Here is a 118,009-nt window from a genome sequence, read left to right as displayed (position 1 = left end):
ATACATTAATCAACTCGGATATTTCAAGACTTTTCTTTTTATTCTAATTGAATAAGTAAACTCATTTTATCTTCACCGTAGAAAATAAACTAAATTTTCACTGTGGTGTTAAAGAACTAATTCCAATTTGATGTGCCAAAAATGTAGCAATCGAACAAGATGTCCAATGGTTTTTTTACGAGGACTAAGCTTGTATTAGAATAATATGGTCTACTCTCCCTTTGTGGCTCAAAAAAAGAAGAAACTATTTCTTATTTTTGTATCTTAAGCCTCACAAGAAAGGAAACTACTTCCTATTCTTGTATCATTAGAGTGAGTGATGGTGGGTGTATTCCAACACCTAATACTATCTAGATATAAGCTAAATGTAACCTAAGACATTGTCAAACTTATGGGGGGAAATAAAATGTCTACATGCTTATTTTTAACTCACCTTTTTTTTTCTATGACCATTTCAATTAGTATACTCTTCATTTGAAAGAGTGAGTAAATGCATGTAGGATACATATGTTGATATTATCATATTAAAAATAGTGAATAATCTTTCTTCTAAGTGAGAAAATGTGTGTAGAAGGCAATTTTCTAGTCTCCTTTGGATCATCTAAAGGTGAATCCAAAAAGATATCTTCTCTTGTTGTTTTTAATATAATGTAAATTGATATGATACTCATAAATACATAAACATATTACGATCTGATGTAATCCCGATCGAGTTCTATATATATCTTGGACATACATTTCAATGAAAAGAGAAAGGAAATGGTTGTCCATGATGGTTTATTATTATTATATTCTGTTATTTTTTTTAATGTTTTTGAGTATTTTTCTCATGGGTAGTATGTATGGTGCAGAATTTACCCCATTTTTATTTGTTGATAGTTTTTTTATTTTATATTTTCATCATATAAAATTTAAAAATATTTTTGGTTATACATTATTTAAGGGAAAAGTAACTTAAAACAACCCTATTCTCGTGTATCACAGGTTAATTTTGGGTTGACAATCTTATCTTACAAAACGTTTAGTACTTTGGAACCCATTGGATGGCACAGGAATATCTTCGGTGTACCTTTTTTTATTCAACGAAAGTATTATATGAATATTAGACGTGCATCTATTTTTGGAACCTCCATTTATTTGCAGTGTATTTTCGAGAGTCTTTCGTTCCTAATAAAAATTGATTATTTTATGTTATTTATGAGTTAAGTTATCTTATTTTTTTCTAACAATGACATTTTGAATGTTTTATTTCTAACATTTTTCTTACTATGCAAGTTAAAATCTAGGTTGACAAACGGATATTGCTTGGGTGTCACACATCTTAAGCAATCCCAGTTATCCCACTTATACGAGATAAGAATCGAGAGTCAAATATAAATATAAATATTGATCATAATTTAATAATTTTATTTTTTTTATTTTATTAATATTCAACCTCATATATGTCGATCCCAACTAATTTGATTTTTTTTTGCTTTTATTAAATAGGAACTATCATAATTATTCTTCCGATACTAGAATCTCTCTCTTTCTTCACCCATCACAAGTTAGGGGCCACCATGAAACCCTCAAATTGTCTTCTAAATGCATCGCCCTTTCATGTTATACCCAATAACACCACTTGTGGTGCACTTCAACATCTTGAAGTCATCCCATCTAAAGCGACTCGCTAATGCGAGCAAGCCACATCGATCATCACTAGGCAAAAAAGAAGTGTGGCCGCTACATGCTCTCTTGTTAGGTATATTCCTCGGTTAAGCTTTCTCTTTCTCTTTACTTCGATTATGATCTCAAGAATAGTTATGTCTCGGAAGAACAACAACTTGGTACTTCAAGCACTTGATCGACCATGTGAATTATCTTCATAATTTAAATATTATTCACGAAACAACTAAAATAATATAAATATTAATCGATTTGAGATTAAATCCTGTCTTCAATATTTATCCTTTAAAAAAATAAAATTTACATGTGAAATGTCAATATCACCCCCAACCCAGTGAGGCTCCCATCACCATCAGTGACATGACCTCTTCTCTTATCATTTAGGTTTTTTGTGATGATATCTCTCTCTCTCTCTCTCTCTCTCTCTCTCTCTCTCTTATCATTTAGGTTTTTGCTTCTATCTCTCCCTCCGTTTCTTTTATTTCTCCATACTCCGTTCCTTTTATTTCTCCATGCGTCTCTGCTTCCACTTTGCAAAACCTAAATTTAGTCTTCTATGTTTTAATTCCATGCAAGCAATTTCATACGCTTTATGATTCTTATTTTTCTTATCATAATGATGTGCCTTCGTCATGGAGTAGTGGTGTCAACCTCAATAGACCAATTAAAAATGGGCAAAGGAAGAGGATTGGAGAGGAAAGTAACACCGTGAGCTTACCATAACCATATGAAACCCTTTCTATCGGATCATTAGGGATTCTAGTATGGTTCAAGTCTATCGACTCGGGTATGATAATAATATACTATCGACTCGAGATGACTTTCATTGAAGGTCTCAGCTAGCTTAGTTAATAAAAATATTAATAGTTTATTGTAAGATCGTAGGTTTGAATCTCATCTTCGCCGATTACCTTTTACAAAAAAATAAATAAATATTTTACATCATACTACTTACCACAATATCTTGCTAATCGATATTTGTAACAAGCGAAAAGATTAATGCATGCACTAAAAGTAGCTAATTTGGTATAAAATTAAAAGAACGGGTTATTATAAGATAATCTTGCAATATAAAGAGAGATTTTATATCCATTGATTTGTGTAAATCTCGTGATACATAATATTGAATATTCTTTAATTATTTAGTCTAAATTTAATTAAGGAAATTAGTCTTGTCAGCACAAAAATATTTATACCCTCAAAACTAATCCAAATTAGTCAGAACAAACAAAAAAATCAATGTCTTATAATAAGCGTCAGAGTCATATCCATCCTCAAAGATTCGTCCAAACCAAATAATTGCTCGTCGAAGATCAATAATAATTATCATCGTCTTTTCAACATCCCTTCAACGTGCAAAACATATATTGTCTTCTCATTTCCTTGGAAGAAAAAGATAACGATGGCTAAGAAGCCAACCACCATTGCCCTTGGAGCATTTCTACAACGTGTAAACGCATATGTTGTCCTCATTTCCATGGGAGAAAACAAGCCCGTCATTGTCGTATGATGTGATGCCACAGGAACGCTGTTTCATAGAAGCATACCACATCGCCATGAGAACTTCGTGGGAACGCCAAATCGCATCCGCGAAATGGGAAGAAGCCTTCCCGGATCAAGCTCTATAAAGTTTCATGAGCCCGGCATTTCGTCGAACAGGATGGCTCGCCTGGCCCTCCCCATCAAGCTCTTCGCCCGATGGCTGCTGCCCTTCTCCGGCGGCACAGCTTCGATCGGCTCCTCGGACTGTGCGATTTGCCTTTGCAGGATGGAGCGTGGTGAGGAGACGCGAGAGCTCAGATGCCGACATCCGTTCCACAAGGCCTGCCTCGACAAGTGGCTGGAGCAACCGGGGAGGTGTTGTCCGGTTTGTCGGGAGGATGCTGGTGCAGGTGAGAAGGCGTCAGAGAGCAGGAAAAGAGCTGAGCTGCGGGATGGTGGCGTCATCGTCTTCTTTCCCTGGGAGGAGGAGGACTTCCGCAGTGATGCGTGGTGGATAAGGTAGGGTGTGGTCGGAGTACGTTTGGGTACGAGCAGTGTGTGTGTCTGTGTGTATCTTAGAATTATGGGTTGCTGAGCAGTTGTGGAACTTGACGTGACGGAATCTGTAGCCTTCTTCATCATGTTAACGTGTGGGAATTATGAAGCTTACGAAGCTGTTATGACTTCTTCTTCATCTTCTTGCTTGTGATACTTACGAAGCTCATGGAGTTGTAATCAGTCATGAAGGCTTGAGCTCACGAGTATATGATGCCTTCTTCAGATTCTTCTTCATCAACTGCTACTTTAGATTCTTCTTCCTCTTCTACTCCTTGAGACTTTGTTTCTTCTTTTTCTTCTTCAGAATCATTGCCTTGGAATTGTTGTTTGTGTTGTTGGAATTATAATTTGAGCTCGTCAGATCTCATCTCCTTGATCTCATCTTCTCTATGTACTATTATCCTCTTGTCTTCTACCTCTTTTTTCTGTCTTTTTTCATCGACAATTATTTGAATGAAGACAAACAATTACTGTTGTTGCAATTATTGCTATTGTTATTGCCACGATTACAAGTTTCTTGGACAAAGTTTTAATACAGTTCTTCAATCATGAGAAAAGAGTTACACAACAATCAGCAGAGAGAAGATTACAGATCATATATATATATATATATATACCATTCAATTTGTACAAAAATACGAACACCTGTAGACCACCCCTCGATTTCGATGACTTTGGACATCGTTTCTGCTTTAACCGAAGAAGGTAGACAGCTGCCGCAGTTACTCTCTAATCACCCATCCACAAACAAGAAATGAACAAGAATTGAATGTCACGCTCACGGTTACTTACAAACAAGAATTGAACACAAAATATCACAATACATATCTCTGATGAAATGGATATAAACAAAAAACAAAACACGTAAAAAAAAAATCGCAATACACAACTCCCTAATCGTTCACCAGGCTTTGTGATTCTCTGATGGAACTCAGTCTCTTGTACATCTCTGCACACGAGCTGGCAAAATCTAACATGGCCCGGAAGAGCTCCGGTAGGTGTGTTTTGAGGCTGGTTAGTGACTTGTCCCTCACGATCTTGCATTGCTTCCTATATGATTCTTCCGACGCCCTCAGCTTACTCTCTGCATTGTCCACAACTGCCTTCTTCTCCGACACTAGATCCTGTTGTGTTGCTCCTTCGACTGTCTCGGGATTAACCTCATCAGAGGATGTTGCCGTGATCCTCTCCGTGTACTTGTGATGCCACACGTCAAACTCATGTTTCTTCCGCTCACAATCCCTGTGGGCATCGTCCCACTTCAACTTCAAGTTTAGCTCTTCGACTTGACACAGCATGATGGCCTGCACTGCTCCTGAGAAGGTACTTAGGCTGCTCTTGGCCCGATCAACTGGAAGATTCTCTAACTGGTCATGCCATGCATGCAGCAGGGTCTTGATCAGAGGATCGGCTTGCTCCGGTGGAGATGATGCGTCCTTCCTGCTGCTGCGCTCAATTGGAACAACGTTCAAATTCAACCACCTGTTTAGGGCTTTGATATAGTCTTTCTGATTACTCATGAGTTTGTCGAACTGTGAATCCCACTCTCCAACCATTTTCCAAAGCTGAACAGTTCGATTATGATGTTGTTTACTTGTCTCCCTGGGAGCAAGTGGAATGTCAAGACCTCTGATTTCCTTTATTATCTTAAGCTGGCTGCCATGATGGAAGCGCATGGTCTCCCACATCTTAGCCATCCTGACAAAGAGGCAACATTATATTGATTTGGCACATGAGAAACATTTGAAGTCAAGCTCAAGATACGACTAAAGAAACATGTCATGCTTTGTGTACATCAATCTAACATGACTACGAGGCAGCACTTTTCACAAAAAAGATGATATCTCGCTGTGTTTCTGTGAGAACATTGTGATGCAACTAAAGTAGTCTATGCAGCATTAAATGACCCAAAATCACCAGACCCAAAACCGTGTGTATTTTCTCTTTATTGAAACGACAAAGATGAACAAAATATCAAAAACAACAGATGATATGGTATAAAGTCCTTTTCTCATTTTTTTTAAACCAAAATATGCCAGCGGCAATGCCATGTCATGACCTAGTCAAACATATGAACCCAAAATGTTACTATTGTTGTAGCTAAAACCATGGTCAAAACATAACTCATGCTTAAGCCGGAAACTTTGCCAGGCTCCCAGTGTAGGCTTCTTCGTGAATTACCCATCTTTGAACATCTACATCATATGGCTCTGAACTTAGGATAACATAGCAGGGTCAGCCATTGGAAGTGTAAAGGAAACTTCGTATTTGTTCTATATGAAATTATTCATATTTTTCCTTTCTATGAAATAAAGCCATATCAAAAGAAGAAAATAAAGTGAAGATACTAGATAGCTCAATTACTTCCAATTATATGATGTGAATGAAAACAGGAATATGATTTTAACCTACATATATAGAAAAAAAAAAAAATCTAGCAGCCCATATCTTTGTATATTACAAGTAACTTTAAAGCAGGAGAAGATACATAAGGAATAAAGCATGGAGATAGACAAACAAAGAGCCCATTGACCTCCAACAGTCAAGAGGGAAGGAAGCATAGACAACCAGCAAAATCATAACATTTTACTTGTGTTAGCTACCAAAGAGAGAAACTTGAGAATCTTATATGGCTAGTTCTAACGGTGAATTTGAATTAGTGTTTTCTGAGTTGTCAAGATCGGTTACCTCTATAGTAATCCAATTTAAACATATTTAACTAGAATACTACAACCTCAGAAATTTTATTGGTAACTGCAGAATGAAAGAAGTGGTATGAAGCAGGCGATTTTCTAAGATGCTATGGCTAATTTGACATGTATACACCAAAATGATTCAAAAGCTCTTAATCTGATGGAAAACAACACCAATGTGTTGCTTGTATGGAACACACTAAAAATTGAATTGCATAGTACTAAGAAATGGTAGGGATCTCATAAGTACCTTGCAAACAACATGTGATTATTACCTAATAATGGGAGAAATGCAAATAACATTCGACTTGCATGGTCCAATATGTAAGTCATGGAGAAGAACAATAAGAACACATGATAAACATGCTTAGGATCAATTATGAAGAAATATTCTTATTATGGGAGCAAGAGAAGTTTCTCTTATTATTTAAGCTTCCAGAAATTATACGTACTTTGATAGATTTCCTTCATGAATAATATTTTCATCAATATCTTTATCATATTGAAAAATTGATCCAAGAATCAAGATATCCAAAATTTCGACTTATTGATTTTTTTTCCAATCAAACTTAACTATATCTTATTACTAAGATTGCATCTCATATATCTAGTCTTAGCTCTACTTAATTTAACTATATCGTATTACTAAAATAATATTATCTCAAATAAAGAACCTCTATTTTGTATATAGTAAGTTCATCCATTATCAACATGATTCCCTATTGCAAGTTTATGTGTCTCTTTGGGCTTAGTGAGAGAATTGGTGAAACAAATATAAGCTCACCTTGCCGGATTAGTGACTGAGTCTATTTATATAGCAAGACACAAAGTAAACATATTGCAGAACAAATGGTTGAAGAATAAATATGTTGCAAAATGAACAAAGGACAAAAAATAAGTACATCAAAGGCATAAACATGAATGAAGCAGATTATGTCTACAGCTGATTTAGATACCAGGGCGGTGAACACTACAAAATGAGATATTCAATATTACTCTCATTAATGGGATTTTGAAATTTTATCTGGAATGATCCCAAAGAAAATGGGGACTGCTTCACGTATAATTGAGACTAGATCTAAATATGGTTGTCATACTAATGGGTGTCCAGCTTAACAAAACAAAACAGGGAAGAAGGATCACAAATAAGCATGTGATGAGTAAGGGATAAAAATTGTTCAACATGCTTAGGATAATAAGATCATAATAATTACTGGAAAAATCCTATACATCAAGCAGATTACAGAACAACACACAATCAAGCAGACCACAAAACATTACATGATGAGCATGTCCCATGGGAGAGCAACTTACCCATTAACAAGTTCTTTTAGCCTTGGATATAGTTGATCATCACGAAGACGGTTAATTTCTGAAACTGTTGAATCCATTGACTGCATATCAACTATGTATCTCGTATGCAGATGGCTTACAACTGATTTGATTTTTTCCAATGCCATCGAATTTGCCCCATGTTTCTTTTGCTTATTCAGCAAAGCTAGCTTTTTTTGATAATCAATTTTCATAAGTTCACCAGCCTGTATCAAGAGTTCAATCGATTATGAGATTCAACAATAAACAAAACTAAAAAAGGACTTACAGCAAATTATATTACTTTCTATAAATGTTCTTTGGAAATTGTTTCTTTATAAAAACTTCAGTAACATAGGAACAGGTCAGAAGAAAAATGGTGTACAAAAGGTTCAGAGGACCAACGGGCCTCCATTTTTTTATTTCAGTTTTGAGCTCCGAGGAGCTTGGTGTCAGTTGTACTTGCATTTTGAGCTAATATAGAAGTTTTCTTTTTCAAAAAAAGGAAAATGGTGTTAATGAATCCTGAAGCACACTCTCAAAACTAAAAATAAATTGGTAACTTATCTATCTTGATGATGCAAACAAGCATATGTCATTAACAAGCTGAAACATAAGAATCATCAGAATAGAATGTTACAACTTACAAGCCAAAACAAAATCTTATTTGGGATTTTATAAAAGTATTACAATGATATTTCCATCAATCACGAGTTTATAAACATAAATAGAAATTTTAAAGTAGAGTCAATAAGTGGCAATCCATATTATGAGTGTTAAAATGCAACCAAAGACTAGCATTCTTTGTCACTTGGAAAAATCAAACATGAAGGAAATAGCATATCTAAAATGCTGGTATACCTAGAAAAACTATAATAAGATCATCAGAAATGTCACTTGAAAGATAAGGTAAAGCAATCATTGCAAGTTGGAGGCAGTAATAGGCTAAGTGAAGTTTCTTACGGTGGTTCTTTTATGTCAATAAGATGATTTTTTTTCATTTTTGATAGATGTCACAATTGTTTTGTTTTGTTTCTCTTTCTTCTACTCACTCCCTTTCTATTAGTCTCTCTTTCCCCTCCTCTGCCTCCTCCACCCCACTGCCTAGCCATCACCTTCTCCCCACTCCACTGGTGCTACTATCTTCTCCTACCAATATGCCTCCACCTCCACCTCATCTTCCGCCTTAACATCCTCTTCTTCCTCCTTCCCTCATTTCTCTTTCTCTCTTCCTCTCTAGCATGGGTAATCTGGCCACCTACCAGTACACTTGACTTAGATTTTAATCCATGGTGTGGAAGCTCAACTTTTAACTTCTGTGTTGTCACAGAATAGTCTCTGTCAGGTTCTGGATGACGTTTTCTGACAGAGGAAAACAACAATTTCAATCCCAATGATCAATTATAGTGCGAAAATTCAATTTTGTAACTTTTGTGTTATCACATAACACTGACACGTGTGTTAATCCTACAAGGCTATAAGTCAAGCAACAGTCTAATGTCAGCTTATTTAATTTATAAAAGCAAATATAAAAAGGTTTCTTATTATGAAATTTTGTTATAATATTATGATAATTACATTATGATTAACCAAAATTAAACAATAAAATGCATAAAATTGACTATCATGGCTAGAGAATCTAAGTTCACAATCCTACGCATCAAGAATTGGCTTATATACTTTAATGAACTAGTTTAATACTTTAAATTAAGGAGAGAAATGAAGAAGAAAAGCCAAACAAAAGGGAATGTCCTTGCTAGCTACATTTAATAAAGATTTGTTGTTAACTTCAAGTAGAAAAGTGAAGGTCTATTGTAAAGCTGTAAATCATCCAGCACAAGTTGCAAGAGCAATAGCATCCAACAAAATCTAAAAACAAAAATTTAAAAAGAAGCAAATATTGACAGCAGGTTTACCTTAACTTCATCATAAAGCTTTTTCTCCCATGCAAGCATCTTATCCAGAATGGCTGCATGAGTTTCCCATTCTTCATTATCAAAATCATCCTTAATAACATCTTGAGACAGGCCTTTTATTGAACGATTCCATGTAATAACTCGCATGAGTATTGCTGAATGATCAATGTGCCCTGAATATAGAATTACTGAATGAGTAAAAATTATCACACGAATGCTAAATGGTAAATGACTCAATGCCTACTCAGGAACAAGTGCCATCAATGACCAGATATTTGGAATGGGCTGACTAAAACAACTCATTTCATATGTGAAGTCAGCATAAAAAAGTATTATGAACAAAGAAATGCACAAGAGGAATATAATGCACTAAGTGTAACTAAAGGTAACATGAACTCCATAAGAACTGCAAACAAAAATTGACACTAGCATGATAATTGGTTGTGTGCAACACAAACAATTCCAATTATAATATTCTAGAATCATCAAGTATTGTCATTAGTCATTACTCATGTTTAAGATACATGCAGCATGAGAAATATGGTATGTGTCTGGCAATGATCCCACCCAACATGCAGGAGAAGTTTATCTATGACAAGGCTCTCTTCTACAGCCTCCTCAAAAGCACCATGCTGTCAAATGGCACCCCTTCAAGGACATCCTCTGCAATTGGCTGGAGTATATGTTTACATCACAAATGCACTACCATCTACCATCATCTAGTTCCCAATGATTAATCTTCCATTTCTTGATGATTATTGAGGACCAAGGAAAGAAAAATGGGTGATGATGATGCATACTTATATTCTTATTAGTTCATCATATCAAGATTTGATTATATGTCCTGAACTAGTTTCAACAGCCATGTATGCAATTGAAGAAAAAATCATTTATTTATTGAAGTCCCAGTTACACTCCCTTTCCATTTTTTTTATAGACCCTTAAGTACAAGCAAAAAGGAAAAGAAAAAAATTTTGGAAAGAATATAATTTAAAAAATGCATCAATACAAATCAATCATTTATTCTTTCCTTCTTCAGGGAAGATAATTTTTCAATTTTTTTTGAAAGATAATCTTCCTTTGTAATAATATATCTTGGCTTCCATATTAATAGAATGATGTAATATTCCTGTGATGGAATTCTCAATTAAGATTTGTGATCTTCAATCAAATGAAATTTTAGTTTCTGCCATTTTTCCTCATTGTCTTTTTTTATATTCTCTTTGAACAATCCACAGAGCTAAAGTTAAAAAAAAAGGGTAAGAGGTATTGTCATGTGGCAACTTATGTTTTTTTTTTTTTTTACAAAAAACCTCATCTAAAATATTAAAACGATTCCAATGAAAAGGAAAAAATAACTAAAGTAAATTAAATAAACTTATTCAATTAAAGTCCAATCCAGATTGACCATGAACCCAAAAGGATTTTGGGTCGCTTGTCTTCTTTTTACAGGTAGGATAGACACAGGAAGTTTTTTGAACTCCATCACCAGAATTCATTTTGGTTCCCTTCTTCCTAGGGTCTTTGTAAGGACATTAGCAGTTGTTATTTTGATAGAATAGCCCAAGTTATTTTGGTATCCTAGAAAACCCTAGTTAAACTCCTAATTTAAATTATAAGACAAAAAACTATGAGAATCACCATAAAACCTGGTGTACTCTACAGAGAATAATCAAAGTTCTTAATGTTCTTAAAAATGCATGCAAATTTATTTTAGCTGCATTATAAAACCAAACAACCTACAAAAGCTTCCTACCTTAAAACAATGACGGTTTAGACATCAACACAGATTATGCATTATTATAATATACAAGTAAGTAACTTGAGGAGAAAAAAAATTAAATATTCAATTGGTTGCAGCCGAGTTATCACCACAACTAACTATTATTGAGGATTCCTTTATATGATCTTCCTTTTCTTCCATTTCCCCTTTCTTATTATACAAGGATTTGTTATTCTTTAGCAAAAGGGTGGATAACAAATGACAATGATTCATGGTACATGATAACCAGGCTTCAAAACGTAATTACTAAATAAGTACATTCAAAGTGAGAAGAAAGACCAAAATGTGTTCTTGTTGAAAGACAAAGTAGAAAAATGGCACAGACAGAAGCAAGAAACAATAATTCAAGACAGTTAGTTGCCAAGGATTAATTTCGTCCAATGTTTTGACTTTCTGCGATATATTTTTTAAATGTCTAAAAATGTTCAACAGTAAGCAACTATCCTGAAAATGGGGCACAACGATGAACGTTTAAGACATACTTAATCATATATGAGAAAGATAGAGGTTTGGAGTAAATTGCAAAATTGTGTGGATGATAAAGTTCTACAAGCTCATGTTAGAGAATTCATTTTTTTGTCAAAGTAACCTCAAAGAGAAGAAACAGGATCAATCTCACCAGGCAGATATCAATAAATTAAAAATAGCAAAATTCAAAAGGTCAAAGAGGCTTGCCTCTGTTGTCGGCAAAATTCGAGTGATAATGCATCCGAGTGGCCTCGAGCATCTTTGAAACCTCGTGAGCGCTCTCCGATGCCTTCAGGAAATGGTCATCCAGCTCATTCAAAATCTGAATCAGATTGACACTAGGAGCCGGAGTTTTGCTCCTCTTCGTTTCAGATGCTCCAGCAGACGCAGCATGCTGGTGGTCCGCTGAACCGCCATGCTTAACCTTCTTGACTTGCTTTGACGGTGGCGGAGGAGAAGGTTCATCGACAACCTTTGTAGGCGTCGCTTGTGTTTCATCACCAGGAGCTCCATCGGTTCTCACAGGAGATGGAGGCGCCCTTTTCTCCTGCTCTGTCTCTATCGTCTCCCTCCATGTGGTCTCTTCCGGCTGGCTAAGGTTGGGCGGTATCATGTGATCGTTTGACCCAAAAAAATAGGCCCAGGTTTCGGAGGAGGGCGGCGGAGCCGGCGGAGCGGGTTGAGGTTGAGGTTGAGGCTGAGGCTGAGGCGGCGGAGCAGGGGAGGAGCTCCTGGCAGCGGAATGATCGTCATCGGCGTGTTCCGCTTCATCCTCCTCTCGGATCGAGGCATCGGCGGGGATTTTGCCGAGGGATTTCTTCTTGGATTTGGAGATCGCGAAGTCAGCAGGCATGCTGGCGGAGCGCTGGATGGGGGCGGCAGGGGAGGTGGATGAGTCGGAAGGGGGAGGAGGGGGAGGCGGAGGGAGTGATGGCTTCATCCCAACGGCGACGGAGGAGGAGGACGAGGAGGAAGAAGCGGCTGCGGCGGAGGCATGAGACTGACCGTGGTCATGGAGCTCGCTCTGGCCGAACTCGGAGAGTGCAGCGCCGGTGTTCTTGAGGGCGACAGCGTAGGCGGCCTGGGCGGCTGCGAAGGCGTTGCGGGATGCGACGGCGTCCCGCATGAACAGCTTCCGATTCTTACACCGCACCACCGACTCCTCGTTCTCGATCTTCGACTGCGCGCACCCCATCGCGGTCTCTCCGCCGCTGCCGAGCGCCCCAACGCGGTGGTTGGTTGGCTTTTCCTTCACGATTAAGAGAGAGATATGTAAATCTTTTCTTCTGCCCTTACGAAATCGGATCCTCTCCAACCATTCTATTTACAAGACTCATCATTCGTCGTTCCTGTCAGCGCTCCGATGTGAGATCACGTAAACGGTCAGAGTATGTTGGACTGGAAATTACTGATACTAGTATGGTTGGAGAGGATCCACGGACGGTCAGTTGGAAGAGGGCGACTGGGGAATAGAAAGCCCGGAAGATATGTACAGTCCAACGAAGTAGGTGGTCATTCCACGTACGCATACTGCTGTAATTGGAACAAGCAATTAAATATAACGTGATTTGATCATCTGATCGATCGAAGTGCGTTTCCTAATTTAATTATATATTTTTATAATTATTAAATAATATATATATATATACACTAAATGATTTTATATTGATTTTATAAGATCTTTATTTTTTACTCCTTAATCATTGTGTATTAAATATCATATGTGTTGAATCTCGGATTTTGATGATAAAATCAATTGATAATATTTATGATTTAATCTGTGTTTTGAATGACGTATGATGCTTCGATCAGGGAGAGACAATTAAAGTAGGAAGAATCATGTTAAGTTGGAGAAAAACATATTAGAAGATTGGACGTCGAGTTGAATGATCAATCGACGTATTGACAAAAGGCTTCGGGTCATAAGTTCGGGTATCGGGCCAAGAAGAGCGGATATTACGTCAAGGAAATCGAAGTTACGGAGGTCAACTTGTCGATTGGACAATAAGCCGCAAGAGAGGACGATGAGTCGAACAATTAGACGAAACGTCGATGAACCAATGACGTGTCGGATAACATCTAATAAGCTTAGTATTAATTGTCTAAATTGAAGTAGATTTTGTATGCATGATTAATTATGATAGCAAGACATAAAGCAAAATGAAAACTGATAGTGGACGTCGGTGGCTTCAACGGAGGAGGAATCAGGAGTGGATGTAGGTCATAACGATCGAACCGCTATAAAAATTTGATTTATATTTCTTTTGAGTAATTTACTTTAACTACAAACTGCTTTCTCATTAATTGTTTTACATCTTATGAAATCGGTTTTATCGTATAAAGATTTTATGAAACCGATATTTTTACCGCTGTACTAATTTACCCCTTCTCTTAATGTCAACTCGTTCTTAACAACATCAACTCACTACGACTCCGTCATATACAAAGGTTAATGATTTAAAATTTTTTTGATGTCAATTAATTTAATTGGTAAAGATTGATAGCAAAATTAACAGTATAAAACTTTAATTGTTGGTAATCCCAAAAGTTTTGTCGGTTAAACGTGTGAAAAATGATAAAGATTTTGCTTAGATCGAAAGTGATCCCAAAAGTTTGAAGCTTTTAGAAAGGGATTGATGGAAATTAATATTCTATCTCACGTGAAAATTAGATTAAGCTCGATGTGTGAATCTGATCTCGAATCACGGTGTAATCAACTAGTGAGAAAGACAAATCACATGATTCAAATTCACGATTCTTTAAAAAAATTTAATCGATAAAGTTTGGAGACTTGATCCAATTTGAGATATTTAAGCTGGTTTATACGTGCAACCGAATCCAAACACGTAAGTGAATACCATAAAATAAAAGGAAATTATGAATGAATGACCATAAAGTGTGAGCAACTAAGAGGTTAAAGGTTTAAAGCAGATTCTCGTTGTCTGACTCCGTGTCAACATGGAATCAATGGACAACTTGTTCCGTGCTTATCTCTCTCTCATACTCTCAAAGCTTGAGAGAGAGAGAGAGAGAGAGAGAGAGAGAGAGAGAGAGAAGGAGGAGGAGGAATGCATATTTGTCAGTATCAGATATAATTGTGTCATGTCAAATTTAAAGGATATCGTCAAGTTCTAACATATGAGAGATAACATGAGATGCTAATGTGTCAGCGACATTAAGGCATTAGTCACATGGTATTGAGATTTGATCATGTAATTATTCCTTATCATTTGCACCCTACTTTGTGTCTCGATCAGTGTAATAGAATCAAAGCATGATGGAATTTCTGCTTGAGTGTTCATATCAAAAATGATTATTCAACAACTGTTATTACAAGGAGTATATTAAGTTGTTACAACTATGTTATCGTCGAAAGAAATACTTTCCATTTTTTTTCAGTGGTGTTGTTTGAGATGAGCGAATTAGGCCATTTTATCTGCACTGTCACCGAATGATACTTTAAGTCATTTTGATCATATTGTTATCAAGTGTAGCACTTTAGGTCGTTGTCAATCGCACTATTGTTGAAAGAAGCATTTCAAATCATTTTCGATCGTGATATCATCGAAAGAAGTAATTCGGGTCATTTCTATAGTGTTATCATCAAAAGAGGCATTTTGGCTTATTTCAACTATTATCGAATGGAATGCTTTTAACTATTTCGATTATACTATCATAAAAAACAACGTTTTTTGGATTCAAGGTATTGGACTAAGATATATCATTCGAGGATTCTCTTTATCGTCAAGGTAGTTTGAGCCATATGATAGATTGTATAACGAGTTTTATCTTAACTTTCTTAAAGCTATCATTTTCATAGTTGCATCAATTATTATTTGAAACTCATATGTGATTATCTCAATGAGCTCCATGTGTTGATACATTGAGCCATCTGAGATTAAGAAATATCATAATAATAGCCCTGCATAATTCTCGATGTTGCCACCTCATCGATCCAATCAAATTAACGAGAAATTAAACAGTTTGTCGGGTGCAGCCCAAGGGTCATTTAGCCCTTATATATATATAGCAAACTAGACTCATTTGCTTGCTTCATGCTTTTGGAGTATTCAACATTCTAGATTTTTTCGAAAAACCCTTTATTTTCTTCTCCTTAATGTTCAAACGTCTTCTAATTCATTCTCCTCCTCCATGATTGGGGTTTAAAAAGATGATTGATTTTGAATCGAAAGGATATGATATTATCATACACGCGATTGTAACATCCGAGAGATGACACAACATGGTGATACATTGATCTTATAGTATCAAAATATCGATCATATGATATCAAGACATAAATCATGTGACATCAAAAGTTTCACCTATATAGTGCAATTAAGAGGTTAATGTTCGGATGGGAGAAATACAAGCCATGTATTGTTGGAAGTCTTGGGATATGTCCCACAAAGAAGAAGCAATACAAGCCATCAAAATATTATTTTTTAAATGAAGTACTATTATTATTATTATTCTTAAATTTTAAATTACCTTTTCCACTACCTCCATCGTTTAAAACCAATTCCACCATCACCCCACCACCAATGGAGATTTTTGCCTGTTATTTATCTGATATTTTCTAAATTTATCGATCTCTTCATTAATTACTTGATATCTTTACAAGTTGGATTACAGTGTAAATATTTTGAATCTTCGATCCTTAATACACGCTGGATTACGGTGTAAATTTGACTCTGTTAGATATCATTGATTGTATTGTTCTGACTCAATTAAGTTATTTCCATGTAGATATGTGACTCGAAAATGCCATGTGGTCTGGGTTGACTCATCGCTGAGTCAACCCAGACCACAAGACTCGACAATTGACGGTTCGATCGGCGCCAATCTTCGTGCAAACATTGCCGGGGTTTAGCTTTAGGGTAGGTAATACCGCAGCAGGGTCCCATACATCCAGCTCGGTCGTCAACCCAGACCACAAGGCTCGACAATTAACGGTTCGATCGACGCCAATCTTCGTGCAAACATTGCCCGGGTTTAACTTTAGGGTAATACGGAAGCAGGGACCCATTCATCCAGCTCGGTCGTCAAGCCAGACCACAAGGCTCGACAATTGACGGTTCGATCAACGCCAATCTTCGTGCAAACATTGCGAGGGTTTAGCTTTTCAGGTAACCGCCCACGCCGGCATCGTCGAACGAAAGGTCGAGTCCTCGAGACATGCTGTCGGCCCGACGCTTGCGTCTCCTTCTGGGCTCCGCTTACGCGCCGGCGCGGTCCACCTCTTCGCTGCCCGACGCCCTCGTCCCCCGAGCGGCAGCCGGCGCGGGGACGACGACGGGAAGGAGAGCCGGCGGCTGCCGGGACACTCTCGGAAGGCGGCTCCTCAGCCTTATCTACCCGAAGCGCAGTGCCGTGGTGGTCCTCCGCAAGTGGGCGGAGGAGGACAAGCCCATCCAGAAGTACCAACTCAACCGCGTCGTCCGAGAGCTACGCAAGTACAAGCGCTACAAGCACGCCCTCGAGGTATGTCCCGTCCCATCTTTACCCCTCCTCCTCAATTGCTTCTTCACCATCGATTCCCACTGGTAATGCTATGCTCGTGTTTAGATCGTTTAGAACCCTGTCAATTGTATGATCATGCACATTGAATAGGATTGAGAGTTTCATAAGGTCCCCCTCACATCTAAGAGGAGCTTACAGGTAGTTTAAGGCTAATGACAATTTGACGTATGCTAACTTCTACCGTAATAAAATATTTAACCATTATCTGGACCTTTTTGGAGTGGTGGTGATCTTTTGTGTAATTGGTGCGTGATAGATGCTTGGGAATAATTGAGGGTTTACTTAAGATGGATAAACAAATAGATTTTGTAAGTAAAAGTTTTAAGTATCATGGATTTACTATTTAATAGGATGGAAAGATTGATGAGAACATTGTTCACATAGTAGCAAACAGGTTGATTGAAGAGAAGGGGCGCATTGAAGCTTTTTTTGTCGCCATCCTCTGCCCCTTAGATCAAAGAGAAATTTTAATAAGATGGTTATAGGGCCAGCTATGTCTTATGGACCAGAATTTTGGACCATTTAAAAATATATACATAAAAGATTAGTGTACATGAGATGAGAATGTTGTGGCTGATGCATGAGGTTACTAGAAAAGATATTTAAAGCAAATTTTCGTTTGCAAACAGTTTGGTGTATCCCCGATCGATGATAAAATGAAGAGACTGTCTAAGATGGTTTGGACATATTTAAAGAAGACTCACAAGTGTCGTGGTTAGATAAAGTGAACTAATTAGGATTAATGATAAAAGATATCTGAATTCTCTTAATTTAAATAAGGGTAATTCCTTACAGAATGCACAATGAAGGGGAAAGAATTCCATGTAGCCCTAATAGTTGGGACATTATCGTTTTTTGTTATCGTATCTTGGTGCCCTTATGGTATGATATCCATAAAGATATTATGTGAAGATGGGAAATTTAAATGACTGTTTGGAATCTCTAACTAAAGAGAACTCTCATGTTGGTTATGGATAACTTTAGCCTCAGCTTAGTACATAATGTCCTTTTGCAATTGTAGTTGTTGTTAGGCTTTTTTTTATGAATAAATGATCCTTAATTGAGAAATTGTATTATTATGCCGAGATTTGTTTATCTTTTTTGTGAACCTATGTACCTTAATCATGTATATTATGAGAAATTGTTTAGTGTCATCCTATAAATATGATACAGAGAAGGTGACAGAGTAGAACGTATTTGAAGACAAGATTGGTTTTCACATTTTTTTTCCTAAGGTATATTTTAGCTTGAGTAATCATGTTAAGCTTAATTGCAGTCTTCTAACCATTTATGCCATTATTAAAGAAAACCTGTTGAGGCAAGTAGTAATCATATTGAAACTGATATACTTATGTATAACAATATTCAGATTTCAAGTTATGGAAACGTGCAGTAAAGAGAAGTCAGGCCTTTTCTTGCTTTCATGACCAATATGGACTGGTCCAACAGAAACCTTAGTCCTTGCCAAGGATTGAAATTTTGTACCATACTAGAGTTTCGTGTTTTGCTCGATATGGTATGGTATGGGTATACCGAGCGGTACGCTAGAGTGTACTGAACGATATGCTTAAAAAATATTAAAATTAATTTTAATATTAAATAAATTATATATATATATATATATAATCATAGAAATATAAAATAGCTAACGATGGTGCACTTAAAACAATATTAAATATATAAAAAATATATAACATAGCAGCGCCTGAACCCTAGGCGAATAGCTGCGGCGTCGAGGGATGACAGCAGGCACCGTAACGAAGGAGCGGAAGAAGAACAATCTTCTTTAGTGTCAAGAGAACGATGGCAGCGGGCGTAGAAGTGCTACGGCGTTGAGGGAGCGATGGCAACGAGTGCCGCAGCGAAGAAGAAGACGACAAAGAACGAGGAGGAGGAGGCGACGTTGGGTATTATTTCTCGAAGCTTCTCCCTCTTTCTCCCTCTTCTTCGAACGCCTCTTCTTCCTCGCCTCGCCTCGCTGCAATCGGTCTGATACCGCTCGGTAGTAGGTGGTCCATATGTCGGTCAACTGGCGGACCGGTATGTACTGCTTGGTTTGGGCGGTATCATTCGGTATTGCAAACCTTGGTCCTTGCTTTCATGAACTAAATGTTCACAGATGTATCACAACTTGAACATCTTCAGTATTTAATACCTCAGCATTTGTTTGCTTTTATCACATGCTCTTTTATTGACTTTTTCTTGTACTTTATTTCCAGAGTACCAATCTGCCATCATATTATTTTTGATATCTAATGCTATCATCAGTTGGAGATTTAGCTTCTTTTAAGATCGTCAGTCATATTCACTTGTCTGTGACCTAGAAACCTGTAGGTCTTCTGGCTTCAATTATGTTTCTTTTTTTACTAGTTGATCAATTATTTGCATGTTGGTTACGTGACATATTGCTTTGCGGACATTGCTTTTCATTGACTAATGCAGATATGTGAATGGATGACCACTCAATCACACATCAAGCTGCTTCCTGGAGATTATGCTGTCCACCTAGACTTAGTTGCAAAGGTTTGTGGTCTGGCTAGCGCACAGAAGTTCTTTGAAGACCTACCAGTTAGGATGAAGGGCCCATCTACCTGCACTGCCCTTCTTCATACTTATGTGCAGTGCAAGTTGACTGATAAGGCTGAGTCTCTGATGGAAGAAATGTCAGCTCAAGGTTTGCTCAGATGCGCTCTTCCATATAACCATATGCTGACACTGTACATATCAAACGGGGAGCTGAATAAGATTCCAGATTTGTTGAGAGACCTGAAAAGGAATGCATCGCCTGATGAAATCACCTATAACCTATGGTTAAGTGTTTTTGCCAAGAAAAATGATGTGATTGGAGCAGAAAAGGTTCTCCATCAGATGGGGAAGGATAATGTGACCGCTGATTGGGTCACTTACAGCATATTAGCCAACATATACATCAAAGCAGCATGTCATGATAAAGCAAAAGAAGCCTTGGTCGAGATGGAGAAAAGGGTCTTCAAAAAAGACCGAGTTGCGTATTGCTCTCTCATCAGTCTTCATGCAGGCCTATTGGACAAAGACAATGTTTACAGAATGTGGAATAAACTGAAAGCCACATTCAGGAAGATGAGCGACATGGAATTTAAGTGCATGCTCTCATCTTTAACAAAATTGGGTGATATTGAAGAAGCTGAGAGCATCTACAAAGAGTGGGAGTCGGTATCCGGTACACAAGATTCGAGGCTTCCAAACATCCTCCTTGCTTTCTATGTCAAGAATGATATGATGGAGAAGGCAGAGAAGTTTCTTATGCATATAGTTGAAACAGGAGTAAAGCCTAGCTACACTACATGGGAGCTGTTAGCCTCGGGTAACTTGCACAAGAACAGGATGGACAAAGTGTTGGATTGCTTGAAGAAAGCTTTATCAAGCTTGGAGAAATGGGACCCCAATGTTGGACTAGTTAAAGCAGTGTTTACCGAGCTTGAAGCAATGGGTAATGTGGAAGACGCGGAGAATTTCTTGGTAATTCTTCGTGACGCAGGGTACGTGACAACAGAGATCTACAATTCATTGCTTAGAACATATGTGAAAGCTGGTAAGATGCCTTTGATAGTTGCGGAACGCATGAAGAAAGATAATGTCAAAATGGACGAGGAGACTCGTCATTTGCTGACGGTTACGAGTAAATTTTGCATAAGTGAAGTTTCACCATTGATTTCTTGATAAGTTCTTTAATTCGGAAAAAATTGTAGCACCAAGTATATGATTATGACAGGCATTGCAAATCATCTGTGACATACTGTAATATGTGCAAGAGTGATCATCATTTCAGAACCGTCGAACCCTTGGGCTCCGATACCAGAATTGAAACCATTGGATTTTGATTCTGATTCAATCCATCGGTTTTTATTAACAAAAAAAATAAAATATTTCATTAAGATTTGAATATAGATTATTATTTTTTTTAAAGTTTTTTTACTCTTTTTTATATTTAATTGATTTGTAACAATTGATTTTGGAACCAAATCGTGTGGTCTCGTATCTGGTTCGATCGATTTGGAACTGTCGATATGCTGACCCTGTTCGATTTCAGTTTTGGACCAATTCGATTCTAACTCAATTAAACGGTGATCAGCCCTAGATATTTGCTCTAGGAAGAATAAGTGAAAAGGGAAATGCATGCAACGTTAAAGCAGAACATACGAGAAAAGATTACATATTATTTTCCGTAGTTAGACATCTTTAGTATTTTGGTATCTATATTTAAAAAATTTATATAAAAATATTTATAATTATTAAAGTGAAATATTTAATTTTATTTTTCGTAATATTATCGATTTTTTTATGGAAGATACAACATGTGATGGTACCTACATGAATGAGACGAAAACTTAAAGAAGATAATTTCAATAGTGATGGTAGGCTAATTATATATTACTCATTGTAGTAAGATCTCTTTAACATCCCGATCCTTAAATTTAAAGAATTTATACTAAAATCATCATAGTTATGAAAGTGAAACATTTAACCTCGTTTACCCTAACGTTGATCCTACCGATGGAAGATATAACACGTGATAGTACGTGCATGAATGACATAAAAATAATAGGTAAAAAGATAATTTCAATTTGATGTCGATTTGAATATCGACGATGAGGAGAAAAAGGAGACAGAGTGGTGAGGCATTTACGTTGGTACTAGAAGAGGAAGTGAAGGGAGGTGAGGCATCTACATTGGCGTCGCATTGGTTTGCCTCATCTTCCTCCTTTGACGTTGCTCTACATCTGCATTGACATGAGAGAGGAAGAGGAGACAAGTGAGGCATCTATATCACCGATGATGAGAATAGAGGAGGAAAAGGAGACAGGTGAGGCAGAATGGTGCGATGTCACTCATGTATGTGCTTTCATATGCTGTATCTTTTGCCAGTAAAGCTGACGATGTTAGGATAACTAAGACTAAGTGTTTCACTTTCATAACTATAAGAATTTAAATGTAAAATTTTGAAGTCTAAAGATCAAGATGCTAAAAAAATCTAATTATAAGTGATAATCTGTAATTAACCTACTATCATTGTTAAAATTATCTTTTTGTCCATTATTTTTTGCCCCTCATGTACCTGATATTACATATATCTTTCGTTAGCAAAACTAACGACGTTAGAATAAATATGATTAAATATTTTATTTTCATAACTATAAGAATTTTAAAATTTTATTTTATTTTCATAACTATAAGAATTTCAAAATTTTTTAAACCTAAAGATCGAAATATTAAGGAGGTCTAACTATAAGAGAGAATCTATTGTTGGACCAATTCAGTTTTAGTTTGAATTAAACGATGAACAGCCCTAGATATATGTCATGCGGAACTATAAGAAAAAGAAACACCATCTCGATCATTTAGTGTGATTAACATATTCCAGGAGAAGGAAAAGGTTATCAATAACGTCTCACGAGAAGTCAGATTTAAGTTATTAGTTTAGAAGGAATCATCTACCAGCAGCAGCCATTATTGAAGATGACAGATTAGATACACAAGTACATTAGTAGCAATCTGACACGACAATTTGCGACGAACATTCAAGGTTGGACTTTGATGCTCCATTTTAGTTATCTGGAAACAACACAATGGAGATCGAGAAACCAAATTCATTGAAGTAGTTCACAACTAAACAGGGAACTCCAAAAGCACATCCTGATATGTTTGAATGGTTCTGAACATTCATCCGCCGCCATTCTGCTGATTCACTACGGAAAGAGAAAAAAGTGCTCATCATCAGAAACAAGTTCCACAGGCAAGAAAAAGCGACGATTGTGAATGTAATTGGTAAGAACTTCAACTTAATGAATCTTACTTTAGGCTGAAGGTTGCATTTCCATTTCTCCAGTGTTCCCAGGATAATCTTCTTGAGCGTGAATAGATGCGTTTGGAACTGAGCCAAAAATCACAGCATGTAGTAAATCATTTTCTGTGTTTCTAAGAAGAAAGAAGTTTATCTCTCTCTAATAAAAGCATCAAAAAGAAAATCTGGAAGTAGTAACCATCCTTTTGTGCCGAGTTAGAATAACACATTACCAGGGTCATATGCAACAGGTGACTGTGGTAGTTCCTCTTTGACAGGTCTTGTGAATAGTTCTGAAGGCTTAAAAAGCAGGTGAGCCACAGTCCGGTCGATGGGATTTGTATGTGTTTCTGCCTCCGACAACACTGAACTTCTGCTAAGAATAGAAACTGAATTAGCATGAGTTATATTTGGGCATGTGCATGCGCATGAGAGAGAGATTTGCAACTAATGCGATCAATGCAATAAACGTGCAAGAATGAAGCTCAACACATTTGACCAAAATTTACCATAAGTTAAGATGAGGAAATGATAAGCATAAGAGCACCATACAACAGAAATCATAGGCAGGAAGTGACTAAATCTATGAAAGTTGAGAAAAAAAAACCAAGAGTGAACAATGGTTGGAGCTTTATTTTTGGAAAATCTAGAGGGTACCTGATTTATTAAACAAGTAGCAGCCATAATGCTTCTCCCCAGTATGCTTTAGGACCTCTTTTTTAACAATATGGCATGTGTTACCTCAAGATGATGATGATTCTTGCTATAACACAATTCAATCATTGAGTATCCATTTACTACGTTTGTGTACTCTCTTCTATTATGTAATCCACGACTTCTAATATGAACACCAATCCAGGTCCATATCATTTTATTAAATGTAATGAACACAAGATTGATATCATTTTTATTTTTTAAAGATCAATCCATGTCACTCGAGAACAATCATCAATGGAAGAAACAAACTAATGAACTCAAGCAATGTATGAGATTCATGAGAGAACCCGAACATCAATATGAATAAATGTAAAAGAATGAGGTAATTTTTTGTTGCCCAATGAAAGGGAAGCAAGTTGGTGTTTGGCCAATTGACAAACATCATCACAATGAATTAATAAAGAAAATATGTTTTTTTTTTTTAAAGGTGGATATCCAAAAAGCAAATTTTGGACCTTTTTATTTGTTTTTAAAGATGAGATGATGGTAAACGAGTACTATCAATACTATTACTTAATTCAAGATAGTAGGCATGTTCTTTTTCTTAGCATGTCCAACCATTCTCCTTGTAACTCAATTTTAGAAAATACAAGGGGATGGAGAAAAGGTTATCTTGCACATTAAATCTTTATAAATTTGATGGATTAATATAAGACTTATAGAGAGGTTAAGCACAAGCAATACAGATTTGAAGAAAATGAAGGGTATAAACACAATTGTGCTTTGATATGCTACAATGGCTAAATTGCCATTGGCTATAGGATATAAAGCGCGGAAATCCACAACAACATTTTTTAAGGCATTTAGAGAATGAGATATAAAATACATACCTAACTGGGCCAGAGAATAAGAGGCACTAAACTTGTCTAACAAAGTAAAGAAACTACAAAGCTTGAGAAGGAGGTTTTACCGTAATTGATTTAGGAGAAAAAAGGCGTAAGATTACTCATGGAAAATTACAATATCATTGTAAAGCAATCAAACTTTGAGAAGGAACTACCAATTAGAGAAGATACTTAGAATAGGATTAAAAAAACATATAAAGAATAAACCTAGGTTGTGAACATCCATGAGATTATAAGTTAGTAGATGGTAATTTCTTTGAAGGAACAAGTAAAAGTATTTAAAGTTTGATAAAGAAGTGTTAACTTGTATATTAATGGCTAAAAAGAACTGACTTTCAAGAAAGCTAATGCAAATACAGATTACCAATCATGAAAAAACATTAGACTAAGCCCTATTTAGGTAAACTCACCTACATAGCCTCTTTGTCTCATCATATGCCGGAAGCTCTTCTTCATCCCTACTATTTTTGTTCGAACTACTTGTGTCACTAGCACTTTGTCTTTCCATAGCACTTCGTGCTAGACGAAACAAACTATCTCGAATACAAAGCCGGATTCTAATGTCCAACTGGGTAAAGAAGACAACTATTTTTGCATTAGATCAAATTGCTTGGATCTTAAAGCAAATGAGAAAAAAATACTACATGAAAGAGAATCCTGCCTGCCCGAGAGCATCTTGAAGCTGATAATATATCATTTCTTCTAGAGAGTGATCCTCATTTATGGTGGAGACCCTCCAGGACTCTTCTTGATCAAATAGTATGTTCTGTTCTGGTGATGTAAGCTTATTTGCACTACCATCGACTGCAGATGAGGTAGTCATAGATTCCTGAGTCTGTTTCCTAGATGAGCACACTTGGGGAACCAATGAATCAATAGCGGTATTTGGATGAGCAAATTGTTGCTGTTGCTGCTGAATGGCAAGCATTGCCTGTATTTGCTGACGCCTTCTCAGCTTTTCTATCTTTTCTTGGGGCGTCATTTTCGGTTGTCTTGAAGCCATATCAGATGGGCTATCTAATGCGTTTGAACTCTTTGGGAAATACATTAAAGGCTTATGACCAAAAGAAAGTGGTTTTTCTTGGTTCCTTTTCATATAAACATGTTGGAAAGGATATGCTGCATATCCATCGCCACAAAACATAAACAGATTTGGGGAGTCTAGCTGTCCATTGTTAGCAGGAGCTCTGACTTGCCTTTGTACTGTTGTCTGAAAAGTTTTTGTTGGAGTTTCAGAGCAAGTACTCATGGTAGAGCTTGGAAGTTGCTGGCTTTCGTTTGTGTTGCAGGACCATGTGGCACTAATGTTTTTTAAGTGTTTAGCCTTCTCTTTTTCTTCAGCTTTTTTATCTGACATCAGAGGTCTCTTTTGGCTATTAGACTGCAAATGCTAATAGTGAGAACATGTCATGTTGAAAGCACTAACCATGTCCACATGAAATGTTGAACTACAGATGTAAAATGGAAAATATTCTTAGAGGAAGTCAAGAAAAATTTACCTTATTTGAAAACAGATTTTGTGCTTCACAGTATTTGCTTCCAGTTCTGAGAGTACTATCTGCTGTCTGTTGAAGTAAATAAGATATGTAGCCAACTGGAATACCTGCTAAGGAATTTAAAGAACAATCAAATCTTCATATATGTACCTTATCTTCTGGAATTTCTTTCCCAGAAGAAAGTTCATCAAGATGCAAAGAGGAAGGATCCAGGCCAAAATGTTGGTCCTTGCTTAATGGCATATCCTGTTGTCATAATAAATCAGGGTCAATTTTCCATCTTTCTAAAGTAAGAAGCCATAACAAAAACACAAATTGTAAGCTATTGATAAGTTTGCTTTAGTGATTTGTTAAAACAAGAGACAAACTTACGGGCAGAGGAATTGACTGTATAGTGCTATTAACCACATCAGAAGATGCTGACAGAAACTCTGCTGCACTGCCAACCATTTCATGTCCAAATATGGAGTCATTTCCACTGCACGCAAGGATAAGAATGACATTTTTTGTTGATAAACTAAATGAGCAAACATGGTTAAAGGAGATACCTGAATATTTTGTCAAGATCTTCAATATCTCCAATATGAGCCCAGTCACAATCAAGGTAACTCTCATTATCTTTCTCATCTTTGTCATTACCAAACATTTCAGATGGACCATCTAGCTGCACTGTACATGCTCAAAAAATAAATTTTATTTCATCATGTCACATTCATGTGACAGAACACCACTAGAGTGACACGGATTTACCTCTCATTTTGTCAAGGTTTGTTGCTTCACTGATATCAAGCATCAGATGTGTTCCCAAAGACCCTCTATTACAAGGATCATTGTATTCTCTATCAAGTGCAGTGCTTAAAGAAGGCAAATCAGGCCATGAATCTGCATCAAGTTGTGCAGCAGAAAGTTCTTCATTTGTAATAAAAGTAGAATTATTGTCCTGATTACTCTCCAGAAAATTATTTTTGGATCCTGAACTCTGTTCATTGGACCTTAAGCCAATGCTTGCTTCTTCATTTCTCTGTTTCCTGCCATAATTCCCCAAAATAGATAATGTACTCTCTTCGGCACCCTTAGGAAAAGGGACAATATCATCCTCATTCTCAGGAAATTCAGCCCATATAGACTCCCCTACCTAAAAATTCCCAATAAGAATAGCAAAAGTCAGCATACAGATATTGTTAGATTAAAAAAGAAATGGATACTGAAACACATGAATATTTTTTTCAGTTTAAATTTAACAGAAGTCAAGCAAATGAATTTCTTCTTATATAGTTAAAATGACATGCACATAGATCTGACTGCTTTGTTTGGAGATTGTAGGCTAAGATGCAATTCTTGCCTCAATTTAGAAGTGATACATCCCAAAGTTTTGCTGACAACACTAGATTACAAAGGGAACATTAAATCATATTAAACTATCCAAAAGTACAGAGATGAGGTTTGACAAATTATTTGGACTGTAACAAGAGTCTCTGCTTATGACATAAAAGATAATAGTGAAACTATATAAGTAGCACTAGGTTAAGGAAAAATATTACATATAAGGCATCAGAAACATAATACATACAAAGAAGAAAGAAAATGAAACATCTTTAAGGACGAAAGCCCATAAGCTTGAATTCTTCAGATTTTTAAACAAAATATGGATAATTATTTTGCCTGTTACAAATGTAAGTCTTTCACTCTTACTCATGGCCCTGGTGAAGGTGATCATTTTAGAGATGGCCTAATAATTCTCCTCTTCCACAGAATTTTATTTTTGGGAGGTGGGTGGGAGACGGCAGTGGGAGGAAGGGGGGAACAACAAAATTCTCAGTGAGGTTGCATATGATACAAAAATGTCCTGGCTGATATTCTTATTGGACTGAGTGTTCAGTGATATAGTATTTCTTTTCCGTCTTAGAGTATATTTTTTCTTTTTATTTTCTATTTTCTTTTTCTTGGTTTCAGTCTTTCTATGTTCAAAACTTCAATGATACTAAGTTTCCATTCTTAGGAGGATAAGTTTGGCCTTAATTTAGTGGTACCTTCCACTGAGTGTATCTTTGGCTTGATTATCATTATCAATAAGTTGTAGATTCAATAGGTCCGGGAGGTGGACTCTAAAAGATGAAATGATTTTGATAGGCCATAATCCCCTGACATGATGCTTTGTCAAAGGTTATACATTCACTAAAGCATGCATGCTGGATTAAGATATAGACCCATGAGTGTCGAAGGACAACATCAGATATAGTTTGAACTTTGAACTTTGAAGCATGGAAAACCAAATTACTGAAGCTTAGCTTGATGATCATAAGCTCAGCTTAGTTATTTGAAACAACTAATAGCTTTATATGCTTTTACAAACCAATGTGAGACACTTTTTCATTTCAAGAATGTTGATTACATGAGGTGTAATAAGATCAACCTAGAACATAATATAGCAAGATTACTGGTCAAAACATCTAGCATCTACTCCAACAAACATCCAATACATGAACATATAGCCGAGCAGATCAATGTAGCATTGTCCCAGAGTTAATTCAAATAAAATGATGAAATAGTCAGATAAAGTTATGTCCTAGACATCCAAGAAGAAGACTGAAAAATAACAAATCTCAGTCTCCTCATCTCAGTCCATAGAAAAGGCACATCTTTGTTCAGGGGATGCTCCTCCAAAATTAGACAATTTGGAATTTTCATGGAATATAATTTTGCCTATCAATAGAAGTTAGGTTAGTGATTTTACATGCCAAAACAAAACTTAAAAATTCAACAAAAGGTTCTACTTGATATACCATAATAGCATAAGGGTTAGACATGGTTACGTTACTTGTCGTGATGATATAGCATGGTTGTACCCGTTAGTACTACTATACTTCTACTAGATGTATATTCTTACTACACTTACGTATATTTGAAAATTATGATATGTAATCTTAATTATTTTTATATTTGTGAACATATATTCAGATTTTACATTCCTTTGAAAAAATATTTTTGCCATATGTATTATTTAACAAGTTTATAATCTATAGAGTATATAAAGTCTATGTTATGATCTTTTTGTTAAAAAACACTAAGAAAGATTAGATGTTCTTGTGTATTCCAAAGAAAGGCACTGAATGCAAAAAATAAAATATTAAAAGTTTTGAGCAAAATTTTGATTTTGGATCTAATTTTGCTAGTAGCAAGCCTTGATGTTTAATAAGTCGTGGTTTGTTCATATGTTCATGTCTTGATTTTTCAATTCAAAGAATAACTCCTAATATGAATATATTTGGGAAAACAATTATATATGTTTAGGATTTTTCCAAATGAGATTTGTTCTGCATAAATGTTACTTGTATTGAAATGTTATGAAACCTTGAAGATGTAATGGAATTTATTGAATATGCTATGGATGTATTGTTGGTTAATTGACTATGTTTTCAAAGCGTATAACTGAATATATATATATATATATATATATATATATATATATATATATATATATATATATATATATATATATATATATGTTTATTTGTTTACCCAAGCATGTTTTTTTCACTTCGTCTTCACATTTTATCTGCTTCTGGCTGCCACATAATCATCTAACCATGACCCGGTTTCCAACTACAAGAAGCAGATCTAGAGTTATTTAAAACCCTAAGAACAGCTGCAAAACTCATCTACAAGCACATACTACATTAAGAGTTCAAGAAATGCTAAAAGTTGATGTTTTTCTCGTTTCCAGAAGAAAAAAGTTATCAATCCAGCAATATGTTCGATTTGAAGTGGATTATTAAACGAGTCGATTTCGCTCCACGATCCAATTTCAAGAAGCCATATTCAAAATTAGAACGAAAAAGCAAGCTAGCACAAAAGGGAAGAGAAAAGGAAAGGGGAAAGTCGTGAGGGACCTGATGCTGGTCGTCCCAATCAAACATCCTCCGAGAAGCAAGAAATCTCAAACCCCAAACCCAAACTTTCCGATAGCTCGAAATCCGACGCTAACATCGCAGATCCACCGGATCCGTCGCCGAGGAACCGAACCAAAGGGCCGCCGCCGCCGTTCTACTCCTCTTCTTTCGACTTCCCACGGTGAGCGGGGTGCTGTAGGACTCACGGCGGTCTGTTTGTTCTGACCGACCACGGGTAGCTTAGTGTTGGGTTGGTGCAGCGCCACGTGTCCCTCCGCATCTCCGCTTGTGGCTGAGCGGGGTCGATCAAATGCTCCCTCCCCATTGGCCAGCGCCGTGTTTGATCATCATTTCCTACCGGATTTGGGTTTCATTTCACGGAGGCTACACACACACACACCACACACACACACACACAGACACATATATATCTATACCCAACCCCTCCTAAATAATATATATCATATAAAATATTTTAACCCTCATATATGTCACTGACGTTGGCTTTAAAAATACTTAAATATCCTGTTATTAAAATATTAAGTATAAAGAGGGAAAATAAAGAAATTAATTTATGGAAATATATGCAATAATAGTTTCGAAGGGCAAAAAAAATATTTGAAGTTTCGTCAATAAACGAAAATAAACTATAACTAGTGATATTTAAATAATATTTTGGATTTTGTAGGAAAGTATATGTTAAACTTAAATTTAGTGGGATAAATATAACAAATACTAATTGTATATTTATATGCATTTGTTTCTGAAGGAAAGTATTATTATCTACTGGCTATGGGGCAATATGGTTATCAATTGGATAAGCTTTCAACTTGTGGTGGGAATCGGATGGGCTGTCTATATCGCGGTTTGGCCTCACGAGCTGCGTTCTCATCTTCTTATAATATAATATAATATTATATAATAAGATTATATATATATATATATATATATATAATTTTATGTGATATTATATTTCGGATTAGACCATTTACATTCATTGGCTAATTCTTGGATTCTAATCGAACTCACTATTTAATCTTGATCGAACTTGTGAATTCACATTACTACTAAATTTTAAAACATATATCATCTCATAGATCAATTTTTTCAATCTTTTAATATATTTTTCATATTGTAAAATTATAGAGAAAAGATCAGTTTCATCAAATATTTGCATTGTGATAATAATAAATAGTGATATCAGATGTAGATGTTGATAGGACACAGTTTGATCTATAAACGACCTAAAACGAAGGATTTACATACAAATACCACTATTTTATTTTGAGCTTGATAAAAGTGTTATTCATTTTTAAATAACTTGTATATTGGCACCTTGCAATATTCATAAAATTATATTCAGTGATTTGTCAAACATCAGAGAAATTTCATTTTAATCAAATTAATTATGCTTTATGAGTGCGAATTTTGATGGCATAACAAGTTAAAGATATAAGTGATGGAAGACTTGAGTCGATGAAAAACCCCATTCAACAACAAAGAGACTGTTTGATCTGCAAATTGTTCTACTTAGACAAATAGAAGCTTGAAGACTGAGCAGAATAGGAATATGGCATATCAGCTCAATCTAGTAGTGTTACATTCATACTACTAAAGCACTTCTAAATAGCAGCCAACAGACCTAAAGGATTGCCAATTCACAAACAAGAATTATTAATTAACCTTGTACTGCAACACAAATTTCCATTACAATTGTTTTAATAGTTCATAGCTAAGAGACCATCTGAAATTGTCACAATCAGTTAGGGTATCACCTTAACTTGCAGACAGAATTACTTCTTGATTTTTGTACAAATTTAACAATGCATAAGCATGTGTGATGAGCTACATCGTTCTTCACAAATTCTGCAGACAGATTATTTTTGCACTCACATTTTCACAGTCATCACACAAATCCCTGTATTCACAGAAAGAATCTATACTTATATCAAACATGTGCATGGTGGCTGGGCAGGATCACCATCAATCTGGCAAGCTCTGGGCCGTTTTTTAGAACTCATTAGAAAGTGCAGCTGCATTCCAGATCCATGATTTCTTCTAGCACCAGTAATGAACACAAAAGGTGTTTAAAAGCCTCAAAACGGCACTCACAGATTAGCACCAAGGTCGGACACTCTGCAGTGGGATGTCGATTTGTGTTAAAAATATTTTATATTATGATTTCAGCAGAGGGATCTTGACATTCCAAATAATGTTCGGACAGACTCATCTCCTTATTTGCTAGTAGAGCCCCTGCCTTCTTAAGCATGCATCTTCTGGATATGCCGCATCCTCCACAACATGCTTCAGCATTTCCCCATTTCCAGAACAAAGTCGAGTGGTTAAGGTTGGGGATAATGGAGCATATAGACCTGCATGAACTCTCAAGTTATTTGAATTTTGCAGCAAACAATGGTTTCATAGCAAAAATCATAGAAAGATAAATATTTGCGAGACAAGTAAACTATATTGCGCACTTCTTGAGGCATTCCTATCAAAATCTTTTGTCACGTGCAATAAAATAGTCCCTGAGAGAACAACAACGAAGCCACAAATCTCAGATATGATGCTTCCAAGACCTTGTCCGTCCCAATCCTGCAAATATTCATTAATTTCATGAGATGCTTTTAACACCAAATTTGACCCACTCAAGGAAAATACTGCTTAGACAAACCAAAAGTTCTGGCATGTTTTTATATTCAGAAAGCTTAGGTTTGAGCTGGCTTCAAAAATTTTTGCTTTTAAGTTTCAGCAAATATTGACACACACTACTTAGCAGCAAGACAAGGGTAGAAATCTTAGCTACCAAACGGTGCCCTAGCAGCCATTTTGGCAACTGAAATTTTAACCTATACACAGTGTACTGGCCTGGTGAGGCCCAAAAGGGTCAGCTTTGACTAGGAATCCTTTTGACCAGATAATCATATAGCTTAGGTAGGTTACCTTATTATTAGAATATAAATTTTGAGAGCTCTAGAATCCTCTTTTGTAAGAATTCTATAAGTTAACAAGATTAGCTTTTCTTGGCATATACATACAAAAACTTTAAAGGCCTGAAGAACACGCTTGGAAGCTTATTATGTAATTTTGTTTGTTAAACGTTTCCCTTCTTTCCTCTTGTTCTCTACTGGAAGGCTCTTTCTCCTCTTCAAATTGAAGAGAACTCGATAGTTTGATCTTGTCATGTAGTTTTGTTTCTTCCTTTATAGATTCCTCATCTTGGGAGTCATTTTCTATCTCATCTCCATGCATATCTTGAGCTCCACATGCATTCCAAAAGCAAAATGATGTGTATGTCTTTCCTCAAAAAATAGAATCAACCTTAAAACTATGTTTTAAATTTGATCCAGTATTGCCTCTTACCTCCTCTTGGATTCCTTCTTGACCATAGCCATATGGAAACCTCTTAGGCGCTATTAGACTATTGTTCCCCTACCCTCTTCCATTGGTAAAATTTGGAACTCATGGAAGGTGGATTGCTTCCTCCAAAATGGCAAAGTTTTGCCGATGGTTTAATTTCAAACAAATTTTAATGATGTTCATCAGCCTTAAATGGTACATATCTGATTATTGTCACTCGTAGATCGGAGAATTGTAGTTATTTCCATTTCATTTTTTTTCCTTTTTATGTTTGCTTTCTATATCTGTACTTGTTTCATCTTCTTAATGAAACAAAATAGCAGAATTGTTGCTTTGATGGAAAAAAAAAGAAGCAAATGTACAAGTTCAGAGTCAGAGAGAACTTGATTTGGATTTTATTAATAATTTACATCATATTCTCCATTTGTTCTTCAAAAAATAATTTGTAGTATGAAAAAATCGGCTATATCCTCCTATCAATTTTAAAGATAGTTTATGGTATCTTTTTTATAAACATAATTAATGCCATAACTGATCTGCCTCCAATAAGTCTTTCAAACTTCTTTCCATTCTTTTCATAATGATGTCCCAATTATTTGTTATCTGCTGGCCAATATCTTTTTCTTTCAAATATAATTATTTGTTAAAATTTAGAGCAATCATTCATAGTCAATAAGCTTACTTGAACAATCACATTTTTTAATGTGTATTACAAGCGTCAAGTTGCTGGTGCAAAGTTATTGTGAAACAAAAGGCTAACAACAAAGATCTGCAGATTCCAAAGGTGAAACCAACACAAGCTAGCTACTATTTGGTTTGGCTACTGTCAAGACCTAATAGAATAATTACTGTTATAAGAAGAGAGATATTCACTGTCTAGTTATAAGCATACCTTGAACATTATAACACTTGCTACAATTGTAAGTGTAGTAAACATCACATAGTATATTGGAGACACAATGGCTGTATTGAAGGTATCAAGAGCCTGAAAAATATAAAAGAAAACCAACTCAACATGAACAGCACATAAAATTTGAAAATGTTAAGTATAATATACTTGAAATAAATAGTAGTAGTGTTAGGTTCCACAAGTGAGATATCATCTACATAATAGAACAATGAGATAACCACTAACTATTTTTATGAAAGAAGAGACAAGAAAAGAGGAGAAAATTCCAAGAAAATGTAGGGGCATCAGAATCTCAGTCAAGTCATGAAGATATGAACATGGTGTTCTGTAGATTTTTTTGTTCTTTGCAGATCTTTCAAAGTGGTAAGTAGCCATTTTGCAGCATAAGCAACATATCAAGTTAAAAACACAATGCTTAGACAATAATATTCATACCATTAACAATTTTGATCTTTTTGTATCTCATCTATCTCTTTTAGGCTTAAGAATGAATGCTTTTCCATAATATAAGATGATGCAGGTTGTAGATTCTTAAAAATTAAAATCTTGGACAAAATGAACAAATGGTTCAAATAAATCATAAGGCACTTTACATCTCTATTTGTCATTGTCAATCAATACTATTTTAACTTTTTAAGCATATCTTAGACATATCTTCTCCTCGGCCATTGTATCTTTGTCAAAATATTCCTGTAATTTTCTTTTATAAATCGTTACAGTAGTTAATACCAATCACTCTGACAATAGCTAAGTGTTTTCTCATTAAACAGTCTCATTGAATGTAGTCAAAGGATAGAAGTTAACATGAAAATAAACACACATATCACTTCTAGTGTAATGAATCCATAGCAAGACATTAAGAGACTTATCTCAGTTTTTAACAAATCCAGAATAGTTTAGTTTCTCCCAGTAGAATATTCCCATTACCAGTAAGTTGTAACAGCATTACAAAGTAGAAATAATCCCTCGAATAAAGTCAAAGTTCGTATGTTGGATATTGTCATTTGCATGTTGCTTATGCCTCAGTGTCTTTCTTTCTAGGGGGATTTCTCTAGAAAATACCCACATTTAGGGTATTTCGCAATCGGTACCCCTCTTTTGTTTTTTCCCAAACAATACTCTAATTTGAAAATTCTTTAGTATACCCCTCGAAATTTTCTTGGCAAATATTCTCACCCATTTTTTCACCAATTGTAGACTGTTATAGTGTTTTCATTTGGCTCGTTTACAGGGTTTTTCAATAGTATTTAATATTTATAGTGTTTTTATTAAGGTATTGAAAACACTGTAAATGCTCTTGAAAAAAACTGTAAGTGACATTATATTGTGTCTCTCTTGTTGGTATTGCTCATAGACCATTATGGCACCATATATTTAGGCTTGTAGCTGGTTTGGTTGAGGTTGGGAGTCCATTTGAATCATTTACAGTATTTTTGAGTAGATTTTACAATGGTTTTATTGTGGTGGCTAAAACACTATAACAAATCAATTTTTTATTTTTATTTTGGTGATGTTATTTCTAAACTATTACAAATACCTATTTGAATAATAGTATGATAATGATATATCAAATGATTTCTAGTGTATTTTGATTCCATTTGGTTTATTTATAGTGTTTTCAAGTAGGTTTACAGTGTTTTTGTTGTGGTGGTTAAAACACTATAATAGGCCAAAACACACTGTAACAGGTTAGGAAACTATAACAGGCAAAAAAAATTTGAAGAGGCAGTTTGTGTATTTTTCAAATTAGGGGGAAAAACAAAATGGGGGGTACCGATTGGGACATACCCAAAATATGGGTGTTTTCTAAAGAAATCACCCTTCTTTGAAAGAACATACTCTTGAATCCTAATACCTCCAATTTCCTCAACAACCAACATAAAACTTCTTACTGCTGATATGATTTTATCAGAGGTAAATTTGGTTAACAACATACTTCCAACTAAATCAACAAAATCTACCACACATAATCATCAATATGTCATCAAAATACAATGGTATGGATGGTTGCAATGGCAAGAAATTCATTAGGAACCTCTTCAAAAGAGAGCCAAAGGATACAGAATTAAATAATATATCCATGAACTTCATAAGGCCAATCCTTTTTCCATCTTTAGATATACATGAAGAGAGACGCTATGGATTAACGATCATTCTGACTGTCATAAGCATAAGATTGTCAACATAAAAAAATCTTAGAAACACAACAATGAATTCATTCTGCGCAACAGTGCTGCAAATCAATAGTAGGAACAATATGCTATCTAGTCATGTAAAACTACAGTAGGATTCAGCACATTGCTTGTGATGTCTATTCCCAGAAGGCCAGTGCTGCAAATCAATAATAGGAACAATATGCTATCTAGTCATGTAAAACTACAGTAGGATTCAGCACATTGCTTGTGCTGTCTATTCCCAGAAGGCCAGAACATTCATTTAATTAACAAATGGAACCTATGCCTCAATTAAACAGTTCAGCAAAAAGATTATGAATACTTTATGTGATATGTAGAGTAATATGCCTACATATATGATATTTAGGATTTAACCAAAATATTTTTTTATAAACAAACATTCTTTTGAGCTGTAAAATTAACAAAATGAGATATGAAGGCTGTTCCTCAACTAAATGGTTCAGCAAATAGATGATGAATATTTTAGGTAATATGTAGACTATTGCACCCACATATGATCTTTAGGAACAAAACAAAATTCTGATAAACAAACATTCAACATCATTCTTGAGCTGTAATATCAACAAATGAGATGCAAAGAAAACCATGCTAACCTTGTTAAGATAATTCATTTGCGTTATCACACATGTGACCACTACCAGCATAAAATACCATGTCTGTGGATAAATTAACTGATTCGTGCCCTCAAAAGTCAACTTCAAAGATGTCCCTAGTGCTTTAACACTCATTACCTGTAATTTAGCTAAGTATTGAGTTCCAAATAACAGAAAACTCTATCAACACAGTCCATTCAAATTTTATCATTGCTAGCATGAGCTGAAGTATGATAGATGAAAGAAACATTACCGAGAGGGAGCCCATCAAAGAGCAAATGCCAGTGAAGATCAAGACATTTGAGTTTCCATATAGTGGAGCAAAATGGAAAACAAGAACGAAGACTATGACAATAACTGAAGCCACGTACAGTAAGAATGCTGAAGAATAACCAAGTCAACAATAACATGATAAGTAGGTGGTCATTCTAATAGATATACACCAAGAGGGAAGGGAAGAAGCAAAACTATATATAAACTCAGGCATACCAGTTTGAGTTGCCATATTCCATATCTCTTGGACCGAGGTAATTGCTCTTTCTTGTGGTGCATGAATGACAATTACAACTGAACCAGCAATGCACATAACACAGCCCAAAATCCCAAGAGCATGCAATTTCTCTTGTAAAATAAAGTGAGCTAGAACAGCACTACAAATATATTTGACATGCTATCAGGACCAAAGAAGATATGGAAAGATGATCCTCTCTCCATAGGTCAAGTAAATTCAATAGATACAAACAGAGAGTTACCTAACAATTATGCTTAGAGCACCCAATGGAGTGACAAGGACTGCAGGGGCGAATGCATAAGCTACAAAATTGGCCACCTCTCCAACAATCACTGAGAATTAGAAATCGTACCTTTAACAACATAACATGCTACAGTAATAACTCATAAGAACAATCACAGAGAAATAAAAATCTTATCTTTAAACAGCATAATATGCTTTAGTAATTAGTCACAAGTCACAAGAAGGAATATAACCTACATCTAACTTCTTCATGTGAGATTGCTTTATCTCATGAGAAAAGATAGATAACCATAGTGAAACCCCAAGCCGAACACACAACTTGGCATCCACCAACAAGCCAATACCAAAACAAAAGAATTGAATCCCTGTATTTTCATTTAGAATAAAGATAGACCAACTAAGAATTGCATAGACAGAGAGGAAGGCAAAAAGGGGCTTACTTGTGATCATACCAGTCCACCAGAGGGGCTCCAAGAGGTAGGAGTATCCACCAACCCCTACGTTTTATGGGTCGAATACCATCTACTAGTATCAGTGTTGAAAGAAACAATTATCAACAAGAGGAAGAAGAGTTGATGATGAGCTGACCTGCTCGGACTCCAGAAGCAGCAGCCGCCCTTCTGAGGCCCTTCTTCTTGATGATGAAACTGGCTCCGATGAATCCGCTGGATAGCAGAGCCAGCACGAATCCCTTCAGATTGTCCGTGGAGGATCCCATCTTACCACAAAATCTACCCTCTCGCTCTATATACCGGAAACCAAAATCTCCAAGATTGCCTTTTTTTCTCTATTTACACGCCTCGTTTCCGGCCGACATGTTCCTCAAACGGATTGGAGAAAGAAAGAGGAATTGATCGATGGGGTTTTACCAGTCAGACGGAAGATTTGGATCCAATCAGCAGACAACAAGAACGGAAGAGACGAGAATAAGACGCAGGGCCAAAATCGCCATTTTGTTCGGAGAAAACTCCAAGCAATTATTGCAGTTGGAGCCTCTCGGTTCGTCTACGACCTTAAACTTCTCTCCCGCTTACAGTTGCGGGACCCAAATATGAAATCAAATCACAATCGCGGTGCAGAAGTGGGCCTCTATTACCAATTTGTTTAAGAAACTGGTTGTTCATCGCGTCCCCCGCACTGAAGTCTCACCTGTACAGTTATGTCTCATGTGTACCGAATCCCTACAGCCCAAAATTGGACGAGTCTCTTCCCGTGTCAGGCTTTTATAGAGAACAGGATCGATCCATATCCCAATTAGTCTCTTGTAATCCAGCTAATTATGCGATTGTATTCCCAGCAAGAAATATTATTGATGTTGAGAGTATAATTTATATTGATAAGAATGAAATGACGATCTTAATTTAGCAACGATTTGTGTAGGCCCATGGAGGCCCAATTATCCCAAACCGACTTTCTCACGTGCAATTCACGTGGTTTACAGCAGTATACATTTGTTTTTAGACACCGCCCTTGCAGAGTTCCTTCTCGTCTCTGTAACGGCGGGCCGGCAGGAAAGAAACCCTAACCCTAGCGACATGATCTACGACGTCAATTCACCTCTTTTCCGTTCCTTCCTCAGCCAGAAGGGCGGAAGCTCCGGCGACAAGCGGTACGATTTTTCCCTTCCCTCTCGGTACCTCTGCTCGGTTCCCTACTTGTTCTTTGGTTGTCAATGAGCCCTGTTGGGTTGACTTCCGTTTCTTCCATGTATCGTCATGGTTCTTGTTTGAACACGGTTTCGTCGATCGATGGGTGAAAGCTTGTATTTTTGATGTGAAAAGTTTTGATCTTTTGCTGCTTGAGCAATCTTGGATTTGTTGCAGCGATGACAGGGTAGTCGAGACTTTAGAATCTTGTCTTGATTAGGTTTGTGACTATTTAAGGGAATAAAGTGTTATTCTATGGTAATTCATGGACTTTATGCTTCTGAAGAAGTGGTTTATGTTCTCCTAAAGCAGAACTAAGACAACAGATTCACTCCTGATGTGTCTCAATTTCGAGATGGAGGTTTCTTGTCAAATAGTTGGAATTAACATAAGTGAGAAATTTGCCTTCTTTTTTCCAAAGAAAAGGTAAAAGAAACAGTTAGCAATAGCGAATAGAAGACAACGATAAAGGCAAAGTTCAAACAGTTAGTTCAAGAGAACCTTTGCGTCATAGCTTGATAATAGGTTAAGTCTCAAGATCAATTAAACTATAGAAACCTCTTCGTTTTTTTTTTTTTCCTTCCGTGGAGAAGGTAATTGAAAAGGAGCTTGAAGCATCGAATAAAAAATTATGTGGGACTGGGTTTGTGTTGTATTATCCATCAGTCTGTTATCAGTCTAGTGTGAAACTTTGTGGTTTCTTGTGTGAACCTTGATCTACGTGACTTTGAGCCAAATGTTCACAATTTAGGAATCAGAAAACTGCTCGGTAGTTGTGAGACTTGTTATATTCACTATTCGATGAATTGATTATCAATCAACCCAATGAGATTTCTTGGGCTATGACAGAATTGAAAGAAATGACTAAGTTGCATTAAATTTTCGTATCATCATTGGCATACAATTATAGTGTGAATAGACTGTGGAACAATAATATTTGATTTAGATATCCTCTTATATTTAGCATAAAATGGTTAAATTGGCAAATGCATTCTGGGTACACAGGGTTAGAGAATCAACCAGTTTTGCTAATAAAAAAAAAATGGGCATAGTGTCTGTTAATGAATCAGTGTGCTGTATGTGGAAGCGATTCTAAGACTATCATAGATAACATGTGAAGTAATAAGAACATAAAATAGTAAAGATGCCTCTCTTCTGTGATAGTTTTCTTCTCATGAGTAATACAATTGACAATGACACTACGTGGTTATGAGCTTGGTTAGTCCTTTTTTGCTTTTTTATTTCTCTTTGAGGAAAAATGATTATATTTTATTAAGAGCTTTACTGTTTGAGTGGGGAAATGTCATCTAAACTATTTACATTTTCTCAGCCAGAGGACAAAAAAAAATGCTACATACATTTAATACAATCAAATGTTCATTGGGAAGTCAGTATGGGAAAACGGTTTTAAGTGCAATTAGAGATAAGGAGGTTGGCAAGTTCATGTAGAATGCCGCCTTCCCTGCTAGAAAATTAGTATGTCTTTTCATTATATTTCTTTCATAAAAATGGTTACTATACTGAATTGCAGTTAAGCTTTAATAAAAGTCTTACGTTGTGGTAGCTGACACTTGGTGATCCTAGATAGGAAATGGAACTTACAAAGGGGAACTTACAGATTCCTGGTGTCTTGCTTGATGTTGTGATTCAATTCTAAGGACTTGCAAGTGGTTGTTTGGGATGATTCTCTAGCAGTGTAGAATATAGAATAGAAGTGTTCTTTTCTTTTTTTTGTCCTTTTTATGATCTGGTAGATCTGCATCAAAGTACCACTGACTTAAACAGCACTCTGGATTGTATGAGATCTCATTGTAATACCGCTGCTTGTAAGTTCTTGTAAATGAAAAAAATGCTAGAAGTACTTTGTGTTTTTTATATATATTAATAATTGCATACTAAGGTACAGAGACTGTAACCATCTGAACATCAAAGATCATTCTAAGTAGGCCTCGCCTCATAAAGGTTGTTGCATGTTGATTTAGGTTTATAAATTTACCCAAACGACTAGTCTTCTGTTCCTATTACTGTAAGTTTTCTGCATGTCAAATTTTCTTGTTTCCTTTCAAATGATGGAATACATTTGTTTTGCCTAAAATAGGAAATCTGAAGAGCAGAAACCAAAGGAGCACAAACCTAAGGCAAATGAGAACAAGCCCGTGATGACAGAATGATCAGATAGCAGTTCATCATGAGGATACATTTTGGAATGCTCACTGAAATTGTGATACGTAACAAGTTACATCACCTCAGTTGGTTTGATGATCTTAAAAAGTTTGAACTCTTGATTGAATGCTTGTTTTGCTGAATGACTGAACCTTTGTTAAATGATACATATGCATCAAAGCTTAGCTTTGGGTGCTTTTCCTTATATTTGTGAAAGATTAATTAAAATTGTTATCGCTTTGTGGTGGTTGTAGCTGATGTATGGGTATATTTATTTGGATATTATTTGCTAGTGTTTTGTTGCCTCTGTGTTGTTTTTCTTCTCTCAAACAAGGCATTTTTGGAGTAACTAGAAAAATATTTAGAAGATTTAAAAGTAAATTAGGGTTTGTTTAATTGGTTCAAGTAAAAGGCATGTCTTTGGTATACCCAAGACATTTTTGGAGTGACTAGAAAAATAACTAGAAGATTTACAAGTTAATTAGGGTTTGTTGAATTGTTTCAAGTGAAAGACATGCCTTTGGTATACCCTTATTAATCTCAAAAGTAGAAATAGAAATCCATATATGATTATCTAGAAAATATTAGAAGAAGATGGAACCCAATTCAAAATCCTCTTTTGGAGTCCATCGAGATCATGTCTAAATTAAGGCTCTCTTTGCTAAATGTCCTATCTTCTTGTACAGAGAAGCAAGCACACTTCTTTGAAGAACAAGGTGACAACAATGGTCTTGTCGTTGCTTCTCAAGTTAGTTAATTTGAAGAACAAGGCGATACCAGTCGTATAGCGGATCACGAGTCATATTTGATGACTAATGAAAGTTAATTTACACTCTGTTTGAAGGACTAAATAAAGAATGTTAGGGGGTCTAATGAAACTTCTAAACTGTTTTATTTCACTTGTATAACTATTTAGTCTAACCCTACATGTGATGCATTCATCAATAATAATAAATAAGTATCCCAAGTGCCCAAACTTACTGGAAGTGTTTGTGCTCGATGCATGTATCTAGGAGAAAAAAATAATAATTTGAAGTACTCAACAAAAAATTTGCCATGATGGATCTATTATTCGAGGTTTAAGATCATCCATCCATCTTACATAGGATGATAATATTTTATTTTTATAAATCTTTAACAGGATCTATGATTTTTCTTTTTTTATATCTTTAAACCAATTTATTAGACATTATCTATATATTTATTACATTCCTGACAGATTCTTTTTCACATATGGGATCAGTGATAACCACAACAATGCTCATCTTCCTGGTTGAAGGTAAATGAACCATATTACCAATGCATAATTCTCATTGTATATGGACTTTAGTAGCATTTACTTCAGCTTGTTCTCCATAGGGCTTTGTAATACTGATCATAGATGTATGTTAATTGGCAATTAAGAAAGAAAGGTCTTAGTTATCATCGAAAGCAATAATAACAACACCTATTTTGGTGTTTGCTCATCGACAAGTGTGGATTTACGTTAAGAGAACTCAACATCCAACATTTGTCTAAATCTTAAATAAAAATGAACATTTGAATTGCGCAATCAATATGAGTTATTGTCATTAAAGGCCACATTACATCAGTCTTTGGTGATCATATTTTTTGTCGAATTATGTTTGATAAGACGTATCACCAACATTTATCTTAATTAGCATAATTCACCAACCAAAGTTTATATTTCAAAACATGAGGAAACATTTTTTCTGATATTGAAAACAATATAAGAGCTTGAGATTATATTAGCACACATAAATTTTGACAGGGGGTATTAACATAAATTATTTTAAATTTAGAAAATAGCATATTTGCTCCTCAAACTTAAAATATATATTCCCAAATATTTAAATCTTTCATATATATATATATATATATATATATATATATATATATATAAACTCAACTTAATAACTGTTAATCCTTGTTGTTATTAAATAAAAAATATCAAATATCATTTATTGGGTATTAATATCAATTTGAAATTTAACACAAGTCAGCCATAATTTTTTAGCTTTAAAGGATCCACTTACTAAAATAAAATAAATAAATAAATACGGTGAGTCAAGGGCAAACTCCTCCATCTCCACAGGCGATCTCAACCCTTCTTCATTTACGCTCCGGTGAATCACAGCGGCCCAAATGGACGGCAGATCATGTACGCGCATAACATTGCTAATGCGATCAACCTGAAGCTTAGAACGCCTCGGTGTTCACCCTTTTTAGCTGCCGACGGGAATTGAAGGCGAGGGGAAGGAACGAGGAAGGGGAAAGCAGCGGTAAAACCGAAGCCACAGCGGAACACGAGAGCGAAGAATCTGGCGCTCGGGTGGTCCAAATCTGCCGGAATCCGATCGAACCTTCCCTTCTTCGATCCTCCCAGGGATCCGATCGATCGCGGATCCCGTCGCTGGGCGTCTCCCTCCCTCGATCTTACGGTGGATTCTAGGGTTCGTGCCGGCGCCGATCATGCTCTCGCTGCAGGCCGACGCGCGGCAGCACCAGCCCCAGCAGCCGCAGCCGCCGCAGCTGCTGCAGCAGCAGCAGCCGCTGTTCGGGGCGAACGTGGCCGGCGGGTTAGGATTCCACCCAGCGGGGGCCGATGTGGAGGAAATACCCTTCGCCCTGCAGTTGCTTGATGGCTCCGCGGACATCAAGCCCTTGATTGCGAAGCCGACTGAAGGTTCCTTTGCGTTCTTTTGTGTTTGTTTTGTGGATTCCATGTTTCGTGCTGTTTCTTGCTGTGGGAATACGTGATGTATGATGCCAAAAGAATGGCCTTTTATTTGGATAAGTGAGGGTTCTTTTCTAAGTGGAACTAGCAGAAGAGTTTGAATTCTTGTTTAAGAAAAGATCTTTCTTTTTTTTAAAGGTTTCCTTCTGGGGTGTTGGATTATTGTCTCTTACCGAATTGGTTCTTTTTGTGATGATACATTCGAATGGTTTAGGTGATGAAGACATGCACTTGGCCCTTGCTCACCAGAATTACAAAGCTGGAAACTATAATCAAGCATTGGATCACAGCAATGCCATTTATAGGAAAAACCCCAAAAGAACAGACAATCTCCTCCTCCTTGGTGCTATTTACTATCAGGTCATACATTGTTTTACTTTATATGTTCCTATATCTTTTACATCATGATCTATTTTGTTTTGGAGTTATTACCTTATCTTTGAACATTGCAGTCTCTGACTTCTATTTATGTTTCTGGCATTTCAGTTACATGATTTTGACATGTGTATTGCAAAGAACCAAGAGGCTCTTGCAATTGATCCACATTTTGCAGAGTGTTATGGTAACATGGCAAATGCTTGGAAGGTAAGAAATCGGTATTGGTTAAGAAGACACATTCTTGACGTTTAGTGAGGTTTGTTTGTCTATGTTGCATTAGCTATATGAACTTTGTTGATCCTAATCTATGACATGGTAAATTATTTCCAAATAATTATAACTCAGATGTTCTTGGTACAGGAAAAGGGTGACATTGATCTTGCTATACAACTTTATCAAGCTGCCATCAAGGTAGTTATACTTACTGTGCATCTGTCTAACAGACTTCTACCTTTGTACTTATCTATTTGTTTTCTCATTCTATGCTTGTTTTACCTACGATACTCTATTCCTAATATTTTCTACTTTAAAATGTAAGTTGGGGATTCATTAGGTTGCAAATTTTCTTCTTCGAGAGGCTACCGTTGCAATATTGACATTGTAACAGATTCTGATGGTAAACTTAGGATTTCTTAGTGATTCTTCCTCTTGCTTCTACTTGTTAGGTTTTTATTTCTTCTGCTTTCTTTTCTATGCAATTTTCATTTCACTTGGTTTATAAAGGAGATTACATAGTTTCCTTGGCAGGTGGTGTTAACTACACCTTACCGTCAGTGATTAGACTATGATCTTTGTCACTCAAACTTAGACTTTGTTACTGAAGATGCTTGGTTTAAGTTAGCCATTATATGATAGTCTACTGTCATTGACCCTATGTACCTATTTATCACTCTTTATTTCCTATGAAGCAAAGTCCATTAACATGTTTATAGGTGGCTATCTTTTGAAATGGTTGCATAAGTAATTCTAACACACTATGACTTAAAAGCTTGCTGGACATAAAACTGCTTTATTTAATCTTCATGTATGGTCATCTACCTGTCTGATTGGATCCATGGCTATGTCAGGCATAATGAAAGGATTTGATTCCTTTTCCGATTCGAAGTCAACTCATTCTATCTGGAAACCAAATTAACTACCTTTAAATCTTTCAATAATATGTCTATATCTGGTTTTTTGTTATCTTAAGTTCCAATCTCTATGGCTATTGTTAGATAGATTATATGCAGCTACCGATCAAGAGATATTCATTCCTTGATATGGCATAAGAGTCCCTTTTAGGGATAGTTAAGTGCATATGTTGTGAAAGGGGAATAACTAACATAGTCAAATTTTTGTAGTGAAAATTAGGCACAGAATTCCATTTGGCAGCTGGCCTATCTATATCTTTTGTAGTATCGAATGGTTGTCTACTTCTTTTCCTGTCATATTCCTAATTGTATAAGTTTTCTGAGTCTGCTATGAAAACGTATTTGTTGCTATTTTGAACCTGTCAGACCGATGGTTCATATTTATGTTAAGCAATTTCACTTTTTTACTGCTGTACTTGAAGGTTTATTGCAGAATGATATAATCTTAGTTATTTCAACACACTAAAGGTCTATGCTATAGGCGATTGGCTATCTTCCAACAACTTGAAAAAACTTTTCAACTACAAAGATTTAAAAACTTATTGTTCTTTGGTCCATTAATTGATCGTCTTTTGTTCATGTTTCTTTAGTTAAACTTGCTTTTTTACTCTTTTACTCTGAATTTTCATTTGCAGCTCCGGCCGAACTTTTCTGATGCATGGTCAAATTTAGCTAGTGCATACACCAGAATAGGTAGACTGACCGATGCAGCTCAATGTTGTCGGAACGCCCTTGCACTAAATCCTCGTTTGGTAAATGATATTTCTAAGTTTCTGTTTTTTTAATCTTACATTAAATAATGTGGACATGTACTAATTTTTAAAAGTTAGGTTGATGCTCATAGCAATCTTGGGAATCTGATGAAGGCACAAGGCTTAATCCAAGATGTAAGTTACTATAAAATATAAATAACATGTTTTACTTATTTCTCCTCTAAGTGTTTTCTTGCTCTTTTAGAAATTATATTATGCTTATGAAGTAGCAAATTTCCCGAATAGTTTTTTGGAGATGGCAACCAAACTTCCATGTATTTTGCATTGCACCATATGCTGGCTATGGTCAGTTTTTTTGTCTATTGGTCCTAGTGCTAGTTGTTCAAAGGAAGAACATCTGTTTTCTGAATTCATTTAGGAATGCTCAAATAATGAGTGATGATATTAGTTTAAAGGCTTATGCGCTAGGCGAGTGCTTAGGAAATCATAGCATAAAATTTTCACATATGTGTACATTAAATAATTGGAAACATTTCTAATAATTCTAAAGCTCTCAAAAAATTTGATGACAGATACGCAGTTCTCCTGATTTAACAGAGATCACATAAGATGGACTTTTTAACATCCACTGTTGCATGGTGGATATGCCAATGATAGTCCTAAGACCTGTTGAGTGTTTGTTTCTATATCTCTTTTACATGTGTTTTGATGGAAGATACTACTTAAAATGCTAATATAAATAGAAGAAGAAAACAAAAGAAAAAGCATATTGTAACATTTAAGATACAATGACAAAAAACAGCATAACAAAAAAATATTTAACAAGCAAACATATGTATTATTCTTATTGTTTATTATATAAGTACATAAAACAATTTACATTTTCTTGTAACTTTTGGAAAAAAAATGTATTCTTAATTTCATTTTTTAGTATTCTCCTATTACTCTTTATCCATGATTATTTGTGAAAGAAACCAGTTGAAAAGCTGGCGATTGGGGACTTTGTAGCTTGGCAAGCTCCATCTAGGTGTTCATGTTGTTATTTGGCCTGAAACCTGAAAGCTCTAGACTTCTAGGCGGCGGAGATGGCTAAATGGCTTGGGCCATGTACCTAGGAAGCCCATTTATTACTGATGAGAACATTGGTTTATGGGGTAAATTAAGTACGTAAATTAAGTACCATTTCTGAGCTAACTATTCAAGGATGAAGAGCCATCTTGACCTTAATTGCAAATATTTGATTTGTGTTTCTCTAAGTAGTTTGACTTGTGTGACATCTTGTCCTATTATGAGAAAAAGTTGGCATGTCAAAAAGAATCATAAATATTCAGAAGTCACTCAATAGCGGTCATTTGATTGGTAAGATAGGGTGACTTCAGTTAAGTGTTCCTTCGACATGTGCCTAGTTGCCTTGGTGATGTTCACGGAAGACACACCTTATGTCACGATTGGATTTCATTCACAAACCAAGACAATCAGATAAGTCACTGTATCATATATTCTGCCACGATTTTCATGATTGGGAATACGAGTAACTAACAAATGGACAATTATCGTTCCCCGTGTATCAATGAGAAGGTAAGAATAAACTGATCTCGTGACATTGCTTCTTTGTTGTCCCTTTTTCTATCTTCTGTTTTTTTTTACTCTTTTGTATTATATTATGCTAAATTTTAATTTGTTTACCCAACCCGCTGACTTTGTGTTATTTATAGGGACTGTTTTGTTGTTTTAATTATCTGTATTTTTAGTTATGCTTTTTTTTTGTTGCAGTACTGCTGTTATCTTTTTATGTATTGGTGACTGTATTGGTGCATTCTTCTTTCAAGATGTGAATATCATCTTCAGTTTCATGCATTTTGCAATGAAAACAAGTTATAGCATTTGAGCTCATAAGCAAAAATTATGATTTGGTTACTTGCATGTCATTTTTTGATCATATTCTTATTAATTATTATTCCCAGTGAGTTTTCCATTAAAAAGGTTCTTGCCATAGACACGGGCTCCAGCTTTAAGAGACTTTAGCCCTTTAATGCATCTCAAGCCCTTGATAACTTTGGTCCGTGCTTGACCTGGATCCAATAAGATCAGTGATTTTCGATTGAATTGTGTCTAATTGATTGAATCCATTTAAGCCATAGTGGATTTAGTTGATTACAACAACTAAAATACTCATGATGGTTACTGAACTAAATTAGTTTCTTGATTGATCTAGAGTGCTGCCTGCTTCATAAAATGGTGGTATTTTAGCCATTACAATTTTAATGTACCTTCAACCTCCAAAAGAAGAGTAAATATTCAAAGAATATCCCTTGTCACTATATCTGTCAATTATAAAGGATTTGGTTTATGTTCCTTGATACAAGTCATCAGGTTATATATAAGGATTTGGCTGTGGTTTTTTGAAAATAAAAATTCGTTTTTTATATTCCTTGTAACTAATTTGATGAGGTTCCTTACTGATCCATCTATGATTTCTAACAACACCAAGTTAAACGTCTTCTTTGAACTTTCCTTGCTTTGCCCATGGGTGAGGCAGGTAATTTGAATGGAGAGGCTTCTGCTAGACAAATTAGTGGCTCCCTCTCTTCTTCCTTTACTTTTCAGTTGCTTGCTTTAATCACGTTTAGTGAGACACAAAACAGGTAAAAAGGCAGTTTCCTAATTAAAACTTATGCAACAAGTCTTTATTTCCTGTAAACTTGAAATCCTTTCAAACGCTCTCTTGAAAAAGGCATTAAATTTATGAAACAACAAATCCGAACGACCTAATAGATGGTGGCTTTCTTTTGCTAAACTACACTTAGAATAAAACCCGCAATAGGGTTCTTATTGGGCCATTTAGACAACATAACCAATAAAGCAATATTTATATAAGAACACCTGAAGATAACATAACTAAACTAGAACCTCTAAACCTGATATGCTTGAATGTTAGATTCCAATGTGGCTGTGGAACATTTGCATGGGACTATGATTCTGAAAATATAGAGGAAACATTGGCATTCTATAGAAACAAATTAATGCTATATGGAACTTTCTATGAACACAAATCTTTAATGGTGGAGGCTAAAAACAATTGGTATGTTCATGTTTGTGTGCTCCTGGTACCTTCATGATTTATATTTGGGTGCATAATGGTTCATATTAAAGCATATAAAAGATTCTTATAATATAGAAATGCAAAATAAATTAAAAAAGATAAATGCATGTGATGGCTGAATCTTATACTTATGGAATGATATTTCAACTCTAAGATGTTCTGCAAGTGATACATTGTAAGAAATTTAGAAATGTGTAATCAACTAAAATTGTCTTATCGTTGACATGTTCATAATTTTATAAATAATATACTAGTAGAATTGATTGCAACAAGGAAGTGACATTGTTCACTGCATAATTGTATGGCCACCAACATAGGCATATGCAGCTGCATAGATTGTTTGTCAGCTTAATGGGCAGAAGTCATGTCACACTGGTATCTTTGTGGTTGTAAGATTCAAAGACCATGATATCTATGCTATAATCCCATCCATATACTAGTTATGAAAATAAAAACCTAAAAGTTCTTGATTAATTAAACTTTTTCTTTGTTGTATTATGATGTTAAATCATCTTTGTTCCTGCGGTTTTTACATGATGCATATTTCTTTTTTCTTGCTACAGGCTTATAATTGCTATGTGGAGGCCTTACGAATACAACCTACATTTGCAATTGCTTGGTCCAACCTTGCTGGGCTTTTTATGGAGTCGGGAGATCTTAACAGGGCGCTTCTGTACTACAAGGTGGATAACCTATCCAGTTTTCAATTGATGTCATTTAAAATTTTTTAAATTCTACCTAGTATGGATTTACAACAATAAAAAACAACAACTAAAGGAACCAGTAATAGCCTTGGACCAGATGGTAGGCCCAGTCGAGGCTTACTGTATGGTGAGTCCTGTACTGCACCTGGACAAAGGGCGGTCCCTGTCTGGATCACATTTGCACAGATAAACACCAACCAACACATACCAATTTGTGATGTGCTGAATAATGAATGCTCATAATACATATTTTTAGAGATGTGAACCTGTAATTGGTAATTTGACTTCAGTAATACAGTAGCACTCAGTGGTGTATGAGAAACATCAAACTTTCCTTGACCTTTGAAGTTTTCCTGTTTATCTTAAATCTATGCTGACAACTTGCTAATTTGTTTTATCATTTTATTCTTGTATTATGTGAATGAAAGCAATACTGACAGATTGTTGTATATATCTAGACTTCTTATAGTTCTGTTCATTTTCAGGAAGCAGTTAAACTTAAGCCAGCATTTGCAGATGCTTACTTGAATTTAGGGAATGTGTACAAGGTAAGATTTCCTAAATTGTCTACAAAATATCTATGCAACTGTTGGAGCTAGTTTCTGGTGCAAAATGGATCCTTCTTTTGGCTTTTTCCAGGCACTGCGAATGCCGCAAGAGGCCATCATGTGCTATCAGCATGCTATACAGGCACGTCCAAGTTGCACAATGGCGTATGGTTAGTATTGTTCTTAAGCTCCAAAATATATTTGGTTGCGTTATGTTTTGCTTATTTGCTGTCATTTAGTACTTTATTCTTCTGTTCATTTGCTTGTGGCATGATTGTTTGCAGTGGAAATTAGGAAAATATATTTTCACTGATATAAGAGATTAGAAAGGAAAAGTAGATTCTTATGTTTGTTGCAAAGGGATTTGTGGATAATTTTCAGTTTATTAGGATGAAAGAAGATTAAAAGCCATTTCTCATGTTGAATAGAGAAGTTTTCAAATACCAGTCCATTAGTGGTCTGAGTAATCGATTGGACGGGTATGTTAAGAACATACCAGGTGGTATGCCAATCTATGACGTCTGGTATCTTTAAAAAAGAATAATAACTTAAGTATCAGCCAGCACCAACCTATATGGTTCAGTATTTGCCCTTGGTTGGACCAGTAAATACCAGTTGGTATGTATAGTTCTGACATTATTTGAATCTTGAAGAGAGAATATTGCCAATCGATCTTTTCCTTTTTTTCCAAATCTTATGTGATGGAAAAATTGTTTTCACTGTGGAACAAACAATTGAAGAAATATTCTTCATGGGAAAAATAAATAGTAGTCCTTGAGATTTCTGGTAAGTTATTCTTTTGTTCATCAGTTGGTAATCTCTTAATTAATATCTGAACTATATGGTTCAAGTTGAGGTTATGCTGGTTATCAAGGTGATCTGATCTGCTGGGGGTGTGCATCAACAAGGAGATATAATAATAGCTTTGTGTGTTCCTAGTATTGCTACATGAGAGCTTCTTCAATCCTTGTTTTGGCAAGGGGATTTTGGATGATTTTGGCCACTGATCTTTCACTTGAACTTTTTTATGGGGTGAACTTCTCGTCCCTGCTTCACTTTTTCTAGAACTTTTTGTTATTGGAAAATTTAATGAGTGATTTCTCTCCTGATGGTACTTATTTTTTTCAACTTGTGGTGATTTGGATAAAGACTTTATGTTTTACTCATCTAGAGTTAGGCCAAGCTATTCCTCATACAGGCACTTAGCACTTTATGTAATAATGTGCCAAGAGCATGGCAACTTAGCAATAAGCTAGATAGAGTTCGTTTTAGTTGTAGTTTTAGCTGACCATACATATTATTACACTAGGGCATTCCGTGCAACAGAAAACTGTTTTTTATTGATGCCAGACACAGATGCATCACACAGAGGTCCATTGAAATATGATGATGATATCATAGTATGTTGTATAATATTTCCTCAATTTGTATGGTGTGGCACTAGATCTCTTCTAAATTTAAGTGGATATACTGGGTGCAGGGAGTCTTGCTGGCATCTATTATGAACAAGGTCGCCTTGATTTGGCAATTCTACATTATAAGGAAGCTATCAATTGTGATTCAACTTTCATTGAAGCTTATAATAATCTGGTATAGTGACGGTCTTTTGTGTTATGGTGCTATTTTTATTATAAAAAAATTATATATTTTCCAAAGTAATATGATGTGCTTAACTTTGTCACTGCAACTCAAAGGGAAATGCTCTCAAAGATGCTGGACGAGTGGAAGAGGCTATCAGCTGCTACAGGGTAACTATTATTTTTAAATGCTTGATTTTTATTTTAGTATTGTTTTTTCCTTATCATCTGAGATTGTCTGTATCATGTTCAAAGTCATGCCTTGCTTTCCAACCTAATCACCCACAAGCTTTGACAAACCTTGGCAATATTTACATGGAGTGGTAAGCTCGACGAAATGTTTGATTAATATTGTTATTTGGATAATTATATTATTCTTCCCTAAAAGATATCTCTCTTGTCATATCAGCAACATGATGAGCTATGCTGCTTCGTGCTATAAGGCAACTTTATCAGTTACAACAGGGCTATCTGCTCCTTTCAGCAATTTAGCTATAATTTACAAGCAACAGGTTGCTACATTTATGTTCTTCCTGTTTTCAATTACTTCATATTTTCTGATGCTTTCTAATGGAAGGACTCAAAAGTCTCTCACCTTCTCATTTTAAATATTAGCTTCCCTGCTAGTTCTCAAATTAATGATGCATCTCTGTGTACTACAGGGAAATTATGCAGATGCTATAGCCTGCTACAACGAAGTTCTTCGCATTGATCCTTCAGCTGCTGATGGGCTTGTTAATAGGGGAAATACATTTAAGGAGATTGGTAGAGTTACTGAAGCAATTCAGGATTATGTACGAGCTGTGAGTATCAGACCAAATATGGCCGAAGCCCATGCAAATTTGGCTTCAGCTTATAAAGACAGGTTTATTTATTTTTAATCTTTGAATTTATCCTCATGTTTGATTATGTTGCATCCTTACATTATCTACACGTACTGATTCTCTTGGGAATGAAATATTTGCAGTGGACTTGTGGAATTAGCTATTAAAAGTTATAGACAGGCATTGATGCTACGTCCAGATTTTCCTGAAGCAACTTGTAATCTTCTACATACTTTACAGGTAAAAACTGCAGGCTTTTAAGCATCATATATCTTTCTGTGCTTATTTGTGCCTTGTTTTGTCTGTTTGTTTTGTTCCTGAGAAAATATTTTGGTGACTTTTTTTTACTCGTTTATCATTTTCTTTCTAATTTTTCTGTATTATCCCTGGAAAATGATTTAGTTGAAAATATTCGTCTGTATACATGTAGCATATTGAAATTAAGTATATGCTATTGTTTGTCATAGTATGTCATCAGTGGTCCATCTTGCTCCAACCCAGCTTCAGTTGAAACTATGCAACTTTTCTTGTGCAACTTCTATGTTGTTAGTTCAGTTTAAATCAAGGTTCTGAATACTGTATCGTACCGTTGTACCAAGTTTTGCTCGATATGGCATACCGAGTGGTATGGTTAAAATACATATCAAACCCTTCGAAAATACTTGAAAACAGAAAAAGAAAAAGTTAGGATAGGGTTTTTAAGTTAGAAACAAATATACATTTACTATAGTTTTAGCAAGCCTAATGTAAATTACGTAAGAATAGTGTCACATCTTTTTTGGGCTTTAAAGAGTAGCCTTGTGCAAGAGAGTGAGAGAGTTCAAGGGAGTGAGAGAGTGAGACAGTGAAATGGATTGAAATAGAAGAGAGGAAAGGGTTTAAAAACTCTTGAGGAGAGCTCCAACGGTCAAATTGACCGTTCAAGTACTGTTACAGCTGGTAACGGTTGGTTTCGACTATTACCATCCGATACAATCTCGTATCGTCCAATGTGGGGCTATATCATTGATACCGCCCAGTAGCAGGCGGTCCACGTACCGATCTGCTAGTGGACCGGGCGGTATGGTTTTAAAAACATTGGTTTAAAGTATACACAGATATTATGGAGCAAATATATTTTGTTAAGGTGAATTTTTTTATCCTCATCTTTTGTCGCTCCTTAATTTTTTTCTCTTATTTTCATTTTACAGTGTGTGTGTGACTGGGATGACAGGGAGAAGAGGTTTGCGGAAGTTGAGGCCATCATTAGAAGGCAGATAAAGGTATCCAATTAGAATAGTTTTATTTTATTTATTTATCTGTTAATTGCAAATCTGTAAGAGTTGGAAAGGCTCTAATACTATTTATACATTCAGATGTCAGTTCTTCCAAGTGTGCAACCATTTCATGCTATTGCATACCCAATTGATCCTATGCTTGCACTAGAGATAAGGTGACTATCAATTGAATGTAATAATAACTTTTCTACCTTCTTTGCTTAAGGTGCTGTTCTTCAAATAACATATTTCCTGAAGTTGATTCTCATTTTTTTTATTTCCTTGTAGCCGAAAGTATGCAGCACACTGCTCTTTAATTGCTTCACGTTATGTGCTTCCAGCATTCACTCATCCACCTCGTGTACCTGTCAAGTCTGAGGGTAAAAATGGGAGACTAAGGTTGGGGTAGGTACCACCGTATCATCTGTGCATGCAGTACCCATGTTTATTTACTCATCAAGTCTTGACAACTTTGCAGATATGTGAGCAGTGATTTCGGTAATCACCCACTGTCGCATCTTATGGGCTCAGTGTTTGGGATGCACAATCGAGAGAATGTGGAGGTTCATTTGCCTTTTTGAACTTTTCTGGTATTTTTCTTCATTTTGTATCTCCTTACTAAACATGCTTTGTCCAGGTATTTTGTTATGCATTGAGTCAAAACGATGGGACTGAGTGGAGGCAGCGGATCCAGTCTGAAGCAGAACATTTCATTGATGTCTGTTCAATGTCATCTGACATGATTGCTCGAAAGATCAATGAAGATAAGATACACATCCTAGTTAATCTTAATGGTTACACCAAGGTATATGCTTATACATTTTGGTTAATGGCTTTGGACATTACTCATGTATGTTATCATTGGGCATTCACAAAAAAATTTATATATTGTAAATTTGCTACAAAGCCTACAAAAGTGATCTGCTTGGGGGTCAGGTTCAACGATCCGTTAACGATACCATATCGGATGGAAGTTTTGACGGAGGGGAGAACTATTGCAGAAATACCAAGCATAAAACCAAAAGAAAATAACCTTTATTACTAGTAAAGTTAAAATGCTAACAACAATATTTAAAACAACGGAATTACAAGCGTGATAGAAAGCTTATGGGTGTGTGAAAATGCAGGTTGTCTTAGGGTAGCACGTCGGTGTTCTCGGCAAGTTGTGGTTGTTGTCGGTCCTCGGTCTCCTCTCTTCACTGTTGGAACTTCTCTTGAGGGTTGAACAGCAGGCAGTAGGCATTGAGGACTTCTTGCAGCAGCTAGACAAAGCTTTGGGGTGAAGCTTTGAGCTGCTGGAACGCGAGGAGGAAGGCTGCGGCCGAAAGAAGTTGGCTGTTGCGGCGCAGAATTCTTCCCTCTCTTCTCTTTGTTGCTCTTCATTGCTTTGAGATTGCAAAATTAGGGCCAACTGGCTCCTTGCTGAGGGCTTCCTTGGTTTCTTCTTTATGGGGGCGCACCCCTTGTTTTATAGGGTGAGGGGTGCCCTAAGTCCTTAAGGCTTAAGGACTTTCCTTGTGGGGCACAACAATTAGGATTCTCTTTCTTAGGGTCTTCTTTTTGGGACGCAGCACTTAGAATTCTCTTGTCGGGTTGTTGTACCATTCTTGCTTGGTGGCTGCCCCTATTTGTATGAGGGCTGCCCTTATCCGTGTCCTATTAGGAATTGGATTGTGGTGAGAAGGCTGTTGTTTCTTGGGCTTGGGCTTTGCTTGTTCGAACAGGGCTGAATAGTGTTGAGATTGTCCCTAGTCAAAAAGACAAATACAATATAGTAAACATGATGGTAATTTGATAAGACCCTAAAGTCTTATCGTAGGCTCTGATACCAATTGATAAGACCCTAAAGTCTTATCGTAGGCTCTGATACCAATTGATAAGACCCTAAAGTCTTATCGTGGAAGAAAGAGGAGAAATGGGGATGATAATGATCTCTTCGAGGGGATCGGCCTCCTTGATCGCTTCGAGGGGATCGGCCCTCCTTGATCTCTTCGAGGGGATCGGCCCTCCTTGATCACTTCGAGGGGATCGGCCCTCCTTGATCTCTTCGAGGGGATCGGCCCTCCTTGATCACTTCGAGGGGATCGGCCTCCTAGGGTTTGTCCAAAGACAGAATAGTATTTTTCATTGATTACCGAAAAGAAGCAGTTACATCCCTATTTATAGAGTTCCACCCAAAGTCCATCAGGACTTGAACTCTAATAATAAATAAATATTAAATAAACCTCTACTTGACTCTAACTGAACCAAATCGACTCAATAAACAACTAGACTAACCAGACTCAATAAACATTATTCAAAAGCTTATAAAAAGGGTCCTAACAGTTCCTCCCTCTTCAAATCAGTCTTGTCCTCAAGGCTGAGCAGCATCAATCTCGGGGGGCTTCTCTTTCAGCACTAGCCATAGACTATCTGCAACGCATCACAACCCGTTGATCAAGTAAGTATGATCTCCACTTTTTGACAGTGTAAGCAATAGGTCGATCTTTCAGTGTAGTAATCGTTGTAAGAAATTCCTGGCCTTTGCTATCATAAGTTAAGATCTGTCCATCAGCTTCGAATATATCACAGCCTTCAATGTGGTGGGCTAATTGGGCTGCAACTTTCCTGTCCATAAAATTATTAGTGCTATCTGTATCAATCAAAATAGTGACAGGTTGATGCTTCAAAGTTCCTCCGATTTTTATAGTTTGTGGGTTAGCATAGCCAGCCAATGCATGCACTGTATGTGTGATGGCTTCAATATCTTCATCAGTTTCCATACCTTCATAATCGGAGTCCAACTCTTCTGCTTTCGGTTCCTCTCTAATTGGCTCAATCATCAGATGTTGCCCTTGTTTACATTCGTGCTCCATACTCCATTTTTCATCATAGTACAAACCCCTTACTGATCTTTCCTTGATAATTTTTTTCTCATGTAGATTTGCAAATGAGATCGCAGCTATCATAGTACGGGGTTGACGAGCCTTAACTTCACACCGGATCTCTGGAATAAGCCCTTCAATAAATGTATCCAGAAGTTGTCGGTCTGACCAATCTCTAGCTTGATTTGATAATCTTTCAAACCTACTATGATATTCTAACACTGTAGAAGTCTGACAAATTTTGGCGAGCTGGCAATCAACATTCTCATATTCAGATGGGCCAAAGCGAACAAGAAGCCCTCTTTTGAACTGCTCCCACGAAGGAACTCCGTGAAAAGTTTCATACCAATCGTACCACTGGAGTGCATCTCTCTCGAGTTGGATTGAGGCCACTTCTACCTTGGATTCTTCTGGGGTTCTGTAAAGATGAAAAAACTTTTCTGCCTTAGAGATCCAATTGGTCGGATCTCCATCTTTCCATCTCGGAAATTCCATCTTCATGTGTGAGTAATTTGTGTCATAATCTTGGGGCCCTTTTCCTGTATTTTCAGATCTGTGCAACATAGAACTTGAGCTCCCACCTTGTTGAAATTTACTAAGGCTCCCCAGTAAGTCCTTTTTAAAATCATTAAGTACTTCTTGTAACCGGTTCTCAATTCTAATTTCCAATGCTTCTATTTGTGCTTTCACCGAGTTATCAGTGGCCATTGCGTAAGACTACAAATCTGTAATCTCAACTTCTATTTTTGGTGTCGGTCAAGGGCATCAACACTGTCAATGCGAAGTTTCCGAGGAGGTGGACGCCAAGGGCAGTGCTGCGGTCGCTGCGTTGGAAGAAGAGTAGCTGCCCTGTTTCTATCGTTGCGTGGGGTGAGAGTGCCGGGGTTGGAAGGTGACTGCGTTGATGTGGCTGCTGACTGCGTTGATGTGGCTGCTGTGACCTAAGGAAGCAATCGCCGAGCAGCCGGGTTGAGGCTGCGGTGATGGCAACCAACAACTGTAGCAGCGGAGGCAGAACAAGAGAGAGGCAGCGTTGAAGTGGCCGGGGTTGAGGTTGCAGTGGAGAATAGGAATCGACGGTGGCTCTGCGGGAACAAAGGCAATTGGTGATTTACCTTGTTTCTGTTACCAGAGTAAGGGAGAGGCTGCGAGGATCACGGCTGGGCGGCGAGCAGCGTTGTCACTGGCTGGGCAGTAGCAGCGACGGTGACGGCAGCCGGCGTTCGCAGCAACAAGGGGACCCACGACTGTGGTGCGGCTGGAAACAAGGGCAGCAAGGTGAGCTGTCTGTGCTCTGTTTCGGTTGCAAAGGATGCAGAGCAAGGTGGAGCGGCGGCTGGGAGGCGAGCGGCAGTCGTCGCACGGTGGCCCGCAGCGGTGATGGGTCGGCTGGGCGGCGACAGCGCTGGAGGGGAAGACGAATGCTGGAGGTGGCGCGGCTGCGATCGACGAGGGCTGCGGCAACAGAGGAACTCTGTTTCTGCAACCGCTGCAACTAGGGGCTGCGGCAACCGGCGGCTGCGGCTGCGACCCAAGGGAAGGCAGGCGGCGGTTGAGAGGCAGCGGTGGTGGCGCGGTTGGGAGCAGCGTCACCAACGATCGCCGAGGTGGAGAGGTCGAGCGGCTGCGCTGCGACGCAAGGGGAGGCGGGCGGCGGTAGTAGGGCTGGGATGGACGTTGGCAGCGTCGTCTCCTGGCCGGGGAACAGCGGCGGCGGTGGTCGCCGGCCGGGAAGCGGGGCGATGGTGGGCGCTGGCCGGAGAGAAGCAGCGGCGAGTGGGCTGGCTGGAAGCAGGGGACGCTGGGGTGCCTGCGGCTTCTTCTTCCTCTCGTGTTTCTTCTTTTCCTTTTTTTTTTTTTTTTTTTTTGAACGCGATGACAAACTACAACGAGAACGCCGAGGATCGCTGCTCTGATACCAATTGATAAGACCCTAAAGTCTTATCGTAGGCTCTGATACCAATTGATAAGACCCTAAAGTCTTATCGTAGGCTCTGATACCAATTGATAAGACCCTAAAGTCTTATCGTGGAAGAAAGAGGAGAAATGGGGATGATAATGATCTCTTCGAGGGGATCGGCCTCCTTGATCGCTTCGAGGGGATCGGCCCTCCTTGATCTCTTCGAGGGGATCGGCCCTCCTTGATCTCTTCGAGGGGATCGGCCCTCCTTGATCACTTCGAGGGGATCGGCCCTCCTTGATCTCTTCGAGGGGATCGGCCCTCCTTGATCACTTCGAGGGGATCGGCCTCCTAGGGTTTGTCCAAAGACAGAATAGTATTTTTCATTGATTACCGAAAAGAAGCAGTTACATCCCTATTTATAGAGTTCCACCCAAAGTTCATCAGGACTTGAACTCTAATAATAAATAAATATTAAATAAACCTCTACTTGACTCTAACTGAACCAAATCGACTCAATAAACAACTAGACTAACCAGACTCAATAAACATTATTCAAAAGCTTATAAAAAGGGTCCTAACATCACTTCGAGGGGATCGGCCCTCCTTGATCTCTTCGAGGGGATCGGCCCTCCTTGATCCCCTCGAAGCGATCAAGGAGGCCGATCCCCTCGAAGAGATCATTATCATCCCCATTTCTCCTCTTTCTTCCACGATAAGACTTTAGGGTCTTATCAATTGGTATCAGAGCCTACGATAAGACTTTAGGGTCTTATCATAATTAAATGAATTTTTATCAAAAACCCCCACTAGAAAATAAAAAAGAAAGGATAAATTTGTTGCAATTCTTGAGTGATGGCAAATAGGGAGCAGTTGAGGTCCAAAATAGTCATCTTGGGTGTGGAAAGGGACATCACATGGAGGTTGACCCCCATCTGGGCTGGGAAGCAGTAAAGACGGTGGTGATGTCAGGTTGTTGCTGTGGATATGATGGTGGATGGAAAATGACTTGGTTGTTGCTTTCATTGTGGTTGATGCTGTTGTAGACAGCTGACAATCAGTGGAGTGAGAGAGCAGAGAGGCTTTCAGTGCTGCGAGAGGAAAGTTAGTCATGAATAGGGCACATAAAAGAATGGGGAACAGGTCTTGAAATGTTAGTTCATACAAGCTTATATCTAAATTTTAGAAGGGCAATTTGTATGAAGGGAATATGCTAGAGTCTAATCCAGCTAATTCATCAAGCAACCCATCTGCACTTATGGATCACTCAACATCATTTTTAGTCTTACGATTAAGTGCATTATGTCATCTGATTTGTGTTAACATAATGTGATTATTTAGGGTGCAAGGAATGAAATTTTCGCAATGCAACCAGCACCGATCCAGGTTTCTTACATGGGTTTTCCAGGGACCACAGGTGCAAGTTACATTGACTACTTAGTCACTGATGAGGTACAACAGATACTTTCTTCCAACCTTTCCTAATCTAACTACTTATTCTACTTCATGATGTGTTACTATGTTATATCCTTATTTCTTTTTTCTTGCAGTTTGTTTCTCCTACACATTTGTCACAAATCTACTCGGAGAAGCTAGTCCATCTTCCTCATTGTTATTTTGTGAATGACTATAAACAGGTTAAGTTTCAAATCCATCTGTCTAATGCTTTATGTTAGTTAAGCCTGTTAATTATGCTCTGTATAAATCTTACATAACAGAAAAATCGTGATGTTCTGAATCCTGTATGTCGGCATAAGCGAGCAGATTATGGTTTACCAGAAGATAAATTTATTTTCGCATGTTTCAACCAACTGTACAAGATGGACCCAGATATATTCAATACCTGGTACTTTTATCACATGTGGTTAATCTTCGTTTGTTGGTTCTTTAGGATTAAAGTTGTGTTTGATTGTCATTAATCTATCATGGTGTCTTCTTGTTTGCATCTTTGCACTGCACAATATTCTTTCTATTTATGCTCCAAGGTTGTGTTTCCTGCTGACCATTTAATTGAATAGGTGCAATATTCTCAAGCGTGTTCCAAATAGCGCACTGTGGCTGCTGAGATTTCCGGCAGCTGGTGAGACAAGGCTGCGTGCATGTGAGTATCTTCATTATATAGTTTGTTGTAAGGGTGCATCTCCTGTAGATTAGATTAGATTATAACTATTTTCACTAACTCCAGCATAAGTTCTGAAATTGTTCACCCCAACCCTATACAGAATTTTAGATCCACCTAATACCTTTCAACTTTTAGATCCACCAACCTGAATTTTGTGAACTCATGTCGATGACTGTTAATCAGTCATGTTGCCTCAGATATGGTCATTTTTTCTGTGTCAATGCAATTTGAAGAATATAGATATTGATCCTAGACATCTTTATTCCGTAATGGGAGTTATATCGACTAAATGAAATAATTGAATGAAATATCAATCTTTCACTCTTATTAAGTTTGGTTTACTTGAATCATTGGGCCTATTTGTCATTTCCTGTGACATATACACCTGTAAGAAGCCACAGAGGAATTTAAAGAGCTGGAGGCATCAATGGTCTTGGATGCCTTGCTGTTTGAGCTAAAAGGAATGATTATGTATATATATATATATATATATACCCAGGTTACTTTTGGTTGGTAATATGCTTAATGAGGACTTGTCAGGTGGGTATACTACCTAGCCAACCCAACTTGTTATTCATCTTGGGCTAATATAATGGTCAGTTTTACTGACATCGAAGCCTAGATGATCTCTTGATAGATCTTTCAGGTTACTTTTGGTTGGTAATATGCTTAATGAGGACTTGTCAGGTGGGTATACTACCTAGCCAACCCATCTTGTTATTCATCTTGGGCTAATATAATGATCAGTTTTATATGATCTCTTGATAGATCTTTATTAGAGATACAGACGAAAGACATTGACATTTATGCAAGTACACCCTTTCACACACATGCATATGCCTATGTACATGTACTTCTAGTTGTTACACAGATTTGCATGTGCAGATGCTGCTGCTCAGGGAGTGAAGCCTGATCAAATCATATTCACGGATGTTGCTGTGAAGAATGAGCACATAAGGCGCAGTGCTTTAGCTGACCTATTCCTTGACACGTCTGTATTCTTCTTTTATATTTTTCTGCTATACGTCCACTTGTAAGTGTAGTTTTGCCATTGTTTTTAAGATACATTTCTAATTGTGCAGGCCTCTTTGTAATGGTCACACAACTGGCACAGATGTGTTATGGGCTGGTTTGCCAATAATAACACTTCCTTTAGAGAAAATGGCTACCAGGGTGGCTGGTTCCCTGTGTCTAGCCACTGGACTTGGTGATGAGATGATTGTAAATAGGTGATTATTCTTAGTCCTAGCTTGCTTGTTTTTAAAGATAACAATTGATTATAATATCATTATTTGGTTTTTTTTTCTTATTAGCTTGAAAGAATATGAAGAAAGGGCCGTAACTTTGGCAGAAAATCCTTCAAAGCTTCAGGCACTTACGAATAGGCTAAAGGCTGTAAGGATGACCTGCCCACTGTTTGACACCAAGAGATGGGTAAGTTAAATGCCAGTCAGTCTTCTTTTTTTCTTTACATTTTCATTATTTTTCCTTCTGCCAGGAAGAATCTTTCTACTTCCAGTGGTCTATGTTTATGCTCAGCCACAATGACGGCCGTATATAACAGAGATACATGCATTTTAAGTGCACACATCTTGCTGAAGGGTTGTTATTTGTAAGTTCTACTAATCAAAACTGTTGCAGGTTCTTAATCTGGAGAGGGCATACTTCAAGATGTGGTACTTGTACTGCTCTGGTAATCATCCGCAGCCATTCAATGTGATGGAAAACGATAACGAGTTTCCATATGACAGATGAGGAACAGGAGGCTACCTTGATAGTTGAAGAGTTTCATAATGCCGCCACAATATACACAAGGCATTGATTCAACAAATCATGCTCTAGAATTTATTAATATACCCCATGGTGATACAGCTAGCAGATTGCATTATGAAGAGGCAGGTTTGCTATTTGGGGAGGCCCATTATATTTCGTGAAAAGATATCCTGGTGTGTTTGTAGACCTAGATTTCTTGCTGTGGTTTTAGTGAAGCATATATATATTTATATATATATATATATATATATGTATGTATTTAGTCTACAATCTGACCGTAACTTAAAGATGTGTACGCAATGTATCCTGAGATTAGGCAAATAGCCCCCTCCTGAGTTTCACGACGAAACAATTAATCAAGATCCTTTATTGATATTGCACATGACGCTGTTCAGTTGTGCTTAGGGTGATCTATCATCATTTAGTTTCATTACCACTTGGTTGAAATAGTCAAACCTGAACTTGAAAACATAATGCTGGGGCTGTAGCTGGAGCTGGAGCTACCCCTTCCTCCAATGGGCAGGTTTATTGTCAGATGTATGAAGAGCCTGCAACCCAACCCAGGTGACCATTGTGACTTTATGGCATTGTATACTGAAGCTATTGGAATCTCTAAAGTAGATGTGGTATGATATTATCGACTTTTCTTGTTGGATTATGAGTTCGGTGTTTACATGCTTAGTATCTCACATCATCTTGATCTGCTCAAAAAGATAAAAACCAGGACAGTGGAGATTAACCTCCTATCCCCGTGTTCCATCCACCCCGGAAATCACCTGTCCTGGAAGCTCATCTGACAGAATTAGGGATCCGTGGGGGGCTAGCAAGCAGGTACGGGCATTGTGTCAAACGTCTTATTTCTGCTCATGCTTAATTGTCTTCTGGTAGGGCTTTCCAGGAGGCGGGAATAACTGTGGAGGTGCATGGACGGATCTCAGCTCAAAAAAGTACTCCTCTTTAATGGGCCTTCTTCTTCTCCACCACCCCCTACTATGTCATATTCCTAGCAAAAGTGAGGGGGTATATGAGACTCGCATCAGTGATCAGTGCCAAGTAGCGTCCAATCTATCCAAAGTACTTGAGGTGGGTGATATGAACTCTTTCATGTTTTTGCCAAATCTATCCACCACCCCCTACTATGTATTTTAAAAATAATCTCGAAATAAGCCATAAGTCTACAAGTCAGTTTTTTCATGAGTCTAGAAATAAGCTTAGTGTGAGTCAATTTATAACCCGTTTATGGTATCGAAGCTTATACTCTTTAACATTAGATTACACTCTAAAAAAGAGTTGGTTTTGTTACACTATATTTTTTGTCCATCCAGTTTCACATTCATTTTACCATACTTTGAGTGATTGCATCAACACGAATGATTGCAAAGCTATTTCGTTTTATGACTGAGCAACTTCTTTAAATTAGTCGTTTGGTTATGATTCATTTTATGCATTTGTTCGACCGGTACGTACTCATAACCTGATCAGCAACATGTAGTTCTCAGGCGAAGGAAGACAAGATGCACTTCTACGACGGTGACATGGTACACAAGACGAACACATTCCAAGCCCTGAAGACAATAACCCTAAACACCACAGACCTAAAAGAAGCACCAAGCAAAGCAATGGGGTTGCAGCATCTCATCAGCACTGCTGGGGAGCAGCCATGCTGCACTTTGCCGGGAGTTGCATGGCGCGCTTGGGGTCGATGCCGATGTACGGCAGCAGGACGGAGTTCTTGTAGGAGCAGAGGCAGGGCAGGTCGGCTTGCTTGAGCGCCGCGCAGCAGGCGTCGCTGGGCTGTTCCGCCGGCTTCACCGTGCTGATGCACGGCCTGCATGCATCCAGCCCCTCCTGGCTCATCTTGCACAAGCTCTGGGCCGCCACCTCCATGGTGCACGCCACCGCCAGGACCACCGCCATGGCCAACGCCACGCTCCTAAGCTTCCACTCCATCGCTCTCACTCTCTCTCTCTCTCTGGTTCTGATAGCTCACTGGGAGAGGCATCGGTGCCCATACATATAGCGGTGGGATACGGAGCCCGTGACCCGGGTTTGTCCGGATTGGACAGTCACGGGGACGCTTTGAAGGCCACGAGATAATGGTGGGGTGCTTCGCACTGGTGTTCCCGTAGTGGATAAACTTATCGCTGCTTTGTTTGCTTGCAGATTGTGTTGAGTATAACCAACAGACTGCATGTGTAGAGGAATCCACGTGAAGAAGACAGCAGAAAGAAGAAAGCAAATGGTTTGGTTTGTGATGTCTGCCAAATATGAACAAAGCTTCCGAGTATTGTATACACAGTGAACGCTTAGGTTGCATGCCATTGGATCTACATTGTGGTTTAAAAGATTCCAAGTGACATAAGCTTAGTATATTCCAGAAGCTCATCCCCTGTAGACCATGCTCATTGGAAGTTATATCTATAAAAAAAATGGAATTCATGAGCAATTTGAAAGACAAATGATAGAACTAAAAAAAATAAAATAATAAATAACATCAAGTTTTAAGTCACCAAATCTCAAATATATCTACAAGTGTTCTCAAGCTTAAACATAGCCACTAATCATTTTTATTTTTATCATATGGCTTGTCATTAATGAATTGCTGTATTTTGATAATTTAACATATGTTAACTAACCAAAACAATACAAACTCATTAGGTAAATTAATTTGAATAATTTCTTAACAAATATGTACCCAAAAGAGACACACAATGGATAAAAAGGGATGATTTTTTGAAAAAGTTATGTTTGTGTTTTTCTCATCAGGTGCCGTTAGTTTTTATTTTTTTTATTTATTGTCTCTTTCCTCTAATATTCTAAATATCTACATCTGCTATGCTGAAGGCCTTATCGCTTTTACATTATGTGTAAAAAGAAAAGAGGAGAAGAACTTTATAAGAGTGAAGAGGAGAAGGCAACGGTGGTGATGACGTCTCACGATAGGGTGGTGGCAAACACATAAAGGTGACAGTGTGAGGGTAGAAATAGTAGTGTGGAAGAGGTGGGGCCTTGCAGTAGGGAAAGACAACGGACGAAGGCGATGGGTAGCGAATGACGACAATGGACGTTTAAGTTATTAGAAAAAATATAGACACCAAATGAGAAAGAGCTTACTATTCACAGTCCCTTCTTATTATTTACAACCTCTTAAAAATTTAATAAAATAATATTATTATATTCATAGCCCCTCTAATTATACTTTTATTCTTTTTTTATATTCTCCGTAACGCTCACCTGTGTGCACCTTACTAGACTCTTCCCATCGGTCATTACTGTTGATCATCGCCCCTAACTTGCCCCCATAGTTCTATGTTGTCGATCGTCACCCCTAGCTTATCTCCCACTGTTTCTTACCACCGACTCCCCCTACCGTTAATTGTCGTTGATCACTATCCTAATTCTCCCTCTATTGTCTCATGCTATTATTTACATTATTATCGCAGATTATCCCTATTACTTGTTGTTATTGATCATTGCTCACGTCCTACCCCCACCACTCCTTATCATCGATTCTTATCCCTAGCTTGCTCCTCATCGCTCTTTACTACTTGCCTATATTGTTACTACCGACTCTCCTCATAACTCGCTAGCACTAATTATTGCCCACAAAGTGCTCCACACTACTTTTTGTCGTCGATTATCACTCTCAGCTTGCCCTCGTACATACCACTCCTCCCATCACTCATCGCCCCTAGCCTACACTCTTTGTTGTCAATTCTCCCCTTCTATCATCGTCGATCTCATCGGATTATAAATAATAAAAATAGAGTTATAAATAATAATCTTGAATGAGAAACTTGAAAAGGTATGCATAGAGAAAAGACAAAAAAGATAGTATTATACAAAAATGAAAGTAATAGTTACTTTATTAATTATTACTTGAAAGTGAAGCATCTTTCTCAAAGATAGCAGGAACAAATTACTTATTTAATAATTTATTTATTTTCATGCAACGATAAATACTATAGATATGGATTGGATCATAATTCGATTTGAATCAAAATCGAAGAAGGTCAACGGTTCGGTGGCTACTAGTTGAACAATAATGAAGTTCTAGCGGTTCGGTTCTTAGAATCTTCCAGAACCAAAACTAAAATTGAGGATTTCAATGCGATTCCAAACATGTAAAAAAATAAAAAAAACATAAATGATTAAATTCCCTTAATATGTCTCTTTCAATAACTCACAGAAACGACAACTAAGAGAGATATTTTTTCTAAAAACTAATAATAATAAATTAAAATAGACCGTATCAGTTCAGAATCGGAATAAAAAACGATTCCGATTCCAAATTCGAAGGAAGGGAAGCAACCGGTTCAGGGCTAGATCGACCGCTTACTGTTTGACCCGGTTCAGGAACGGGTGGCTCTATCGACCGCTGACAGCAATGGGTCCCACATCTCAAATCGACAGTGGACCCAACTCACTGTGGGTCCAGGTTCCGGCGTGATCTAGAAAGCGTCAGAAGACACGGGAATCAAAGCGAGCACATCTCCGGAAACATCCGGAGCAGTCCTCCACTCCTTTTTAAGTGCCCGTCATCCTCAACCTGTTTCGTCTTTTCTCCGAATCCCATCTCCCGATCGAGTCACCAACAGTGGCAAGACGATGTCACTGGCTCTCTCCAGCTTCGGCCCCTCCTCAGTCCTCCTCTCGACCAGGAGAGGTACGATCAACTGCGGGAGGTGGCACATCACGGCCATGGGTGCTCAGAGCAGAGACAACTTGGATCACATGCAGAGAGCCAGCAAGCCACAGCAAAGCCAACCCCTGCTCAAAAGGAGAGCAGCTCCATCTTCCCCCATCGGTAAGCTCGCAAAGCCAATTAGTCTGAGACACCACTGCATGTACGGCTGCTAAGCAATCACTTGGGCATATGTGAGCTGTTTCTTCAGGGCTTTGGGACAGGTTCCCCACGGCGAGGACAATCCAGCAGATGATGGACACGATGGAGAGAGTCATGGAGGATCCTCTCGCTTACGGCGGTGCTTCCCTGCCTTCCCTGAGCGGCGAGGACAGCGTGGGAAGCTACAGAAGGCGGAGGACGCCGTGGGAGATCAAGGAAGGAGCGGGGGAGTACAGGATGAGGTTCGATATGCCGGGCATGACCAAGAAGGACGTCAAGGTGTGGGTGGAGGAGAGGATGCTGGTCATCGAGGCCGAGAAGCTACCGGCGAAGGAAGGAGAAGCCGAGGAATGGTCAGCCACGAGCTATGGGAGATACAGCAGTAGGATTGCATTGCCGGACAATGTGCTGGTGGAGCAGATCAAGGCAGAGGTGAAGGATGGCGTGCTGTATATTACCATACCAAAGGCTTCGACTTCCACAAAGGTTTTGGATATTGATGTGCGGTAATCATATGTCAAGCTGAGAGCTGAAAGGTGTCTCCTCTGCTCTGTAAATGATAGAAATTGAGACTAAATGTAATGCGACTGCACCATGCAGTAACTATGTGACATAACACACAACACATTGTCAAATCTCCTCTCAACCCCATACGGCCAAACCTCTCACTCTCTCATAAATTACCCTCTCATATTAAGAGGACATAAGATTGGATACATCGAAACCATATAGTTTAATTATTTATTATATAGCAAAGAAAAACATACTAAAGACCCCAAATGGAATCTTCAAGATTGAGGCATCATAAATAAGGTAATAGAAACTATGACAAATTTATCTAACAAAAGTTCAATTAGATGTAGATTGGAGAGTCTTCAAGCTTCCATCTATGATAGCCTGCATGCATAGTTGAGAACTCCCTTTGCTCAAGAAATTGTTAACCCCTTCCTTAGAACCTTTCATCAGAAGAAAAATTACATGAGTCCCTTAAAAATCACTCAAAACATTTTATACATGGAATCTACACACACACAGATATATATATATATATATCCTTATTTAACATAATCATTCTTGCTTGAATCTTAAATTCAAAATGAGCTAATCTCATCTACATACATCTTAGTAGTGTCAAAACCCAGCTATAAAGTATCACATCACATGCAACATATTGTTCTTTATTTACTTAACGAAACTCTTAATTGCTTCATCGACAAACCTAAAAGACACTCTTCACATGGATCCAACACCTCGATGATCGCCTTCACCTGACACTAAATATGGATGGATGCATGAATCATGACCTAGATGATGGAGTTCTTAGTGTGTTATTTACTACCTTCTTCCTCCACAACCAGTCTCTCGTTGACAATTAAAGAAGGTAGCAGCAGCAGGGAGTCCAAGGTTATGGAAGGCAGAGAAGTCTCTCGTGCTGAAGTTTTGACGCCACCCAGGCGCATGCACAGTCTGCTGGACTTGCTGACGGAAGAGGACAAGTGCGATACGGTGAATCCCGGCTTGTGGCCGTGGGCTTTCATAGCTCACTATCTCGTTTCCTGAAACAACGTTCCCGGTTTCTTGTCAGATTTTATGCATTCAACTTCACATGCACCTTTAGGGAATTGAATCCATTGATGGAGGAGGATGTTGATCCACTTCTGAGTTCTCCACAGCCAATTCAATCCCGGGAATCCTTCTCCCAGTAGCACATGGCAGAGAACCAAGATTTCATATACTATATCACAATATTTAATGACATGCGTCAAAGGATGATTACAATTATACAGGCATCATGACCCAGTGAACTGATCCTGGGAATCCCCCTCCCAGTATCAGATGTATATATATGTGTATATCTCAGATGTTAGCTACTGAGAGGACCAAAATTTCATATCCAATAGTATACAGTAGTTTCACTAATATGATAGAGAAAGTTAACACAGTCATATATTTCCATGCATGGAAGAATTTGGTGATGCAATTGTGTATATATGTTGCTATGAGAGGCAAAATATAGAAAAATTCAATTTGCAGATAACATGAGTGACTAAGTTTCCTAACATCACTATGATCTAGTTTGCATGAGAAGAGAGAACATTCGCATATATATATATGTATCAACAGCCATCTCAAGTCCATTTGAAGTGTCTCCTCGACGTGCCTGCATGCCTGCCTGTATATAATATTGCTGCTTCATCTTAGTCAAAAGAACATTTAGGTGTGTGAGTGCTTGATGGAAAGATCATGAAAATAGAGGCCGACCATGGTTCTCTTGGGGGCCCGCACAAACCACAAAGGCGTCAAGTCAAGCGTTGATCACCGGGAGCGGGTGGGGGGGGAGGATAACAGCCGTCCATCGAGCTCGATTTCCGGTCGGAGCCTTGCCACGCCGACTGACGCAGGGAAGTGGGGCCTGCAGGAGAAAAGAAAGAACACTTGTTGGAGGTGGGGCCATCACCCGCCCTTCTCTCTTGTCCACTACGTAGTAGTAGCAGCAGTATATCGATGCCATTTGAGTCGACGTACTCGTGCATGCGTGCAGAGAGCTTGACCGGGCTTTCTAAGAAGCACTGTAGCTTGCACAACAGTACACGAGTACGTGTGCAGCATACGTATTTGTGCTACCACTTGTAGGAAGAAGAATGAGGTGCAATCTCCTCTTTGTAAAGGAGCATGGCAACCTCATTTCTTTCTCCAGTTATGCATGTATATATGCTCCAAGTATCCAATATATTCATATATATATATTGCACATCATGTTTGCTGCAAATGGATTGAACACACATGACATATGCATCTCCTCCTGCAGAACTATGGAGCACTGAAAGGGGTAAACACAAACCCATTTACTTCAAACATCATGTGTTCTTCTGGCCTACATAAATAACACAGGACAGTATTATCCACTTGTTCCTGAACAAGAATGAGAATATTTGTGTAGGCCAAATGTTTTTTTTTCTTGGATTCACATAAGCATATTATTTAATTTGCTCGAACATAAAAACAAATGGAACATAGAAACCACTTTCTAGACAGTTCAAATTTCTGAATAACTGAAGCATACATGTTGTCATAAGAAATTGTGGTAGAACTACACATTCTAGGTAAAATTGATGAGTTATATTTCTCCAATAATTAATTAGGATTAGAAAAGAAATAGTTGATATTAGCTAAGAGAATTCTGGTATGGTCAATTCATGTATTATGTTTCTTTTATTTTTCCCTTTAGTCTGAAGAAACCTGTGCAGAATCAACAATGACATGACAAATTCTAGATGTTAGCAATTATGCCAGTTTGGTCTTATTACCAAAGTAACTTAATGACTCAAATAGTGTTTGGTTCCAATTTACTTACAGAATTTTGTATAGTTTATATGTTACTGTCCTTATCATTATTTTGGGGTGATTAGAAAATAAGAGTGGAGGACTATACATATAAAATCCACATCAAAAACCAAATTTATGTCATTTGAGAATGTCATAGTACTATGCATTTAGGAAGAGATTATTAGAGTAAGTTTTACCCACCATGACTTGCATCAAGAGTTTCTGGGATGTCTGTCACCAACCTAAAAAGCATTACCAAGAGACCAATGAGTTACTTGATTGAGAAGAACTTTGTTTTGGTGGATTGATAGACATGCCTAAGATAATAAGAATGGGTTAAAGAGTGTACATATATGGTGCATAAGATTTTAGTAATTTAATATAAAATATATTTCATGTCCACTAGCTTCTTAAACCAGAGAGATGAAATAAAGAAGGTAGTCTTGGTAAAAATATTTTGTGGGGATTATATTTCTCTGTTTCAATATACAAACATCATTTATCAGTACATTTTTCTTGCAAAAATTAAATCAAACAAAAATCATATATATATATATATATGATATTATTTTTGGATAAATAATTTTTAGCTTACCAGTGCAGATACTCTCTATCAGTTGGATTGTTTGGACTTGGTGCATCAGGATCCACCATCACCTTATGTCAACAAATTAAGATTGTCCAGTGTCAAAAACCTTATCAAGTCAAAAGTATGATAGTAGAATCATAAAGATCCAAAATAATAACAATTAGTCAGTTGATATCTATATGGTTAATTGCAGATTAAAGTATTATTTATTTTTCAACTTAATATCTAATACGAAAATAGCGTTAGCAAATTAGTAGTAAAGCTGCTTAAGTATTCATTTTTAACAATATATCTTGTAATTTACAGCCGATATCGATAATCCTATTCATTAATCGACTTACTGGTTTATGTATGCAGGCTTTGATATGTGGTTAAGAGGCTGCAGGCAAGTGTTCCAAGTTGACACAGCAACAAGACCATGAAAACACTCGTCTAGCTATGACATCGAACTTACAAGTGTATAGAGCTTCCTTGGATCATTCCCTTCAATTTGAACCTGTGGCTTATCCGCCACAGCCGATTGCCTTAGCCTACTCCCATTCGAGATTTCCCTATTGTTGTACATAATTCTCATAGTAGCAGATCTAGTGAAAGGATCCAACACATCCCCAACAATCTGCCCTAACACCAAAGGATCCCTTCCTCGTGACATTGGCTGCCTGCTAATGCGCTGTAAAAGAGAAGAAACTATGTATGGATGGATGCACACAAACAAAGAACAGGAACAGGAAGAAATGGCAATTCAAATTAGGTGTTGTGGTGGGAATTCAAAGACGAGGGAGCACAATCATTTATACTGCAGCTGGAGGCATCCACTTTATCTGCACGATTGTTGGAATCTACTTTATCTTGTTCTTCTTTCTAGATAGGTGCAGCATCCCCCCCCCTTTCAACCTTTCAGTCAACACAGCCAAAGCTGGTGACAGATTTCTGATTATATATATATATATATATATATATATATATAAGGATGCTATAACTTGCAGGGAGAGCATGCACAGAGAGCTTTGAGCCATCACCTTCCCTGAATGGCGCCCGGCCAGGTAGAGACACAGGCCGACGTTGCTCATCTGCCGCCGCGAATCGGAGGTGCCAAGTCACGGCCAGCCCGGGCTGGCGAGCACTATGTGGGACGAAGATTCCACGCTCATCAACATCACGGCAAAGAGGTGTGGAGGAGAGCGATCAGTATGCACTGCACTTGCTTGTACATGATGCACGGCCATCAATCCTAACTTTATAGAGTGTCGAAGGGATCAGATCGGACATCTCATCCGATTCTGAGCTTCTTGGTAGGTCAGTCATCAGGCGAGCACCTGAGTCACCCTCTCAATCAATTTCGTACTTCTGCACATATGATCCAGAATGGAATCGGATTGATAGAAGCATCGTCGATAATCACTCTCACCATTAGGGTTAGGATCCTCTGCACCTATCGAAGCATATCGGTGCCAGTAAAGCAAGGCAACACAAGAGGGAAGTGACGAGGGGAGTGACGATGGCGAAGAGGTGGCACCAAAATAATTGGGAGAGAAATCCATACACGCGAAGACAAAGTGCAGGAAGAATATCTGTCGCGAATCCTTTTATCACAATCAAATGTGAGGTGAGGATGCCGCCATTTCTACGTCCAACCCTTGACTTTGTTCTAACCTGCATGCCCTCCTCCATATGAATGTGACGGTTCCTTTCTTCCATCTTTTGCTTTATCTTCTCGAGATAAAAGTGCTACTACTTTCTCACTTTGTTGCATGGAACAGCCACTGTTTTCTTCTTGTCCTTTTTTATGCCAAGGGAATAAAGGGTCTTTTTCTTAGTAAAAGAAAAATAAATTACAAATCTTGTAATAAAAGAAGGGAAAGAAAAAGAATGATCCTAAAAGTGTGAAGAGGACAATAGCCAAATTACGAAAAAAGAAAAAGGTCAGTGAGTCGATGATGGAGAATAAGAGAGGATGTCAACAGAAAAAAAATAGAAAACAAAAAATAATAGAGTTGAAAGTGTTGAAGACATATATTATATTATATTGGTTATTAAATTATTTATGCATTACCAATAATTTCAAATTTTCACAAGGCTTCCTCTTTTTTTCCACTTGATTTTGTAGTATCACACTTCTAAGATGGATCAAACTTCCGAGGTACAAAATTATCTTTATCAGTTTCCATCTCTACTTTACTTTTGGGATTGGAAGATTATACTTGATTATATTGTAATTGTCAAATTTTCAACTCCAGAAAAAAAATAAAATCATACAACCAACCCCAAATAGTCAAGATAATTATAAATCCAAGATCCATTACTATAACATTGAACACAATATTAACTTGCATATGGGACTCTCCATATATAATACATCAGCAGATTGAGGTCAGTTATCTCCTGTTTATGTTGCATTTACAGGGAGATGGGCAACTTATTCATAACTTGAGAGATACAAGAGGCATTTACCAGTAAGGCACACATCCATGAGAATCTTAGTTCTGTTTCTCAAAACAGCCTTCGGCTGTAGATGGAAAAAGATAAGCGGTTCTTGTCTTTAGAGACTAATGATGAAATCAGGCTAGAATAAGCTCGAGCTGACTGTGATTTGGCTTGATCAACAATAGGCTTATGCAACAGGAGGGCATTTATCATTAGCTTGTTCCCAGCAGCTTGACTTTGGACTGTGAAGGGAGCCTGTATAACAGGTGGGTGCGGCAAGTAGCTGGGTCTAGCATTCAGATGTTCTATCTGCTGCTCCAGACTCTCCTTGTCTGCCTTTAGCCTCTGTTTCTCATCGCGAAGCTCATTCTTCTCAGCCTGAATAGCACCAAACTTCAATGCATCAACAAGTTGAAAGTTCTCTCGTGCTGTAAAGAGAAATTTGAAGTAAACAGCAGAGTGGATTGACAGTATGACCAACTAATTGAATGATGAGGCAAATCAAAACAAAAAGCATCTCTTTGGGACGTATGAACCAATTAATACCTATGGTGTAAAAGAATATTTACCATTTCCATGTCAAACAAATTCTTTCTTTTGATTTCCAAATAAATGTTCATGTCTTGCCTCAACTGGAACATTAACTTTTTTCTTACTGCTTGGTAAAGCAGCTTTTGCTAAAACTCAACTGATTTCTTCAAACTTGCTTCAGGCATGAAACTACCAGAAGAAAAGTTAATTCCCCATTCAGCTCTGTCTTAAGACGAAAGCCGTGCCATCATTCAATTATTGGCATCATTTTCTTGGTGGCACTCTTGCGAGAACCCTGATCACCCTTTTCTTTCCCTAATGTATTTATTCCGACCTTCCGACCTCGAACTAAGGATGCTCTCGTATTTAAATTTTTTATAATAAATGAGTCATAAAAGAATACAATATAAATTTTATTTAGTTTACAACGGAGGGAGCGATTGGTAACACTCTCTTTGTAATGCCATATGGACCCTATATCATCTAATCTCGGACAAAAAATTATCTAATGAAATGAATTTTTTGAATGACATTGAATCTTGATGGATCCATTATCAGATACAAAGCATATTTGGTAGCTAAAAGGTTTTATCAAAGATCATTGACTTTATAGAAGCATTCAATCTTGTTATCAAATATATGATAATTCGATTTATCATGAATTTGGCTATCAGTTAACGTTTGACAACTGTGATAACCGAATATTAACAATATCTTTTTTCTAGGAAACTTAAATTAATGATATGTTAATATAGTGCTTTTTTTATCCTTAACATCCTAACTAATCCTTAACATCCTAACTATATATGTAAATTCTAAAAAGTTATATATAATTTTACTAAGCTCCACGAGCATGGTACAATCAACTTGGCTCATACTTGATGTTAACTGTCTATGCTAATTTTAAATCTGATAACTTTTTATATATACGATAATAAAAAAATTGTTTTATATATTTATTAGTTTGTGTGAATGACATTATGGTTATAGGCAATAACTTTATTGATATCAATCACTTTCTTAAACAATTGTTGGATCGACTCTTGTTACATATTTAAGGCCACTTGATTATTTTTGGATGTAAAGGTTGTATTTACATTTACTAGTCTTTTCATTTTTTTTAATATATTCAATATTTTGAAAGGTAGAATGCTAAAGAAGTTATCATCTTACTTCTACTAAATCCCTCAAACCAATCCTGCTATAAATTCTATACAATATAAATAAATAGACTACAAAAACTATTTCCACCATAATCCTTCATATATCTCATACTTAGTAGAGTTGAAAGAGTCATCAAAGTGAAGGATATAGGCAACAACTGCATGATAATATACTTCTGGAAGGAGTCATATCGCCAACTCTTTGCTGCTTCTTCCTCCGACGATGAGAGACTTCGTCCCATGTCTCGGCCATCACGCCGTCAGGGTCGCCGGATCCGCATGCTCCGGGAGCAGCATCTCCTCGGAACGGCCGCCACAGAGCCGCTCTGTCCACCCATAATGAGTTGCTCATCAAGGTCACCTGGCACAAGAACAACCGCGATACGTCGGTCTTGGTCGTGATCGAAGAGAACCCCGGTTCTGGTGTCTCGGATCTCCGCGGAACCACCTGCCAGCTCTTGATGAGGAAGAAGGGAAGCCAGTCCTTCGCCATCGGGAACTCCGAGTTTGCTCTCCACTGGGACATCTCCGCCGCGACGTATGGCGCAGGAGCTGAGCCCACGCGGGACTTCTACCTCGTCATGATGGCCGACAAGGTGTTCGTGCTATTGCTAGGTGATATGTGGAGAGAATTCATCAAGAAGTTCGAAGACAAGGTGTTGGTCGCCGCGTCCTCCATGTACAGCAGGAGGGAGCAAGTGTTCGGCGCCACGCTCTACTCCACCAAGGCTCAGTTTCGCGACGGCGGCAAGGATCACGAGATCATGGTAAGATGCAAGGGAGACGAGGCCGACGCCAAGGACGCCGAGCTCTACGTCTGCGTCGACAGGAAGAGGCTGCTCCATGTGAAGCGGGTGATGTGGAACTTCCGCGGGAATCAGACCATATTGGTGGACGGATCAGCGATCGACGTGCTGTGGGACGTGCACGACTGGTGGTTCCGCGGGTCACCAAGCGGCGCCACCTTCATGTTCCGGGCGAGGAGCGCGCTCGCGAGCAGGCCGTGGTCGGAGGAGGAGTTGGCGAAGAGGGCGTCTCAGTTCACTCTGTTGATCCAAGCTTTCAAGAGCAAGTGAAGCTGGCGACTGTTTTGATCACTGGCTTCTTCCTTGTTTCATCGACATCCAACCTAGTGCGGAGTTCTAATTGCACGCAAGTGTTCGATTCTGGACAAAGTACTCATCATTGAAGCCTGTCACAAACTGGTGACAAGACCCACTCTCTCTCTCTCTCTATATATATATATATTAACTAGCTATTTTTACCCTCTTGTCATGATTAATTCTTTATTTGTCTTGGAGATTTGGTGATCAATTTTGTGATTATATGACTGCCCAAACTGTTGCAAGATTAGATGGATGATGTCAGAATCCCTCTTTAGCTGGCATGAAATATAAATTTAAGAGTATAGAGTGCAACTTTTATTTAATTCATTCTTTGATTAATAATCCAATTACAATATAGTTTCTCATTTCCATAGGCTCCCTAAGTATACGAAGGAAAAAAAATGTTAGTTCAGATGAATCATTTATTCTTTTCCTTCTTCGAAGCAGATTACGTAATAGATTTACTTTAATAAAATAATCCTCTAAATAATATATTTTCCATCTTTAATATTATTTAATAATGAATAAACATCTTTATTGAATGAAATATTTAATCTCATCACGGCGTACACGTGGACTTTTGTGGTCGCATCGGGCCTTTATAGGGAGAATTAACGGTCCAGCCCGGCCCGATCTAAATCTCGGCTCTCCTCCTCAAAAGCCGAAACCCCATAACCGGAACCCTAAATCTTGGTTTTCTCTGCGTCTCTTCCTTCACACCCGTCTTCTGTATTGATCTCGCTCTGGACGATGGAGGAGCGCGGGAACGGGAATCCCTCGTCCGACCCGCCACCACCAACGCCGGCGGAGGACGGAGAGGAGGAGACGATGATAGGGCCCGGGCCCGCCCTTCGCGCGCGATCCAAGCGCCCTCTCCAGTTCGAGCATGCCTATCTCGACGTCCTTCCTTGCGCCCACATGTAATAATCGGTTCTCTTACGAGATCTTAGTTTTAGCTTCAGTTCATAGTGTCATCGCTCTCTGCCTGTGGTCTTCCCCTGACGCGAGGCATGGCATTCTGCAGGTACGAGAAAAGTTACATGCACAGAGATGTCGTCACGCACGTGGCCGTGTCGACTGCCGATTTCTTTATCACTGGAAGCGTTGATGGTGCTCCCTCTCTCTCACTGTTCCTTTCTGTGTGACTTGTTCTTGCGTTTGATATTTCTTTTTAGCTTAGTGCGGTTTGCGAGGAATCTGTTTATTCTAGGCTTTTGATCATGTTCCGTCAAGGTTGTTAAATGAAACTAAATCTTACGCTGTTTACTAGTTGCATACTGTTGGTTAATTTTGCATCACTATCTTGTTCATGATGGTAATTGTTCTCTTTTGGCACTAGACAATGGTTGAGGTATATTTGAAAGGCTGCATTATGCATCAAATTTTGTATTCTTTATCATGTTTAACCTGATTAGAAGAATTCACTTCTAAATGTATTAGATAGCTGTGCCATGATCATATATGAAAACCGTGCTTCTTGTTGGGCATCTCCATTGCAGTTTGCTTTCCTATGGTTTCTCTATTTTTTTTAAATATGAATTATGGCAATGCTGATGCACATATAGCTGCTCCTATTTCTAATGCCTGTATGTTCTTGCTCCTTGGAGATATAATGATGCTTATTGGACTGTGCTTTGATTCTCTTCCCACTGCTTTATTGCTGACAATGACATTGACCAGTTGTAGGAGTTAGAACATGCTGACAGATATTGTAGTTTTGAATTTAGACTAACCTATTAAACAATACTATTGAACTAATTAGTAGCCATCAGCTAACTGCACTTGTTTTGATGTCACAAGCAGACCCAATAGACTCATTGGCCCATTAACTTAAATGAAATGGAACTTAAAGTACATGCCCCAAAATGCTTAAAGTAGCAGGCCAGTTTAGTCGTAGTTCTTCCCTGTTTTCCTTTGATGTCTTTGTCGAGGCCAATATGTATGACCAAAATGTCTTTTCTGTGGTTTCTTTGTGGATCTGAACCTAGGAAGCCCCATATTGGTGTGTATCAGGTAACTCCCATCTTAACATGTATTAGCCCATTCTGTAGGACCCATAGATTTGCTCTATAACCAATTGGTACGGATCGATTAGATAGGTTCATTTGGCCCAACAACATGGAGAAAGCAGACCTTAAACCATGCAGCCAAGAATGCTTCAGCCCAAGTTATTAGTTGTATACTAGTTTAGTTTTGTATATCAATTTAACTCAATTATCTATACATTAGGCTATTCTAGCTAGGGTTCCAAATTTAACACTTTTAACAATTTGTGGGGTAATGAGGTCAATTAGCAGGCTGCCATTTGATGAAGCACATGTCGGTCATTGCCTCAGACTCAGTGGTCCCTGAGGTATTGTTTGCTCTGGAAGGACCCAGCATGTTTTTATCCTTCTGAGATGATCCCCAAAGGGCACCTTAAAGAGAGGAGGCTTGGAGAGGCTCTTATAAGATATTGGCTCTCCAACTTCCTAACCAATGTGGGAATAATGTGGCATCATAAGGGTAGGTCTAGAAAGACTTGTGGCTTATCAATTGGGGGTCTTGATGATGCCATATTAGTCCCACATTGTTTATATAGTTGGAGCGCCAAGGCCTTAATAAGAGCCTCCAAGCTTCCTCTCCTTGAGGCACATTGTGGGCCTAATATTGAAGGACATAACTGTGTGGGCCATGACCTGAAGGGGATAATACATTGCAAGTCTGAGCTGATGACCTATGTGTGCTTCAACATATATGGTGATTGAGTATAATGTTATATTATATTTTAGATAACATGACTTTTCCATGTAAAAATCTTCCGAAATCAGATTAAATGGGGAGTTTTTGGTCGCTTTATTTATCTTTATGCTCTAGTTTTGTGCCTTCGTTGCAGTTTATTGATGTCATCTTCTTCCATGATGTTCATTTCTTGCAGGGCACTTAAAATTTTGGAAGAAGAAACCTCTAGGAATTGAGTTTGCTAAACATTTCAGATCTCACCTTGGCCCTATAGAAGACTTGGCTGTGAGTACTTTCCTAGTGATTATAATCTTCCTTGCCAGGACCAGTTCATTATATGATAGGTGTTTGATCTTATGCTTAGGTAAGATAACTTGCCAGGAGTAGTTCATTATATGATAGGTGTTTGCCAGGACTAGTAGTTGTTTTTTGAATATGTTGATGTTCTTGTCCTTGCTAAATGTTTCAAAGTTAAAAAAATGTGTTAGTTTAGCTGCTGTTGATCATGGTGTTGTTCAGTAATGCAGGTCAGTGTTGATGGCTTATTGTGTTGTACAATCTCTAATGACCGGTCTGTAAAGATTTATGATGTTGTTAACTATGACATGATGTTTATGATGCGTCTCCCATTTGTTCCTGGTGCGGTTGAATGGGTCTTCAGGCAGGGGGATGTCAAAGCTAAGCTTGCAATTAGTGACCGACATTCAGCTTTTGTTGGCATATATGATGTGCGCGCTGGTTCAAATGAACCAATCATCTCCAAGGAGGTTGATGTGGTTATCCTTTTTTATTTGAAGCCTTAAAGCAAAATCAGTCTGTTTTCGACACTTGTTGTTGCATATATTGTCTAATTTTCTTTCTTCTGCAGATTCACATGGGCCCCATACGAGTAATGAAGTACAACCACATACATGATGTTGTGATATCAGCTGATGCCAAAGGTGTCATTGAATACTGGTGTCCGGATAATCTCCAGTTTCCAGAAAATGGGTTGGTACTATTTCTTGTACTATTGTAGCATTATAAAAAAATTAGATAATTCTTACCTTAGATAAATAGTCATTGTTATTTGATTGCAAATGTTTATCCACATAAATATGAATGATCAAACTTCATGAGCTAATTTTCTAATGAGCAGGCTGATTTGAGGAATTCATACATTAGAAAATGAGTATTGAATAATTATATGTTTTCCTTGTTTTTGTGCAGTGTGAGTTTCAAATACAAAACTGACACGAACCTATTTGACATTGCTAAGTGCAAGACAACTGTATCAGCAATTGAGGTACTGTACTCATTTACATCATGCTTTTCTCTTTCTTTTTATCCTTCTCTTCGGCTTTTGTTAAGTTCATTTTGTATAGCAACTTATGGTTGATAATTTGTCCAATTTTGAAGATAACTTTGTTGCGTTGTGTGTTTTCTTTTCTAATGCCTGTTACCTCAATATTTTGGCAGTTCATACTGTTTAAATTCCAAAGGGGACAACAAACAAAATGATTTTTAGTAAATTGTTCAATTTTTTTTATGGTTTTTGTTTGTTTAGGTAAGCCCAAATGGTAGTCAGTTTGCTATAACATCTCCAGATCGCCGGATCCGTGTTTTTTGGTTCAAAACGGGTAAACTAAGACGTGTATATGATGAGTCTCTTGAGGTAACACATTCCTATCTGAAAGCTGTCATTGAATATGATTCATTGTCAGGATCCTGGAATTTGTTATAATTGCTGATCAGGTGGCCCAAGATCTGCAAAGAAGTGATGCTCCTTTATATCGCCTTGAGGCTATTGATTTTGGGCGAAGAATGGCTGTTGAGAAGGAAATAGAGAAGACAGAAAATGCTCCACAACCAAATGCTATCTTTGACGAGAGCTCTAACTTTCTTATTTATGCTACTCTCTTGGGTATAAAAGTAAGCCTTGCTTTTTTGCCTGTGCTGACAACTTGAACAATTCTACCATGCTTTGATTTCTATTTTTGTGAAACTTGCACTCATAGTTCGTCTAGCATTTTATACATGGATTGCATTCTAAAGTTACTTTGGAAGTCCCATCCTTCTTTTTTTCTCATTTCTTTTCTTTGATACATGAACCTGTATGTTCAAGTTAATTTGTTGCATATCTTTAAATTGCATTTTTACTGGCTATATTTTTGCATTTCACATTACCTATGAAGTAATAGTAGCTTAGAAGTTGTGGTGACTGTCTTGATTGTATTCTCTTTGTAGTTTAAACTTTAAACTATGCAAACATTCAATGTACTGGTTGCAAATCTATATTAAATGCTGTGGAAAGACATAAATAGCGAAATTCCCACAATAGTTTGTTCCATATCACTCTAATTTAATTTTTTTAATTTTCTTTCCTACTACAGATTGTCAATTTGCATACAAATAAAGTTGCACGGATACTTGGAAAAGTGGAGAACAATGATAGATTTTTAAGAATTGCTTTGTACCAAGGTGACAAGAGTAACAAAAAGGTTAGGAAGATTCCTGCAGCAGCTGCAAATGCTAATGAGAGCAAAGAGCCCTTGACGGATCCTACACTTCTTTGCTGTGCTTTTAAGAAACATAGAATTTATTTGTTCAGGTATATGGTTCAATATGCAGTCAATTTTCTTGCCTCATATCACTCATAGATCATGGTAGGTTGAACTGGAATTGATCATGAATTAACCTTATCTAATCGTGTGCTTTGCAACTAAATGGTTGTTGACAACTAGTTATGATGCAATTTTTTGTCATAATATTCTCTGTATTAGAGTGTTGCTTGTGTTGATTATAACATTATATCACATTGCATATGTTGAGCATACAATTTGTCATTATCAACGGTGTAATCACCTGGTTTAAGTTGCTTTTGCATTGTATTGAACATTCTTGTTTTGCTGTGAATAGCCGTAGAGAACCTGAAGAACCTGAAGATGCAACAAAGGGACGGGATGTTTTTAATGAAAAACCACCTCCTGAAGAGCTTTTAGCTGTATCGGACCTAGGAAAAGCTGTCACATCATCCCTTCCTGATAATGTGGTAGTGTTTTTTGTTTTCCAATAGAATGCTTTGTATTTTATTATGCCATAAAACCTCTTTGTACCATTTGTCATTGGTTCATTTGATTTTCATATTTCAGTTGTTTGCTTTCATTTAGTGTTTTAATTTGTTGCTGAATTTAGGTAGGAAACAATATTAATTTGGTTTGCATGAATATGATGAAGAAATGATTATGACCTGAATTAATCTCCTGAATGGGTTCATTGTATTGTCAGGTGCTGCACACATCACTTGGTGATATTCACTTGAGATTGTATCCTGAAGAGTGCCCAAAAACTGTGGAGAATTTCACAACTCATTGTAAAAATGGTTATTATGATAATCTCATCTTCCATCGTGTAATAAAAGGATTCATGATACAGACAGGGGATCCCTTGGGTGATGGCACTGGTGGACAATCTATATGGGGAAGGGAATTTGAAGATGAGTTTCATAAAAGGTGCACTTCCATCCAAACCTACTGGCAAATTTGTTTCATAAAATTTGTTTTTGTATGGACTTTCTATTTTAGTTTCCAGTGCAATAGATATGCCATTTAAGCTTTATTGTTCCCCTATACTGTAGTATCTACTAACTTGCTATTTCAAAATCCGGTGCAATGGTACTAGATAACCCTGCAGTCGATATATGCTTCCTAATAATAACTTCTCTCTCTCTCTCTCTCTCTCTCTCTCGTGCCCGCATGTGCACTTTGCAGCTTCAATCACACTTGATTATCCTGCTTGAAAATGTATGTACATATCTATCTGGACATGCTTAAACCATCTTTGGATGATTCACCTTGCTTGGTTTTTCCTTCTTTCTTCAGAATCCAATAATTTCATTTTTGACCTTACATCTAATCTGTATGGTATCACTTCTAATCTAAACAGTTACAGGGCATTAGTTCCTCATGTGGGCAATCACTTGCAATGTATCTTCTTTAAGCTTTCCTAGTTGCATAGGAGATCTATGTGATAGAAGTTTCTTGGTCTGCAGTTTTTGACAATTTATTCATTTCTTCCCCTGGTATTTGTGAGGTTGCACTTTTTATATTCAATTTAGGTGTTTTGATATCTTCTAAAGTTTCTCTTCTGGTTTTAGTTTTACTGCTCCTACAAGAAGCTGTAATTACAACCACTTGAGGTCGCCAGATGGATCCATTCTCATAAGATATGACGATGTTCTGTGCTAGTTTTCTACTGCTTAGCACAGCTCTTCTTGTTTTCATTTTCAGTAGTTAATGCAAAAATTACATGAGTGTGGAATGATATACTGTGAGTACTCTACTGCAAAAAATCATTTACAGAAAGCAGAAAGCAAGAGAATTATAGAGTTAGTCGGAGAGAGGTAGAGGAATCCTCAAGAAGGATAGAATATTACTTCACTAAAATTATGTAAAGACCAGCTTTCTTAACCTTATAAGCTCCTACATAATTAAATTAATCATTTTCCTAAAGTAACTATTATATTAGAATATAGCCTCATTGCTTTCTAGCAAGGCCACTTTTTCCCGTGTAGTTTTGAGTCCTTTGGGTCTCTCAGTTTGAAAAAATAGAGGTCGGCCGTCGGCATGTTTTAGGCAGTGAAGGTACTTTCTCTAGGTATCCCAAACTAACTATACTTTAACCAGTGATAATCTTTACCAACTCAAAAGAGAACTGCGCTTCTTTAACAGTACTCTTGGTTGATGAAAGGCTACTGTAGGCTTATGGTAAGGTTTGTGAACTTGGGTGACTAGAATTAGAGTCACAGAAATATTCTTTGCTTGTAGGGGAAAGACCATGTTACATTAATCTTCCCAAGACCTACAGTGATTGGAGTCTCATGCACTGGGCTACCTTATTTTCTTTATACAAAGGATGGCATTTGATTGATGAGCATAGAGTACAGATACATTAGATAAGAAAGAATCATCACAATCTAGGCAAAACAAGATATCACTGAGTTTGGGACAGTTAGTTGATATACTTTTTTTGTGTCAACATTTCATATTGGTCATTCTGTGTTGTTCAATTCAAAATTGTACAGTTTAAAATGTGCCTAGAGAAAAAAATTTTTGTTGTAAAAACAAGACCTGGTATGAATCTAGAATTAGGAAACATCAAGGTGTTAGAAAGCACTTTGCAGTAGAAAACTCAAGTTTCTGGTTTAGTAGTCCTAAGTTATCTTATTGCACACTGTAGTACCATGAAGGGTCACCATATGGAATTCATCAGTTTTACAAATATGACCTGTAAATGAGACAAAAATTAGATTCTAGGGAGTATTTACTTTACACAATGAAAAAGATGTTTTAATTTAGTGATCGAGTACTGATTCAACTTAGGGTTAACTCATGGTTATCTTTTTTTCTCCAAAAAAAAGGTTTTTCTTGTTACAATGTGTATGTGATTTTCTTTGATAAAATCAGTTCGGAAAATTAACTTGCATGTTACCAAGCTAGGTAGTAAAAATTCTATTTTCAAATAATTATTATGCATAGAATTGAGAATAAGTTTTGACAACCATTGGAAGACATTTTTCAGCATTAGGGTACTGATTAATCATAGTTTTAAACCTTGACCATTATTTCCTAAATATATTTATGATTAGTATAGTTTTAAATTTTAGAGCCTGAATATGCCAAAGGACATTGTTCTTGTTGGAGTCGTATATACTTGCACATCAAGCAAAATTTCAACTCTGAAGATAATTCTGACTTTACTATATTGACGATTGAGGAATTGTTAATCTGAGGTCATCATTGTCTCCATTCAATAGGAGTGAACTTTGGACAGGAGTTGATGTAGGCTTATATTGTTTCATTGAAGAAATGCAATCAAGAGCTTGATATATATATATATATATATATATATATATATATATATATATATATATATATATATATATATATATATATATATATATATATATATATATATATATATATATATATATATTAGAGTTGTTAAAAAAAAATCCAGTGCCTCCGATTTGGACAATACACTTAAATTAGTTCTTACAATAAATTCTTGACTATTATAATGCATCTGATTGGTGTTATTGTTATCTGCATGCTTGCAGCTTACGACATGACAGACCTTTCACATTATCAATGGCAAATGCTGGGCCAAATACCAATGGTTCTCAGTTCTTTATTACCACAGTGGCTACCCCATGGCTGGATAATAAGCATACTGTTTTTGGCAGAGTTGTCAAGGGGATGGACGTTGTTCAGGTACAATAGCTTGCAAACTTTGTTGTTATCAGGTTATTAGTTACATATTGACTTTCTTCCCTCTGATGGTATTTGAGCAGGGAATAGAGAAGGTTAAGACAGATAAGAGTGACAAGCCTTATCAGGACGTGAAGATATTGAATGTTACAGTTCCTAAATTGTAGATTTTGAACTGTTCATTGTAGCAAGGGTATGTTCATTTGATGCATGAAATCACGACTTAAAATATCAAACCTTTACCAACTGGCATACCCATATGGCATAAAATCCAAGCCAGACTGGCATTTTGTATTAACCTTCTTTAGAATTCTTACAAATTTAGAAAGCCTTACTACAAACTTAAATAAAAGTACTGTATATATATTTTGTGTATCATGTTTTTACCTTGATTGTAGGAAATCGGTGATAAAGTGGACGACGCACTAAAGGAAAGATTCTACTGCTGTCCTGTTGGTCCGCTTGGACGATCAGAAAATCTGGATGTCATTTATATTTGATGTTGTTTATTAAGTTGGAATTAAATTGGCTTTCTTTAACTGTACAAGTGGAGAGCCTTATTAAAGCTCTCAATCTCGTTAAATGCAGTGAGTGCTACCCATTTTTGTTACTCCACTGGTTTTAGGTACAAAAGATTCCGCTGACGAATAGTAAAACTATTTGGCTGCTGTGGATGTAAAGGCTAAGTGCTGGTTTCTGTTGTTGATAATTTAACGTCTGTAGTTTCTGCAACTTGAAGTCGTAAGTTATGCTGCTTCTGATTAACATGTTAATTTGTGACTTTCATGCTATTGTTTGGTAATTAACGTGTCTGTTCTTTAGAAAGGAACCTACCCATCAAGGTGATCATCTCCCTCTTATATTTTCATCTTAGTGATTCAGTCTCTCAATTCTCAAAGCAATTGATGAACATGTTGATATTTAAGACCTGTTACCGTTGCATGTTGATATCTTAGTGCCAATGTGTGTTGACACAACATAATTTAGATTTCAAAGAATTGATCGTGCTAAATGTGAGATGTCTTTTCCTTGGAAACACAAGTATACTCTCGGTTTAACATGAAAGAGAGGAATTTTTTAATTGCCCCCAATAACCTCGGTTTGTTACTCTTAAACACTTAAAGAGTTGCCATGCACTGCACTGAACGGAACCGTGTCCAAAAGTAAATGACATAATTTCTAGTGATTTGACAAGTTTGACCCACTGTCTCGGCAAGCATTATGATCTATTAGACACCACTCTCTGGATCCCTCTGGATTTATCAAGGTGGATCTAAATCTTGGAACGCATGCGAAGTGAATAATTTTCGTTGCATCGGTTGGGCCTGTGGCTCACATTTAGTAAAGCCATCGAGGCCTGGATAGCAAGTCTGTCATTTTACTATTTCGCGCCGGCAAGCCCATATGTTATTTCTAACGAAAGAATCTCGGAGCGTTCACACAGGGACCTCTGAATGAACGGGCGCGATCTGTGATCGCGAAATCCTTCACTAATCAGAGGGCGTCCGTGATTGCGGGCCGCGACCGTCGCAACGACAGTCCATATTGGGGCAGGCTGTCGTGGCGAGGGCGTGGTTTGTTAGCGATAAGCGTACCAGGATCCGCCACGTGTCTCGAAGCAACTGTGGCGTTCCCCGACCAATCCTTGCGGCCCCTCCCCTATAAATCGAAGCCAATTAATCGGCAGCCTCTGTCAACAGCTAGTTCTTCACCCCTCACAGAAATCATGGCGGAGAAGCACTTCAAGTACGTGATCCTCGGCGGCGGCGTCGCAGCGGTGAGTCTCTGATCGCCTTTTCCCTGGTCTTCCCTCTTCTTCACACTCCTTTTCCAGTTTGGGTCCGTAGAATTTCCCAGATCCTTTTGATCTGGCTGGGAATAGTGATGTTTTTCGTTTAAGTTTCTCTCCACGTACTCTAAATATATGATCGGGTACTACAATAATCTTCCATCATCAGAGATACTAACGATTCAGTGTGTGATGATAGCTGCTGTCATTGCATTCTTCTTCCTTTGCATTTTCCCCAATTGCAGTTGTTGCAACAATATCAGGGTTTTTCACTTTGATTTTGCAGGGATATGCAGCTAGAGAGTTTGCGAAGCATGGCCTCAATCCAGGAGAATTGGCGATCATATCAAAAGAGGCGGTGTTGTGCTCTACCTTTTGATAAATTTCTCTTCACACTTTTTCAATAAATTATTGGCTTTTTTGGTGTTACAGTCGACAAATTGAGATGTTGTTGTATCCATACTAGCACTCCTTTCTAGGTTATAGACTTATAGTCGTGGTAAATTTTTACGGACGGAGTGGATAACACTGCTATGTGTGGTCTCACTGACTCAACGTAAATTTGTTCAGAAACAAAAAAAGATACATATGCATGACATTGATGCCTGTTGCTTTCTTTGCTTCTGATATCTAGATCTTTTATTGATATATCTCCAACGGGTGAAACGCAAATCAAACTCCCAATTCTGAACAAAACCATTAGAAAATTGAAATCTTCTACAACCTAAATGTCAGTCGTCATAGACATGAATTAAACATATTCTTCCCCACTAAAGGGAAAATGACTGATCAGAATCACTGGGAGTGGATAGCATATCTCAATCTTGCCTTGTATCACAAACAGAGACGGAGTCTGGTTGTAGGACTTGGTTGTGGTCTCAACCTTTTGAGCCCTAGGGAAGGCAGAGATGAAAAGAGGAGAATGTGTAAATGGTGAGTTGCTATGGTTGGGAATTGATCCTTTCTTTCGAGATTTGGGTGTAAAATATTATTATAGGAGCAGGAATCGGGGTGTGATGCAGTTGGGGATGGTCAACACTAATGGTGATTTGAAGGGAGGAAAAAGTGATCTTTTATGGCACGATGGAGATAAGGCTATTTCTCTTTAGGAGGAGTGCCTCAAATCCTTCATCTGCTTCATGGAATTTAGGAGGGTCAGGGATTAGACAACCCTATGATTTTCCTGTTTCATATGTTACTTGATAACTACACCTTTTTTTTCTCTTACTATGTATTTTCATGAGTATCTTAGGTTATAACTAGCGTATAACTTTCAAGACTAGGGATCATTATGGCATCCCAATCTGATTGTCATTGAGATCAGTCCAAGTAATAAGCAACTTGCTTGGGTTCAATGAGTTCTCTTCATTCTAACCTGAGTTCTGCATTTTTGAGCCTGACTCAGCTGAGTTTTTAAGCAATTGCCCCAGTTACGACTGAAGTTCACACTTAATTCTTTGGATATCTCTAGCTATTTGCATTGATAAGCAGCATGTTTATAGTGTGTTCTACTGAATTTGTGGGTGAACCAATCGAACCACCAGTCCAACCAGTGATCAGTGAATGGAAACTTGACCAGGTCATTGATAGCTTCAGTTCTAATAATTATGCTGAGCCTTTGGCATATCTTATTTTGCTTTACTTCAAATATATAGTAGCATTTTGTTGAACATATGAGGCATTCCATTTGTCTTCCTAGTCATAATGGTGTTGTTGTGGGTTCAGATATTGTTGAAAATTTTATAATTCAAATGAGATATTGTGCTTTTTATAGAACAAAGTTTGTGGTATGGTGGTAATTGGCCACAATCTAATTGTTTTGAGATTGTCTATTGAAAGATTTCGTAAAGAAGGTTTTTTCCCTAGATTTTGAACTATAGTCACTGAGCCAGCGACTGAAAAACAACATCTATCTGAGAAAAACTAAGTGGATTCTGAAAAGAAGCCCTTGCTTGAGATGGAAAACAATGTTTAATCATTACCATAGAAATAAGCTTGTTCTTTCTTTTCAAATTTTGAAGAGCAGTTGCACTAAACCATCACAATCCTTTGTTTCCTAGAAATTCTGCCTTCTTGTGAAGTTCTCCCCAAAAGATAGATTATCTAAAATATTCAGCAACAACAATAATAACAGCAATAAAACTGTAAGTCTCAATTCTTTGGGGTTGGTTACATAGATCTTTTGCCACCATTGAGATATATAAACTGTAAGTCAAGATATTTAAATCTTTATTTATACATTCTATCAAAATCCTTTTAGGTCTTCCTTTTTCTCTTCTCATGCCACTATCATTATGATTTTATCTCTTTTGACTATTGCATCCAGAGGTCTCCTAATGATGTGCCCATATCATCCTAAATGATTTTCTCTCATCTTATTCTCTATCAAAGCGATATACAGTTGTTCATGAATAAAATTATTATTTTTCCTATCTTTCCTAGTAATTCCACCACATTGATATAATTAATGGATACACCTCTTGAATATTTAGCAACCCTTCTACCAAATCTTCTCTTGACCAAATTATCTTTTGTAAGGACTCTATCATGATCTACTGGTCATCGAAAGGTTATAATCTCTAGAGGTCTATGAATCATGAATTTTTTAAGATTCTCCTCATATTGATGCTATTCCTTATCTCAGCATATCTTAGCACACCAAGAAATAGAACCTGTAAGTTCTCTTATTGCTGAAAGCAGCCAACTTACGTCGCTGTTAAATATCGTGAATGTCACTGCTAGTAAATCATTTCTGTTATAACCATGGCATTGTTGATTATTTCTTATATCTACTATTTTTATCACATTCCTTGAAGCACATTTCTTTGGCACATTGATTCTTAACAAGATAGTATCTTTCAGGTGGCTCCTTATGAACGACCAGCACTTAGCAAGGGATACCTCTTCCCTCAGGGTAGGTCAAAAGTTGTCATTATTAGTTGATTATGATGTTGTTTTTTATTGGTTTTCCAATAGATGTGTGTTTCCTTATGGTATCTCCTATTAAGTTTTTCTAATATTCAAAACCTGATGCCTTTTTTTAATCAGTTTTTGTGAATCAATACCTCCTCAACTGGGTAATGTACCAATTGACTTTTCCATTATTTAATTGGTGTATCTGCAAAAAGTTGTATTTGCATCAGTAGACTCGTGCAACCTGAGTCATAATCCCTGTATGTTGCACACACGACAAGTTGCATGCATCTTTAATTGATCCATTGAAATGCTTTCTTCATCGATGGACCTGCAGAAAAGCATCTACTTTTGTTATCTTTATTTATTTCAATTATATATTCTGAATTCACAGGCGCTGCAAGGCTCCCAGGCTTTCATGTTTGTGTAGGGAGTGGGGGAGAAAGACTACTTCCAGAGTGGTATTCAGAAAACGGTCAGTATTCATAATAAATACTTTTTTGTGGTATTTTGGTGTGCAGCACATGGAAACATGTGTCACATTGGAATCAGAATTGGCATTAAAATGGAAACTTTTGTGAAATCGGAATAAGACTATCCTGTCACATTGATTGTTTTGCATACTGTGAGATTGGAATTGGAATGACTTGAGTCTTTTACATTGTTGGTTTACAAATTTCAGAATTAGAATCAAAATTTAAACTGGTTACAATAATTATATATATTAATTTGCTGTAATTTTATTTATAGTATATATTTTTTATTTATTTTTATTTCATGTTATTTTATAATGTAAATGGTTCTCGTATCATTTTTACTATGTATCTACTTTTTATATTATACTTTTATATATACATTAAATTGTATTCTTGTTTTTTTATGTATTACTCTGTGTTATCCTTTATATATTTCATATATTTAAATGTTATTTTACATGCTTTACACATCTGTTTGTGGCTACAGGAATAGAACTGATTCTCAGCACTGAAATCGTAAAAGCAGATTTGGCTTCCAAGACTCTAACCAGTGCAGCTGGTGCAACCTTCACATATGATATTCTGATTATTGCCACTGGTTCTACTGTAAGTCAGTTGGATAAACTTAGCCAACCTTACAATATCTGGATCACATTGAGTTTAAAAGTGATCCAACTTAATGTTGTTTTTCACATGCCTTATATGCAGGTTATAAATCTCTCTGATTTTGGTACTCCTGGAGCAAATGCTAACAACATATTTTATCTAAGGGAAATCGATGATGCTGATAAGCTTGTGGCAGCAATAGAGACAAAGAAGAATGGAAAAGTTGTCATTGTTGGAGGAGGATACATTGGTCTTGAACTTAGTGCTGTTATGAAAATGAACAACTTCGATGTCACTATGGTGTACCCTGAGCCCTGGTGCAGTATGTTCCTTATAACCTACATCATATATTTTTTTGTTATTTGAACAAAATAAGATTTATAGAAACTAAGTATATGCTTAAAGGTAGTAATATTTGATCAACTTAGGCTTACCTTCTCATCGAATTTCAGACTGTTAATCCTGAGAGATCCGTTTCATATACATGGGGTTAGATTCTTGAATACAATAAAGTCCTAACATAGTTTATTTTTTCTTGCAGTGCCTAGGCTTTTTACTTCAGACATTGCTGCTTTCTATGAAGGTTATTATGCAAATAAGGGAGTAAAAATAGATAAAGGGACACTTGTTGTTGGATTTGATTCTGATGCCAATGGAGATGTAAGTTTTAAAGCACTATTGATACCCTACAGACAACATTCAAGGTTACATTTTTCTTCTCAGGCATTAGTTGATTAGTAGTTTCAATTATCAGGTAACATCAGTGAAGTTGAAAGATGGAAGAGTACTTGAAGCAGACATTGTAGTAGTTGGTGTTGGTGGTAGACCCCTTACAAAACTGTTCAAAGCCCAAGTCGAAGAGGAGAAAGGTGGAATCAAGGTTAAGTCAACTTTGTTGTCCCCTTTAAATATCACAGGAATAGGTGTTGTCATTATTTGCAATTGACCTTAACCATCTAGCTTTGTTCTGACTATTTAGCATACTGAATATTCACCTACCAGTTTCAATTTGCAACTGAATACTTACAACTTGATACTTTCTGAGTATCTTTATCATGCCCTTTTCATCTTCCGGTTGTGCATTGGAAAAGATGTTATTTTTGCATTTTTCTTCATATCCTGAGTTTAAGATATTGTTTGCGCTTTGTGCCTCTAAATTTCAATTGTAATCTACCTGCATGTTTATTTGTCTTTGTATTTATGATATATTTTATTCAAAAAGTTCTACAATATTCTTTGTGTTGCAGACTGACGGGTTCTTCCAAACAAGTGTTCCTGGAGTGTATGCTGTGGGAGACGTAGCTACCTTCCCCATGAAGCTATACAACGATATAAGGAGAGTCGAGCATGTCGATCATGCCAGAAAATCAGCAGAGCAGGCTGTCAAGGTTACTAGTAATCTTGTCGATTCCACTTTTTTTTTGTTTTCTCCTTTTCTCTTTAGAGAATGTTTTACACGCCTGCACTTAGTATCTATCGCTCATAAGCTGGATGGTCTTTGAGCCTTTTCTTTTAAACTTGAATCAGGCAATCAAGGCAAGTGAGGAAGGTAAAGTAATCGATGAATATGATTATCTTCCTTACTTCTATTCCCGCTCTTTTGATCTGTCATGGCAATTCTATGGAGACAATGTGGGAGAAACAGTTATGTTCGGTGACAACGACCCTGCATCAGCTAAACCAAAATTTGGCTCCTACTGGATCAAAGATGGAAAGCTGCTGGGGGCTTTCCTGGAAGGTGGATCACCAGATGAGACCAAGACAATAGCCAAGTTAGCAAGGCTGCAGCCCCAAGTCACAGACCTCGAACAACTGGCAAAGGAAGGCCTCTCATTTGCTTCCAAGATTTGAGTTGATAAAATTGTTCCATCGGCTTATAGATGGTCTTTGTTAACCTCAGAAGGTAACTGATGTTTCCTTCATGAGGTTGAATATTAATGAACTCGATTGGTCTGACGTACTCGATTGCATTACATTTATGTATGAATGTTATGACCATGGCATTAGATTTTCTTTATTCGTCTGCAGATAATTATGCTACGTTATGACAACATAACTGGCGAGACTTAATTATTGGATTACTCATTAGGACTCGACCAAGGTTTGAACGTGAGAAGATCATATGGGTCCTGACCTGACCATAATTCAGGCTCTTCCAAATCGTCCCAACATTTCGTAGAAAACCCTCTAACGATTACTCCTCGATCATTTAACTGTACGAACAATCATTGGATCAATAAAAAAAAATTTGGCAAAGTTCAAACAAAGTAGATGTGTTACCATTCAAATATTATATGACATGATGGTAAATCATAATTTTCCATTGAAATCAGATAATTGGGAGGAATCTTTCTATAGCACCAATAAATTGTTTGTTGTTCTATTTGGCTTGTGCGATTCCGGTGTTTGTGTGTTACGATAACACGGTACGTTCATGCATCCGTTTTCCTCGAGTCCTATAACAACCGCAAGAAGCCAAGTAAAACCAACCACCAAATGTCACATATGTCATCATCGGGTAAGAAGGTATCTATTTTTTGGATTTATCTTCCAATACTAAATATTAGCCGAACCCATAAACAGAGATAAGACGAAACCATTAGGTTTTTGGGTTGTGTGTGTGCGCGTGAGCAGGCCGGCCCAAATTACATAGGGGACAGTAGGAGAACTCTTTATAAGCTCCCATGCGCCGTTGGGTAATCATCGACGGTCAGGATAAGCTAGGGCAAAACCACGCGTATCCGTGTTCATCGCTGATTTGGGGAGGAGGGCATCACCTGCCCTCGTCTCAGTCGCTCCGGGAGGGGGGAAGAACGCGAAATCCGTCATCCACCCAACTCAGTTGCGATTCTCGAGGGTACTATGCCTTCCTCCTTTCTCTCGTCTTCCTGATTTCTCGGTCTTGTGATTAATTTCCCCTTGTTTTCTTTCCCTGATCTCGGAAGCGAGCCCTAGTCTTGATGTGTCGAGGGGCGAACTCACGATCTGGATTGGGATCTTACATGAGGCACTTTCTTTAGGGCTTTAGCTTGTAATATTTAAGGTTTGATTTATAGGATTTTACTTTTGATCGATTCCACGAGCAAAGATCGCATTTCCGTAGTTAGGTCTTTTCTCCACTTGCATAGTTGTGTAGATGTTCACATAAAGAGTCGATGTTGTACGGCTGGCTTGGTCGCTTGTTGACGGATGGTGGCTAGTGGCTGTGTGCTGCCTTGCGGTTGTACTGGATACATGTTTATCATCTGAAGAATATTTTTATCTTTTGTGCGCACTTCAGTAGGGGATTTGTCTGCTAAGCCGCTTTATATTAGACCAGAGAAAGGCCATTTTAGGATTATATGTGTGATATTCTCGTCACTCCTTTTACCATGAACGAATGATTTTGATTAGACATGGAGGCCAATGGAAATAGTAGTTGAAGGGATATGAAGACTGATTGATACTTGAATCTATGATGTAGAGTAGTCGTTTTTAGTGTTCTTATTTTTGTTGCCATGATTAAATATTAATATGCATAAGAGAGGGCAAACTTTTGTTCCATGGGAGGGTTGTTATTTTGCAACCTAAATGACCGCGTAGCACAAGACTGCGCATGTTGGACATCCCAGCTTTCGTGCTAAGCCACTGTATTTTACTTGATCACTGCATAGACATAAGAAAGGCCACTTGAGGATTATTTGTGTGATACTGCTCTCTTGGCACTTTTTTTCCGCTCTGAATGAGTTATGTTAGACCTGTGAGTAACCTATTATCTGTTTTCTCATAAAAGGAATGAATTTTTTGTCTGTCAATTATGCTTTATGACATGCATTATTTGCCTATATGACTGCTGTAGCAAGATTTCTTGTTTCGCGGAATCTTAGTAGAGTATGATTAAGGTATTGAAATCGAATTAAAATTTGTGCACAATTTTAGTTGTTTTAAGTTATGAATCCAGTTGATGTTCTTCTGTTTCCGTTTTTCATTTCTCCATGAAGGCTTACATAATAACTTTTTCAAAGTAGTTTGGAAGTTATATTGTTCATATGTTGTTAATCTAGTTAGTGATTAGCGACCATATGCATCTTTGGTTGCATTTCTGGATAGACCATTTGCAAATTGCTACGTTTGCTGGAATAGGATAGTGGGCATTTATTTATTCGAAGGCAGGGACTGAAATATCTTCTTTTGCTTTTCCCCAATTGAAGAAAATGACTTGTGTGGTGTTAAGATTCTGGGATTCATTATGAAGTTTGAAACAACTAGTGAGGAAGAACAGATTACAAGACCTTATGAACAAAGAAGAGTTTGCTTCATCATCTTCTCTGTTATTGCATTAGCCTTTTAGAGGAGGATGATGTTGGGATAAAACACTTACTGATCATCTTGCTATTACATGGTTTAGAAATAAAATGTCTTGAAATTACATCATCTTCTAAGCCCCTAGACATTTCAGAAAGTTTTCAATACAAGTCTGTTTATTGGGTCTCATGCATCATACTGTTCATGAAGATTGCCTTCCTATTCAGTTGAGTGAAACCTAAATTCTAGCCTTCTAGTTCGTTTCCTGATAATGGTAATCAGGTATGTCTTTTTTGATTTCATGAGAGACTACTACGTTTTCATTCTTTCATATAGTCATCGCTAGAATTTATTTCTAATATGATGGTATATGTGCACTATGTCTTTTGCTTTTTTAGCTGCTGCATTTAATCATCATTTGCCAAAAATTGTAGAAAATGTTCTGTTGTTATATCACTTCAGGAACAATAATATTTTCCTTTGTTACTAATTTAAGTTTTCAGGTTTCGTTGGGAAGTCAGAGTGTCAAGCTTAGGTTTGTTCAAATGGGGGATGCAGAAAGTGCCTTACCTGCATCCAAGAAGAGGGTCGCTGGAAGACAACTATCAAAGGATGACCCTGATCCTGATGAAGATGCTCCTGAGGCAGAGATGGGTACTTTCAAAAAAGCCAGTGAGGAAGTAATGGCTACTAGAAGAATACTGAAGGTTCGGCGCAATCAGCCACCAGCAGCTGCTGCTTCAAATCCTTTTGCTGGAATTCGTTTAGTGGCTCCAGTGGACTCCAGTGCGGAAGCAACTAATAAAGTTGAGCAACCTGAAACTGGTGGTTGTACAAAACCTGTAGGAGAACAAAATGATACTAATGAGGACAGCTTAATTACTGATGCGGGTAAAGGAAGTGAAATTAGTGATTCTATTAACGAAATTGAGAAAACGAAAGAGAGTAGCGAGAAATTGGATGTGAAACCTGAACCATCATCAGCACCGGGTGATGATAAGGTGAAAAATGATGAAATCGAAGAGAAACCCCAACCTGTGGACGCCAGTAAAGATGCCAAAGAAGGTGGGGTAAAAACTGATAGTGGAGGTATAGATGAAACAAATGGGGTTGACCTCAAAGAAACTGAGAAGGAAGCTAAAGAAACGACAGAAGAAGCTGGAGATAAAACTGAGAATGAAGAAAAGGAAAGTGAGAAAGAAGTGGAGGAAAATGATCAAAAAGATCCTGCTGAACCTGATGCACCTCTGAATTCATTTCAGCAATTATCAAGTAGCCAAAATGCCTTTTCAGGGCTTGCAGGAACTGGATTCTCAACTTCTTCTTTTGCCTTTGGAAGCTTTGCCAAGGAAGGATCCAAGTTTGGAACAAGTTTTGCATCTCCTTTTGCATTCAAGAGTGAAAGTTCATTATTTTCCTTCGGTACCGGGAGTGCTAATAATGGGGACTCTTCCTTGCCATCGCTGGGGGCTGCACCAGATGCCTCTAAGAGTGTGAAACTCTTGGAGGTGCCTGTTGAGACAGGCGAAGAGAACGAGAGAGCAGTTTTTACTGCTGATGCCATAATGTACGAGTATTTGGACGGAGGGTGGAAGGAGAGGGGCAAGGGAGAGCTTAAGATAAATATCTCAGCATCAGATGTGGAAAAGGCAAGGCTTGTTATGCGATCCAAGGGTAATTATAGGCTGATCTTGAATGCAAACCTTTACCCAGACATGTCCCTCACCGACATGGACAAGAGAGGCATTACTTTTGCTTGCATTAATAGCACTGGAGAAGGAAAGGATGGCCTGACTACTGTTGCTCTCAAGTTCAAGGACAGCAGCATTGTGCAAGAGTTTCGTGAATCAGTTGTGGCACATAAAGGCCAGAAAGCGCCTATTTCGGAACCTAACGAATCATCCAAGGAGTCTGATGATTGATTTGGTAAATCTGCCATATTGGTTCAAACTTTCTGAATGAACATGGTAACGGCTCAATCTCTCTTTTGATATTTCCGTTAATGGTCTCGCTTAAACATGATTTCTTAAGCTGTTTGAGTTGTAAACTTTTGGCCATTCACAAGTGTCAACTTGTTTTGTTAATTTTAGTATTATGAGCAAACACCTCAACGTTTTACGAACTTTACGAGACACACAAACTCACAATTTCGATTACATCATATCCGCAAGTTATCTGCTGGTTCATTCGAATGTTATGCCATGCCGTTTTCCACTGGTTGTTGCATAACATCAGAACATGATTCCTCTTCTGAAATACTTTGTTATCAATTTAAGAGCTCAGCTTGCTTCTTTAACATAGAGAAACAGGTTTGAGTCTTCCTGGAGTTGCCTTGTCTAGGAATTGATTTGTTGGCTTTTTAAACAGCCAAGATTGCATATATGGTAAAGATTAGGAATTCTCTGTAGGATTTATTTCTTAATATACAGAATATGAGTCAGATGTCTGAGAGAAACAATTCTTTGTAGGCTTTAGGTAGGCATTGACATAAAATGAACAAATGATCGCAATGTTTAGACTTTGATATAGGGGTGTCTTCTATAACAATCAGTGATCAGATTTCTTTTATCTTTTTTTATAATGTCAACTAGAATCCTTCTTAACCTTCTGATGCCCCCAACTGTGTATTGACCTCCCACCCCTCTTGCTAATCCGTCATGAATAAGCTAATCATCATCATTATCATCATAAAAAAAAGCACTTTTTTTTGCCTGTTAATGTTAATCGCCCTATCATGGCTGGTGAAATAAAATTCTTAAGGAGTGTCTTTTTTTTATTTGAAAAAAAATCGGAAAAGAACAGTTAAAAACTTTTTTTTCTGGTTTTTCTAACAAACAATTATGGGAAAAGTTTTCCATGGGAAACAATTTCCCCTGGAATTTTCCTCAATCAAACGCACTTGAAAAAAATAAGTATGTGAGCATCACTAAGCAGAAAATAATCAAACGCATAATTTGATCAAAGAACATTGTAGAGATAAGAAGAAGAAGCAAAGACTATGTCTAGCTTTCAATATCGACAAACGAGATGTTGTAGCAAGTGTCATCTGAAGTAATTAGGAGATTAAAAATAAAAATCAATAAATTAAAGGTGATTTTTACGTTATTAAATGGGTTAGGCAGATTTCAGTAAATTAATTACCTTTAGAATAGATTTCGTGACGTGTGTATTAGATGCTGCTGCCTAAACATAAGAGCACCACAGTAACCATGACATAGATATACGAAGATGAGATACCGATAGAGATTCTATTCTATTCTATTCTATTCTATTCTATTCGAGCGAGTGTATTGCATAATTATTTATTAATTAAATATTAGGTGAAATAAAGAGGGACAGATGCATGATTGGAACTCGTGACCTTATAAGTATGTAAAAAGATGGAAGGTAATAACTGCACAAGAAGAAGAAGAAGAAGACGACGCCCTCAAGATCGCTCAATTGGTACACACCCCTTCTCTTACGTGATTAGCATCGGAAGAGTTGGTTCTGTGTTGGTGTAAACAACTTTTTTAGCCGTGGCCTTGAGGCCGACGCGGCTTGGTTCGGGTCTGAATGTTGGGGGATCTGGCGCGGTACTCCTTGGGACAGCTGGGGTGACCGGTCGCGACGGTCCGGAGGGGACGTGGCGTGGGAGGTGAAGCCTTGGCGTGGCGTCGGGAAGGTATGACCTCGCCCTTGTTCCTGCACACAGGTCGGGTCGGGAGCTCGACCCGACCTCTCCGACGATCAAGTTAGGAGAAGTGGTAGGGAGCTGTCCTCTTTCCCCCCTTGCCTGTTTAGAGTGCAAGGGTATTTATAGGGAAGCTTACCGTTACCTGATGTTTCCGCCTGTGTGAGGCAGGGTCGTACCTCTGATGGCGTCTGACACCGTTATTGACGTTGTGTGGAGAACCGGATCGTTGCAGGGTATGGGCGAGGGTCGGTAGTCGTCCTGCCCTGCCATGTTCAGGCGTGCGGGGTTGGAAGTCGTTGCCTGATAGCGGGTGACATCAGCGCGAGTCGAGTCAGCGTTATTGCTTTCCTCATCGGGCAGAGTGGCGCCCAGGTGGGGCCGTCGTCGTGACACATCATGTCGTCTTTATTTCCGCTATCAGGTTCCATGAATCCCATGCCACAGATCTCAGGTACGTAACGGAAGACTAATGTTCATACTGAACTCGTACCAGCAGCCAAATAAGTTACATATCGGATGTAGAATGCAAACTTATCACTGAAACAGTACATGAAAAAGGTAAAATCTTCATCAGCAGGTAATACTTGGCTTCCAAACCAGAAACAAAAACAAATACAGGAGCAGAGAAAACACTGTAGCCTCATTTTCCATCTCCATCACAAGGATCCTCAGCTGATGTCTGTCTGTCTCTCTATGTTTGCTTTAGCTTCTTGGTAACCAAGAATGCCACCCCTGCGGCAGCGATGACCACGCCCGATATCATGAGAACGGACATCAGTCTGCTGCCGAGATCGCTCTTCTCAGCCTCCGCTGCTGCTCCTGATCTCGGCCTCGCCTCAGCCTCCTCCTTCCCACATACACTATGTCAGAGAAGAAGAAGAACAAGGATTCGAGTGTATTAGAGTACGTAACAGTACCACCTTGCACTGCTTGGCGGTTGAGATGTCGGTGGAGATGGGATCGACGGGGAACTCGTCAGGCTTCTCGCGGTTCAGCTCCTGTGCGGGGTTGGCCGGAGGGAAAGCTCGATCGTCGCCGGCCTTCGCCTTCGTGCTTGCCATCGGTCTTCTCTCTCTCTCTCCACCTTCCGCGAGTGGTATTGCGCTTGGGTTGCGTTCTGAGATTGCTCCTCGCTTTCTCCTACCAAGTGGGGGAAGAGAGAGAGAGAGAGAGAGACCGCAGACAACGGCGTAATGAACGGAAGAACGAAACAGTCGGACTTCCTCGTTTCCTCCACCACTCTCATAAAAAAACAAAGGCTTTATATATATATATATATATATATATATATATATATATATATATATATATATATGAAATTTATAAAAAAAGTATGATGTGACCATGGCTTAAATTAATTATATAATGATATATATTTCATTGTTATTAAGTGCAAGAAAGAGAGAGAGAGAGAGAGAGAGAGAGAGAGAGATGAGTTTGCCATTTTTATTTTTTTCAAATATGCTTTCAATATTCTTTTACAATAAAAAGTTATTATTTAGACTTTTGTTTTGATAAAATGCTGAAGTAGAAGCCCATTTTATATTGTTTAATGTCCCAACTAGTCTTATTTATTGTTATTTGGGACTAATTACATATTATCATTAGTAGTTAGATCATTCCGATTGATAAACTAAAAAAAATTATATTGAGATTTCTATAATTATAAAAATAAAATAATTAATCTTATTTATCATAATATTATCGATTTTACTGATGGATGATGCAGTATGCGATAACATATGTAAAATTGATAAGAAAATGATGGGCAAGAAGGTAATTTTAATATTTTAATTATATATTTTTTTCTTAGTGATGGTGGCGAATGATGGCATCGCTGGAGACCGTGGGTAGTTATTGTAGTTGTGATTAGTAAGAACGATGCAATGGCCGACAAGAGCGATGTGGGAATGTTCGTAGAGACAAGTCGAGCATAGTTCTAGAGGTGAAGCTGAGAGACTTTATGACTTCTTACAATGTGAGAAGGAAGAGGACGACATAGATATCGATGCTCTACATCTGTGTCGGCTTCGACACAAACACAAAGTGTCGGCAACTGCGTTATCCTCTTTTGTCTCTCCTTTTGTCTTACCTCTCAGCGTCACTCTCCCTCCTTTTTCTCTTCCTCCCTCTTCTTCTCCCCTTCCTCGATCCCTCATCCTTCTTCTCCTTTTTGTCGCTCTACATTTGTGTCAACACTGATGCATATGTCGAGCGGCTGTTTCAATGCTCTAGATCTACGTCGATACTAACGCAGATACCGAGCGATGTCGATGCAATGTATCGACATCTGCGTTGTCTTCTTCCTCCTCTCTCTTTACCTTACCTCTCGTCATCGCTTCCTCTCATCTTTATTTTTCTCCTCCTCCTCTCCTCATAAGAAGCCATAGAAGTTCCTTAACTCCACCTCTAGGATTCCACCTTGCTTGTCTCTAAGGACATCCCCATATCATTCTCACTAATCGTTGCATCGTTCTCAATGATCATAACAACAACAACCACCTACGACCCCAACAATGATGTCGCGTACCACTAGTACTAAGAAGAATGAAAATGTAACTAGGATATTAAAATTATCTTTTTTTCCATCATATTCTTGTCATTCTTACACATGTTGTCATGTGTTGCTGCATCTTCCGTCGGTAAAACCAATAGTGTTAGGGTAAATAAGATTAATTATTTTACTTTTATAACTATAAAAATTATAATATTAATTTTTTAAAGTATAGAGAGCAGGATATTTAACTATAAGGAGTAATATGTAATTATCTTTTGTTATTTGATATCTTTTTGCGATATCGGTAAAGTAGAGTCTATTATTTGAGTATATAGAGACAAATATGAAAAATACTGATTTAAGAGAATATAAATATGTAATGTTTGTGAAGGTATGTAAATTTTCAATATATATATGTAATATTTGTGAAGATATATAAATTTTCAATTGTGGTTTCAAATGTTATGATACTAATGATGAAGATTAATTTCAATGATAAATTACAAGTTGTTGAGTTTTACAAGAATATGTACCGATAAAAGATTTGACATGTCGAAATCCAAATATCATGTCGTTATCATTCCAACACATATTCAATGTCTCATTAATTGGACTCATCAATCATTAATTTCAATGAACTATAATGTTTGATGGTTTAGACAACTCTTTTCCTTGTAGTAACATCCGATGAGACTATGCAACCATTCTCATGATTCAATCATGATAGTTATTAGAGTATCCTAATAAAAGATTTGATTGGAAAACTATAATTTCATAATTATTTTCCAGACTCGTAAGTATCGGAGTAGCTTTTCTCACACACGCTCCTCAATTTAGATTATACAGAATCCTCTACTGAATCTAATCATCTCCCGAAACCAAACTTATAACATGTTGAAACTCAAATTATCCGTCATAATCTATTTTAATATTATAATACTATACCGTCGTGAGAGAACGAATGATGTGGATCTTGCACCATTGACACAAAGCTCAAACATTTGGATTGAGGTCGGGAAACCCCAATCACTCTGCACTGCTTTTTCTAGCATTGAGAACTTCAACTACAGCTTGCATGACTCGGGAGGCCTCAAAGATACAAAACAAGCCAAGAACGTCGACTCCTATGTGAAGCTCTCTCTCTCTATCTATCTCTCGCACTCATGCTTCGAGGTTTCCGCCTCCCCAACATGAAAACTTGGATTCGACGACGGACGGTCAAAAGGCATTTGAAAGAATTTTCTCTAGTCTGATGTGTACATCCTAAAAGGTGACGTTGAAATCACTGTGTACATCCTAAAAGAGGACATTGGTGTCATGCCGATACACAGTGCTCCTCTCTCTTCTTCCCTCATCCTCGACACCCACTTTATTTCCTTGGTCCCGTCATCTCCCTCCCACTACTTCCTTTCATGCACTCTCGAGTTTTAAGGTCACCTTCTCATCTCCCTTTTGTCATCTATGTCAGAAGAAGGATAGAGAAAAAAATTACATAATAAGTTGATTTACATTAACATATCCTTCTTCTATTTATATATAGGTTAGGAGGAAAAATTTTTCTCAACAGATTAGAGGATTTCTAGATTTCCTCATATAGTTAGGAAAATTTTATCTGCTGTCATGCCCCGCAAGATGATGCTCCTATCAAGGATATCAATCTTGGATCGATATAATGCAAAAAAAATTGACGAGCGAGAGGCTTCGTGAGTGAGTCGGCTAACTGATCAGCCGAATGGACATGAAAAACTCGTAGTTGATAGCATACAACTTGATCTCGCACAAAATGGAAGTTGATAGCAATATGTTTCATATGAGAGTGGAACACCGGATTAGCGCACAGATAGGTAGCTCCGACATTATCACAATATATTATAGGAGTGGAGTTGATGTTGAGTTCCTTGAGCAGATTTGTGACTCAATTGAGTTTAGCAGTGGCAATGGCGATAGCACGGTATTCAACTTCAGTTGTAGATCGTGCAATTATCTTTTGCTTCTTAGAACTCCAATTGATTGGATTAGCACCAAGGAAGACAATATACCCCGATGTGGATGTTCTATCATCAAAGTTGCCTGCCCAATCAACATCGGTAAAGACATGAAGCTAAAGTGGAGAGTGTTTACGAAGAAAGAGACCATGATTGAGGGTCCCCTTAAGATATCGTAAGATTTGTTTGATCGCAGACCAATGCATAGTAGACGGCCTCTGCATAAACTGTGATAATTTGTTGATTGCAAATGAGATGTCAGGATGGGTAAGAACTAAGTACTATAGGGAACCAATGACTTATTGGTATTGAGTGGGTTCCGTAGTATGACTTCAATCAGATAATTTGAGAGAGCCATTAGCAGATAGAGGAGTTGTAACCACATTTGCATCCTGCATGTTTGCTTTGGATAATAAATCTTGAATGTACTTTCATTGTGACAGAAAGAGATCGGAAGATGTGAATGTAGCCTATACACCCAGAAAGTAGTTCAGGGGTCCTAGATCTTTGAGCGAGAATCGATCTGGCAACTGTTTGATGAACGCTTGAATTTTTACGGGGTTGTTGCTTGTGACAATAATGTCATCCACATATACCAGAATATATATTGTGTCACTATGGTGTTGTCATAAAAATAACGAGGAATCATATTTGGAGTTAAGAAAGCCAATTGAAGTAAAAAAAGAGCCAAGTTCAGTGTACCAAGCTCTTGGAGCCTGACGAAGTCCATAAATAGTTTTTCGAAGTTTGTAGACATGCCTTGGATACTGAGGAAGAGTGAAACCAGGAGGTTGTTACATAAAAATATCTTCAGTTAGAGTCCCATATAAAAAGGCATTATTAACATCCAATGGCGTAAATGCCAACCCTTAGTGGTGGTCAGACTCAGGATAAGTTTGAATGTAGTGGGATTAACAACATGACTAAATATTTTAGTGAAATCAACTACAAATCTTTGATGAAACCCTTTGGCGACGAGGCATGCCTTATAATGGGCAATAGAGCCATCGGGGTTCCGCTTAACTCGAAAAACCCACTTACACCCGATAATATTTTGTGTATGATGAAAGGGTACTAGATCCCATATTGAGTTATGGAGGAGGGCATTATATTCCTCACACATGGCGATACGCCAATGTAGAGATTTTTGGGCTTGAGTGAAGGTAGTGGGTTCAACGGTGGTGGATGAGGAATCCATGATAGCATGAAGATCAAGGACCTGACACAATTTGAAAATACCACTCTTAGAGCATGTGGTCATAAAATGGTTGGAGACTACGGGACCGTGAGGTTGTGTTGTTGGAAGAAGCGGTTGAGAGTCATTGACAAAAGTCGGGTCAAGTGGAGGTACGTTAGGGTCACTTAGCCAAGGAGATAAAGATAACGATTGTGATCCTGAACCAAGTACCCCAATAGTCGGAGAAGAAAGAAGTGGAGTAGGAATGGAGGGAATGAGCAATTGCTAAACCGGAGAAGTGGAATAGTGCGGATCACGAGAGGAGGGACTAGACGATGTCATGGGATGCTCATCCGGTTGGATCAGAGATATACTCCAATGAAGAATGGTTAATGAAGTGTTTTGCATGGTAGGAGAGGTATGGTTTTGAAAAGGAAAGATAGACTCAACAAAAATAACGTGACGTGATATAAAAATTTTGTGAGTGTAGAGATTATAATAGCGAAAAGCACTATGTTCAAGAGAGTAACCTATAAAAATGCAAGGATTAGATTGTGATGTTAACTTATGAGAGGCATAGGGATGCAACCATGGATAACATAGTGTGTTAAAGGGGGATTGGTATTGTAGGACTGACGTAAGCATTCTATTAATAAGGTAGACGGCAGTTTGAAAGGTTGTTGTCCAAAAGTTTAAAGGCATGGAGGCCTGATGGAGAAGTGTAAACCCAGTTTCTATTATATGTCAATGTTTGCATTCGGCGGAGATAACAAGTTGAGGAGTATGCGGGGGAGACTTGAGGTGTTGGATACCACAAACTGAGAGATAAGATGCCAGGGCTTGATATTCACCGCCACCATCAAAGTAAACCGTTTTGATGGTAGACTGAAAGTAGTTTTTGACCAACTTTCGAAAAGTGGGAAAGATGATCGAAACATCAAATTTATGGTGAAGAGGATATAATCATGTGTACCTAGTGAAGTGATCTACAAAAATGATATAAAATCTGAATTTATCAAAAGACAGGATTGGGGCAAGGCCCCAAACATTTGTATAAATAATTTCAAATGGTTTAGAGGTAGAAATGAAAGATAAGCCAAAGGGTTATCGATGAATTTTATTACTAAGACATGCATCACAATGCGTTATAGAACTATGCGATTTAAAAATAGGAAGAGAGAAACGAGAAAGTAATTTCTGCAGAATAAGAGATGAGGGATGACCAAGACGATGATGCCACATATCGACTGGAGCCGCAATGGAAGAATGAACAGCGGGCTGGGTTATTTATGGAACTGACGGTCATTTGTAAATGTTGCCTCTATTCGGGCTCTGGACCAAGGATGCCCCTATGCTCAAGTCCTTAACAAGAAAGGAATCAGGAAAGAATTCAATTGAAGTATTGTTATTTTTGCAAAATTGAGAAACAGAAATGAGGTTGTGTTTAATATTAGGGGCACATAAAACATCATCGAGTGTAAATGTGATAGTATCAGAAGTAAGCGTTGTGGAACCAGTATAAGTTATAGGAAGGCCTTTACCGTCACCGATGATGATATCTTCATCGCCACCATAGGGATTGTGGAGAGATAAATTCTGAAGATCAGAGGTGATGTGATGGGAGGCGCTAGAGTCCACAATCTAGTTGGGCTGGCTAGTCGTCGGAGTAGTGAGGATATTTGTCTGAGGCCAGTGTGACGGAGCAGGAAGGCGGGATCGAGACCGACAAACTTTAGCGGAGTGTCTGATTTTATCACACAGCTGGCAGACGACCTGTCGTTGTTAGCTTGAAGGGGCAGGATGCCAAGGCGGATGAGTATTAGAGTTGCTACTTTGCGAGAAGTTATGATTAGGAGGATAAGGGGGGTGTTGCATGGGACCCATAGTATCAAGAATACCTTTGGTGATGTTTGGAGGGTATCGAGTGTTCTTCCTCTTAGACTTATGACTGACTTGAGCTGTGATAGATGGTCCGGGCAGTTTGTCCGCACGCTTCAAATACATCTCATAGTCAATCAACTTGTCATAGAGTTCTTCAAAGGAGACTAGCGAGTCACATGCCCGAATTGCAGTCGTCAATTCCTTGTAGTCATCTCCAAGACCATTTAGGGTATGGATGATGATCTCCTTGTCACATAGGGAATGACATATCAAAGCCAAGTCATCAATGATAACTTTGATATTTTGTAGATAATCAGTGATAAGTACTTCCCTCTTGTTTAGTCATCATCAGCTTGGATAGAAGACTGAGCTTGCGAGTATGCGAATGATTCACCAAGGTTGTTTGCAATTTAGACCACATATCGGCAATAGTCACACATGCAGAAATCAATGGACCGACAGATCCAGCAATTGAGGCTTGAATAGCTTGAAGGATGAGATGATCTTGATGTAGCCACAATTTGTGAGCTGGATTAGGTACTGGATTAGGTTCTCCGGGGATGTTGAGCATGGTTGGCAGAAAACTGAAAGATCCATCAATGTAGCCTAGCAAGTCGTATCCAAATAAGAGATTAGAAAATTAAGCTCGCTAGGACGCATATTTGCCATCCTTTGATAACTTGAAAGGGATTAGCGTGTCTTTCTTTCTTTTTTTTTTTTTTTTTTTTACAATAGAACTTCACGGAAGATGGAGGAAATGAGTGAGAAGAGTAGCTACTACTACAGCTGCTGCAGATCTTTGTGGCAGCTGAAGCTGTTGCAGATCACTGCTGCTGCTACAGCTACTACAGATTGCTGCAACTACAGTTGTTGTGGTTGCTACAACTGCAAAAGCTGCTGCAGCTGCTGAAGACTGCTGCAGATGAGGAAGCACAGGAGGAAGCTGCAACGATGTTTGTGGCTGCGGCTACGGCTATGACTGTGGTTGCGGCGGAAGCTGCTGCGGATGAGGAAGCTGCAACGATGCTGCATCGATTCTAAAGAAATCTGCAGCGATTAGGCATATAGTGGAAGAGCTCGGTCGGCCTCAATGCAGAGGGAGGCGGCAATGAAAGCTGCTGCGATAGAGGAAGCAAGATGCAGCGGCTGCGGTAGAGGGAAGCGACTACTGCTGCTTCTGTAGAGGGAAGAGATAACAGAGAGATTTCCTCTGATAACAGAGAGATTTCCTCAACTGCATGAGGCAATCTCTTTGCTCAGTTAAAGAAATATTATCTTTCACCATGTATAAATAGACTTCATATGATACTAATTGCAAGTGCTTTTCTTTACTATCTCATTTTTCTTCATGGTATTAGAGCTGAAAGGACCTTCGATCGATTCTGCGGCAGAAATCGAAAGCGTCGTCTCCTCGGCAATGGGCTTCAGATCAGAAGCAGCGATGTCGACAGCGAATCCTGCGCGGGCCGCGATGGAGCAGACGTAGGGCAGGGATGTCTGGGTGTCGGTGGCCGTCGGAGAAGTGCTGGGGGGGGGTGCAGATCAGCCTAAGATCTGGAAAGGGGGGACTGCCACAGACGAGGAGAAATTTGGCAGTGGTGTGATAGGGGTGCTGCAATAGCAGCGATGGCTCCTCACAATTTCTGCTCTGATACCATGAAGAAATGAGATAATAAAGAAACGCACTTGCAATTAGTATCATATGAAGTCTATTTATACATGATGAAAGATAGGATTTCTTTAACCGAGCAGAGAGATTGTGTCATGCAGTTGAGGAAATCTCATTTGCTATGCAGTTGAGGAAATCTCTCTGTTATCAGAGGAAATCTCATCTGCTATGCAGTCATGGCGCCCTCAACACACAAATCAACGAAGAGTTGTCTGCCAATTATGTGATAAAGTTGGTCACTCTGCAAAGGTCTGTCGATCTCGACCCCGACTTCCTGCATAATCACATTGGCTTCAGGCAAATCTCACGACTACTCCAAACACTACTGATCATAATTGGATCGTGGACTCTGGCGCATCCCACCACATTACCTCTGATCTACAGAACTTGTCGATCCACAACAACTACAATGGACATGACGACATCATCATCGGTGATGGTAAAGGACTTCTTATTACTCATACTAGTTCCACAATGCTTAATTCACCTATCACAACTTCTGCACTCGATGATGTTTTGTGTGCACCTCACATTAAACACAATCTTATTTCTGTTTCTCAATTTTGAAACAAAATAATACCTCTATTGAATTCTTTCCTAACTCTTTTCTTGTCAAGGATTTGAACACGGGGGCATCCTTTGTCCAAGGTCAGAGTAAGGACAATGTTTATGAATGGTCGTCTGTTCCACAACTCAAACAGCCCACTGTTTACTCCTCAATGGCAACTCTAATCGATGTGTGGCAACGTCGTCTCGGTTAACCCTCCCTCTCTATCTAAAATAAATTACTTTCTCGTTGTTCTCTTTCTACTCCTACAAATAATAGCTTTTATTGTGATGCTTGTCTCAATAATAAAAGTCATAGACTCCCTTTTGGTTCTTCCTCCATATTATGTTCTACACTATTTGAAATTATTTATACTGATATTTGGGGTCCTGCTCCCGTCACTTCCTTTGACAAGTTTAGATTTTATGTCATTTTTGTAGACTATTTTACTAAGTACACATGGATTTATCCTCTCTGTCATAAGTCAGAAGTTTCAATAGTTTTTACCAACTTTAAAAAGCTGGTCGAAAACTTCTTTCAGTCTACAATTAAAACAGTCTACTCTGATGGTGGGGGTGAATATCAAGCTCTCACATCCTACCTTTCAACCTGTGGTATCCAACACCTTAAGTCACCCTCACACACTCCTCAACTAGTTGGCTCTACTGAACGCAAACATCGACATATTGTAGAAACTAGTCTCATGCTTCTACATCAAGCCTCCATGCCAGCAACCTTTTGGTACGCAGCCTTTCAAACTGCTGTCTATCTTATTAATTGTCTGCCCACTCCAGTTCTCCAATAACAGTCTCCATTTGAAAAACTATTTTCTAAATCCCCAAACCTTCAAAAACTCAAAATATTTGGTTGTTTATATTATCTGTGGCTATGTCCCTATGCCCCACATAAGATAGTGCCAAGATCTAAACCTTGCATCTTCATAGAATATTCTCTTGAACATAATGTCTTTCAATGCTACGAACCAAAAACTCAAAAAGTCTTTATTTCACGTCATGTTGTTTTTGTGGAGTCTGCCTTTCCATTTCAAAACCACGAGTCTCCTATCATGCTGGCCACTCTAACAAATATACATAACTGGAGTATACCATCGATCCCCTCAAACGAAACTCTTCCCACACCATCCAGTCCTTTTCTTAAAGATCCACACTCCTTTGTTCTCCCGGTTCAATAGCTTCCCACTCCCTCCATTCCTTCTCATCTTCCTTCTTCACAAGCCTCCCCTACTACTGACGTAATATCCTTAGAATCACAACAACCTTCTTTACTTAGTACCACTGATGTATCTTAACCTATCCCGACCCCTGTCGATGCCTCTCCACCACCCATACCAATAACACAACTTCCAGTTCCTAGACATCCAATGACAACATGCTCAAAAAGAGGTATCTTTAAACCATGTCAGGTTCTCGACCTGCATGCTATCACCAAATCCTCTTCCGAGACCAGTGAACCCACCACAATTACTCAAACCCAAAAATCTCCTCACTGGTGTAAAGCCATGTGTGAAGAATATGATGCTCTTCTCCATAACTCCACATAGACTCTTGTACCTTTTCATCCTACACAAAACATCATCGGGTGTAAATGGGTCTTCCGAATTAAGCGGAACCTCGACGGGTCTGTTGATCGATATAAAGCACAATTAGTAGCCAAATGGTTTCATCAATGACCTGGAGTTAACTTCACAGAGACTTTTTATCCTGTAGTTAAACCCATAATAATTCGGCTTATTCTAAGTTTGGCTATCTCTAGAGGCTGGCACTTACGACAACTGGACGTTAACAATGCCTTTTTACAAGGGACTCTAACTGAAGATGTCTTTATGCAACAACCCCTTGGCTTTGTTCATCACCAGTATCCGAGACATGTCTGCAAATTACAAAAAGTTATTTATGGACTCCGTCAAGCTCCAAGAGCTTGGTATACTGAACTTGGATCGTTTGTGATATCAATTGGCTTCATCAACTCCAAGTCTAATACCTCTTTTTTCCTACGACAGCAACATGGAAATACAATATATCTATCTTCTAGTATATGTAGATGATATTATTGTCACAAGTAATGATCCCTTGGAGATTCAGATATTTTTAAAGCAATTGGCTGCTCGATTCTCCCTAAAAGATTTAGGACCCTTGAGCTACTTTCTGGGAATAGAAGCAACATTTACATCCTCAGGTCTCCTCCTCTCACAGAGAAAGTATATTCAAGACTTATTATCAAAGACAAATATGCAGGATGCGAAAGAAGTTGATACTCCTCTCTCTACTAGTGAATCACTCAAATTATGTGATGGCAGCCCTACCACGGACTCAACTCAATATCGATAAGTACTTGGCTCCTTACAGTACTTGGCTCTCACCCGTCCAGATATCTCATTTGCAATCAATAAATTATCTCAATACATGCACCAGCCTTCTGCTATGCATTGGTCTGCGGTTAAACAAATTTTACGGTATCTTAAAGGAACCCTTAATCATGATCTCTTTCTCTGCAAAACCACTCAATTTCATCTCCATACCATTGCTGATGTTGATTGGGCAGGAAACTTTGATGATAGAACCTCTGCGTCAGGGTATGTCGGCTTTGTTGGGTCTAATCCAATCAGTTGGGGTTCTAAAAAGTAAAAGACAGTGGCCCGGTCTATAACTGAAGCTGAATATCGTGCTATTACTACCGCCGCTGCTGAACTCAATTGGGTCATAAATCTCCTCAAGGAACTCAAAGTTAGCTCTACCCATACTCCTACAATATATTGTGACAATGTTGAAGCTACCTACTTATGTGTCAATCCAGTGTTCCACTCACGCGTGAAACACATTGCCATCGACTTTCACTTCGTGCGAGATCAAGTTGTCAGACATCAACTTCGTGTCTCTCATGTCCATACGACTAATCAACTAGCAGACTCACTCACGAAGCCTCTAGCCCGCAAACTATTTTGGTTGCATTGGTCCAAGATCGGTATACTTGACAGAAGCTCGATCTTGCGGGGGTATGATAATAGAGAGATTTCCTCAACTGCATAGCAAATGAGATTTCCTCAACTCCATGAGACAATCATTTCTTCAGGAAGCGACGACTACTGCAGGGCGGGAAGCGGGAAGATGTCGCAGTGTCCTTGGGATTTTAGAGGCTGCGATGGCAAATGAGGAAGACGTAGCAGTAGCCGTTAAGCAAGGAAGACACCGCCGTTGCGTCTGCTGTTCGCCGATGGAGAGGAGGAGAGCGAGCAATAGGCCGGCGAAGAAGAGGAGGAGTTCTTGTGGCCGGCGAAGAAGAAGTTGATGAGCATAGCCAAGACTCCGCTTGAAGCAGCGTGCTGCTGCGGCGGCCACAGATGGAACATGGAACATGGGGTGTTCTTGTGCTTTGCAACCCGTAGGTAAAATGTCTGATATGTTTAGTCGATACTCATACGACATCCTTGGAATTATTATCACCTAATCAAAATATTTTATTTTTGATGCATTATGATATGCTCAAATCACTGTCTGATAAGAAACACAGATGCGATGTGGGTTATTACTGCAATAGATCTAATCAAAAATACTTTTCATGATATGCTGAAATCATTGTGTGATAGGCAATAGTATGGTTACTGCGATAGAAAAGGTCCCATCGTTATGCGGTGGATGAGTGCTACTGCAGGGATTTGGTGACGCTGAGGCCTCCGTCCACCGTCAGGTTGAGGCCGCTCACGTACCTGGACTCGTCGCTGGCCAGGTAGAGCACCGCCTCCGCCACGTCCGCCGCCTTCAGCCTCACCCCCTTGAGGTTGCCCATCGCCTCCATCGCCGCCTCCATCTCCTCCGTGGTCAACTGCATCCCCGCCATCGCCAGCGGCGTCGCCACCCCGTACGGCGACACGCAATTGGCCCGCACCCCGAACCGCCCCAGCTCCGCCGCGGCGCTCCGCATCAGCCCCACCACCGCGTGCTTCGAGCACGTGTACGCCGCCGACGCCACCCCGCCCACCGCTGACACCAGGCTCGCCGTCGACACGATGCTGCCGGCGCGCGCCGGCACCATGACCCGCGCCGCGTGCTTCGTCCCCAGGAACGCCCCCAGCGCGTTGGTGGCCATCACCCGCTCGAATGCCGCCCTGTCGCTGGCGAGGAAGCCGTTGACGGGCGGGTCCATGACGCCCGCGTTGTTGAACATGACGTCCAGCTTCCCGTGGAGGGCGACGGCGGTGTCGACCGCGCGCTCCACGTCGGCCTCGTCTGTGACGTCGCAGTGGACGTAGGAGGCGGGGCCGAGGGCGGCACAGAGGGCGCGGCCCTTGTCGTCCTGGATGTCCGCGACGATGACTCGGGCGCCGTGCCGTGCGAACAGCTTGGCCGTGCACTCGCCGATGCCGCTGGCCCCGCCGGTGATCAACGCCACTTTGCCTTCAAGCCTGAGGAACAATAACAAGAAGCAGATGTATTATGCTGCTAATTCCAATGAAAAGATCCCATCACAAACAAACACCTTCGTGCCACCGATGAGAGAAAGGAAGCGCTTCCCATGTCCTCAGATTTCGGCTTGCCGTTTGACCCAAGTTTAGTTGTGATCGACGCAAATGAGCATAAGGAGAAGTTTGCATATATTAATCGTTTGGTCTCCTCCCTTAAAAACGTCGACGCTCCTCTTTTTTTGGTTGTTCGTTTCGTTTGGCACATTTCTTCCATATTTACCATTATAAAATGAGGTTTATAACATATATATATATATATATATATATATATATATATAAGATTTAGATATTTATATGGAAATAGAGAGATTTCCATTTATAAAAAAAACTCCATTTTTTATTTTTTTCCCCAAAAAGTGTCCCATGTTTTCCTTTTTTTCAAATAGTTCTCCTGTTTCGATAATATCTAAAATACCTCTCACTAATCCCATTGGTTTTTTTTTTCATCATTTATAGCCATCGTAAAGAAAAAATTATAAAGCTTACTTGAAATCATTAATAAATGAACTTAAATTCAATCCAACCAACTCAAAACCTAAAAATTTGATTTTGTAATGGTCTATGATAACCAAATATATCACTTATATAATGTTTTTAATATTTTAATCAAAACAATAGAATGTTATTGGAAAATATTATAAGTGAGTCAAATAAATCAAAACAGATTATAAACTATTTAATATATTATACTAGGACAGATATCTATAATATATAATAGTTTAAGAACAACATCACTCACATAGGGATAAAAAGTTATGCTATTATAGTGTTTTGGTCATTATAATAAAAATATTATAAAACCTACTTGAAAACATTATAAATGACCTAAACAAACTCATAACTTCAACTAAACCAATTAGAAAAATAAATAATATAATATTATAATATATGGGTGTTCAAATCGAACTTTGATTTTTTTTTATTCAATCAATAAGATAGTTCAAATAAGAATCAATTTAAACCTACCTAACCAAATCGATTCAAAACTAGTTAATACGGTTCAATTAACTGATTAATCAAATTATAATTTTAAATAATTTAAATATATATTAAATAAAATCGGTTCAATTCAATTGGACTGAATCATAATCTTAGTACAATTGGGTCGATACGATAAGATTTATGAAATTGTGCCCATATCCTTTGTAAAATTGAGTCTTTAGACTAGTTAAAATAATCAGTTTGAATTGGTTAATGACTTAGGATAATAAATTCAGTCAAATTGATATTTTTTAAATTAAAATCAGTTCAATTCGATTGTTAACCAAACAAAAAAAAGACTACCCCTAATCAAAACCATAGTTTGATTTTACGATTCAATTTGAACACCTCTATTATAATGGTTTACAAGCAATCACAACAAAAAAAAACATAACATGTTATCTCTTATAATATTTTTTAAATAATTTTATAGTATTAAATATTTAATAAAATATTATAATATTATTAAAAAACTATAAATGAGTAAAATAAAAATACTATAACGATCACAAACTTATGAAAAATTGATTAAAAAAAGTATTATTGAGGTTAGTAAAGGATATTTTGGGTATTATGCGAATTAGATACCACCATTTGAAAAAAAAAATCAAAATAGGAGATGTCTTTTGTAAAAAAATAAAAAAATATTTTGAGGAAAAATCGCCCATGGATGGATATATATATATATATATATATATATATATATATATATATATATATATATATATATATATATATATATATATATATATATACTTCTCTCGGCGGGCCCCAACAGTAGCTGGCTCAGTCTCGGGTGCCACCGCTGCATGAATCGACCGCAATCGACCGTCTTCGTCGCGATCAGGAGAGTTATTGCAGATTCCAATTAGCGAGCATCTGTGGGACCCACGGGTCCTACCCTCGGGCTCCCAGTCATATATCAGCGCGTCGCCTTGCTTTGGTGGCTGAGAAGTGATCATGTGGACGAGTTTGTCTGATGGGAGACAAGTCAAATAGATGTGGCCATTAGAAAAGGACTCGAAGTCAAACATCGGTTGCAGTCCTCTCCACTTATCGTAACATGACGATGTCTTGAAGCATTTGACCCACAAAAATCGGATCGGGCAATTTATCGAAAAAAAAGGTCTTTAATGGGTTTTTTTTGGAATGCGACCTCTATATTTTATTTTTATCGAGAAATATTTTTTTAAAAAAATCTTAATAATATCTTGAAATTAAATTATTTTAAACTCAATCAACCCGTGGGCCGATTCGACTCAATCGGTGTCTTAGTATAGAATCGGATCAAATCCTTTCGGATAGGATCGAATCTCTTATATTCAACCCACACTCAAGTTATATTCAAATTATACTCACGACATCTATTAAAAATATATTTATTTTTACATAAATTTATTTTAAATTTATCATAAATAAAAAGTTAATATAATTTATCATAAAGAAACCAAAGAGCTTCCTCCTCCTCCCACTCCGCGTATCCTACTAACCCCCACCGTTGTTGCTATGACTATCCACTACTCGTTGCTATCGATTACTAGCCTCAGCTTACGACATGCCGTTGATCTTCCATTGACGTTATCATCATAAGTTTTGTTGGCTGCGGAAGAGGAAGAATTCATTATCGTCGATCAACGACCCTAGCTTGCCTGCTTATCGTCAATCTTCCATTGACGCTATCGTTGACTCTGCTAGCTGAAGAAGAGGAGGAAGCCATCATCATGGATCACCAGCCATAGCATGCTCACTTGTCACTAATCTTTTGCTAACGTCGTCGTCTGCTCTACTAGCTATAAAAAAGAAGGGAATCGTTATCGTTGATCGTTGGCCCCAAACTGCTTATCTATCGTGGATCTTCTACTGACATCACTATCACCAATTCTGTTGCCTGCGAGAAGAAGAAGATGATGATGAGGAGGAAGATTGAAAAGAAAAGGACGAGGAATAAGAGGATGATATTTTGGTACATTTACAAACAGATAATCAATTTAGATATATTAAAAATTATTAAAATGAGATTATAAATAGTAAAATAAGGGTTGTAAATAGTAATATCCTTAGTAAAAACTAAATACAGAGACATCATCAATGTTTTATTATTCTAATAATAATTCTAAGTCCAATTTGGAACGCGGTGGGAGTAGAGCACACGTTGGAAGACTTAGATCCAATCAAATTATCGTATTGTCTATTATGATTCTTGAGTCAACCAATTTAAATCAGATTTGGACATTCACGAGTTTGATACAGTTTGGATCTGTACGACATTAAGCAAATATTTAAAATAATAAAAGAATTATTACACTAAATAACGTATATCACACTCACATGTGAACCGCTATCATTCATACCCTAACACACTAATCAATCGAATGTCTCAGTAAAAACCACATTAACGACACATTATAATGAAGCAAATGATGGCGAATCTGGTGATTGGGAAGAAGACACCTTCCACAATGTGCAATTAATTGGCATGTGGAATATAAGTCGGCCATGGGCGCATCTCACTGGTTATAATTTAGGTTATTCATATTTTGTGACAAAGATATTGAATTGGATGTCCATTAATCCTAAAAACTAGATTAGATTTGTGGCCATTTTTGGCTGCGCGAGCGAGCAGCGAGCGGCGAACAGCGAGCGAAGCGAGAGGCAGCACCGTCCCTGCTATACGA

At 37.9% G+C, this 118,009-nt stretch overlaps 15 protein-coding genes and 1 long non-coding RNA gene across 28 annotated transcripts; 10 read left to right on the top strand and 6 right to left on the bottom strand.

Annotated features, from left to right (window-relative positions):
* The first annotated feature begins 3,259 nt into the window (after positions 1 to 3,259).
* LOC103983480 (E3 ubiquitin-protein ligase RHA2A-like) lies at positions 3,260 to 3,670 on the top strand. Its single transcript, XM_009400697.3, has one exon. It carries the CDS (start codon positions 3,260 to 3,262, stop codon positions 3,668 to 3,670), a length of 411 nt encoding a protein of 136 aa, XP_009398972.2.
* Positions 3,671 to 4,460: 790 nt separating this feature from the next.
* LOC135598565 (protein ALTERED PHOSPHATE STARVATION RESPONSE 1-like) lies at positions 4,461 to 13,137 on the bottom strand. The gene is made up of 4 exons (XM_065092584.1): positions 12,084 to 13,137; positions 9,626 to 9,798; positions 7,713 to 7,936; positions 4,461 to 5,403 (listed from the first exon to the last, which is right to left on the bottom strand). The coding sequence occupies exons 1-4, from the start codon at positions 13,069 to 13,071 to the stop codon at positions 4,599 to 4,601; spliced, it is 2,190 nt and encodes a 729-aa protein (XP_064948656.1). The 5' UTR covers positions 13,072 to 13,137; the 3' UTR covers positions 4,461 to 4,598.
* A 3,834-nt stretch (positions 13,138 to 16,971) lies between these two features.
* On the top strand, positions 16,972 to 21,172 carry LOC103983502 (pentatricopeptide repeat-containing protein At4g02820, mitochondrial). Its single transcript, XM_009400716.3, has 2 exons — positions 16,972 to 17,360; positions 19,842 to 21,172. Exons 1-2 carry the CDS (start codon positions 17,055 to 17,057, stop codon positions 21,096 to 21,098), a joined length of 1,563 nt encoding a protein of 520 aa, XP_009398991.2. The 5' UTR covers positions 16,972 to 17,054; the 3' UTR covers positions 21,099 to 21,172.
* Positions 21,173 to 22,813: 1,641 nt separating this feature from the next.
* LOC135598564 (protein LNK2-like) lies at positions 22,814 to 30,394 on the bottom strand. Of its 3 annotated transcripts, none has more exons than XM_065092581.1 (11): positions 30,169 to 30,394; positions 27,029 to 27,413; positions 26,827 to 26,947; positions 26,651 to 26,756; positions 26,429 to 26,524; positions 26,282 to 26,347; positions 25,444 to 26,172; positions 25,193 to 25,350; positions 23,454 to 23,593; positions 23,233 to 23,310; positions 22,814 to 23,125 (listed from the first exon to the last, which is right to left on the bottom strand). In XM_065092581.1, the coding sequence occupies exons 1-10, from the start codon at positions 30,193 to 30,195 to the stop codon at positions 23,234 to 23,236; spliced, it is 1,905 nt and encodes a 634-aa protein (XP_064948653.1). In that variant the 5' UTR covers positions 30,196 to 30,394; the 3' UTR covers positions 22,814 to 23,125; position 23,233. The 3 variants fall into 3 exon arrangements, with proteins under 3 accessions (XP_064948653.1, XP_064948654.1, XP_064948655.1); XM_065092582.1 differs by having other exon boundaries at positions 25,444 to 26,163; XM_065092583.1 differs by having other exon boundaries at positions 23,007 to 23,125; positions 26,651 to 26,717; positions 30,169 to 30,343.
* A 1,427-nt stretch (positions 30,395 to 31,821) lies between these two features.
* LOC135598562 (probable magnesium transporter NIPA6) lies at positions 31,822 to 38,900 on the bottom strand. Its single transcript, XM_065092579.1, has 9 exons — positions 38,569 to 38,900; positions 38,421 to 38,477; positions 37,979 to 38,069; positions 37,716 to 37,876; positions 37,480 to 37,607; positions 37,227 to 37,364; positions 34,421 to 34,513; positions 32,646 to 32,763; positions 31,822 to 32,540 (listed from the first exon to the last, which is right to left on the bottom strand). The coding sequence occupies exons 1-9, from the start codon at positions 38,696 to 38,698 to the stop codon at positions 32,410 to 32,412; spliced, it is 1,047 nt and encodes a 348-aa protein (XP_064948651.1). The 5' UTR covers positions 38,699 to 38,900; the 3' UTR covers positions 31,822 to 32,409.
* Positions 38,901 to 39,459: 559 nt separating this feature from the next.
* Positions 39,460 to 42,081, top strand: LOC135598563 (wound-induced basic protein). Its single transcript, XM_065092580.1, has 2 exons — positions 39,460 to 39,589; positions 41,725 to 42,081. The coding sequence occupies exons 1-2, from the start codon at positions 39,516 to 39,518 to the stop codon at positions 41,795 to 41,797; spliced, it is 147 nt and encodes a 48-aa protein (XP_064948652.1). The 5' UTR covers positions 39,460 to 39,515; the 3' UTR covers positions 41,798 to 42,081.
* A 1,950-nt stretch (positions 42,082 to 44,031) lies between these two features.
* Positions 44,032 to 63,608, top strand: LOC103983538 (probable UDP-N-acetylglucosamine--peptide N-acetylglucosaminyltransferase SEC). Its single transcript, XM_009400772.3, has 28 exons — positions 44,032 to 44,475; positions 44,741 to 44,886; positions 45,013 to 45,111; positions 45,265 to 45,315; positions 46,670 to 46,786; positions 46,865 to 46,921; positions 50,414 to 50,533; positions 51,040 to 51,102; positions 51,194 to 51,272; positions 52,583 to 52,692; positions 52,797 to 52,850; positions 52,935 to 53,002; positions 53,089 to 53,191; positions 53,342 to 53,544; positions 53,647 to 53,743; positions 54,694 to 54,765; positions 54,859 to 54,935; positions 55,048 to 55,164; positions 55,238 to 55,322; positions 55,397 to 55,564; positions 60,865 to 60,975; positions 61,074 to 61,160; positions 61,242 to 61,369; positions 61,542 to 61,624; positions 62,531 to 62,636; positions 62,728 to 62,874; positions 62,959 to 63,079; positions 63,287 to 63,608. Exons 1-28 carry the CDS (start codon positions 44,262 to 44,264, stop codon positions 63,398 to 63,400), a joined length of 2,997 nt encoding a protein of 998 aa, XP_009399047.2. The 5' UTR covers positions 44,032 to 44,261; the 3' UTR covers positions 63,401 to 63,608.
* Positions 63,609 to 63,905: 297 nt separating this feature from the next.
* On the top strand, positions 63,906 to 64,453 carry LOC135598561 (uncharacterized). The gene is made up of 3 exons (XR_010481595.1): positions 63,906 to 64,044; positions 64,132 to 64,249; positions 64,317 to 64,453. It is a non-coding gene; the product is annotated as an uncharacterized LOC135598561 (long non-coding RNA).
* A 440-nt stretch (positions 64,454 to 64,893) lies between these two features.
* Positions 64,894 to 65,404, bottom strand: LOC135598560 (putative lipid-transfer protein DIR1). The gene has a single exon (XM_065092578.1). The coding sequence runs from the start codon at positions 65,366 to 65,368 to the stop codon at positions 65,057 to 65,059; it is 312 nt and encodes a 103-aa protein (XP_064948650.1). The 5' UTR covers positions 65,369 to 65,404; the 3' UTR covers positions 64,894 to 65,056.
* A 2,566-nt stretch (positions 65,405 to 67,970) lies between these two features.
* On the top strand, positions 67,971 to 68,899 carry LOC103983558 (small heat shock protein, chloroplastic). The gene is made up of 2 exons (XM_009400794.2): positions 67,971 to 68,225; positions 68,314 to 68,899. The coding sequence occupies exons 1-2, from the start codon at positions 68,027 to 68,029 to the stop codon at positions 68,772 to 68,774; spliced, it is 660 nt and encodes a 219-aa protein (XP_009399069.2). The 5' UTR covers positions 67,971 to 68,026; the 3' UTR covers positions 68,775 to 68,899.
* Positions 68,900 to 68,973: 74 nt separating this feature from the next.
* Positions 68,974 to 73,164, bottom strand: LOC103983583 (protein TWIN SISTER of FT). 7 transcript variants are annotated; one of them, XM_018829830.2, is made up of 5 exons: positions 72,635 to 73,164; positions 72,187 to 72,248; positions 71,793 to 71,833; positions 69,604 to 69,820; positions 68,974 to 69,220 (listed from the first exon to the last, which is right to left on the bottom strand). In XM_018829830.2, the coding sequence occupies exons 1-5, from the start codon at positions 72,830 to 72,832 to the stop codon at positions 69,214 to 69,216; spliced, it is 525 nt and encodes a 174-aa protein (XP_018685375.1). In that variant the 5' UTR covers positions 72,833 to 73,164; the 3' UTR covers positions 68,974 to 69,213. The 7 variants fall into 7 exon arrangements, 5 of the variants coding, with proteins under 5 accessions (XP_018685375.1, XP_009399098.1, XP_064948648.1 ...); XM_065092576.1 differs by lacking the exons at positions 68,974 to 69,220; positions 69,604 to 69,820 and adding exons at positions 70,151 to 70,437; positions 70,527 to 70,677 and having other exon boundaries at positions 72,635 to 73,100; XM_009400823.3 differs by having other exon boundaries at positions 68,974 to 69,820; positions 72,635 to 73,158.
* Positions 73,165 to 76,759: 3,595 nt separating this feature from the next.
* Positions 76,760 to 77,374, top strand: LOC135597929 (uncharacterized). The gene has a single exon (XM_065091436.1). It carries the CDS (start codon positions 76,760 to 76,762, stop codon positions 77,372 to 77,374), a length of 615 nt encoding a protein of 204 aa, XP_064947508.1.
* A 712-nt stretch (positions 77,375 to 78,086) lies between these two features.
* Positions 78,087 to 87,146, top strand: LOC135585943 (peptidyl-prolyl cis-trans isomerase CYP71-like). 3 transcript variants are annotated; one of them, XM_065092572.1, is made up of 14 exons: positions 78,087 to 78,324; positions 78,429 to 78,514; positions 80,322 to 80,489; positions 80,645 to 80,892; positions 80,994 to 81,115; positions 81,335 to 81,410; positions 81,672 to 81,779; positions 81,860 to 82,036; positions 82,498 to 82,715; positions 83,024 to 83,156; positions 83,393 to 83,616; positions 86,223 to 86,376; positions 86,457 to 86,566; positions 86,772 to 86,984. In XM_065092572.1, exons 1-13 carry the CDS (start codon positions 78,155 to 78,157, stop codon positions 86,538 to 86,540), a joined length of 1,968 nt encoding a protein of 655 aa, XP_064948644.1. In that variant the 5' UTR covers positions 78,087 to 78,154; the 3' UTR covers positions 86,541 to 86,566; positions 86,772 to 86,984. The 3 variants fall into 3 exon arrangements, with proteins under 3 accessions (XP_064948644.1, XP_064948645.1, XP_064948646.1); XM_065092573.1 differs by having other exon boundaries at positions 78,088 to 78,324; positions 80,322 to 80,410; positions 80,653 to 80,892; positions 86,772 to 87,146; XM_065092574.1 differs by having other exon boundaries at positions 78,174 to 78,324; positions 80,322 to 80,410; positions 86,772 to 87,146.
* A 912-nt stretch (positions 87,147 to 88,058) lies between these two features.
* Positions 88,059 to 94,174, top strand: LOC135598559 (monodehydroascorbate reductase 3, cytosolic). Its single transcript, XM_065092571.1, has 10 exons — positions 88,059 to 88,150; positions 88,449 to 88,520; positions 91,025 to 91,076; positions 91,470 to 91,550; positions 92,039 to 92,157; positions 92,260 to 92,479; positions 92,699 to 92,817; positions 92,912 to 93,037; positions 93,405 to 93,545; positions 93,685 to 94,174. Exons 1-10 carry the CDS (start codon positions 88,100 to 88,102, stop codon positions 94,006 to 94,008), a joined length of 1,305 nt encoding a protein of 434 aa, XP_064948643.1. The 5' UTR covers positions 88,059 to 88,099; the 3' UTR covers positions 94,009 to 94,174.
* A 678-nt stretch (positions 94,175 to 94,852) lies between these two features.
* Positions 94,853 to 98,563, top strand: LOC103983608 (nuclear pore complex protein NUP50B). 3 transcript variants are annotated; one of them, XM_009400854.3, is made up of 2 exons: positions 94,853 to 95,014; positions 96,938 to 98,563. In XM_009400854.3, the coding sequence occupies exon 2, from the start codon at positions 96,987 to 96,989 to the stop codon at positions 98,361 to 98,363; it is 1,377 nt and encodes a 458-aa protein (XP_009399129.3). In that variant the 5' UTR covers positions 94,853 to 95,014; positions 96,938 to 96,986; the 3' UTR covers positions 98,364 to 98,563. The 3 variants fall into 3 exon arrangements, with proteins under 3 accessions (XP_009399129.3, XP_009399137.2, XP_064948642.1); XM_009400862.3 differs by having other exon boundaries at positions 94,879 to 95,014; positions 96,945 to 98,563; XM_065092570.1 differs by having other exon boundaries at positions 94,883 to 95,014; positions 96,963 to 98,563.
* A 14,837-nt stretch (positions 98,564 to 113,400) lies between these two features.
* On the bottom strand, positions 113,401 to 114,517 carry LOC103983631 (momilactone A synthase-like). The gene is made up of 2 exons (XM_009400885.3): positions 114,368 to 114,517; positions 113,401 to 114,293 (listed from the first exon to the last, which is right to left on the bottom strand). Exons 1-2 carry the CDS (start codon positions 114,403 to 114,405, stop codon positions 113,534 to 113,536), a joined length of 798 nt encoding a protein of 265 aa, XP_009399160.2. The 5' UTR covers positions 114,406 to 114,517; the 3' UTR covers positions 113,401 to 113,533.
* Between the last annotated feature and the right edge of the window lie 3,492 nt (positions 114,518 to 118,009).

The sequence above is a fragment of the Musa acuminata genome, chromosome BXJ2-1 (genome assembly GCF_036884655.1).
Source record: "Musa acuminata AAA Group cultivar baxijiao chromosome BXJ2-1, Cavendish_Baxijiao_AAA, whole genome shotgun sequence".
Taxonomy (NCBI): domain Eukaryota; kingdom Viridiplantae; phylum Streptophyta; class Magnoliopsida; order Zingiberales; family Musaceae; genus Musa; species Musa acuminata.
The sequence above is the reverse complement of the archived record's forward strand: the minus strand, read 5'-3'. Positions and strand labels throughout refer to the sequence as shown.

Bases quoted from the DNA above. Each gene is read 5' to 3' on its own strand.
- LOC135597929 (XM_065091436.1), top strand. From the start codon at position 76,760: ATGAGGAAGAAGGGAAGCCAGTCCTTCGCCATCGGGAACTCCGAGTTT.
- LOC103983583 (XM_018829830.2), bottom strand. From the start codon at position 72,832: ATGTCACGAGGAAGGGATCCTTTGGTGTTAGGGCAGATTGTTGGGGAT. The intron at 72,249-72,634 runs GTAAGTTCGATG...TGTTGACATAAG, and splicing joins CAAGGAAGCTCTATACACTT to GTGATGGTGGATCCTGATGC. The intron at 69,821-71,792 runs GTGGGTAAAACT...ACGTTGTTTCAG, and splicing joins AACTCTTGATGCAAGTCATG to GAAACGAGATAGTGAGCTAT.
- LOC103983608 (XM_009400854.3), top strand. From the start codon at position 96,987: ATGGGGGATGCAGAAAGTGCCTTACCTGCATCCAAGAAGAGGGTCGCT.
- LOC103983538 (XM_009400772.3), top strand. From the start codon at position 44,262: ATGCTCTCGCTGCAGGCCGACGCGCGGCAGCACCAGCCCCAGCAGCCG. The intron at 54,766-54,858 runs GTATCCAATTAG...TTATACATTCAG, and splicing joins TCATTAGAAGGCAGATAAAG to ATGTCAGTTCTTCCAAGTGT. The intron at 54,936-55,047 runs GTGACTATCAAT...ATTTCCTTGTAG, and splicing joins ATGCTTGCACTAGAGATAAG to CCGAAAGTATGCAGCACACT.
- LOC103983558 (XM_009400794.2), top strand. From the start codon at position 68,027: ATGTCACTGGCTCTCTCCAGCTTCGGCCCCTCCTCAGTCCTCCTCTCG. The intron at 68,226-68,313 runs GTAAGCTCGCAA...CTGTTTCTTCAG, and splicing joins AGCTCCATCTTCCCCCATCG to GGCTTTGGGACAGGTTCCCC.
- LOC103983480 (XM_009400697.3), top strand. From the start codon at position 3,260: ATGGGAAGAAGCCTTCCCGGATCAAGCTCTATAAAGTTTCATGAGCCC.
- LOC135598559 (XM_065092571.1), top strand. From the start codon at position 88,100: ATGGCGGAGAAGCACTTCAAGTACGTGATCCTCGGCGGCGGCGTCGCA. The intron at 88,521-91,024 runs GTGTTGTGCTCT...AGTATCTTTCAG, and splicing joins CGATCATATCAAAAGAGGCG to GTGGCTCCTTATGAACGACC. The intron at 92,818-92,911 runs GTAAGTTTTAAA...TTCAATTATCAG, and splicing joins ATTCTGATGCCAATGGAGAT to GTAACATCAGTGAAGTTGAA.
- LOC135598564 (XM_065092581.1), bottom strand. From the start codon at position 30,195: ATGTTTGATTGGGACGACCAGCATCAG. The intron at 25,351-25,443 runs GCAGGATTCTCT...TTCTTTACCCAG, and splicing joins TTCAAGATGCTCTCGGGCAG to TTGGACATTAGAATCCGGCT. The intron at 23,594-25,192 runs GTGAGTTTACCT...TATTCTTAGCAG, and splicing joins GAGACAAAGAGGCTATGTAG to AAGTTCAGTGTTGTCGGAGG.
- LOC103983502 (XM_009400716.3), top strand. From the start codon at position 17,055: ATGCTGTCGGCCCGACGCTTGCGTCTCCTTCTGGGCTCCGCTTACGCG. The intron at 17,361-19,841 runs GTATGTCCCGTC...TGACTAATGCAG, and splicing joins GCTACAAGCACGCCCTCGAG to ATATGTGAATGGATGACCAC.
- LOC135585943 (XM_065092572.1), top strand. From the start codon at position 78,155: ATGGAGGAGCGCGGGAACGGGAATCCCTCGTCCGACCCGCCACCACCA. The intron at 80,490-80,644 runs GTAAGATAACTT...GGTGTTGTTCAG, and splicing joins GTGTTTGATCTTATGCTTAG to TAATGCAGGTCAGTGTTGAT. The intron at 81,780-81,859 runs GTAACACATTCC...ATTGCTGATCAG, and splicing joins TATATGATGAGTCTCTTGAG to GTGGCCCAAGATCTGCAAAG.
- LOC135598562 (XM_065092579.1), bottom strand. From the start codon at position 38,698: ATGGGATCCTCCACGGACAATCTGAAGGGATTCGTGCTGGCTCTGCTA. The intron at 38,478-38,568 runs GTCAGCTCATCA...CATAAAACGTAG, and splicing joins TGCTTCTGGAGTCCGAGCAG to GGGTTGGTGGATACTCCTAC. The intron at 32,541-32,645 runs GTGCGCAATATA...GAGTTCATGCAG, and splicing joins TGATAGGAATGCCTCAAGAA to GTCTATATGCTCCATTATCC.
- LOC135598563 (XM_065092580.1), top strand. From the start codon at position 39,516: ATGATCTACGACGTCAATTCACCTCTTTTCCGTTCCTTCCTCAGCCAG. The intron at 39,590-41,724 runs GTACGATTTTTC...TGCCTAAAATAG, and splicing joins GGAAGCTCCGGCGACAAGCG to GAAATCTGAAGAGCAGAAAC.
- LOC135598560 (XM_065092578.1), bottom strand. From the start codon at position 65,368: ATGGAGTGGAAGCTTAGGAGCGTGGCGTTGGCCATGGCGGTGGTCCTG.
- LOC135598565 (XM_065092584.1), bottom strand. From the start codon at position 13,071: ATGGGGTGCGCGCAGTCGAAGATCGAGAACGAGGAGTCGGTGGTGCGG. The intron at 9,799-12,083 runs GCAAGCCTCTTT...TTCTATATTCAG, and splicing joins GAATTTTGCCGACAACAGAG to GGCACATTGATCATTCAGCA. The intron at 5,404-7,712 runs GTAAGTTGCTCT...CCTCTTTGTCAG, and splicing joins CTAAAAGAACTTGTTAATGG to GATGGCTAAGATGTGGGAGA.
- LOC103983631 (XM_009400885.3), bottom strand. From the start codon at position 114,405: ATGGGAAGCGCTTCCTTTCTCTCATCGGTGGCACGAAG. The intron at 114,294-114,367 runs GTGTTTGTTTGT...ATTGTTCCTCAG, and splicing joins CTCTCATCGGTGGCACGAAG to GCTTGAAGGCAAAGTGGCGT.